The 126,156-nt window shown below is 41.2% G+C and overlaps 1 protein-coding gene and 1 long non-coding RNA gene across 2 annotated transcripts in view; both read right to left on the bottom strand.

The window, feature by feature from the left end:
• The window catches only part of sik1 (salt inducible kinase 1), a 16,760-nt gene extending 1,249 nt beyond the window's left edge, over positions 1-15,511 (bottom strand). Inside the window, exons 1-14 of the mRNA XM_003218973.4 lie at positions 15,355-15,511; positions 13,173-13,395; positions 12,231-12,347; positions 10,188-10,251; positions 9,575-9,736; positions 9,081-9,205; positions 8,853-8,976; positions 7,940-8,163; positions 7,237-7,386; positions 6,588-6,710; positions 6,111-6,333; positions 4,565-4,840; positions 3,321-3,582; positions 1-1,557 (exon numbers count right to left, since the gene is read on the bottom strand). The exon at positions 1-1,557 is cut by the window's left edge and continues 1,249 nt beyond it. Coding sequence (XP_003219021.1) covers positions 1,152-1,557; positions 3,321-3,582; positions 4,565-4,840; positions 6,111-6,333; positions 6,588-6,710; positions 7,237-7,386; positions 7,940-8,163; positions 8,853-8,976; positions 9,081-9,205; positions 9,575-9,736; positions 10,188-10,251; positions 12,231-12,347; positions 13,173-13,325 — 2,409 coding nt within the window. The 5' untranslated portion in view covers positions 13,326-13,395; positions 15,355-15,511 and the 3' untranslated portion in view covers positions 1-1,151. The remainder of the gene's footprint in view (positions 1,558-3,320; positions 3,583-4,564; positions 4,841-6,110; positions 6,334-6,587; positions 6,711-7,236; positions 7,387-7,939; positions 8,164-8,852; positions 8,977-9,080; positions 9,206-9,574; positions 9,737-10,187; positions 10,252-12,230; positions 12,348-13,172; positions 13,396-15,354) is intronic.
• Positions 15,512-36,335: 20,824 nt separating this feature from the next.
• On the bottom strand, positions 36,336-121,374 carry LOC134297479 (uncharacterized). The gene is made up of 3 exons (XR_010004234.1): positions 118,633-121,374; positions 42,723-42,849; positions 36,336-38,566 (listed from the first exon to the last, which is right to left on the bottom strand). It is a non-coding gene; the product is annotated as an uncharacterized LOC134297479 (long non-coding RNA).
• Positions 121,375-126,156: the final 4,782 nt, after the last annotated feature.

Raw genomic sequence — 126,156 nt, forward strand, 5'->3', positions numbered from 1 at the left:
CTGTAGTTTGTTCCAAAACATGACTTCTGAAGAGTATCGCTTTGTGCTATGCTGTTTGCTAAAACTGTCAGTATAATTGTTGCAAGTATTGCACATTTCCCAATGAGTCAGTTCAGCTTCGACCCTGATCGTAAAATGCATAAACCCTTTTAGCAGCGGCAATAAATAGGTACTGCGCGGAGATATACCAGGCCCCACAGAGGCTACAAAGCCCCCTCGGCTTTTGTTGGGTGCAAAAGGAGAAGTGAAAGCAGAATTTTTAAAGGACTTTCAAACAGAGACCTCTCACAATTCTACTCCCACATTATTTGAATGACTCCACGCTAATACATAAAATATTCCTATTATTTTTCAACACGCACCCATCCCAAGAAGCAACATGAAAGCAGTGAACAAAATCCCCAGGGGGTAAATCAATTGCTTCCAATGATTACAAACTATTCTTAGCTCCAACAGCTGATACTAAAGCAAAAAGTTCACAGTTTTCTCGTAAGGTATGTTTCAGCAGGGAAAAAGAAAAATACAGAGAGGTATTAGTTCCTTTCATATCAATGTCAAAACCCAATGGCAATGCTTTAATAATTATTATTATTCTACCTATGCATAAAGAGTGTTTTTTGTGTTGGGAAGGGTATGAGATTTTGTTTGTTTGTTTTAAGAAAGAGGTAATCACCATCTTCACAAATCCATACAAATATGGTGAACAGGGCAGCTCTGGTCCCTTCTTCAAAATGCCACTTCCCTGCTGTTCCACAACCACTGACAGCTGTCAGTTTTGCAACACAGCAAAGTTGTATCAGCCCAGCCTTAATACAGTACCACAAAAGTGTTCTCCCTGACACTTCTTACCATTCCCTGTTATTATTTTCTTTCAAAAAGAGAGAAGTTTTTTCCTTTCATTTTCTTCTTCTATTTGTTCAGTGCAAGAGTAGTTGAAGCCAAAAGACATAAGTATTGCTTTTTCCCCTCAGTTCTATAAAGTTAGGAGCTTTACTAAGCCAAATGGCCTCTTCACATATTTCAAACATGTTATTGCTTTTGAGAATTATTTGCTGTTGCAAAATAAAAGTAAAATGAAACCACTCATCTGCGGATCTTATTGAGAAAAGCGGCACTCACTCTCTCCTGAAAGAGAACAGGGGAAACAATTCTCATTTCACCAGGACAAATTTCCCCATCTGGGTAGAAGTAAGGTCCTCCATTTCACAGTCTCCATGCTGCAAAGCAACTGCATTATAGCTCTGGGACTGCAGGGCGAAGCCGTTCTGCTGAGAAAACATGGAGGCGATGGGAGAAACGTTGTTGCTGATGTGCAGGCGGGTGTCCAGAAGATGAGCAGTAGAATTTACTGGAGAGACACCGACCCCAAAAAGGTGAGGCTGGAGAAACTGAGTGTTATGAAAGGCCAGCTCTAAAGAGTTCTCACTTTGCAGTTCGGTCAGGAGGAGAGAATTGGATGCTTTGCTGCCTGCAGTGTCAGACAAGGGGATGATGTGCGGCTGAGACACCTGAGAAGGCTGAGGACAGGCCGGCTGCTTGTGCTGTAACTGGAGAATTCTGAATAGGGGAAAGAAGAGAAGGAGGACCTGGTCAATTTTTTATAAGATTCCAAATGGATGTCTCACATGACAAGCCCTCTCCCTCCCTCTCACCTTGGTATCAGAAGCATTTGTCTTAGTAAGTCGTAACAGCAGATGTGGTCAAACAAACACCCCCACTGGACTTAGACATTGGGACAGAATTCTTCAACCTGCAGCCCTCCAGGTGTTTTGGACTTCAGCTCCCTCAATACCTGACAATTTAACAAGCTGGCTAGGGCTTCTGGGAATTGGAGGCACAAAACACCTGGAGAGATGCAGGTTGAAAAGGCCTGCATTAGGACAATCTCCCTTATATGTTTATTTTTTCCTGATAATAAAATGTTCCTAATGGAAGACTTTCACACTGTGTGTTTTGTAGTGAGGGATCAATACCATGCTGCTTCAACTAATCCTCTATGGCACACTTGCCTTGCCCTATCTGTAGTTCATAGGTTCAACCTAAATCTTACATAAAGGACAGCATGCATATGTCCTATCCACACAATATATAGGTTAGAAAATCAATATACACAGGTTGACAGGAGTTGAAACTATGCCCAGTAGGCTCTACCACTGGAGCACAATCAGAACATCAGATCAAGCATAAACACTGAGGATACAATCTAAGGATTCATCTACACTGTATAATTAATGCAGTTTGACAACAGAATAGAGTTGGAAGAGACCTCGTGGGCCATTCAGTCCAACCCCCTGCCAAGAAGCAGGAAAATCACATTCAAAGCACCCCGGACAGATGGCCATCCAGCCTCTGCTTAAAAGCCTCCAAAGAAGGAGCCTCCACCACAGTCCGGGGGAAAGAGTTCCACTGCCGAACAGGCCTCACAGTGAGGAAGTTCTTCCTAATGTTCAGATGGAATCTCCTTTCCTGTAGTTTGAAGCCATTGTTCCATGTCCTAGTCTCCAGGGCAGCAGAAAAAAAGCTTGCTCCCTCCTCCCTATGACTTCCCCTCATATATTTATACATGGCTATCATGTCTCCTCTCAGCCTTCTCTTCTGCAGACTAAATATGCCCAGCTCTTTAAGCCTCTCCTCATAGGGCTTGTTCTCCAGATCCTTGATCATTTTAGTCACCCTCCTCTGAACACATTCCAGCTTGTCAACATCTCCCTTCAACTGCGGTGCCCAGAATTGGACACAGTGTGATTCCAGGTGTGGTCTGACCAAGGCAGAATAGAGGGGTAGCATGACTTCCCTGGATCTAGACACGATATGCATATTTATGGAGGCCAAAATCCCACTGGCTTTTTAAGCCGACGCATGACCTGTCCACGAGGACTCCAAGATCTTTTTCACATGTACTGCTATCGAGCCAGGCATCCCCCATTCTGTATCTTTGCATTTCATTTTTTTCATTTTTTCTGCATTTGTCCCCGTTGAACTTAATTTTGTTAGTTCTACTAATTCTACTGTGCACGTGGATTCTATGCAAGCTTTTAAAGGCTTCATTACAAATAGTATAAATAGGTATTCTGAATAATAATATTAGTACAGACATTCCTAACATACAACTTGGACATATCAGATTTTCAGGGGCACACCCCTCCTCTGCCCCATTTCAGACTGAAATATATCATAGCTTCCCAAAGCAACGTCACCAAGAAGAAAATAAGTAGTTCATTTGCTTCCAATCTGATGTCAGAGCAGAATGCCATATGACTATTATTACAGAGACGAGTGCCACATGGACAGTTCTTTAGTAACAGGCCCCATTTTCTCACCTTTGTTGCTGGAGAACCTCTTCAAGCAAGTTCCTGCTCTCTCTGCTGCTGCCACTGCTGCTGCCACTTCCGCCACTGTTTCCACTGCTGCCATACAGGCAGGCATTCTGCTGAGGATGTTGGAAGAGGCCCATGCTATTCCGTGCTAGTCGAGCAGATGAGGACTGGCACACCTGGCGGGCGAGCCCTTTGATTTTATTCAGTCCCAGAAAACCCTTGGCTCTTGCATTCTTCCGCAGCTGCTGCCTAAATGCCTTCAAACCTGTAGAGAGCAACAATAGTTATGACATCCATTCACATTACCTGTTAACCTTTAATACATTCCATGCCCCTGTATGAATTTACTATATCTCCCCCCCCCGCCTCCATAAGAGAGACATACTGTATCTTCTGCATCTCAGTCATTGTGTACGTATGTTCTACATGTGTATACAAACATACATACACACAGAGCAGAATGTACAAAAACTGCTATACAGTGTATTGTCAAAGGCTTTCGTGGCTGGAATCACTGGGTTGCTGTGAGTCTTCCGGGCTGTATGGCCATGTTCCAGAAGCATTCTGTCCAGACGTTACACCCACATCTATGGCAGGCATCCTCAGAGGTTGTGAGGTTTGTTGGAAACTAGGCAAGTGGGGTTTATATATCTGTATAATATCCAGGGTAGGAGAAAGAAATCTTGTCTGTTTGAGACAAGCGTGAATGTTGCAAATGATCACCTGCCACACAGCCTCTGAGGATGCCTGCCATAGATGCGGGCGAAACGTCAGGAGAGAATACTTCTGGAACATGGCCACACAGCCCGAAAGACATACAACAACCCAATGATCACCTTGATTAGCACTGAATAGCCTTGCAGCTTCAAAGCTTGGTTGTAATAAAGAACAACACTCAAAAACAGGGGAGTTTCAAACAAGAAATAATCAGGGCCAGCTAATCACCTCCCAACAAAGGATTCCCCCAGGCAGTAAGCAGCCAGAACTTGAAATTGAAAGGCTATTCAATGCTAATCAAGATAATCAGCCTGTGAAAACTCACAGCAACCCAACTGCTATACATCTCAAATATCCTCCAGCTGAGATCTTATAAATTATATGGCTGTAGCTATGTGTTATCCTCTGGAGAGGCACTTATAATGTGATATTTAGTGTGTCAGGCCTAAAACGAAAGTGTCCGGAACAGTATTCAATATTCAGTGGATGTAAATGAAATGGAATAGCTTACAATGGAAAGGAAGAATTACCTTGTGTTAATGAGGTATCGGATGCTCTCCTTCCTTCCTGGAAGCTGACAGGTAACAGCGAAGCACCTCCCAGGCAGCCCTGAGCCTGCAACACTGGTGTGTCTGAATGGGAAGCCAGGAATGATGACGTAACCCTGGTTGTGGCTGGGTGGCCAAGCATCATCTGCTCTTCCAAACAGTTGCTCAGAGTCACAGAGCCATCATTGGCTGAGGAAGTGAGGCAGCTGTCAGAACTGGTTCCTTCTGTACCATTCGTGGAAGAGGAAATGACTATACCTATAAGAGGAACAGATGGGGGGAAAGAAGAGAACATTTATGAAACGAATACAGGAAGTAAGCAAAACAAATAAATTGCTTCTCCACCTACAGAAAATCTGCCATTAACACAAGCCTTTAACAACACTGCCATCAATATAAAACAATATGAAACTCGCAGCCCCATCTTTAAAATTATATGGGTATAGGTCAGTAGGGAATAATGTTGTGGAAGAAATCTTTACTCTATAGTCAAAAGCAAAAAAGAAATAAAAATCTGAAGGCTTTGCTGTTTACGTGTTTATGCCTGGTAGCAACACTGCATTGAGGAAATGATCCTGGCAGATGCTCTGCTTAGTTGCGGTTTCAATCTCAAAGAGCGGCTCCTTTTGGGAAACTTTCCATGGTTCCGGAAAATTCATTCTTAGATTTGGAGTTAGAACATGTGGGCTGGAATGCTGTTGCTTAGCCCTAGCTATACTAGAGGTACTGAATCAACTGCTAAATGCTAAGTTAATATATATTTAAAATCTAACTGATCCAATGGGTCTAGTCTAGGCATGGGCAAATTGACCCTCCAGGTGTTTTGGACTTAAGTGGCTGAGGGGCAAAAGGAAGGGGCCTGAGGCCAGGAATTGTGGGAGTTGAAGTCCAAAACACCAAAATCTGCCCATGCCTGGTCTAGTCAGTACTGACAACACAATGGAAGTCAGTTTCCAGAGAATCGAGGTTATGGGAAAATAACAAAATTGAAAAAATGGTTAACAAAAATTGTTGCCAAATTATACTTGATATTAAATGGATATTAAGGCCAAGCTGATATTAAATGGATACTAAAAAAAGATCTCATGCAGTATACAGCATTTTACTCACTATAGTGTAGCTGAGTGTAGAGCAAGGAACTTAAATGGATGTGGGACTTAAGGTGTTTTAAGGCTGTGAGATGGTGAACAGTCAGTTGTAACACATGTGTTTAGCACGTGTGGTAGTGAGAAGGCCAGGGGATTCAATTTGACAAGACATTTTAAGTACATCTTAAGTAATTAAAATGAAATTTCCCATAAAAACATTGGGGCAACTTTTGGATCCTGCACAACAACTGACTGTTTATTGTGCACTGAGAGATATTTGGCTTCAAACTAAAATGTTTACATACAGAACAGGCACAGAGAGAGGAACACACCGTCCTAAGTAAAAAAAACAGCATTAAGAACATATTGCTTAAAAAGCAAAGAGGATATTGCCTTCTACTCCCAACCCACACCCCGTAGTCTGTCCTTGCAGCACTTACATGGTGGGGAGCACTGATAAAAATGAGTGGTGACTTCAGCCAATGTGTGCCTTCGACTTGTGTTGATGGGGAGGCGAATGGGGTTGAAGGCTTTAATCTCATCCTCCAGTTCTTTGTCCTGCCGAACTTCTTCACTGATGGTAGTTTCCAGGAGGCTGTTTGGAGAGATTGAGCGATTCCTAAAAAGACTGTTGAAGTTCGGATCCACAGGAAAGAACACAGGCTGAAAGGTCAAGAAACACAGGAAGTGATAGAGTGCCCTTGTCTGCATCCTTCCGGCAACATTTCCAGAACGTACCCCCACATGATCAAAACAGTATGAATAGTCTGGATCTTGCCATGGTATCTTCTCATGTAACTTGCAGTTAACAAAGGAATATACACCCAAGTTTAAACCGAAGATATTTGGAAGTATTCTGATCTTTTCTGATCTCAGAAATACATCTCCCCCATCCCCAGGATTTTAGAAACACCAACCTGTAAAGGGTTGTTCATGTCACAATCCATTTCTGCCTGCAAATGTGATTGAATCAGATTCTGAGGCTGCTGGTACATCAGAGATGACCTCAAAGTCTCACCGGCAAGGCTGTCTTGAGGTAACTGAGAGCAAAAAAGGATACAAAGAAAAAACATCACCAACTGCTCTTAGAGCTGGAGGAAAAAAAATATCTGAAATGCAGCACAGTACAAAGCAATAACCAAGGACTAACTGATTTGCTTTAAAGACACAGCTTTGCAGAGTAAAGTTTTACATGTGACAAAAGTGGTTCTCAACCTGTGGGTCTCCAGATGATTCGGACTTACACTCCCAGAAATCCTAACAGCTGGTAAACTGGCTGGGAGTTGTAGGTCAAAACACCACCTGGGGACCCACAACTTGAGAACCACTGGATTAAGTCAAAGCGTAGTTCACGTCTGCCAGTTCAATTTGCCGATACTGACCAGTCAAGATATCCTGTAGAAAACTCTTTAATACAAAAATTACATCCTCCCAAGGTGCTGCAATAGTGAAATCCAGCACAATAAATCCCACAAAAACCTAAGTCACTGTGCAAGAAGCAAAGTAATATACTGCAAATACCAAAAAGAAGATTGGGATGTTACAAATGGCTGCACATAATCTTACCTCAATGTTGCTGAAATCTGAGCTCCTTGGCCTTTGCTGACGGCTGCTCACTGGCCGGTTTGCCAACTGATTGCTTCGATACTCCTTGAGCCGCTCCAAGAGAAGATAATAGATGGCAGCAAAATGGTTGTAGCTGCTATTCTGTAGAGACTGGAGAAGAAGGATAAAAAGAAAAGAGAAAGTTAACCAAAGAACTTGGATACATTCACAAAAAATGACCATCACCTCCTTTCTAAATGTTGCAACATTAGTACAATTTCCAGGTCAGCAGGGATTCAATGAAACAAAACAAGTTCCCCATCATAAGGAACTTTCAGGATAGGGAAAACTGGAACTTGTTCACTTAGGCCAGTGGTTCTCGGCCTGTGGGTTCTCGGCCTGTTTTGGCCTTCAACTCCCAGAAATGCTAACAGCTGGTAAACTGGCTGCAGTTTCTGGGAGTTGTAGGACCTGGGGACCCACAGGTTGAGAACCACTGACTTAGGCACTTATCTCACAGTTCCAGTATCATGCAAAAAAGGACTCTGCCTTTGTTTCCAAATAATACAAAAATCTACATAGCAACCACCTTTTGCTGACACATGATGCCCCTCCTCCTCATTTAATTTGAGACCTATCAAAATACATTGCCCTTTACATACACGTCAGTAAGATGGTATTAGGCAGGACAATGCTTCTTAAAGCCAAGCACTCAAAAGCTCACCTCAACCGTCCTCTGCCGGTCGATGCCAAGAGTATGCATGATCCCAAGGACCTGCTCGTTGTAGTCTCCCAGGTTAGAGTTGTAACTGTGCATGGAAAATGACAAAGACTGGTGCTGCTGCAGAGAAGGGTCTGCGAGGATCCACTTGTGCTGCTTTATTTGGGCAATGGTGATTCGTTTGGTGGGATCCACAACCAGCATTCGTCGGATGAGTGTTTCACAATCTGATGTTTATTTAAGAGACACATAAAAAAGAGAATTTTAACACAAGGAGGAAGATGAATCTTTTAAAGTCAAACTAGCACACACAGTTTGAGCCTTCCTAACCATAAAGATCAAAAGGCATTGTTTGATGATCCAGGGGAGATCCATCTTTATAGCTATTTTACATTTGCCTCACACTGGCCAAAATATTTTAAGCCTTTTAAAAATGTGCGTCATCAGAACTGACAAAACCTGCTTCTTCTTTTATAAAGTATGAGAAGAAAGAAGCCAGTCAGAATACTACAGTCAACTGATGACACAGCAATCCTGGGCAGAATGTCCTAATTTGAATGGTTAAAATGGACATAAATTTTTGAAACTGTTTTTATTAAATTCTTTTTCCCTTAAAGAATTCTGAACATTTTTATGGCCAGAATGCTACAATTGAACTCAGGGACATTATCAACACAGATCTCAAGGGTTGTTATGCACTCATAAGTTCACAACCTCTGAGGATGCCATTGCCTGCCATAGATGCAGGCAAAACGTCAGGAAAGAGTGCTTCTGGAACATGGCCATACAGTCCACAAAACTCATGGCAACCCACTCATAAGCTACTACCTATTTGGAAAATATGTTTCTAAACAAAAAAGTTTTTAAAAGAAAAGAGATGTTGATTTTTTAAGATCAGAAAGATTTAAAAACATACCTTGGGACATGAAGTAGGGGATGCGAAATCGTCCTTCAAGAACCCTTTGCCTTAAAGATGGCAAGTTAGGTCCATCAAATGGTAGAGAGCCACAGACAAGAACATATAGTACCACACCAAGGCTCTGCCGAAGAAAGAGGAAAATATCAACAACTGAAATGCAACCATTGAAATATGTTATGTATCATTACTTTAGAACATAATAAATAACATGGAATTGAAACCTACCCATATGTCAAGGTGAGGGCCTTCATATTCTTTTCCTTCAAAAACTTCTGGAGCTGCATACGGGGGACTTCCGCACCAGGTGGAGAGAGGCTCACCAGATTTGTAGAAGTTTCCAAACCCAAAGTCTGTAAAGGATGATGAATCAAATGCTATTATCTGTTACTTCAACTATATCAATATTTAAAGCAAGCAGGTATATTTCAACAGAGACTGCAAATATTGATGAGCTTAAAAGCTGCCTCCAGGGCCTTTTAAAAAAAGAAATAAATTACATAAATAAACAGTCTTTCTTGGCTAAAATGTCTATTCTGGCAAATATCTTAAACTGCTCTATTCATTTGCAGTACTTCACAAAACATTTGTGCTGCTTCACAAAAACATAGCTTTTCAAAGGTCCTATCCCCTCAGGCATCAGACAATAAGTATCCAGTAACATGACTTCAGGAAGCAGTATGATATTTTGCAAGGGATGGATACTGCGGAGCAGCTCTCACCTGCAAGCTTGATGTTCATGTTGGCATCTAACAGAAGGTTCTCCGTTTTGAGGTCTCTGTGCACTATGTGGTGGCTATGGCAATATTCGACAGCTGATAGGATCTGCCAGAATTTCTTCCGAGCTTCACTCTCACTCAGGTGCCCATGGGATGTCAAATGATCTGTCAAACAACAAAAAAGGTCAAAAACTGAAAGCCCCGAGGCAAACTTCCCATTATCCTTGACTAATAAGTAGCATTTACTGATTTGCTTTTGTGATCATGTCACATTTAGAACATTTAAGCACTAGAAACCAAATCTCCAACTGGCTGAGGGTTCTGAGAGTTATAGTCCAAAAAGTGGCTTTTCTAAACTCTGCCTTTTACAGAAGCCTGTATTTAAACAAAGACTCTTCTATCGATGAAGGGATAGTACAAATAAATCCCATGTATTATAACTAAGATATATCCTGTATCTATTCAAGACACATTCATCTGAACCTGAGTATAGCCTATACTATTCTGTAACCACATAACTGTAAGTGAACAGAGTTCTTATTTTTTGTCTTTTTTGCCCTTTATTCCTCACCCATTACTCATTCATCTAATGCTAAAGTCCACTATGAAAACTTACCAAACATTTCTCCATTTTTTGCGAATTCAGTCACAATGTAAAGCATATCTTTTGTTTCCATAACCTAAAGGAGAGGAAAAAATGAGAGAAAAGAACATGTCAAAAATATAGACTCCTGAAGTATTTTATTTGCCTTTGAACATAAAATATATTATTATGAAGCATCAAAATATGGCTTTAACGTCTCTAACACATTGTTTAATCCACAGAGATACTGTCTTAGGAAAGACCTGACTAATATAGAAAGATACTTTACATTCATCTCATTACACAATATCGATTCTTCTGTTAATGTGCATTAACTACAGAGAAAAATCTTATTTTAATATTCTAACCTACATATAGTACAAAACAAACCAAGAGCTATCCAAACACCACAAGCATACTTGGTACTATGGATTTATTCTCTTAGTAAGAGATTAGACATGCCTATTTGTCTATAATGGCTTCCTGTTTGTGCAAAGATATTTCTCAACGTCCATCTGTACTAATGTGTGAATCACCCTGTCATTTTACTTCACAAATGCATTTTCATATCTCGAATACTTTGAAAATGGTCTAATATATGGTAAAACATGTAGTTTGTAAAGGAAAAAAACACATTCACACATTTGTCATGGAAGGGATCTATACTGAAGATAGGAACATAGCTATAAGAAACCCAGCTTTTTCAGAGAAATCCACTTTTTATTCTTAATAGATGCTGGTTCACACAAAGCACAGAGCTATTTTCTCTGTATCTAGATATAATTTATAACATTTTGTAAGGAAACGTGAGTATCAAATGTAGGCAAAGAAGCATTCATCTGTAAACACATACTGTAAACACAATGTGAAACATATATTTTGCATAGTGTCAGGAAGGAATAACCCATTTTAAATGTTCTGGGAAAGTTGAATTAAAATTAGACACTGTTGTTGAAACTATGTCTAGTGCTATCTCACCACCTGCAAACTGGCATTTCACTTAATTTATGCTCCATTACAAGGGAGCATCAAGTATACAATGTCAACGTAGATTAAAAATGACAAGCACAAAGGCTTTTTTTTTTGGGGGGGGGGGGGGAGGGTGTCCAAAAACATAATGCTTGTTTGGACAACTATGCCAATTTACCCATAAGAGGATTTAAGCCATTTTCAAAGGTATATAATAATACAGAATGTATTATTTTAGGAAATGAAATCAAGACTGTACACATCCTATACATAGGTGGGACAAGGCAAGTGACAAATGAACATAAACATGTATTACAAAAATAAACACAAAATCTAAGTGTAGGCTTGTTAGAAATAATGCCTCTTTTATTATTTGCTAAGTTTTTCCTGATCTTAGCAAGATTTTTTTCTTTCTTATAGTAGCCACTGAGGTTTTATATTGGGGTTTGGAACCACTATCCTTTAAAGCCACACATTTATCCTTTCCCCTTTCTTTGATAAAATGTCACACACCACCATCCCCTTAAATCCACATAGTAGTTTAAGACGATTAAGAAGAATTCTACCAAATGCTAATTAGTTAAGATATTTAGTATATGCAGAATCAACTCTGCTCATCAGATGATCATAATCTCATTTTCCACACAGTTGTTTCTTAAGGAAAGTATGTGCTGAAAGTAAGATGGAACTACAATAAATTACATGGTGTTCTACTGCAGCTTCTGAAGTTTCTAAAAGGGAGGTACTAAGAAAGAGAACAACCTCATCCTAACCACATTTGACAATTTAGATAATTAGCATTATAAACGAACATTTGGCTTTGACTAAATATTTTTACTCTCTACTGTAAAAATATTTCCATAAATATGAAATATCATGAAAAGGCATAAAACAACTGAAGCCATACTTTTCTCTGCAGTAAAGCAGAACATTAGACAATTAACACTGACATCCTACTAGCAATTTTTTTTTCTTTCAAAATAGTAATGCTGCTAAACGTTAAATATTGCTTAGCCTCTCTTTCTCATTTCAAATAACAGCTCATTCTCTCCTGAAGGAATAAGGATAAGTCTAATAGGCAAAGAGTGGTCAAGACTGATTTCTTACCTGATACAGCTTGATAATATGAGGGTGGTTCAAAAGCTTCATTATCTGAACCTCTCTATAGATTTTCTCCAGATTGCTTGGATCTAACCGTGTTTTGTCTATTATTTTTATTGCCACCTGCAGTTTTAAAAAAACAAAAAAACAAATCCAGAACACTTGTAAAATGTGTGTTTATACTCCTGAACAACATATTTTGTGCAAATAAAAATAAATGGTGCGAAAATTAAAGAATGTTTAGGAAATTAAGACAAGACAAAATATTCCTGGAAGATGACTACAGACAAGACGGCAAATGCCAATAAAAGCACAAAGACTGTTTTACTGAATGTTAACTATCAGTAACCATGGGACTGACTTATGATCTCATACATATATATATATCCTAACTATAACTATATTTAGTCAAGAGTTAGAAGTAAATCTAATCAAGTTCAAAATGTACTTATTTTTCAAAAACTGTACTTAAGAACCAGAGTGCTAGTTCTGCATCTAACACATGTGGCACTCCATTCTGCAATACTTTTTCTAGTCCAGATACAATTATAGATTAACGTAGATATGTACCACATGCAAGTTAGATTTTCAAACAATAAGTACTTCAAATAATAATGAAATTTGGAGCCATTTGATGCTAACCATGTATTCCATTGAAAATCTAAAAGGGCAATGTAAGCTGAAGTTGCGCTATGTTGTTAAAAATACCTAGCAATTTAAGATTAGCTGAAATAAAGTTACAGTTTATTTTAATTTAATCAGCAAAAACACTGGATTCAGGAGCAGCAAAAGAGCGCTCAGTGCTTGCAAATTAATTTCAAAACCAATCTTAAATGCTGCCAGTTCATCTACTCCAGGGAATCCCTCTCCAGTATATATTACGGGAGTTTATTTCATACTTGCAGAAGCCCAAAATTACCCGATAGAGGCAAAGGACATCAGACCCACCTGTGTTTTGGTGACTCTGTGTCTAGCCAGCTTCACCACGGCAAAATTGCCTTTTCCTAAGGTCCTCTCGATATCATAGAATCCAACTCGAAGAGGCCTTTGCTGGCTCTGGTTTGAGGTGGGGACCGGTGTATAATCCGACATGATCACCATGGTTTGATTAGGGTGGGTGGCAAATGCTATTTAGAAGCGTCTAAATAAGCATGCCTCTTCCAATTCGAACCTGAAGGAAGACAAAAGCAAGCTTGCATTGAGACTTTATCCTTTCCTCCCTTTATTTCTCCCCCATCAGTACTTTCCTCAATCACTCCAAAAGTCAGACTTGAGAAAAGGTTAGCTAGAGAAAATGCAGCTCATTCCATGTCTGAGTTCTAACACAATACTCCCACTTCTGTGTGAGGAAAGTCTCAGATTAACTACAAAATTTTTAAAAAGGAACAAAAGTTTGCTAAACAGTAAAGCGGGCTGGGAAGTTTTGACTGGGAACAAAAACACGCTCTTCCCAAAATCTGCCCATCAGAGTGGTTTACATAAACTGAAAGGCAAAAAGTGCACAAGAGTCAACAAAAACAAGGGGGGGGGGGGAATGGGAAGGGATTTTTGGAGATTTGAAACTAAGCACCAATTTCTTCATATATGTAATTTCTACCTAGAAGCCTATCAAAATGCATTAAAAACCATGCACAGAAGTTTGCAATGGCAAACAAGGGATGGGGAATGGTGGATTTCTATTCTTCTATCTGTATCTATAGGGGATTCCTATTAAGGGATTGGTAATAAAAACATCATGTCAAGGAGAAGGAAACCTGGAATAACTTCCCATATATATCTATATCCTAAAGAAGCCTATTAAAATGCATTAAAAAACTATATGCAGAAGTTTGCATGAGATGGAGAAACAAGTAGATTTCTGTCCTTGGGTAGTTCTAAGTAAAACTAGAGTAGGTGATTCCAATGAGGGCACATAAAGGAAAAAAATCAGCCTGGAATAAGTCTCAGTGTATGTCTAGACACTGAGGAAGCCTATTAAAATGCTTTAAAAACGGCCATACACAGAAGTTTGCAAATGATCTTTGTCTACAGGGGAAATTAGGGTAGAGGGGTCCCACCAAATAATAATAATAATAATAATATCTTTATTTATATCCTGCTTTTCTCCCTCACGGGACCCAAAGCAGCCTACAACATATTAAAATCATGTCAACAACAATTCAAATGCATCAATAATAAGTATAAAACATCATAAAGTAAACAGTTTAAAACAACAATAATATTCATTCACATTCTTGTGTCATCATGTCAGAATATATTACACTTTATATTGCATGTAAGGATTAGTAAAGGGGGGGGGCAAGTGAAGGAGAGCCTTTCCTATATTTCTACACACTAAGAAAGCCTACTAAAATGAGTTAAAAACCATATATATATATATATATATATATATATATATCGGGACACATTCCATAACAAGTTTCCTAGGGGTGTGTGTGCGCACAAACACACTCAGGAAACTTGTTATGGAGTGTGTCCCTATATATGAGGACACACTCCATAAAAGTTTCTTAAGTGTATAGATATACACTTTGGAAACTTGTTATGGAGTGTGTCCCTATATATAAATATAGATATATATAGGGACACACTCTATAACAAGTTTCCTAAGTGTATAGATAGATAAACACCTAGGAAACTTGTTAAAATGCATTTAAAATTTGTTTACAGAAATTCGCAAGAGATAAGCAAGACATGGGAGAGAAAAGTGGCTTTCCTTCAATAGGTATCTATGGGGGAAAGTAGGGTAATGGAATTCCTTAAGTGCAACCATTGAGGGAGTCGTCAAAGAAGAGGCAAGTCAAGGGAAATAATCCCGCAGGTATATTGATATACTTAGGAAGTTTATAATAATGTACTGAAAAAGATAAGGCAGAAGTTTGCAGGAGATTTCTATCCATATATAGAAGGAGACCAAAAAAAACTAGGGTAGGGGAACTAAGTGCAAGAGGCATGCCAAAAGGAAGGAAGGGAAAGCCTGGGGAAAGTCCTCAATAAGAAGGAAAGATAGTAAAGGAATGAAAATAAAGGAAGAAAAACCCTAAGAAATGAAGCTCGGGCTGCTTGCTGCAGGCTGTGCTGCATCCCGAAGCGGCGGAGCATCAAGCTTCGCCTCGCGCTGAAGTTGTACCTCGGCGCGCGCTCCCAGGCTCGCCTCGCTGCTCTTGCTGCTTCCTCTGCGCTCCTCTCCTCGCGGCTGCTGCTGCTGCTGAGTGTGCCGCCGCTCTGGCCGACGAGCACGCGGGAAGCCCTCCTCCTTCCTTCCTCCCTCTCTCCCTACCTCTCTCTCTCTCCTCCCTCCCCACCCCGCAAAACCGAGCCCAGACCCATTGACGTCACTTTGACGCCAGAGCGACGCGCGCCCGAGCGCGAGGCTGAATGAGACGGGAGGGGGGAAGAGAGAGAGAGCGGGAGAGAGACATATCCAGCCGTTGCCAAGAGACGGGCGGGCTTTCTCTCTGACGCGCGCGCCCGGATGGACCCGTCGCCCTGGAGATTTGGGGAAGAGGAGGAGGGGGGTGACGTTCGACAGCCCAGGGAAAGGATGGAGCAGCAGCAGCAACCCCATCCCTCCCTCCGTCCCCCCCCTTACGCGCTCACTCAGCGTCACGTGACCGCTCGCGCTCCTTGGCGAAGAGGCGCCCCCTGCCGGCCGAGGCTTAATCCTCAAGGAGCCGCGTCCAGGAGCCCCGCGGCTTAGCCTTTTGGCTTAACCCGCCGTGCGCCAGAGCCACCTGAGCACGTGGCCCAGGGCCTAGACCCGACTTCACCCGAGGGGCTCCGAGCGGGATGGATTGAACCTCTCGGCGGGAAGAGCACGCGCGCTGGCAAGCAAGCCACCCGTTGTGCTCCAAAGAGGATAGCACTACAGTATTTGCATACCCCAGCAGCCATGGGCAATCCTGCCAAGCGTTACCACTATTATTATTATGTGCCACCAGCCTGGGTTGCTGTGAATTTTCCGGGAAGTATGGCCTTGTCCCAGAAGCATTCTCTCCTGACGTTTCGCCTGTATCTATGACAGGCATCTTCAGAGGTAATGAGGTATGTTTGAAACTAGTCAAGTGAAGTTTATATATCGGTGGAATGTTCAGGGTGGGAGAAAGAGCTCTTGTCTGTTTGAGGCAGGTGTGAATGTTGCAATTGGCCAGCTTTGCAGCTTCAATGTCTGGGGGAATCCTTTGTTAGGAGGTGTTACCTGGCCCTTATTGTTTCATGTCTGGAATTCCCGTTTTCAGAGTGTTGTTCTTTATTTGCTGCCCAAATTCTGGAGTTTTTTTTAATACTGGTAGCCAGATTTTGTTCATTTTCATTGTTTCCTCCTTTCTGTTGAAATTGTCCACAGGCTTGTGGATGTCAATGACATCTCTGTGTAGTCCGACATGGTGGTTGTCAGAATGGTCCAGCATTTCTGTGTTTTCAAATAATATGCTGTGCCCAGGTTGGTTCATCAAATGCTCTGCAATGGCTGACTTCTCTGCTTGGATCAATCAGGGCCAGCAAACACCTCCCAACAAAGGATTCCCCCAGGCAGTAAACAGCCAGACCTTGAAAATGCCAGGCTATTCAGTGCTAATCAAGGTGGCCAACTGAAAGCTTCACATCTGCCTCAAACAGACAGGAGTTCTTTCTCCCACCCTGGACATCCCACAGATATATAAACCTCCTTTGCTTAGTTTTCCAATATACCTCACAATCTCTGAGGATGCCTGCCATAGATGTGGGCAAAAAGTCAGGAGAGAATGCATCTGGAACATGGCTATACAGCCCGGAAAACATACAAGAACCCAGTGATTCCGGACATGAAAGCCTTTGACAACAAATAGTATTAATAGTAAGAATACATTTTAGTGCTTTAATTTGTGTATTTTGCTTGTTTTTAATCTGACATTTAATAGTAATTGTAGTAAGAATACATTTAATACTTTATGCATTATTTGTTTTTAAATCTTATATTTAATAGGAGTAATAAGAATACATTTTAATGCTTTAATTTGTTTCAAATATTTAATAATAACATTAATAATAATTTTAATGTTTTAATTGATGCATTCTTTACCTATTTTCAAATCTTGTGTTTAATAACAATAAAATACATTTTAATGCTTTAATGTATGCATTATTTACTTGTTTTTTAAAATCATATATTTAATAATAACCCTAATGATATTACATTTTATTATCATTAATAAAATACATAAGACACAAAATACAGTGTACTTGTTAGGAACCAAAAGGGGAAACTTACTGTAATAGTGATAATGTGCTAATGTGAAATGTCTTGTTATAAGAAAATTATATTTATTTTTTTTAACCACATTGTTGTTTTTAAATATATGTTGGTGGGTCACCTTGAGTCCTATTTCAGCTCCAGAGTCAAAGCCTTAAACTGTGCTGGACTATGATAATGCAATTAATTCCCCAGAGGCAATCGGTCCCCTCTGGGCTTTGACGCTAAACAGGGTCAGCCCTAGTTAGTATTTGGATGAGAGAATGCCAATGAATACCAAGTGCTGTAAGCTGCATGTCAGAGGAAGGAATTGCCAAATGACCTGAGTATTCCTTGCCTAAGAAACCCCTATGATATCCATGGGTTTGCCCTAAATTGACAGGAGACTTCAAGGCAAATCCAACTATAATATGAACTGCAAGTCCCAGGAGTCTGTAGGATAAAGCCGTGGCAGTTAAAATGGAATCATAACTCTGTAGTTATGTAGTGTAGAAAGGTCCTGTGAGCAAAGGGATATTGATGGAGAAAGTCCCAATCTGGAGTGATTTCTCCGCATGAGATGAGACCAGATGGGGAAGGTAGTACTTATGGTCTTTAAAATGGGTAAAATAACACCCATGGAAAAAATGGTTTTTAAAACATCACTTGACCTGAATTTATAGGACTTAAGCAGAACCGCTTGCAACAGAAATTCCAAAGCTGCATCTACGCTGTAGCATTAATGCAGTTTGGCACCACTTTAATTTCCATGGCTCAGTGATACAAAATCCTGGGAGCTGTAGTTTGAAGAGACACCAGGACTCTTTGGCAGAAAAAGCTCAAGACCTTGTAAATCTACAACTCCCAGGATTCCCAGCCTTGAACCACAGCAGTTAAAAGTGTCAAACTGCATTAATCCTGCAGTGTAGCTGGAGGCACCCTGGGGGCTCCTCCTTCCTTGAGTTATAAATCAAAGCCACATTGGCTGCGTATAAAAGCATTAAATCCCCTTTATCATTTCAAAGTTTCTTTCATTGGATTGTGTAAATTTAATGATGTAGTCACCAGTTCGGAGCCGATGGGGAAAAATACAGCTTTGACATTTCCATAAAGGGGTGTGTTACAATCCAACTGGAAGATATGACGGCATTCACGGTTTGCATCAGTAAAGGGTTTAGTTCCTCCCCTCCCTTTTTTAAAAGATTATTTTGCTTCTCTTGTCTGCTAGGCTCAAGGTAGCAGCCTTATCGGGGAATATATGCAAAGGGTGAAAAATTAGGTTTACTTGATACAAGCAACCGACTGCCGATGGATTTGAAGTGAAATAATCCCGGGGGCTTTCCTCTCCAAAGTGGCCTGACTTCAGAGTTTCTTTTTTAACAAGGCAAACATTTAAAAGAACCTTGTAAATAGCCTTTGTGTGTGTTGAGAGTATGTTTGTGTGTGTGTGTGTGTATATATGTATATGTATATATCCATCTGAGTATGTACATACATAAAGCAAAACACCTGGCATGACCTTGGCAGTTTGTCCCATAAATTCATTTTGTAGGTCACCTTGCCCCAAGTCCCGCCGCCTAAGCCACTTAAATTTGCTCAGATCTGGCTCAGATGAGAAGCTAGGCTGTTTGTTGGCGTGCCAGGAGTCCAAAGGCCTGCTAGTTTAATTTGCTGAGAGCAGAGAAGAAAAAATAACACTTTTAGACTAGAAAGAATCACCCCACCATGTGTGAATTTGGGGCTTATCCATCAGCCACAGACCATTTGGGCTGAGCTGTGGTTTGGAAGAAGGTTTTATATGCCTGTATAATTAGCTCAATTATATGATTTGGTGACTTCCCTCTACGCAAATCCAGCCTGGCTGTACATATATTTCCCTTTTCTCAAAATAATTCCACTGGGGCTACAACTACCTTGCAGATTTAATGCGATTTGACACCACTTTTATTCCCACAGTTTAATGCTATGGAATCCTGGGGGTTGTGAGGCTCCAGCACTTGACAGAAAAGGCTAAAGACCTAGTAAAAGTATAGCTCCCAGGAATCCATGAGCCATGGCAGTTAAAGTAGGGTCAGACTGCATTATTTCTGCAGTGCAGATACAGCCTTTGGTCTTTTGTCTACATATTTCTTTGTTAGTAACAAAATTGCAAGTGATTTTAAACATTGTGATACAGGTTAATCTTGCCAAAGCTAGAAGAATTTTGGACAGATTGACAAACTGAAGCAGGAAAGCTTAAGCAAGACGGGTAACTGGTACTGACATATCTGGGAGAAAATTTTAGCAGATCCATCAGTAAAAATGTTTAAAGAACAGTAGAAATCATACTAAGTTGAGGCTTTCATATGTTTAGTTTATACTAGAGAAAGTAGGTTTAGGAGACAAGTAGTACCTTCAGTGAAGAGGTTGGAAGCCAAGCCCTGTTTACTTCCCTGCTTTGCATGTGTTATTCTTGTATTTTTTTATGTAATACACTATGTAACATAATTTTGTTCCTGGGTAATAAATGTCATTTCCTAATTGGTTCTATTATAAAAACATTGGGGAAAAAAATTATTAAACTGGAAAAAAATTTTTGTTTTTGCGGGACATCCTGCGGCACATTTTGCTATAGTTTTTCAATGAATCAATCATAGAGTCTCAACCAATTGAACAAAGTTTGTGGCAGCCACAAACATGAAATTTCTGGAGTAAGGACCTCACAATTAAACAGGAAATAACACTTTCAAGCTAGGAACAGAAATAAATTACATATGGTAGTGTTATAGGTTCAGGTACTTTGCGGCTCATTAATTCATTCTTGTTTGTGTTTTATATAAATAATAATAATAATAATTAAAAAAAATTTATTTATACCCCGCCACCATCTCCCCAGCGGGGACTCGGGGCGGCTAACATGGGGCCATGCCCAGAGCAATACAATATAATAAAATATAAAAACAGCATATCATAGCATAATTAAAAGTAATACAATAGATAATAATAAACATCACATCAAGGAATCAAGAAACAGTAAAACAAGAGCAGGCCGCATGAACACAAAGATTAAACCCGGAGTGAGAGGGACAGAGGGGTACTCCAATGTGGACAGGGACATATGAAAGTGGGGCAGTTTAGAGGATAGATGTTCGGGGGGGGGGGGGGGGAAGTAACACAGAAATATATAACAGAAATTACTCACCGAAAGCACAGCGAAAGAGCCATGTTTTCAGGTCTTTCCTAAAAGCTAACAAAGTGGGAGCTTGCCTGATTTCAGTAGGCAGTGAGTTCCATAGTCGGGGGAAATATTATTTGTATTCCACCCTATCTCACCAAGGGGACTCAGGGCAGATTCCAACATACAATGGCAAACATTCAATGCCTCCGTAAACAAACAATACTGACATAAAATCCCAGAGAAATCCCACATATAAAAATAACATTAAAACCTAACATCAAATTAAAGCCTAACATCAGTGAATTAGACCTAACATCAATAAATTAAACTGCATGTAGTTAAACAAAATTATATAACAACATAAAATCCAAACAAACATCCACATTAATTTACAGCAGCCAACTAGAGTTCACAGTGTAGGTTGGTTATATCATCAAATGTTTTTGTGATTTGTATGTGATTGCGTTTAATCAAAGTATATAAGAAATTAAACATTTGGGACTCAATTATAAATTTAAAAAGCTGTCAGTTTAAACAAATACACAGCTTGGAAATTAGCAAGTGGAAGGGGTGAATGGGAGAGGAAGAGAATCTCAGCCCAATGCCACTTCTGCCACAGAATCAGAAACGGCCCCCATTGCACAAAGTATGTGATGGGGAAATCGTGGGATCATTTCATTGCAGAGAGGAGGTACACTGCCAGCAGGATGTATACAGCTTCAATGACAGCCTACCTTGTGTAATAATGTCCATAGGCTGAAATTCTCTAACTTACTTGAGAGGAAACCCATAGAAAGCAAGCATAATTTTCATGAAGATGCATGAATACGATCAGGCTGTACCTCCATAACAATCTTCAGACTCTTTATTTCCTCCTGCTACTTGCATCTTACCATACAGTTATTTTAATATAATATGAGCTTACCCAAAAAAAAAGCATACAGGGAGCAGAAGAAAGGCATGGATTTAGCCAAACAGACATCTGGGAGTTTAATTTTTTTTAGGCTTCTTGGCTGTCTTGTACAAAGACATCTTAGACTCTCCTTGACCTATTTTCATGATGGAGATGATATGCACCAGGTTTGTGATGATCAGGTACTGTCTGTACAGCGTTCAGAGAACCTCACGTGAAAAGCCAGGCTAACATTCCTTATTACTAGGAAATGAAACTCTCTGTTCTGAGTGAAGCACTTTGAGCCTAACAAAACATCATGTCCAAGTACAACAGCTGCATCTGAACAATTCCCTCAAAGCTTCTAAGGACTAAATATACAGTATTATGACAGACTGTATGTTTTCCAATTGAAACTCGTGGAAGAAGGCAATGGTTTAATCCAAAGGACAACAGTTTGTCACATTTTAGTAAATGATAGTGACTAGTCACTGTCACTAATGATTATAGTGACCTCAGATTAGTAAGGATCCCATAGTAGCAAAGAGCAGAACAGGGGATCCAAGGTTTGTGGGGTTAAAGTGCTATAATGATACTGAACAGGGTGATAATGTGCACATCAAGAAACCCCCAGTGGTGCAATGGATCAAACCTTTGTGCCGGAAGACTGCTGACTTGAAGGTTGGGTTGTTGACGTGAAGGTTGCTGGTTCAAATCCAACATGGGGAGAGTGCAGATGAGCTCCCTCTGTCAGTTCCAGCTCTATGCGGGGGCATTAGAGAAGTCTCCCACAGGGATGGTAAAAAATCAAACATCTGGGTGTCCTCTGGGCAACATCATTGCAGACGGGCAATTCTCTCACACCAGAAGCGACTTGCAGTTTCTCAAGTCTCTCCTGACACAAAAAGGGCATATCTACACTGTCCCACTATCTTGAAACAGGGCATGGCATAGCTAACTCCAAAGTGGCTAGATGACACATTGGACTAAGTTGGGAGAATCAGGAGCAATCTGGGGTTTTTACACAGCCATCCCGTATTCCTTGGGCTTGGGTGGCCTGAGAATATAGGATGACACACACTGTCCCCCTCTTGTTCTCATTGTAGCAGTGGCCAGTGGACATGGCATAGCTGGTGGCCATCGCTCATTGCATGGAGTGATGAGGCACTCAGAGGAGAGAGGGAAGAAAGGTGTGGCAGATCCTAATCCCCCCTCCCCCATCACTCAGATGCCCTGGCCACCGTCACTCCAGGTAACGAGATTGGCGCTGGCCATGTTACTCCTGCTGGTCGCTGAGATGAATGGAAGGAGGATGGCAAGGCTGGGCACCCAGTGGTGCCAAACTACTGCTGGGCAGTCACAACTCCCTCCTCCCGCCACAGTGGCCGAGAAGGGGGGCTGGCAATCAAAACCATCCCAGGACTGGGCCAGCATTCACTACTCTGGATCAGCCCCTGGAGAAAGGGTATTTGTAGAGCCACCCAAAGGCGCCTGCTAAATTCCCCATTCGATTTTCCAGTTCCCTTTGATCTAAGGGAAGAGAAATGATTTCATATAATAAAGAGCCTGTCTTTGGGTGATTTTGAATCGACTTAGGGTGAACTCCTAAGCTTTACAAATGACTTGTACCCATTGACAAGAAAAACTGGTAATTGTGGCTTGTTGCCCATATGGGGACTGTTGAGATGAGTACCTGCACTTCAAAATTTACCATTATCCTACTGGTGAGAAGTAAATCAAACTGGGGTCTTATGGTTAATCTGTGAATGCTCCCATAGTCTTATTTTTCTGGGAACGCTTCCTAATATGTTTCTATCTACCTCTGTGCACAGGTAAATACACACACACTCCTTTTACAAATGGCTTCTAAAACATTTATACAACCGTGTGCATTCTGTTCCCACTTACTCTGGCCTCCCATTTCCTAGACATGCTAAGTGAGTGGAGGTGACAACCATCTAAGAGTTCAATTGCAGCTGGTGAAGTTTCAATCATTTTTTTTACCTTGTCAAAAGTATGTCAAGGCTTCGGATACCTTGTGGTATTTGCTATGTCATTCACTTCTATAATGATCCCTTTGATAAAGCTTTTTCTCCACTTTTCCTCTCTGCCAGTTTCAGTTAAATATTAATGTCATGTTTTCATTTGGTATGGAGACTGAATGTTTGAGAATTTGAGTTCTCAAAAAAGAGAAACCGCTACAGTGGATGCCCTGAAGATCTACTCCACCCCCTAAAATCGAAATAGGAATTAATGAGCCTTAACCCACAACCAACACACACATACACACACACTAATTTGCAGCATATTCTCATTGCATTTTTACCATCTCAGCAGGGGTTCACTCCACTCAGACCAGCTCCCTGGAGTTCTTCTAGATGGAGGGTTTCTAGCACTACAACCCAAATGTTATTGTGGCCTGACTTTCATTCCTTAACAGGAATGAAAGAGAAAGATGAAATGGGGTGAAAAGATAAAAGTGGTAGAAGTAAAATAAAATTATCCTCTAGGGCCTCAGCAACAATTCTATAAACGAAACAGGACAAGTGGATAATAAAATTCTGCAACGACACCTTTCGATGTTTTTAAACAAGTCAGATGGTCATCTTTCAGGCGTGCTTTAATTGAGGACTACTGCATGACAGAGATGGACCGTCAAAATAACCTTTGTGGGTTTTACAAAATATTTACAATTTTTTAAAGTTTGCTCTATATATATATATATATATATATATATATATCACACACAGAAACTACATCTACTTGAAATTGAGAAGTAAACAGACCTTATAGCACAAAGGATCTGAAACCTTGAAAAAGAATCTATAAATGTAAAACAAATAATGGGCAGTATGAAGGGTCAAGTCGTTCTATAATCACTGGATGGCCCACAGCCAAATAATGGGCTAGTTGACTCATAACAGTTGTGAAATTCAGTCTCACTATGCTTCCTAGTAGGTCATGATGGTGTGTTGACAGCAATAGATGCAGCTATCAAGAACCCCACGTCAGGGGGCTCTGGACTTCAGACTTTGCAACTTTACACACACTTGGCTACCTCTCTAAGTTTGCTCATTATTTCCTAACCAAAAGACTGTTCTCTTTCTCAACTGGGCCATATGTATTTCTCCAGTGGTAACCTTTGCCTAGACTTTTCCTTCTTTCATCTCCATATTTCTATATATTCCTATATATGGTTCAGAGCAGGATACGGAGTTGAGACTGCTATGGTCGTCTTAGTGGAGGATCTTTGTCTTAACACTGACAGGGGAGGCGTGTCTCTCTTGGTGCTTTTATCACTGACTATCCTTCTGGAACACCTGAGAGGTTTGGGAATTGGACGCACTGTGTTGCAGTGGTTCCGGTCGTACCTCTCAGGCAGAATCCAGATAGTAGTGCTTGGGGATAGCTGCTTCTCAAAAAGGAATCTGTTATATGACATCCCACGTGCCATTCTATCCCCAATGCTTTTTAATATTTACATCAAAACTGGGGAGATCATCTGTAGGCATGGGGCAGGGTACTATCAATGTGCTGATGACACCCAGATGTACTTCTCCATGCCTTCAAAAATAGCTTAAGCTAAAGATAGCATGTCTCCACTGAATGAATGCCTGGAGGAAGTAACGGGCTGAAGGAAGAAAACCAAACTGAAAGTCAATCAAGACAAGACAGAGGTGCTTGCCATTAATAGAGATGGAATTGTATTAACCAGTACTAGATGGGGTTACACTCGTGTCAGGAGTGACTTGAGAAACCGCAAGTCGCTTCTGGCATGAGAAAATGGGCTGTCTGCAAGGATATTGCCCAGGGGATGCCAAGATGCTTTTTGACATTTTTATCATTCTTGTGGGAGGCTTCTCTCATGATCCTGCACAGGGAGCTGGAGCTGACAGAAGGAGCTCATCCACACTCTCCCCGGATTTGAACCAGAAACCTTCAGGTCAGCAACCCAAACTTCAAGTCAGCAGTCCTGAAAACAATTGAAAAGCTCACTAGGGCTATGAAAAACTGCTTCTAATAATTCGAAGTAGTAGACTTTGTTTTGATTCATTTAGACTTAAGTTATGCACTTATTTGGAAATAAGTCCCCATAATTTTCAGTGGCATTTATGACACAAGTAGACATGCATAACATGGAAATTTACCCTGAATTTTATCTATGGCAGAGATGGAAAAAATGCTTCATTGCTAGCTACGCTGGATAAAAACGATGAGATTACAATCTAACATCTACAAAGCAACACTTTCCCCAGCCCAGATGTATCCTAAGAACAGCCATTTAATTTCTTTACGAAATGACACACACAGCAAAATGTATCTCTTTTTCAATAAAAACATTAAAATCATGAATGTTTTTAACTTTTAAAATAACAGCAGCATTTTCCCCAAAACAAAACGTTAATCTTGATGTTGTGCTCATTGTTTTGTTTTCATTAGCATTGGTAAAAGCCTCCCTGGAATTCCTTTTCATTTGGACTGCATAAGTGTGTAATTCAAGCATTAAAATATAATCAAACAGTCTGTGATATTATCATTCAAAGTCTGATATGCATATCTGGAAAATAATTATGAAGGATTTGTTTGGCGTGGAGGTTGCCAGATAGATATCAGTTATTTTAATTCATATGTTACATTGCAAATAATTTTAATGCGAAATAAGTTATGATAGAACACTTAATACCTTTGATGTTACTCCTCTTCCTGCACAGCTGAATCAATTTCTAACTCTTTCTCACTTTCTCTCTATAACTGAGGTGGACAAGTGCCCCGCTTTACGAAGGACACTCCACCATTCAGTTGCAGGGGAGGGGGCAAGGAATCTTTAGAGTTGGTTTTGTAATTTCCTTCCTTTGAAATATGGCCTTCAGCATCTAGGATTCATTGGTGGTCTCCCATTCAAGTACTAAGCAGGGCTGACCCTGCCTAACTTTCAAGTCGGATGTGATCTGGTGCCTTTAGGTCATAATGACCAGATTGAATGGACAGCGTTCAGTAAAACAAGGGGCAAAAGAATAGCTGAGCCAGTGCAGTAGACCTACTATTCCATCTATCTCTCAGCTTCTGTTTAGTTGAGTTTGTTGCTGGGTGCCTTCAAGATGTTTCCAACTTATGGAAATAAGCATATCATGGGGTAAACATTAGGCTTGAGCGATCCATGAAAAAATTGATTCTAAACTCGTTTCAAAAGCAGGGGGCGCCAGCGTTTCGTTTCTGATGTCATTTCCGGATTTTGCCCCCCAAAAAATTCGAAATTGACGAAAATTCGTTAGTTTCAAAATTGATTCGTTAATGGCGGACGCGCATGCGCAATTCCCAAAAACAGCACAGAGGGAGAGGACTTTACAGGACTCTCCCACCCTCATTTTTTGAGTGATCTTCTTCAAACTTGGTACAGTGGTAGAACACATTTAACACTGATAGCTCACCAAAATTTGGAACGTTTCCCTTATCCTCTGATTTTTGGCGAATTTTCATAACTTTTATAATAAACCATTTTTTAATAATTGCAGAAATCTGTTCCTGGTTTGAAAGTCTTATTTCCTGTTAAATTGGGTTGTCTTTACTGTGAAAGTCATTGTTCTACTTCAGAAACTTTGTTTTTGTGGCTGAAACTTTGTTAAATTGGTGTGTGTGTGATATATACTGTGTATATATATATAGTCCCTGCATATGTGTGTGTGTGTGTGTGTGTGTGTGTGTGTATAGGTAAAGGTAAAGGTATCCCTTGACGTTAAGTTCAGTCATGTCTGACTCTGGGGGTTGGTGCTCATCTCCATTTCTAAGCCCAAGAGCCAGTGTTGTCCATAGACACCTCCAAGGTCATGTGGCCGGCATGACTACATGGAGTGCCATTACCTTCCCGCCAGAGCGGTACCTATTGATCTACTCACATTGGCATGTTTTCAAGCTGCTAGGTTGGCAGAAGCTGGAGCTAACAGCGGGCACTCACTCTGCTCCCAGGATTTGAACCTGGGACCTTTCGGTCTGCAAGTTCAGCAGCTCAGTGCTTTAACACACTTCGCCATCGGGGCTCATGTATATATAATATACATACACATACACACAATGTGGAGAATATGTGGAAAGGTAGAGATAGATAAGTTGGGAGCCACAGCGAAGGCACCTTCCTGGGAGCAAGGTCTAATAATAATAATAATAATAATAATAAATCCCTTACAATATCCAAGATGGCTCACTGCTACAGAATCTTGGGAGGTTTAGTTTGGTATGGTACCATTATTGGCAGAGAAAGCTAAGCTGTAGGAGTTGAAATCCAATCATTTATCCTCCCTATAGAATCAATTTTATATGCATTTTTAGCTACAGAAAAGCTAAAATCAGGACAGTAAAAGAACAACACCCAGAAAATGGGAATTCCAGACAGGAAACAATCAGGGCCAGCTAATACCTCCCAACAAAGGATTCCCCCAGGTAGGAAGCAGCCAGGCTTTGAAGCTGCAAGGCTATTCAATGCTAATCAAGGTGACCAATTGCAACATTCACACTTGCCTCCCACAGACAAGAGTTCTTTCTCCCACCCTGGACCTTCCACAGATATATAAACCCCACTTGCCTAGCTTCGCACAGACGTCAAAACCTCTGAGTATGTCTGCCACAGATGTGGGTGAAACGTCAGGAGAGAATGCTTCTGGCACATGGCATTGTGCCACAACAGTGTGATCCCGGCCATGAAAGCTTTCGACAACACAACCACAGTATCCATTCAAGTTCATGTAGCGTCGTATGGAGACCTGTATTGGGGGGAGGGAGGGTGCGAATCTGGGCCCCTGGGAGTCGTAGTCCTCCCTCCCTCCCTCCCCGGGAGCAGCCGAGGACGGGCCTGGCCCACACCCCCTCGCATCCCGGGCCTCTTCCTCCTCACCGCCGGGCCCCGCGCCAGCCTCCATCTCTGCGTGTCTCTGTCTCTCTTGGTCTCTCCATTCCCGGCTCCATCCGCCGCCTTCCCGCCTCACAGAGAGACACCAGGCCTGAGCTGAGGCGAGGCGGCGGCGGCCATTTCCCCCCTCCATCTTCCTCCTCCTCCTCGGCCTCCTTCCCCCTCGCCCCCTCCCATTGGCTGAGCCCGTGACGCCCCTTTTGCTGAGGGGCAAAAGGAAAGGGCCTGAATGGTGGGAGTTTGGGTGATTTGCAAAAGATTTTTTTTCCTAACGAAAAAAACGACGACATAACAAAAAATGGCCTCTCGCGATTCGAAACCGCGATATCCAGACGTATGGACAATCAAGGCCGTATATTGCTTCAAAACTAACGAAAGTAACGAATTAATAACGGGTAACGGGGAAATCGAATTATTTGAGCAAGCCTAGTAAACATGTCATGGTGTTTACTTGGCAAGATTTCTTCAGAGGGCATTTATCATAGTTTTTTTTCTAAGGCCAAGAGTGTGTGACCTGGCCAAGTTTACCCAGCGGATTCCCATGGTCAACCTGGGATCTGAAATTTGGTATTCCAGAATCCTAATCCAACACTCAAACCACTACACTACCCTGTTTCCCCTAAAATAAGACATCCCCAGAAAATAAGACCTAGTAGAAGTTTTGCTGAATTGCTAAATATAAGGCCTCCCCTGAAAGTAAGACCTAACAAAGGTTTTGTTTGAAAGCATGCCCGCCAAACAGAACAGCAGAGCAGGCAGGATCGGTAAATGTACGTACCATAGAGTGTTGTACATGGAAATAACAAGGAATTCTTGATAGGATTCACAGTTTGTCTGGTTATGCTGGTTTGTGATGACAACTACTGTACAGTATATAATAAAAGTTCATTTTTTTGTTCAACAATAAATGTGAATTCTTTTTCATGGAAAAATAAGACATCCCCTGAAAATATGACCTAGAGCATCTTTGGGAGCAAAAATTAATATAAGACACTGTCTTATTTTCGGGGAAACACGGTAGCACACTACTAGTGCTTGCTAATAAATGTTGGTGAAAGAAGAGAATATCGCTGTGAAGAAAATTGTAAAGGATTTAAGATAGTACCTATGAATTATGATGTCTCTGACTGATCATAGGTTTATGAAAAAATTCAGTTAAAATTCCATAAAAACATATTTGAAGCTAAAACCACAGCACCCCCTGGACTGATCTTTAAAACCTTCTTCTTTAAAAGCCTGTCTGTCTTGTTCCAAGGAGGCATTGACCACCACTTTCATCCACTCTGCCAGTCCTGCTCTGGCCTGTTTGATCAGCCAGGAATGGCAAGGATCTGGAATACATATTTAAGTTGCTCAGAAGCAGTTCCCGGGAAGCTAAAGGATCATGTAAGTGTTCCTAATATTTCTGTAGAAATTATGTCGTCACAAGCAAAATCTACACCATAGTTTATTTTAACGTGTGCTCTTTCACACGGCATTGCATAGTTCCCTTGCTATGCAGGCACAGATACATTTTTATTGGGCTAAATGGTAGGTGGACATCTCCATTAAGTGTTGTGACTGGAAGTGATTGATATCCCTCTTTTATTTAAATGTTTCCCATCAATTGAGGGTGAAATAGCAACTACAGTAAATTTCTCCACTCCATCAAACAGGAAATATTTCTTCATTGATATTCAGCTCTCCATGGTTACAGACAACATGGTTTATTATATGTCAGCACAGTGATGGCTGATATACACAACTCAATTTTTAAAGAGTTTGTTTCTGAAATAAACATAGTGGATTAGTATTAGAACTCTTGGCCAGCAAGGCAACTATTGATTCCATAATAAGAAAGACCTGTGGACCAAAACTGAAACTTATATTTTAGCCCCTTCCCATAGGTAACAAAATTGAATTGTAAAGTTTACCCTGTGTACAGATTTTTCTGGGGTAGCATTCTGTCACTTTCCAAAGGCAGTGCCTTGCCTGAAAGCAAATAAACTATATTAAACAAAAAAGAAGACAGTTTTGAAAAGTGTTTGTGGACTACACATCCCAGAACCTCCTATTCTGGGAGTTGTAACCCATAAAATAACTTTTACAAGGTTTGTAGGAATAATAGTTTGACTGCTGGATCGGAACTCAAAGAAGAGATGAGAAGGCAGTAAGAGAAACAGTGCAGTAAATGCAGGATTTTAATCCAAGGGCAGTGTTTCAAAACAATTAAAATTAAAGATAAGTTACAAAATGACTAACTGCAAAGAAAAAGATTGGCCCTCATACCATAAAACGCAACATCGTGTCTGTCAATTATATATATGATGTTAGAGCACAGAGAAATATCTAAACCAGAGTTTCTCAAACCGTGCTCCTCCAGATGTTTTGGACTTCAGCTCCCAGAAATCCCAGACATTTTACCAGCTGAATTGTGGGAGCTGAAGTTTAAAATATCTGGAGGAGCACAGTTTGAGAAACTCTGATCTAAACTATGTGTGTTGCTATCCACTTAAGAGATGTACACATATAGGTCTACCATGGTCATTAAAATGGAATGCCTATATTGGGAAATTTCGGAAACTATGATAGGTTGAGGACTTTTTATATGAAATATTTGGGACCCAAAGTGTTTTGGAGTTCAAATTTTGACATACAGTAGAGTCTCACTTATCCAACATAAACGGGCCGGCAGAATGTTGGATAAGTGAAAAAGTTGGATAATAAGGAGGCATTAAGGAAAAGCCTATTAAACGTCAAATTACAAATTAAGCACCAAAACATCATGTTTTACAACAACTCAACAGAAAAAGCAGTTCAATTCACAGTAACGTTATGTAGAAATTACTGTATTTACGAATTTAGCACCAAAACATTGCAATGTATTGAAAACATTGACTACAAAAACATTGACTACTAAAAGGCAGACTGCGTTGGATAAAACAGAATGTTGGATGAGCGAAGGCTGGATAAGAAAAACTCCACTGTATATGTAATGTTGGTATATTATGAGGAATCTTGGAGATGGGACCCAGGTCAGAACACAAAATGCATGAACCCCTTATATACATAGCCTGAAGGTAATTTTATACACAATATTTTAAATAATTTTGTGCATGAAATAAAGTATGTGTACATTGAACCATCAGAAAGCAAAGACACTATCTCAGCCATCTGCGAACAATTTTGGAGTATTTTGAATTTCCAGATAAGGGAGAATCAACCTGTATTCACGAACTGCAGAAGGTCCAAAATGCAGCAACCAGATTGCTGACAGGCCTGATTAAAGGGAATATTTAACTCTGTTATCCAAACAGCTTCACTGGCTACCAGTTTGTTTTTTGGTGGAATTTAAAGTATAGGTCATGACACATAAGGTCCTATTCAGCTTAAGCTCAGACTGGTCAAACGATTGTACCACACTCTATATATGTCTGACTGATTTTTAAGATCCTCTCAATTCCACACCAGTCTCCACAACAACACTTAATGAAGAAACAGGAGGGATCCTTCTTGGTGGTTGCCCCATGACATCAAATTTACACCCACAGAAGATTAGATTGACAATCTCTACTATCATTCCACTAACCATATTTACTCATCCTTTGTTGATTGGACATTGCAGAAGGTCTTTTAATTGTAGTGTTCTGTAAATTTAATTGTAATTCTTGCATTGTAGCGGTTTCTTAATTTGTTGTATAGTGCTTTTTTAATTCAGCTATTGATTTAATTGTTTTTAAACTCTACATTATGTCTTATTCACCTGTATTCTGTTAAATACATATATTGTAGGCCATCCAACAAAAGTATGTTAAGATTCTCTCCAATTTGCAAAAGAATTATGTTAGCATCCATTGAGTGGGATGCTATTCAGGATACTCTTGAGTTCGATTTTGTTGATTTTTATAACACTCATCAGCCACAGTGCTTCCATCCACATAGTTTCAAAGAATCCTTCAACTCTATTAAAAAAAAATAGGAGTCATAGAAGATTGCAGTAAGAGAAGGGAATCAACAAAATGATTTCCTCCCTTGTGTCAACCCCCACTCTCTCAGAATCCTTCCACAGAAGGAAATCTTTACATTTGTGGGAAACGCTAATCAGCATTCTGTTAGTGACTTATGCACATGTAAGAAAAGGTTTTGAAACACATCTACATGGCCACTTACTATGAAGAGGCCCTGGATCGGCTCTATAATGGCCAAATGCTGCACTGAGCTGATCCAAGGAAATGTAAGACAAAGCCACCTTAATGCGGATTTGACTATGTTAACAAAAGTCACGGGATACTTTGAATTCTGGGCTTCAGTGCTCCTGGGCACTTAGGACTTCCTCCCGCCTCAGCAATGACTGTGGTTGTCATGGCTGTGAAAACCATCCCATGGCTCATCTAGCGTACACCATGGCAGATCGGATAATGGATCATGGGTCAGTGTATATCTGTCCTTGGACAGGGCACAAAGGACAATCCACTTGTTCTTATGCTCTCTCCCAAATCCCCCTGGTGCCTGGAAGTCATCAGGCCCTGTTACTGTTGTTTACAGGTGCAGAAGGGAGGGAATGGGGAGTCAATTTAGACCAGTGGTTCTCAACCTGGGGTCCCCAGAAGCTTTTGGCCTACAACTCCCAGAAATCCCAGCCAGTTTACCAGCTGTTAGGATTTCTGGGAGTTGAAGGCCAAAAACATCTGGGGACCCCAAGTTGAGAACCACTGATTTAGACCATGGGGATCTGATTGGAGAAGGACAAGGCAAGCACACACCATCCAAGAACACAGCTTAATTTCTGTCCCAGCACCTGCTCTAGAATCAGCAGTTTCTCTGTGATTTAAATGGCCTTCCCCTTTTTTCTCTTTCCAATTGGTGACAACAAGCAAGACCACCTCCCATATCCTGTAGCTGCTAAGCAATGAGAACACACAGAACTCTGCATGCAGAGCTATATTCACATATAGCAGTGGTTCTCAACCTGTGGGTCCCAGATGTTTTGGTCTTCAACTCCCAGAAATCCTAGTACCTGGTAAACTGGCTGGGATTTCTGGGAGTTGTAGGCCAAAACACCCGGGGACCCATACATTGAGAACCACTGACATAGAGGATCTCTGCCAATGTCTGGAATTAATCCATAACTTGGAAGAAACAGGTTACAAATAAGTAGCTCTTGCAATGTATTCTTTAAAAAAATAAAAAAGTGTAGTTAAGTTTCATTATCTTTGTAATTAAAAGCAACAACACTATCTGTTTGCAGTGTAACTAACTGTAAGGATGTTATGAGTTAATGGGAATTATTGATATGATTTTATTTGTTTGTTAAAAGGAAAAAAAGGGAGTTATGTATTAATGAAGGCAGGCCTCACATAAGGAGCCAGCTGGAAGCAGTGTACAGCAGGTTGCCATAGCAACGTAGCCTCTCCTTGGAGGAGAAGGGGGCGTGGCTTAGTTGGCAGTTAAAGCTGACCCTTTTGAAAAAAACGGTTGCTGTTAGACTTCTGAAGAAGTAGGAGCTGTTGGAGTTAGCTGGAGGAAAGCTACTCTTTAAAAGTTTGGAAAGTTAGGAAATTAAGGCTTGTTCACACAGGCAGACGGCAGCTTAGTGTCATTCAGGGAAAGGCTGAGGATATAAGCTGACCGGGAGTTTAATCTATTGCACTCTGAGAGAAGTTGTTTAAGAAATATTCATTCAAACAAGACTGTACTGTAACTTAAGATCCTGAAACATCTATATATTGGAACCACACGCTTATGTACAAATAAACTTGAATTTTGTTGTTTATAAAGATCAGTCTCCTTGCCTCACTCTGAGCCTGATGAATATTGACTATTCATCACCTACTTTAAAAGACATTACCTCACGTTGGTGGCAGTTACCGTACTTTCCTATATAAGTTACCATATTTACTCATATAAGTTCATCAGTTTTGTTATCCTTCCTTACCCTCCAAATCCTCCTGATATATATATATATATATATACTCCAAACATATCTTCCCTCCATATTTGAAAGGCTGTTTACAATTGGAAGCAAGTGGTGGGATCAAAAGGATTCTTCCCTGTCACAGGTTTCACAAATTCACACATGTCGTTTCGCACTAACTATAGCTATTTAATTAATATAATAGTTAAAGGCACATAGCCTCACTAAATGGTAAAATGCTAAAGCATACAACAGCCTTGTATCCATTGTGACTACACATGGAAGGCGATAGTTTCACAGGCCATTTTGTATTAATCACTATCATTGTTTGTTTGTTTGTTTGTTTGTTTAAAAAAAAACACAGCTAAAATTACTTTAATAACTTCTGAAAAAATGGCAAGTATAGAAATAATTCAAAGTTTCCTATAATGGGAATGAACTACTTTTTGGCTCAGTACTCGAACTGTAAATAACTACTTTCCTAGTGCTGGTGGAGAACTATTGTGATTATAGGTTTGCTGATATATCCAGTTTCTATTTCTTGATCAGTTATGATTTTCCTTCCTTTCAAATATTTATACAGTCTTGGTCATATGCAGTCTTAATTCGGTATCAGTAACTAGCATCTTCCAGTCCCTCAAGTGCTTACGTGTACGTTTTTCAAGGTTTGTTTGCTATTTGAACTCTGGTATATTACTCTCAAAATGTAAGTGGTTAAAGTAGGTGCTACTGATATTAACTTCAGCTGCAACCGAAAAGCTGGTGAAGGCCATGACTCCAAGTATACTTACGTGGAACTAGCCAAAAGCAAATATTTACAGGACTGTAGTGTGAAACTCTTACTCCTTTCCAAGCCTGATGTCATGCATTCTGAAGGTCTTGCATCATCCTGGTATGAGTCTTCTCTTTGAAGCCCTCACTCATTGCCAACGCTGTGTGTCATTACTAATGCTTTTATGTCATCCCCCGATTCTTTAAGAAATTCTTCATCAATGGACAACCTGCTTACTGAGCCAAAATCCAACTCATTAGAAACTTGGAATTTATATAGTGTTTATATCTTGGATACATTTGGAACCCTGGATAGTGTGTTGGGGAAAAGGCTTTAAAGCTCTTTTCTAAGGTGCTCCAAGCCCAATTTCTCTCACTTTGAGACAGACTGAGGTTATTTTAGTGAAAATATTGCATCATGTCCCAGCACACCAGACATGGGCAAACTCTGGCCCTCCAGGTGTTTTGGACTTCAACTCCCACAATTCCTAACAGCTGGTAGGTGTTAGGAATTGTGGGAGTTGAAATCCAAAACACCCGGAGGACCAAAATTTGCCCATACCTGCACCACACCATACCCTGTGAGGTCCTCCATCTGTTATGGGACTGCAACTTCTATTAGGCCTAGTTAGGGCAGCCAGTAGTAGAGCATTATGGGAGTTGCACTCCAACATCTGGAAACTATACTGTCCACATTATTGTTTTACAAATATTGCTATTTAATTATGTTTAACTTTTGTATATTCATTTTAGCTGCATCTTTGTCTGGGGGGAAGACATAAAATAAATTAAGCAACAAACAAATCCATTGGCAGAGTGCAACTTAAATGTGGTGGTGGTTTATAGTAGCAGTGCAATTCAAATTCTACTGACATAATGGAATTTTTGTCACATTCTCCCCCGCCCCCCAACTGGTATAATTTGAGTGCTAGATTGTACCCTTAATCTCTATTTTCATATGCTCAGTTGCCCAAATTCACTGCATGATAGACAGGAAAATTTTAAATTATTCATTTTATTTATATGCCGCCCTTTCCCTGTATTGCAGTGGTTCTCAACCTGGGGTCCCCGGATGTTTTTGGCCTACAACTCCCAGAAATCCCAGCCACTTTACCAGCTGTTAGGGTTTCTGGAAGTTGGAGGCAAAAAAACATCTGAGGACCCCAGGTTGAAAACCACTGCTGTAATGGGTCCTAAGACTCATAGATAATGTACAACAATGACAATAAGTCTTATTGTTCTATTACAACTGCATTATCAAAATTGATATTGATATTTATATCTGCATGCACTTTTGCTACACATCTGTCTGTGTGGTGCCATGTCTCCCATTTTTCAGAGACAACAAACCAACGTGATACCTTTATTCCATCAAAATGACTTCAGCAATTAAACAAAATGAGTGTCACAAACTATCTAAGGCTACTTTCACATAGCTGTATAAGCACACATTGAACTGGATTATGTGGCAGTGTGGACTCAGATAATCCAGTTCAAAGAAGATATTGTGGATTATCTGCCTTGATATTCTGGATTGTATGGCAATGTAGAAGGGCTCTAAGAAATTTAAGTCAGAAGAGAACTTGAGAGGATGAAACCTCTTGAGTTGGGAATCTCATAGAACCTCTTGAGTATGTTGAACGGAATGTATGAGGATCACAAGAAGAAAATGAGCGAATTTTTTTTTGCAGCTTTGCCATGAGGTCAATGTGACGACTGAAGCTCAAGTTACCCAGTGGTGTTTTCAGTCTCTGTGGTCATTTATCAGTCAATTAGGGCCAGGTTCACTTCTTTGACGTCTGCTACAAGTGGTTGGATCAAGTTCTGAAATCCCTTGTGGTGGCAAATCTGCTGATGTGGCCTGTCTGAAGGGAGAACACTGCATTCATTGTATATATTTAGATGTTTGCATATGTCATGAGACTATGAGGCTGGGTGTAATACACATCGCATTTTCCTATTACCTTATGTATCTATGTGTGGTCTTAATATAAGTTGTAGGCAACATAATTTCTCTAATTTATTTCAGTTTGTAATGCACAAGCAAAATTGGCCTGTCCCCCTCCCTCTATATTTATGTATTTTGCTTGTGACGGTGTGTATGTATTTGTATTTTCAGCCTTTGCATATATACCTCCGCTATTAAAAATATTCTAATTTGGATTATTTATTATAATGAGTATTTTATTGTCATTTTATATTTTTGATATTAAGTGAAGTACAGTAGATGTGGCATTGAATGTTTGCCATTTATATGTATGTTAACCACCCTGAGTCCCTCTGGGGAGAGAGGGCGATCTAGAAATAAAGTATTAGTAGTAGTATTTGTATTAGTATTATTAAAAAGAAATAGGGGTGTATATTGTATACTGAAGACTTAAATCAATTAATAGAATGTTCCCCTGTCATAAATTTTATCAGGAAAATAGGAATAAAAATTATACTGTTGCTCAATGCTTCATTCTGTAGGGAAAGAGAAATATATCTGAATTCTCAACACACTAGGGAGTAAAAAGCCTCAGGAAATGGCTACGCGAATTACAAAAAACTGTGTCTTTCCATTGCAATTGATAGTTTGATTGTTTACGTACATTTATTGCGTTTGCTGTGGCAGCGTCTAAATGCAGTCTCAGTTGTGCAAAAAGGATGGAACAATATGGCATTACGGCACAAGAAAATGACTCTTACAACACATAATAATGACTTGCCCTGGTAATATATGTTCCATTCATTCCTCGCCCTTCTCTCTTTCTCCATAATTGTTACCTTCTCAGATGCATCAAAACTCCTCCTTTCCTACGTCAGATCCATTGTTGTAATCCCTGCCTGCCCACTGCTACTTTCACTGTCAGGAAATCTCTAATCCTCTTCTTACATTATATGAAGACTACATCACTCTCAACTGTACTCACCAAACAGTCTCCTCAAACAAAAACAAAAAAAAAGGAAGGAAGGAAAACAGGAAGAGCAAGAATAAGAATGAGATCCTATTAAGGTAACAGAGTCAGTACGATTAGAAAAATAAAAAATAAATAAATAAAAGAGCGAACATCAGCATTGTTTAAAGGTCAAATGCCTTTAACTCACTCTGGGTTTGTGCTTCCCATTCACAAACTTCTTGAGGATTAACTCTATCAGCAAAATACGAGGAGCTCAGCAGAATTTCTGAATGACATTGAATCATCTCACAATATAGTATTAGAAGCATGCAACTGGTGAATGTACAAAGAGGATAATGTCCTTTAAGCTGTGCAAGGCCACAGTAATTTTCAAAGGGTATTCTGCTATCTGCAGTTATTTCATGTGGCAATTCTGCAGTGCCTCAGTTATTGAGTGAGGAGCAGCTGGATTACTTCAAGCATTCGTCACAGCCGAGATGAAGGCCAGCCCCTTCCATGCTGTGAGGGTGAAGTGATCTGTTGCAGACACAACCATAAATGGAGGTGGCAGGGCAATAGCACCAGCTCTACCATTAAGGCACGGTGACGTTGCAATCTCAGGGGGCAGATTTTGGGTGTCCTGAAAGGGAAACAAATAATTAGCTATATTAAATTTAATTATGATACTTTGGCTTCCTGGAAAAGGTGAAAGCCTTTGGCCAACGTGTCTTAGACGCCAAAATAATTTTGACTTTGAAAGTGGTGAGGAGTGTCATCTACTGCCTTGCCCCAGGCAGCAAAATGTCTTGGACAAAACTAGAAAGGACATGATTTTAGCTGTTTTAGTCAGCCACCTATGATTTTTGAATCCCTGCTGCAAACTTTTCTAACATTGGATGAGAGACTTGAAATTACTTCAGTGTGTGATCAATACTCTCACAAGTTGATCAAATTGTTGTGACTGTATTCCCACCCAGGCTGACTGCATGACAGCAGGTTGGACTGGATGGCGCTTGTGGGCTCTTCCAATTTTATGATTCTATAACCATTCATTCCCCATGCTTTGTATGAACAGGATGGGATTTGAAACTGTACCCCGTCAATGGCTGAACCATCTGTAAAGAGACATTTAGCTTGGCCTGTAACAAAAGTATTATAACTACCTTCCCAGACATATTGACCTATAGCTGCCATTACTTTTCCCTAGCCATCGTAATGATGAGCAATCTATTCAAAGGACACTTTCCAAAGGTTGGGGGAAGTAAGAATATATGACTGTGTCTGTAGCCTCAATGCAGAAGGCAAGATTTTACAAGATGTAAAAAGCAATGATGTTGGGAATTTTTGTGTAATTCCGTCAGTCTCATATGTACTTTCTATGGGATCTCTTTTTCAACAAGAATACTGGTGGCGCAGCAGGTTAAACTGCTGAGCTGCCGAACTTGCTGAGGAAAAGGTCAGCGGTTCAAATCCGGGGAGCGAGGTGAGCTCCCACTGTTAGCTCCAGCTTCTGCCAACCTAGCAGTTCGAAAACATGCAAATGTGAGTAGATCAATAGGTACCGCTTCGATGGGAAGATAATGGCATTCCATGCAGCCAAGCCAACCGCATTATCTTGGAGGCGTCTATAGACAACGGCTCTTTGGCTTAGAAATGGAGATGAGCACCAACCCCCAGAGTTGGACACGACTAGACTTAATGTCAGAAGGAAACATTTACCTTACCTTATTGTATTGCTACATCTGACATGGAGGAAGGAGGGAAATACCTTTGATAAAAGGTGAGTGCTATGAACTATTGAGTCTGTATTACCAAACAGGGAAGTGTGGGCCTTTTCCCCTTGACTCCAGCGTATTTAGTGGTTTGCCAATGAATTTGGGACAAATCCTGATCAGTTTTAGAAATAAATTTGCGGTGAGCATGAGGGCCCTAAAAAGAGCTTGGAGGCTTCACTATGGCTGCCCCTGTTCTAACACTTCATAAATAAACGTTGGGCCAGCAGCCTAGCTTTTATTGTGTTGCCATTTGGCTTGAGCCCATAGAACCCAAATCACCTACGTCAAATACACAGCAACACTGTTTTCAACAAATATTCTGGCAATTTCCTTATTTCAAGTGGCTTCCTTCTGGGTTTTCAGCTGAATCCTCAAGCCTTCACAGCTGTCGTACCATTCATTAGGGCTGGAACTGAGATAATTGCCATACTCTTGCTCCAGAAATAATTGTGGTCTGTCCAATTAAAACCCCACTTTTCCATTTCAAGAGGCAGCACCAATGTGCCCGTCCTTCACAGCTTTTGAGATATTTGCACACACAGTGCTGAGCCACCACATTTTGACAAGATGTGGTATTCATTCTCTGATCTGAAGCACGCTTGAGATCAAACACACTCAGCCATCAAAGGCTGGTTTAAAAGAAAAATAATTTCGTGAGTCATTTGCTGCAAATTGTCTTCAAAATCAACATGGTCTCCTTTAATTCCCTGGGTCAGGATGCAGGCAACCCAACTTGGTATCTCTGCTTAACCGTGCACCTCGGGGTTCACAATGTTTACTTGCTGTGCTCACAACCTGAACCTGACCTACTTCACAGAAAAGGGAAATGCTGGCAAGGCTTGTAAAGCATTTTCTACATTGTAAGATGCTGTAGAAGTGGTTAATAGTGTCTACTGGTGCTGCGTGCAGCCTGGAGCTATTTGTTCCATAAGCATTTTTCTGTGCTGCACCTGCTCTCTATTTGTGGTCTGTGTTACTCAGATTGATAGAGTTAGATGCATGACTATTTCATAGCCAGATATTTGTAAGAAATTCACAAAGAGATATCAAAACAAAGGTAGCCTTGTTTTTGCTTCCACTAATCCACAGGTGGACAATAGTTATCAGTAAAATAACATCCACAGAAGTGTGCACAAGCCTTGTGTTTTCAGAGATAGGGGCCCATTTCCAGCATGCATTGCTGGGTGCAATCTGTAATCTCTTTGCAATGTCCACCTTGGATTAAACTGCAGAACCCTCTGCTACAGCATGTGACCAAATGTCCATCCTTGGTTTTCCTTTCCTACCTTTTTGGGCTGCTTAGCCTAAAATGAAAAGTTCTAAACTCTAAAAGATGTGTATTTATTCTATTTCTATTCTGCATGTCTCCCAATATGGGATCCAAAGACTTTGCACACTCTTGTTGAATTCTCTTTCCATCAGGTACATATAAAATGCAGAATTTTTGTATTCTTATAGTCATCAGGTAAGACTTTGAGCCTTTTTTTTTTCCTAAAGAGATAACTTAAGAGGCTAAAGGTAGCCAATGACTCTTCTGACTGGACACCAATGGCTGGAACGAGGTGAAGAAGGCACAATTCTGCAGATGTTATAGTCAGTAGAGGGTGAGAAAATAAAGGAGCTGCACTTTCAACCTCAAATTCCCCAGAGGGATTTCCGTCTCCTACCATGTCACTAAAACCCAGACCCTATGAAGATATTTGTTAAATGATTAGTTGTTGCTTTCAGTGTCTGGTGGCTACTAGCTACCAAACTCATCCCATCTGTTTAAACAGTAGGCTGGGAAAAAAAATTGGCAGCTGGAATGCAGCCATTACAAAGACAGATGTTTGTACTTTTAGCAGCTGGCTGGGGTATTCCATGCTGCTTGATTTGCAGGGAAGGATACACTGCATTAAATCAAAGATTAGCACTTTCCCTCTTCTTCTCCCATGCTCAGTTTGTTGGATGCTCAACTCAGTGGATTGTACAAAACAGCATCTGGCTCAAAAGCAAATTGACCCATTTAAGAAAAGCTGTCACTGGGTCTTCTTGCTACTTGGAGGAATAATAATAACTTAAAGAACTCAATATGATGCAAACAAGAGTTACAACTTTTTAATTGTTGTTTTTTTTTATAAGCAGAAGAGTGTAGATGTCAACCTGACATTCTTGTCCTATTCAATTCTGTGTTGTTGCTTCAAAAGTGACCTTTTAGAGTCTGTTTGTTTTTGTTATTAATAATTGCTCTCAGGTCGACTTCAACTTATAACAACAACAGAGCTTGTGAAAGTTTCTGCTTTGAGCTACAACTCCTAAGATGCCCAGCCATCATAGCCAGTGGAAAATTTAGGAAACTGTGGTCAAAATGTAACTTTTATAACCTCTGATTTCAAGGAGAACAGAGAAGGGTCAGTACCTTAATTTCCTGAACAGGTCCAATTAGATATTGTTCTAAAATGTTACATAAATAATAGTGTGTTTTGAGGAATAGTCAAGGGACGCAGCTCAGCTAATATGTCATTAAGGCACACACCAATGCCATTTCTGTAGGTAAGAAAAAAGGAGAGTTGCTAAAGCTATTTTGTCAGTATGTGATATGAAAATGCCAGTGAATGTCAGCTTTCATAATGTGGAAGTGGAAATATTGTGGTATGTTCAGACTTTAGATAGTGCCTTTGTGACCAACAAATACATCAACTGAACAAACACAACAGCCTCTTCAAATTATTCTTCCATTGTTTCCAGTTACACTACAAAGACTAGTGTATTCGTTTTAGCAAACATAACACAGAATGAAGAATAATAGGGCAAATCCCCATCCTTTAGGAGACACCTCTTCTTACAGGACTTTGTTATTCTGCTTCCTGTACTGGTGATTTGCTGAGGAATTAGATGCTCCCATGTGCACTTTGCCATTAAATCTTAATTAAAATTAGCAACGGAGGAAAGTTTCTCTCAAGTCAGGCTTGGAATAACTTTTTAAAATAAAAAAACATTATTTCTCCAGTTTTAGAAAACACATTAGTATCCCCATCCTACCTCAACTCTAAAGCAAATCAGAACCCATGTTCTTTGCAATGACGTCCTTTGAAATGCAGCAGTGCCTCATCTTTCCACCAACCCCTTCCGGCTGGGGCTAGCATATTGTAGTGGCTGTGGGCCAGGTCTGGAAAAACATGGAAGGATGACTTAAATTCTGAATCAGACAAAATCTTCATATTTTGAACGATGCATTAGGAGTCTCTTCCAAGCCAGGATATAGGAAAATCAGGAAGACCTTGAATTAAGGCACATGGGTTTCATAACCTTGAGTTTAGCCACTGGTTGGCTTACCTGTGGCAAGACATTTTTAAAAATAATTAATATATATGCTGTTATCTGCCTTGAGTCTCGGTTTTGGAAGAAAGTTAGAATATCACTAGCAGTTCCTAAGTTACAAACAAGACTGGTTCTGTAGGTTTGTTCTTAAGTTGCATTTGTTTGTAAGTTGGAACAGGTACATTGTAACTCCAGCCATATATATATATATATATATATATATATAGAGAGAGAGAGAGAGAGAGAGAGAGAGAGAGAGAACTTTTGATTCCTTTGTGATGTTTGTTTTGCTGTCTGTGCCCCCGTTCAGAGGATTTCACCTCAATTTCTGTCCCTGTGATAATTGGATTTTGAAAAAATTGGCTTGTTATGGAAACAGGGATGGGGCTAAATCTTCTGTGGAGACACCTTTTCCACATGATAACTCTTTCGGGAGTGAATTTCCCTTCTTTGGGGTAGATTTCTTTCACTTTTTGTAGTCTCAGCCCTGTTTGTAACTGTGCGTCATTTGTAAGTCCAATGTTTATAACCCAAGGACTTCATGTAATTAATTAATGCTTGGCCATAGCCTTTCTTTGTTTCCTCTGTCAGAACAATGCAGTGCCATGCAATGCTCAACAGATGGAGGAGCACCTTTCCTTGCACATAGGTAAAGGTTTTCCTCTGACATTAAGTCTAGTAAGTGTCCGATTCTGGGGTGGTAGTGCTCATCTCCATTTCTAAGCCAAAGAGCCAGCATTGTCCGTAGACACCTCCAAGATCATGTAGCTGGCATGACTGCATGGAGCACCATTACCTTCCCGCTGGTGCAGTACCTATTGATCTACTCACATTTGCATGTTTTCAAACTTTTAGGGTGGTGGGAGCTGGGGCTAACAGCGGGAGCTCACCCTGCTCCCCAGATTCAAACTGCCGACTTTTTGGTCAGCAAGTTCAGCAGCTCAGTGGTTTAGCCCACTGCGCCACTGGCGGCACCCTCCTTACATGTACCTGGCTAAAAACTGAGATCTCATGAAGCAGGTCCCCTCCATGTCCCACTCATAGGAACAATACACCAGGGCATGGGAGGGGACCCTCCCATAGTGCGCAAGCATGTGTGGCTCCAATTTGGAATAGGGGCCACCATGCACAGCCAGGGGAGATTTAGCAAACACACCAATTGGTGTTTTTACTAAAATTCATACTCCGTATGTTTGGGAAGGGATCTTTAAAACTTTTAACCCTTCTATTTGGTCTAAAGAAAATTCCCCCCATATTTTATCTTTGACATGCCATGTGTATGTGTGAGTGTTTGAGAATTTAGTAAGAACAGCAATTATGAAAAGAAATTTGAATCTATGCACCCATGCATGGAGAATGCAATATGAATTGGGTCCACTAAGTACATCTTTGCAAGTAAAAGAAGAAAAATACTTTCGTCTGTATGTTACACATTTCATGCAGCATTAATGCACAAATCTCAGATTTGGGAGGAACGATGACAAGGCCTAAATACCCCAAATGCACCCAGATTCAATCTGATCCTGGAGGTTAAGCAGGGTTGAACTTAATATTTAGATGGGAAACTGCCAAGGAGTGTTATAGGCTATCTTTAAGAGAACAGAATTGGGAAACCAAGTCAGGGTACAGTATTCCTTGCTTAAGAAAACTCTATTGGATACATGGTGTCCCCATAAGTCAACAGTCAACTTGAAGGTACAGTAGAGTCTCACTTATCCAACATAAACGGGCCGGCAGAATGTTGGATAAGCAAATATGTTGGATAATAAGGAGAGATTAAGGAGAAGCCTATTAAACACCAAATTAGGTTATGATTTTACAAATTAAGCACCAAAACATCATGTTATTCAACAAATTTAACAGAAAAAGTAGTTCAATATGCAGTAATGCTATGTAGTAATTACTGTATTTACAAATTTAGCACCAAAATATCACGATGTATTGAAAACATTGACTACAAAAATGCATTGGATAATCCAGAACGTTGTATAAGCGAGTGTTGGATAAGTGAGACTCTACTGAACATACATACATACACACGCTGCTGTATTGTCTCAGCAAAGCAACTGCACCATGATCTGTGTGTGTGTGTGTTTCTCTGGGGAGAGACTAGAGGCAACTCAGGTTATCCCAGATATTTCAATACCAACACCAACACCACCATATTCTTAGCATAAATTCATTCATCCCTGTGACATTTAAATAGCTCTGACTTTCACCAGAGTTTCTGTCACCAAAGTGTAGAATTATTTATTAAATTGTCAAATATACTATAAAACATGTATGTATGAGTGTGTGCATGACTGCTACTTCCACATATATATAGATTATGAACAGAAGGAGTGAGGCTCTGAGTAATGTTGACTGTTGCCTGTCCTTATGTGAACCACTGTTTATTATCGCACTACCTCATTTTTATTGTAATCATTGCTCATAATGATGTTAAAGGCCACAAATTATACACACTAAGAAACAATAAAGCAAAGTAATGGACTGTTTGAGAAGCACGTAACTAGGCTATGTCCACATCTGATAATGTCATGTGTGATAGCAGCCTTTTGCATCATTGGATGAAGAGCACAGCCCCAGGCTGATATCCTATTTTCCCTTCACTTGCATTGTGCATTGAAACTCTGAGTCCTCTGGGTACACAGATTGATCTCACAATATTTGACATTTGGCCTGGACAAGCTACTAGCCAGAACTAACAATTGAACAATTTTCATATTACTATATCCCCCTTTCATTTTTCCCATATCTGATTTTGAGCATAACTGCATGTTAAACACCCACTTACAGAAACCTATGTCCAACATGTTATTTTCCCTCTATTCAGTTTAGTATACTCTTTCTCATAATTCAGAGACAGGTAAAGTTACTTATTCACACTGCAATCTTCTTAATTCCCCACTGGGATTTGTAGTCCAAAACTAACTTCTTCATGTTTTGCCTTGTTCACTCCTTGTGTTTAGTCATTAGAAATGGAATGTACATTGGCTTGGCATGGAAGAAGGAAATTTGTGCATGTGTTGCTTTATTATACACGTGGTACAATAAAAAAGTTTTCTGTTAGGCTTTGTGATCAAAATTTCCTTAAATCAATAAGCAATTTAGCTGTTACTTTCTCATCAGCCTGGGGAGTGTGTGTGTGTGTGTGTGGGGGGGGGGGGTCCAAGTCCCCATCTTCCAAGCACATCAATAGTTTCTGGCAACGATTTTGTTCAATTTTCATTCCATTTTGGCTCATTTGATGATTTTGGGGTTAATAACTAGAACTGGTGCATTCATGTGCAGTTTCAAACAGGGCAGGGGCCATTTTTGAGAGAGAAAGTCACCTCGAAAATGTGTTTAGGAGATCTCTATGGGAGTTCAGAGGCCGCAAATAGAAGCCTCAGATCCCTATAGAAGCCCAAAAGACGACATCCTGTTTTCATGTTGTGATAGGTCAATCTAGGACACATAATAGCTGTGGCTGAATAAACATTGTTACTCACAGATTGCCCTATTGTTGTTATCAGTAGTACAAGTAGTATTAGTAATTTAACAGCATTAATAAGCAGCAGCAGGAACAACAGCAAAGTTCTTAAATACTTTTTACAAAAAGATTCAACATAAATTAACAGCTACTCAAGCATACAAAATAATGGAGTATTGTACAAATAATTTTGTCCTGACTGTTTGTTTGTTTCTCTCTCTCACACACATATACACTCAGGCTAAAATTTTATATGTGGAGTCAACAGACCAGCACTAGAAGTTGGACACCAGAACTGCATTTCTGCTGGTCTTCCTGGATGTGACATTTGATGCCATCAAGCATGGTTTCCTTCTGGTTCAACTGGCTGATATGGGACTTGGGGCATTATATTGTAGTGGTTCTGGGCTTTCTTGGCTGAATGTTCTCAGAGAATAATGTTGAGGGACTGTTGTTCAGCTTTTGTCCATTAGCATGTGGGATTATACAGGTGTTGATACTGGCTCCTATGATTTTCAATATCTACATCAGTGGTTCTCAACCTGTGGGTCCCCAGGTGTTTTGGCCTACAACTCCCTGAAATCCCAGCCAGTTTACCAGCTGTTAGGATTTCTGGGAGTTGAAGGCCAAAACATCTGGGGACCCATAGGTTGAGAACCACTGATCTACAGGAAAGGTCATCTGGAGCTTCATCAGATCCCCAACTCTATCTCTCTTTTACAGTTGATGCCAAGAAGGCTGTGGTAGTACTGAATTAATTCTGGATACAGTAAAGGACTGGAAGCAGGTGAATAAATTGAGGCTTCATCCAGAAATGATGCTAGTCAGTAGGAAAAAAACTTGACATTGGGATTACAGCCTGTTTGGGAGTGGGTTGCCCTTCCTCTGAAAGATCAGCTTTCTAATTTGGGGGTGTACTTGGATCCAGAACTACTTCTAGAAAGTCAGGTTACTACATTGGCCGGGAGTATCTTTGCCCAACTTTGGCTGGTGTACTAGCTGTGCCATTTCTGGAAGAAGGTAGATCTAGTCATAGAGATTAATGCCTTGGTTACTTCTCAAATAGACTACTGTATTGTATTCTATGAGGGCTACCCTTAAAAATATTCAGGTGTCAATTTTAGAGACCATATAACAATAGTCTTGCAAGAAATACACAGGGTTACAATTTGCTTCTGAACTCAATTTAGGGTGCTGGTGTTGACATACAAAACCCAAAATGACTTGGGAACATGATATCTGAAAAACCGCCTCCTGCCACATGAGCCTGTCAGAAATTTGAGATCTTCAGGGAAGCTTCTGTTGTCCTAACACTTTGTAAAGCTAGGTTGCGGAGTACACATGACAAGGCTTTCTCTGTAGGTCTTGATGGTGAAATTCCCTACCCAAGGAAGTTGAGCTGGTCTCATCTCTTTTAAGATTCTGGCAGGCAGCCAAAACAGTGCTGTTGTACATGACATTCAGTGTTTGAAAATATTGCTATAACTATTTCAAAACTGGAGTATGGAATTGTTTAAAAAGATTATTTTAATGTGTTTTTAATTATATATTTTTAAATTTCTGCATTGTTTTAGATGGTTTTGTTGCATTGTGTAACTGGTTCTGATACTCACGTAGATTGGGCTGTGAGATGATACACCACAGCAATACTTTAAAAATACAAGAAATAAATTTACTTCTGATTGATGTAGACTCAAGCGAACTACCTGTTCAGTAGACATGCATAGAACTGTGTATCAGTAAAGCTTTGGGGTCCTCATATGACCTCAGTGTGCTTAGAATTTTCCTTATATCAAATGCCACTTGCTCTGGGTTTTAGCCCTGGTTTCACAACATTAACAGATGCCCTCTCCACAACTCTACAGTCTTGTTAGAAAACCTCAGCCAAATATAGTACAATGGACCCCTCCACAAAATTCTCAAGGTACTTTCCATATGGTGCTTGTGAGTCAAAAAGCTGGAAGAAATTATTGTCCTTAACTAGCCTCAAGGCATTACTTTCCACTTTAGCCTGAGACTCTGTTTTCTAAGATGTTCTTGAGGCAAAACAGAACTGGCTAATGTCAAATAACTTCTTCCAGGAATAGTGGGAGAGGCAGATAGGATCAGACTGGATCAGTAAGGATCAGACAGAATCCTGATTACTGCTGCAGCTTCAAAAAAAAACCCACCTTTGTCTTTCAGCCTCTTTCTAGGAACACTCCGTCTGCTAGGATACAAAGTCCATTATTACAATTCTACATGGACATTGTCAGCCAAATGGTGGTGGCACAGTAAATCAGAATAAATATATAAGTAAAGACATGGGCAGTTGGCCAAATGGTAGTGGCACAGTAAAATAAAATAAATATGTAAGTGAAGAGTTCAATACCAGGAGAAATGGTGAGGGGAAGAGAAGGGCAGAAGGAAGCCATGAATAGAGGCACTGCCTATTACCATTAGTTCAGGCAACTGATGGGGGGGGGGGCATTCCAGAGTGGTGTTGTAACTTATTTTGTCACTGTATTCTTATGGCCAGATATAGGAAGAGATGCTTTTGGGATTTTCTGCCTCGCATGCCAAAATAACTTAACCTGCCCCCAAGTATTGCACTAATTGACCTAAATCCATTTGTTAGTCCCTGTTAGAAAGGCCCACTAAAGTAATGGATTATAAATAAGTATTAGTTATAAAGGATCCAATTTTCTCAATAGATCTACTCTAGTCAGGACTAATATTTGGATTTAGACCCCTAACCTGGAGGGTGGAGTTGGGGAGGCATTTGTTGAGCGATCTCAGGCAGCTAATAGGACTCAATTCTTTGAGGGAACAAGTTTAATCAAGAACTCAGATCATTTAAATTTAGGTTGTTACCAGCCTTACAGAAGCCTTGTCCATATGTCCTAATTGTTGTTGTGGGCCTTTAAGCCATTTCTGACATATGGTGATCCTAAAAGGAAACTTTTTTGTGTATGCAAGATTTGTTCAGAGATTTGTTTGCCATGGCCATCCTCAGAGACTGGGAGTATGCCTTGTCCAAGGTCACTGAGTGGGCTTCTGTGTACAAGCTGGGCTGCAGAGCATGGTCTCCAGAGTCCTAGTCCAAAACACAAAGCACTATATCATCAGCCCTGCTGCACCATCACCTGGACCTTCATACCATTGTCATCACTCCTTGCCTACCATGGACCTTCATGCAAACACCAGGCTATTACTTGTTGCATCTATGATGTCATCATGGGGCACCTGTATGATCATCATCATCATCATCATCATCATCATTTAATTACTTATTAATCGCCCTCCATCCACGATGCTCTAGGCGATTTACAAGATAAAATTGTAAAGGATAAAAATATATACATACAAATTATCAAGAAGGAATGAAGAAAGACCTGCCCCTTCTTGCAGATCACACGGGCACACTGTCCTGATATCACAGACATGATCACAGCGGCTGGGCAAAAAGGGACTTGTGTGCATGGAAGTCAATAATTCTGCTTCCCAAACATGAGGAAGGAGAGTTTGGGGAGTGAAGAGTAATTTTTCCTTTGTATACATTTATATTTCAGTGCTGCTTTGTGTTTGAGAAAATACTAGACAATATAACACTTACATTGGCCACTGATGATGAATGTTAACTTGATTTATGTTTAAATGAATAATAATAATTATTATTATTATCAACACAACGACGTTGTATGGCACAGCAAACAAGATAGATATGCTGGATTTTGTTTCGCAAAATCACAAGTCGAACACTTCCCAAGTGTCTAGGACTGTGTGATGTATTTTCTGATGATGTGTGCAGATCCCAGTAGGGTGGCCTTTTGCAGTTGGCAGATGGTGATTTTGTCAATGTCTATTGTTTCCAAATGCCGGCTGAGATCTTTTGGCACGGCACCCAGTGTGCCCATCACCACCGGGACCACCTGCACTGGTTTCTGCCAGAGTCTTTGAAGTTCAATCTTGAGGTCCTGATAGCGGCTGAGTTTTTCCTGTTGTTTTTCGTCAATGCGACTGTCACCTGGGATGGCAACATCAATGATCCAAACCTTGTTCTTTTTCACAACTGTGATGTCTGGTGTGTTGTGTTCCAGAACTTTGTCAGTCTGGATTCGGAAGTCCCACAGTATCTTTGCGTGCTCATTTTCCAATACTTTTGCAGGTTTGTGATCCCACCAGTTCTTTGCTGCTGGGAGGTGGTACTTGAGGCATAAGTTCCAATGAATCATTTGGGCCACATAGTTGTGCCTCTGTTTGTAGTCTGTCTGTGCGATTTTCTTACAGCAGCTGAGGATATGATAAATGGTTTCATCGGTTTCCTTGCACAGTCTGCATTTTGGGTCATCAGCTGATTTTTCAATCTTGGCCTTAATTGCATTTGTTCTGATGGCTTGCTCCTGGGCTGCAAGGATCAGGCCTTCTGTCTCCTTCTTCAGGGTCCCATTCATGAGCCAGAGCCAGGTCTTCTCCTTATCAGCTTTTCCTTCAATTTTGTCAAGGAACTTTCCATGCAGTGTTTTGTTGTGCCAGCTGTCAGCTCTAGTTTGTAGTGCGGTTTTCTTGTACTGGTTTTTTGTCTGCTGTGTTTTGAGGAGTTTCTGATTTTTGACTTCAATCAAAGCAGGTTCTTCACTTTGCTTGACATATTCTGCCAGGGCATGTTCTTCTTCTTTGACTGCTTGTTTTACTTGTAAGAGTCCTCTGCCCCCTGATCTTCTAGGCAGATATAGCCGGTCAACATCACTGCGAGGGTGTAGTGAATGATGAATGGTCATGAGTTTTCTTGTTTTTCTGTCCAAATTGTCCAGTTCCACCTGTGTCCAATTTATAATGCCAGCAGTATATCTTATGACAGGTATGGCCCAGGTGTTTATGGCCTTGATGGTGTTGCCTCCATTGAGCTTGCTTTTGAGAATTTTTCTGACCCTTTGTGTGTATTCTTTGCTGACCACAGTTTTCACATGTTCATGCTTGATGTTGTCCAGCTGTAGTATGCCCAGATATTTATAGGCCTCTGGCTGGTGACACTTTATTGTTTGGCCATTGGGCATATTTATGCCCTCACTTTCAATGATTTTTCCCTTCTTCAATGTCACTGTCGAACATTTGTCCAAACCAAACTCCATGTTGATATCAGTGCTAAAAATTCGGACAGTGTTGGTCAGTGACTGGATTTCAGTTTCCGTTTTCCCATATAGCTTCAGGTCATCCATGTACATCAAATGTGAAATTTTGTGAGAATTCTTAGATGTTTGGTAGCCGAGATTTGTTTTTTGTAAGATTGTTGACAGAGGGATCATGGCGATAATGAAAAACAGAGGGGACAATGAGTCTCCCTGGAAAATTCCTCTCCTGATGTTGACAAGTCCATAGCTTTCATTTCCAACAAACAGTTCAGTTTTCCAGTGCTCCATCATGTTTTCAATGAAGGTGCCAACGGTTTTACAAATCCCGATGGCGTCCAGGCACTTGATGATCCAGCTGTGTGGGAGTGAGTCAAAGGCCTTTTTGTAGTCAATCCACATCATGTGAAGATTAGCTTTTCGGCTCTTACAGTTCTCCAGAATCATTTTGTCAATCAATAACTGGTCTTTTGTGCCCCTGCTTTTCCGTTCGTTGCCTTTCTGTTCATCTGGCAAGATGTTTTTTTCTTCAAGATAGTCTTGAATTCTGTCAGCTATGATGCCAGTCAGTAGTTTAAACATAGTGGGCAGACATGTTATTGGCCTGTAGTCTCCTGCTGCTGCTCCTTTTGCTGGATCCTTTTGTATCAGGTATGTTCTTCCAGTTGTTAGCCATTCACTGATACTTCCTTTCTGCAGCATCTCATTGAATTGTTGGGCCATTTTTCCATGTAAACTAATCAGATGTTTGAGCCAAAATCCATGAAGTTGATCACTACCAGGCGATGTCCAGTTCTTGACTTTTTGCACTCGTTTGCTGATCATTTCAGTTGTTATTTCCATCTGTTCCATTTTGTTCTGTGAGAATTTTCCTTCAAACTCCTTTATCCACCCAGCGTTTTTGTTGTAGTTTTTCTTATTTTCCCAAAGTTCTTTCCAGAACTTTGTTGTTGCAGTTTTCTCTGGCTTTATGGTTACTGTGTCTGTTGTTTGGTTCAGGTTCTGGTAGAACCGTCTTTGGTCTGATTGAAACAGTTGATTTTGTCTGTACTGGATGATTCTGGCTTCATACCTTTCAATTTTTCTGGCTGTTGCTGTAATTTGTTCTTTCACAATTTCCAAAGCTTCTTCCATTTTTCTGGTGTTCAGCCAGTACTTTCGGATCAGGTATTGCTTGATTTTGTCATTCTTCAGTTTCCTCTCTTTCATATTTTTCAGGTTACTTGCATCTGATCTAAGTTTCTTGATTTTCAACTCTAGCCTGACCTTCCACTTTGGTTTTCCAGTCGATTTTCTTTGGGGCTGCCTTGGTTGTAGGAGCCCAAGCTCTTCTGTTACTATCACTGCTGCACTGTAGGCATACTGGTTTGTTTGTTCAATTGATGTTATTTGGACAGTGGAGAGTACTGCATTCACATCTTTCATGAGAGGCGCCAGGTGTCTCTTGGGCACTGTTTTTAGAGTTGGGAGCCGCTTTCTTATTGCATTTGCTGCAGCATGAGCCATGATCTTATCCTTGAGTTCTTGTTGTCTTGCTGTCAAGGTTCCTGGTGGTTCAGCAGATGTTTCAAGTGCTGGTTCTTCAAATTCTTGCAAAAGCTCCACACCTTCTTCTGGTTCAATCTGTTCCACCATTCCAAGTGTTGCTGGAGTCTCTGCTGCTGTCTGTGCTGTGGTCTGATGGTAATCTACTTTGCAAATTTTCTGGATTTCTTCGAGTTCAACTTCACTGAACACTTTGTTTCTGATTATGAATCTTCGTTGGTCAGCCAGTCGGGGTTCTGTTATCTGTGAGTCAGGGTACTCTTGTTTCCACAGTTGATGCATCCTTTTTTGGTAGCCATGCCTTTGAGGTTCAGATTTGTAGTAGCATTTCATAATTGTGCGGTTTTCTGGCATTGTATATTTTTGCCGCTTCTGTGACTGTTCACTTGGGTTTTGATGATTCCGTAGCCCACTTGTCGATGGATGTCCAGAATCAGCAGCATCCACCGTGGTCCTTTTTATCCTGGGCGACGACCGAGCCAGTATAGACTTCGTTTGGGTTTGATTCTCCATAATGCTAATGGGTTAGGTGCTCTTGGTTGTGCTCCTCAGCTGAGGCCTCTCTGGCTTGGTTGGACCTGCCGGTAGTTACACTACCGCCAGCTCAGCCCTCAGTCATCATTGGAGCAGCTAAGACCCCCCACCACGTCAAGGTGGCACCTGCGGGGGGGATTATTATTATTATTATTATTATTATTATTATTATTATTATTATTTATAACCCGCCCTATCTTCCCAAGGGAACCTGGCAGTTTCCAGCAAAAGGAACAAAGTGGCAAACATTCAAAGCCAAAAACAACAAATAACAAATCAAAACAGTGGATAAAACAATCTCAATATAAAATTATAAAAAGTAACTGAAAAAATAACCAAAAATTAAATTTACATAAACACAACATATAAATGAATAATCTGAGGAGACCTTTGGCCTTTTTTTCTTTCAACAAATTATTTATATTCTATGGACCTTCTCCCATGTTGGTATTGTGGTTTTAATTTGAATCTCCCTCAGGGTAGAGAAAGGTGGGATATAAATAAGGTAAATAAATAAATAAATCATTGATTATTTTAGTGATTTGTTGTATTTTTAATATGTATTTATGTACATATTTTATATATAAATCTTAACTCTTTCGGTCTATCCTTTCCTACTTTAGTGAGTTGGGTCACTTCTTTTTGTCCAATATATTAAATTTAATAGAGCTTTGTAGCCAAGATGCTAGCTGGTTTTGGAGAGTGTAAAGCTCAACGACATATAAGTTAGAAGAGCTTGATTAAAGATAGCCAATCATAGCCCATAAAAAACACTGTAGGGTGAGGAGGCTATATAGGAAAAAATATACTGTCAAATTTCAACTTTCATCTGTTTAACTATTGCGAATCTGATTATTTATGAGATTGCAATCAATATATTTTAGAGACATATTGCGGAAAATTTCAGACAGCACACATAGAACAGAAAATATAAAGGATACTTTAAAATAGTACATGTTTATAAAGTTTTGTAAATGCATAACACATACTACAGTATTTTTGTGTTACATATGGACAACAGTTGTGGGAGTGTCTAGAGATATTCCTGTTTTTTCCACGTTTGCAGGGGTCCTGTACTATTTATTCCTGCAAATGTGGAGGCTCGACTGTAAATCAGAAACTTCTCTGATAAAGATGAAAAAGATTTCTAATTTAACAGACTTGCCTGTTAAAAGATCAGATAGGACCTATTCTAAACAGATGTGAGATCTTAGTTGTTAGAAATAGTTAGGACGAGGTAGAAAGAGTAATAGGAATGGGCCAGATAGGAATAGCTGAAATCTTGAGAGGAACAGAAGATAGGGCAAGAAAGGGCTTTAGTTTGATGTGAGCTGACCGTGTGAAATGAGTTCAAGGAGTTTATATTTAACTTACTTATTGCATAATAAAACTTTACTGATTTTATTTTCTGCAATTCTATCTGAATATTTTCATTGGGTTGAGTTGGATGCCCTTGTAGTCTCTTTCAGTTCTCTGATGTTGTGATTCCATGATTTCAGAATTGATTAGGAGGATTTAGCCATGCATCACTATGCTGGACCCACTGATCAACACTTTCACTTATCCAAATACCAGAGGACCTTTATGGGTAAAAGGATAACATAAATGATAGGGGCTTGAGGGTTGGAACTGCAGGGCCAACTTGGATATGGGATACTGTCAGGCCTTTCAGTATCTCCCTAATTCATGAGGACAGTTGTCTTGAAAATTGAATCCTAAGAGAAAATGCCCTTGGGACATACAGCTAAACAGATAAGACTATGGATACATCAGAAATTTATAAGCAAGCATTTTCTTTGCAAAAAGGAATTTCCTGGAGGGTATGTATGTGCAAAATGTTCTCCAAGAGATGCTCCCTAGAATTTACTTTGCTGCATTTGTTTGGCCATATTCATTGCTTTTGCATCAGACATATTTTCCTCAGTCTTCTCACAACTTCTACCTACTCGGCGGTCACATTATGAGCATGATGAAACCACAATACTAACCATATCTAGTAGTATCCTAATGACACTAGAGGTAAACAAAGCCCATTTTGATTGACGGTACTGTATCACTCTAATCTTAATGGTTGGTAGTCAAGATAGCATAGATATATTTGAATGACCGGGCATGAGAGGAACATATGGTTGCGATTATCGACTCTCTGTTTTAGTGCACATTTCTCCAGTTGTTGGTCTCCAGATACGTTGGACTTCAATAGCCATGCTACGTGGTACAGTTTGTTTCAAGCATGCTATGTGATCCAAATGTCAACCCATAAAACATCCTAATTCCCATGTAGGCTATGGAATGTTCAGTCCAACACATCTGGATGGCACCAGTTTGCAAAGGGTTTTTTGAAATGGAGCTATCTTCCTAGAACAATGGTTCTCAACCTGTGGGTCCCCAGATGGTTTGGCCTTCAACTTCCAGAAATTCTTGGTAAACTGACTGAGATACTGGGAGTTGTAGGCCAAAACACCTGGTGACCCACAGGTTGAGTACCACTAGCCTAGAAGAAGGCCAAAAGCATTGAAGTCTCATTTCCATAAAAGTGGAAATGTTCATTACTTTTCCCTCCTCTGATTATTCTATAGCCTGCATGGAAATTAGGATGAGAGATGTACTTGCTTTCATTATCTTTGAGGTACAGTCTATTCATTTTGGATGATCATGTTCTGCACTTCCCAACTGCACTATGTCTTAATCTTATTGTAAAAATTCATAGGGTTTTTTTCTTTACAAAAGCCAAATATATACATTTGAGTCACTGTTGCATAAATCTTTGGATTAACCTGACAAATGGATGAGACTCAGCTTGACTTCATTAGCTTGAACAATGCTTAGAGAATGTGCATAAAATGTGTGTGGATGTTTTATGGGTTGACATTTGGATCATATAGTCCACTTGAATCAAAGCTATGTACAATCAGTAATTGTTTCAGCCTAGCAACACCCGAGAGAAGTGGTTTTTATTCGCCAGAGTAATTCTCAAGAAGGGTGAAATTAAGCAACATTATTTGGGCATGTGCCAGATCAGAAAGCAGAAGTCGTGAGCTCCACGTCTGCAGCCTTAGCAAGGCATCCCACATTCTGTTTTTCACAAGAGGTGAAGGAGGCCTGTAAATGTAGAAATGTAAACTGAAAATGTATTCATATGGTTTCTTGCTTCCTCCTCTGACTCCAGGAGTCATTATAGCTGTTTGGCCAGCTTGTTAAAGATCAGACTGCGACTTAGGACCTCATCACATTGGGCTCCAGCTCTGTCCTAGGATACTTCCAGGATGGAACTAGGACGGAGACCGTCAGAGTCCATCACATGACGTAGGACTACTTCCAGTGGGGCTCTGTTCTGGAAGCATCCTAGGATGGAGCCCTGAGAACACAGGAGGCCTCCTGTGTTCTTACTGCATAGAACGGGAACAGCATGGGGCAAAGCCGGGCACTTTCCTCTGTGTGGTGGAGAAAGCGGTGATGTGGGTGATACAGGTGATGCGGGGTGTGGGGCAACATTTTTCCTGCTGCCCCACGGATTCACCATGCTGTCCAGTAAATCCCCCCACTGTTGCCCGCGTTCGGGACCTCCATGTGATGAAGTCCCTAATGCAATTCCAAAAAGTCAATCCTACTTGTGCTCTATGTGCCTGCCCACAACAGGCAGAGTAAAAACAGCAGCTTCCTCTGGAATCTCTATTGAGTATGTACAGCAAAATAGAAATATGTAGGAGACTAAAGAAGCCTACCTCACCAGCTCATTCCATCATGCTAAAAAAAGCATAGACATATAAACCTAGCCATTAAAATGAATATCGTAAGAAAAGTGGAGGCAGCTGAATTCAAAAATAATTTCTGTAAATTGCCCTCTAGGAAGCCCTAGGTTCTCCGATACAATTATGTTATGCTGAGACTATGTAAGCTAATATAATGATGTTTAGCCGTAGCCATAGTTTCAGATAACTGCAGTCCATCTAAGAATGTATTTCATGTGGATACAAAGGTCTTAGTGTTATTTTAAAACATGGGTTAAAACCTTAAAGCACTAAAACCAAAAATGTTATATAAACAATTCCCAAAAATGGCTTCCGAAACAGATGGTAGAAAGACAACAAGGAAGGAATCAGCTAAGCCTCCCTAGGAAGGGAGTTCCAAGGTGAAGGAGCAGCCATGGAGAAGGCCTTCTCCCAGGAGCACCCGCTGCCATGTAGGAACATATAAACAAAGCACTCCTGACAGAGGGCCATCCAGTATTTGTTTTAAAACCTTCAAAGAAGTAAATTGATTAAGCAATCCTCAATGTATTGCTTAAGTCCATTGCTTAAATCCCTTATTTCCACTGTCTGATAGAAAAAGGAACCCTTTGCCCATATACACCAATGGAAGGTACAGTTTTAGCGCCTCATATCCCCTGCCTCATACCTTTCCCCCCCCCCCCCCCCCATACATCTTGTCTTCAGTACCCGTTTCATTGGTGCACCCCCTCTGACAGGCTATTCTTCATGGCCCAAATAAGTTAAATGAGCAGAGAGTGGAGGAGAGGTGGATGTTATCAAACACAGCTATCTCCATAAAAGAGAGACATAGTTTGACTCCAAAGGGGTATTAAAGTTTCCCAAGGACGCAAGCAGCCCCCTCCCATGACATGAAGCCTTCCTCCATCCTCCCAGGACCAGCAATAAACCCCAGCCTCATGAAACCCATTTCCTTCTCCACATTCACATTTTGGCTAAGCTCTTTAATCTATGCCAGTCCAAATGGGAGTGGATCCCCAGCTGTGTCATTGCCGCCTCCACCAATCAGTGCATGCATCGGCTAAGGCCCACCTCTCAACCAATCAGAGGCCTGGGAAATGCCAGCCGGCTTTCTGGCGCTGGTAATCAGGGAAATGGGAGGGAATTTCGAACCATCGCGATGTTAATGCATGGAAACTTACGTATAAAGATACCTGCTTTTTCCTTGTGCTTTACACTTGTACACTTTGAGCATTTGTTGCCGTGCAAGCATCTCTTCCACAGATTGAATAAAGCTTCTATTGTTTGCCTTCATGCTGGTGAGATCCTGATTTCTATTTCGGAACATTTGCGGTTAGCTGAACTCACCAGGCTTCCCTTGGTATCCGCGGGTCCTTGGTAAACCTCAAATTTTCAGCTTGATTGACCCTAGAAATACCTTCCTGACTTTGGGGTCCCATTCTAATGCCAGGTAAAAGCCAAATCAGAGGCTGTGGATATATTGACTTTGGCAATAAAGGAAGACATAATTGACTATTTTTTCTACCTGAAAGAAACTGACATTTGCATGATGAACAGAATCCTTCTAAGCAAAGTATGGTTCATTTTCTTGAGGGATTTGTAATTAAAGCCACCCACCACATGCACTTTCACATGCAGATTTTAGTCTTGATGGGTTTGTGAGCAGAGCATTTCAGTCTGTGTTTCCTTAATAACTTTTACATTTTGGAATCGCTTGACATAATATTGTGATCTCTGGAATGTCAAGAAAAATTGTTTTACAGTGGCTTTTCAAAAAGCCACTCACACGGGAACATCAACCACTTCCTGGTGATCGGCTTTAATGCCATAGTCATTTGCTTATCTTCCAGCAGTACCACCAAGAATGTAATGTATTTGGGAATGTAAGCTATCTAGCTTTTTCAGACAGCAGTATTACATGTATTTAAATATATCAGTTTCAGGTGAAATTATTATTTGCCAGTTAATTAGCCCAGATGTCTAGCTTTAAATATAGTCTGTTGGAAAAATGGGACTTCCCTATTAAGCAAATGTTAAGCAATATTATGGAGCAAGGATTATGTGATGATCTGAACATTGGATACCAACCCTGGAGACCAGGCTTCAAATACCCAATTGGCCACTGAAACTCACTGGAAATCCTTAGACAAATCTCACTGTCTCAGTCCCAAAGGAAAGCAAAAGCAGACCCACTCTCAAAAAATCTTGCTCAGAAAACTCTGTGACAGGGTCGCTTTAGGGTCAGAAATTCTTTGAAATCATACAACAACAACAACAACAACAACAACAACAACAACAACAACAACAACGAGCATTCTAACTGCATTTGAACTTTGAACTCAGTTTGCAGCACTTGAGGTAAGCTAAGGACAAGGTAGAAAAATAGAAAGAGAGAGAAACTGGGACATTTGAAAAGCAGCTGGAAAACTGGGATGACAGAGGATTAATTGGGTCTGTCACTGTCAACCCCAATGCACGTTGCATTGCAGATAATACTAGACACAGCATATTAAACTCAGCAGAAAGTCCATAACAAGCCAGATAATGGATAATGTGCTACAGATAATGCCGATCAGAATATTCCCCAAGTCAAACTCGAACTAGGACAGGAAAATGCAGAGTGCTTGTCAGAATACCCTTAGCACTGAAATACTTTGGAAAATGCCAAAACACAGATGGCTGGAAGGTAACAATTACTCCCCCAGGAGAGGAAACCACATTGTTTCAATGGGCACTTTTGCTTTCTGCCTCTTTTGTTCTCATTTCTCATGCCCTGTCAATGTCTAGGATATGTGCATCAGGAGCATTTCAGTAGAATGGGAAAGGGGAAAAATCAGTGGATACTGTGGCTACTGTCCCAGCCTCAAACTGGTTCCTGGGATGTTGGTGTAGGCGCCCCATCTCGGAACCAGTTCAGTTTAATTCACTTCGTAACTTGAGTTTAGTGTCTGTGTAGAATCACCCTGGGTCAAAAGAGAGCTTTTAAAGAAAGAATTAGTTATGTCTTAGTAAGAAGGCCCCCCACAAGAAGTTAAATTATCACTATGGTTACAATGTAAAAAAGTAACTTTTTCCTTCCCTTACTTTCTCTAAAGCACCAAAAGCTGCTACTTTTCCATTGCCTTAAAAAATCTGAACACCAGAACTGACTTGCCTGTGTTACCAAACACACTCTCCTCCTGCTTCATTATCACCTCAATACACACAAAGAAGCAGAGGGCCTTGGCATGCAGCTCAGAATGAGCCAGCACTTGAACCATCTGATATTCCTCCTCCACCATTCAGTGAGGCCATGATCCTATATCTATGAAAGTAATGCTGCTCCCTGTTTGGTTTCAACTGAAATATAACTTAGATATGCTTCTGTTATTGGAAATGAAAATTGAATCTTTTTAACACGTTAAGTGTAGGTAGTTATTTGCAAGCTCTGAAGAAAGGTGACATTTATTTATTTATTTACCACATTTGTACCTTGCCCTTCTCAACCCTGAGGGGGATTCAGAGCGGCCTGACACATCAGCAACAATTCAGTGCCATAAAACAATATAAATAAACATTTACATTAAAAAACCAAAAATTAAAACATCTAAGCATTACACCAAATATTAAAACCACACAGTCCATGATCATAATCCAGAGCCATTCCAGTTCTCATTGCACAGGTTCTACATTTGTTTCTTGCACTATAGTTACTATCAGAAGGCTTGGTCCCATAGCCATGTTTTTTTCTTTCTGAAGGCTAGGAGGGAAGGAGCTGATCGAATATCACTGGGGAGGGAGTTCCACAGCCGAAGGGCCACCACTGAGAAGGCCCTGTCTCTCGTCCCCCCAACTGCACTTGCGAAGAAGCTGGGACAGAGAGCAGGGCCTCCCCAGATCTTAATCTTCGCAATGGTTCATAGAAGGAGATACGTTCAGACAGATAAGCTTGGCCAGAACCGTTTAGGGCTTTATAGGCTAAAGCTAGCACTTTGAATTGTGCTCAGTAGAGCTGGCGCAACAGGGGGGTTGTATATTCCCTGTACCCCTCTCCGGTGGGGAATCTGGCTGCTGCGCCTTGGACCACTTGAAGTTTCCAAACAGTCTTCAAAGGCAACCCCACGTAGAACGTGTTGCAGTAGACTATTCAGGATGTAACAAGAGCATGGACCACGGTGGCCAGGTCTAGCTTCTCAAGGTATGGACACACCTGGCGCACAAGTTTTAATTGTGCAAAAGCTCCCCTAGCCACTGCTGACACCTGGGGTTCCATGTTCAGTGATGAATCTAGAAGAACTTCCAAGCTGTGAACCTCTGTCTTCAGGGGGAGTGGAACCCCATCCAGCACAGGCTGTAACCCTATACTCTGTTTGGCTTTGCGACAGACCAGGAATACCTCTGTCTCGTCTGGATTTAATTTCAATTTGTTCGTTCTCATCCAGACCGTCACAACTGCCAGGAGCGAGTTCAGGACCTGAACAGCCTCCTTCGTAGCAGCTGGGAAGGAGTGATAGAGTTGGACGTCATATGCCTAGAAATGACATCGAATTCCAGATGATCTTTCCCAGTGGCTTCATGTAGATGTTAAACAACATGGGAGACAATACTGATCCCTGTGGGACCCCACAGAACAACGGCCGAGCAGGTGTCCCCCTGTTGTCGACCACGTTTTAGGGGATCGGGGCCCTTGAGGAGAGACCCGATCCGGTCCTGAGAGAACGGACCTTGGCGGAGCCAAAAGGAAAATACGAGCCGCAATACAACCTGAAGCCGAAATGAAGAAGGTCCGCCAAAGTTGAAGGAAAATCCGCCAAGGAGTCTTTATTGAGCAATTCAGCTGAAGAGGACTCTAGTAGCGATCATTCGACTTACTAGAAGTCCCATACAATCAAAATAAAGCCATATTTATACAAAATTTCAGTCTGACAGCCCTTTGAATTTCCCGCCCTGCTTCCCCGCCCATCTGATCGTTGATAGGCTAGAAGGTTGAACGAGGCGGGCTTTCATTTCCCGCCTCGCTCCGTTGGCCCAATAGGAAGCTGCCTTATATCTCCACTCGGGCCAATCAGGAGAGAGAAGGCGGGAGTTAGCGAAACAATGAGGTGACGGGGACAGGAACCAGAGGATTAAGTCCTGCTAGACTGATTTCTAAAGGGTGCTATTTTATTAATGGCAGCAATCAAGGATGTCCGGGTTTCTGTCACGTATACAGATTTTAGATATGCCTTGGGGTGTCAGAGATGGAAGCAAAGATGGGTGGTGATGAGCCATATTGACAGGCTCTGCAGGGCGCCTTCCTGAGGTGTCCTGGATATTTCTTTGGGTGAGCTATGACAATGTTTGCCTTGGGGCGAATCTCTTTTAGGTCAACAACTCCGAATTCGGTGACTCAAGCCCTATATTGTCCATGCAATTTGAATTTGATTGGATTTAGCGGTGGCAGATTATCCTTTTGTTTTTGGGAAAGGAAGCCTGGGTCATAGGAAATGGGATAGGTTCTGGGGTTCATGTTGAGTTCAAAATATTTCCTATTTGATTTCATGATTTGACAATTATATGAAATAAAATGAAAAATAAAATAAAGTTGGAATATAACCCAGGCTGGGAAAAATACATATTTTCCGGGGATTCCAAAGAGTACAAATACATATAGGCAGATAGATAGATTTCATGGAAATAAGGGAGAATTCATAAAAGTGAGTTACATTTCATAAAGGGGAATCATGAATGCTATAAACAATCGAAAATATTTGATAAGAACGAAGTTCATAACATCTGGAGAACCCAGCATGGAAATTCATAAAAGTGGAGTTTTAGCAGCATGATTTTACAATTCATGAAGTTGTTATCTCTTGCCTCAGGCTAAAAGGTCAAACACCTTTTGTGCAGAGAGTTTTAGTAAACCACAGTAAACTCCAGTAAAAAGTCTCAATCACCTTCTACTATAAATATACGGAATATAGAACATAAAGTCTTGATTTTTGAACTATCTTTTACAAAGTCCTGGGGGGGGGGGGGTCACCTCGATCACACCCCAACAACACCTTCTGAGAGCAGCCCTCCAAGAAGGACTGGGGCCACTGCAAAACAGTGCCCCCAAGCCCCATTCCCACAAAGTGTCCCAGAAGAATACCATGGTCTACGGTATCAAAGGCCGCTGAGAGGTCCAGGAGAACCAACAGTGACACACACCCGCTGTCCAGTTCACTATGCAGATCATCCACTAAGGCAGTGGTTCCCAAATTTATTTGGCCTACCACCCTCTTTCCAGAAAAAATATTACTCAGTGCCCACTGGAAAGGAGGGCGTGGCTTAGAGGGGTGGGCACGGCTCCTGCTCAAGAGGACAGGGCTGAGCATCTCCCCTAGTCCAAGATGCAGGGCTGGGAGGGGGAGGTGGGCGGGGCCACAAATGGGTGGCCAGGACTGGGATGGGCGGAGTTAAGAGCTCTGAGGCAGGGCTGAGCTTCTATCCCTGTCCTGCAGTGCCTGCCAGGACACAGGGGGCGGGGCCTCTTCCCAAGTGCCTAACAGGGCTGAACCTCTATACCCCCGCCCCTGTGTTCTAACAAGCTCCTCAGGGCAGGTACCGAGGCTCAGCCCTGTCTCGCGCTCTTGGAAGGAGGCCACACCCCCTTCCCTAGCTCTGCCCTCTGTGTCCCACAAGTGCCTCAGGAGAGGTATAGATTCTCAGCCCTGTCTTGGGCTCTTGGGAAGAAGCCACGCCCACTCCTCTAGCTCCGCCCCCTGTGTCCTAACAGGCACCTCAGGTGCTCAGCCCTGTCTCCAGCACTTGGGAAGAGGCCCCGCCCCTCCCCTGGCCCCGCCCCTGTGTCCTAATAGGTGCCATCACCGCCCCCCTGGATCGCTGCAGCGCCCACCAGGGGGCGGTAGCGCCCACTTTGGAAATCACTGCATTAAGACAACCAAGGCTGTTTCAGTTCCATATCCCGGCCTAAAGCCAGATTGTGCTGGATCTAGATAATCCATTTCCTCCAAGAACAACTGGAGTTGCGAGGCCATCACATGTTCCAAGACTTTGCCCATAAAGGAGAGAATGGAAAATGGGACATTGTCATTACATACACAACTAACCCTGAGATAAAAGTTTGAGAGAAATTGTTTCTTTTTTGTTTTGTGTTTTTAGTTATTGTAATTCTCATCAATACGTCTCAAGGAAAACCCGCCTCTGAAATGTATGGATGTAGAAAAATGGCTAGCCTTCTCCATTAAATTTCCATAGTTAACAGCATTTGTCAGTTCTTGAACAGTCATGAAGACAGGGTTGGGCTGCACTCTGCCACTCATTTGTGGCAATTATCATATGTGCCATACACATGGCATGATCTTTCCATGCCCTTTCGCTGACTCCTGGGTCTGCTGACGTCTGGCGAAAGGCGTGTCCAATAACTTCAGGAGGTTGAGATGAAAACAGATCAAGGTGATCCCTCCCTTGCCAGTGTCCTCAGTTGGGCAAAAAGGGAATGCCTCCTTGATAAATGCCTTGTCTCCTTGATAAATGTCAAGCAGATAATTAACACTGGGTTGATTTAATAATAAAAGTACAACATGCCCAACCCATTAGAGATTTACAGTGTACTACTTCTCTTTTCCTCTACTATCTCTTCCTGTCCGTTTATTTCCCATCCTGTCCCCTCCCTACTCCCCCCCCTCCGGTCTGGGGAGGTAACTGTTTCAAGAATAACCTTTTAAAGAAGCTATTAATCCCATTCTCTAGATCTCTGGATTGTATTTCCTCTTTCTTTCAACTATTGCCTCCTTCCTTCCTCAGCTCTCCATACGCAGGTCTTTTATCTGGCTTAAGGTTACAGAGTAGCCAATCTTTTTCCTTCTAGGGAGGCATTTCTTGTGTTTTCCATATCTGTCAAAATTGGATGTTCTTAAAGCATAAAACTCCCCGGCCCCACCATCCGTCATCCCAGCTATGCTACAGCCTTTCCCAGAATCGACAACAAAGAAGCGCTTGTGTAACTGGTAGCAAGTTTGTGTAACTTCCTCTTTGATCAAATACATCAAATGCTGAACTAAACTTCTGTCGCATGTGGGTGTGAGGAAGGTCACTGTGCCCAGACAAAAGCACGTTCTCACAAATAAAGGCAGTGGCTATAGCAGGATGACCTAGAGATCTAATTGGAGGCACCTCCATTTCTCAAAAAAAAAAAACCCTGACATCTCAGCAGGGGTCAGATGCCGTCATTACTCTGCTATGGCCACAATGCATCAGCTATTTTCTCACAACCTCAGTCAGTTTCTCTTTTTCTCCTTCCACCAGTGTTTAATTTATAAAGTAAAGCTTTCAGGTAGATAGCATGTGAGTTTTTACATGGAAGGATAGATAGGTGATGGATAGATACGCTGATAGGAAGAGATAGTTTAGGAATTCTTCCATAAACTTTCTAGTAACTCCAGTTGAACTTTTCAGTTTGCATAAATACATGAACATATACCAGAATGTAAAACTGAGCACATTTCTTCTATTACTAACATTCAGGGATGTGGGAATTAAAAAATTTCTTTGGTATTTTAAAACTGAAAACATTTAATATTTCGTGAGTTTCTGTGAATTTTAGGCCAATGTGTTGTCAAAGGCTTTCATGGCCTGAATCACTGGGTCTCTGTGAGTTTTCCGGACTGTACGGCCATGTTCCAGAAATATTATCTCCTGATGTTTTCCCCACATCTATGGCAGGCATCCTCAGAGGTTGTGAGATCTGCTGGAAACTAGGCTAGGGGAGTTTATATATCTGTGGAATGTCCAGGGTGGGAGAAAGAACTCTTGTCTGTTGGAGGCAAGTGTGAATGTTGCAATTGGCCAGCTTGATTGGCATTGAATAGCCTGGCACCTTCAAAGCCTGGCTGGGGGAATCCCTTGTTGGAACATTTTAACTGGCCCTGATTCACACTATGAATCACTTGTCTGTTTGAGGCAAGTGTGAATTCAACATTCACGCTTGACTCAAACAGACAAGAGTTCTTACTCCCACCCTGGACATTCCATAGATATACAGTATAAACCCCACTTTCCTAGTTTCCAACAGACCTCACAACCTCTGAGGATGCCTGCCATAGATGTGGGTGAAACGTCAGGAGAGAATGCTTCTGGAACATGGCTATACAGCCCAAAAAACTTACTGCAACCCAATTTTAGGCCAGTTTATCAAATCCACAAAGTCTTAATAGAATGTCTGTTTGTGTAGATATGCATGTCTAGTACCTGTCATTGAAAGTGGGATACTTGCAGACAGTGAGGGTCTTATCCCACGGCACAATTACAGTGCTATGATTCTACTTTAACTGTCATAGTTGCATTTGATAAAATCTTGAGATTTGAGCTTTGGTGAGGCACTATATCTCTCTGAAATGAAATCATAAATACCCATCCCTTAACTACAAATTGAGCCTAACTATCTTAAAGGTACCAGATCCTTTCTTGGATACTTTCTTGGAAGGTAAGCAGTGCCAATCCTTGTTAGTACTTGGATGGGAGACTGACAAGAATACTAGGAATTGTAGGTTATATTTCAGAGGAAGGAACTGGCAAAAACCACCCCTGAATATTCATCTTCTAAGTAAACACTATGAAAATTATGGGGTTGCCAGAAGTCAACATAAGGGTACAATTACACATAAAAAGCAAGCCCCAGGATTCCATAGGACAGAACTATGGCAGTTAAAGTGGAATTATAACACTATAATTATGCAGTATAGAGGTGCCCTGGGATCAGAGAATATTGAGGCAGAAAGTACAGAGTGTTTTCTCTTTGTGAGGTGAAATTACATGGGGGCAATAGTACCTATGGCCATGGTCATTAAAAGGAGTAAATTAACTCCTATGCAAAGAATAAGAGTTTGTTTTTAGAATCTGGATGTTTTCTTTTTTACAATACTGTATAACTGTATTGCGATTCATCAGTATAGCTAATCACCTGACCCCCTGAATGGATGTAATCCAGTCCACTCCCATCCATCAGTTTTGCTAGTCACGATTCCTAGTGGTTCTGGGTGAATTTTTCAAGGTCATTATAGCATCTATCTATATCTATATCTATCTATACACATAATAAAAGTGAAAATCTGTATATGTGTATGTGGCACAGGTATCCGCTCACGGAGACAGCGTCCGGCCTCCACAAACAGGCTATAGTTCCTAGTGCTGAGGAGCCACCAAGTCACTCTCTCCCAGGACATTGCAGGTTACAGCGAGCACATCCCAGTGTTCCTTTCTGGGATTTGCATGACCCTGCCCACTGCCTCTCTCTAAACTAAAGTGCTATAATCAATAAGAGACTTGGAATGGGATGAACACTAGGGCTATTTCCAACTGATGGATAAAATAAAGTGAATCAAATAAAGTAATGGTCACTAGTACAGGATCTATCATGAAGATGAATATTCATTCTCCAAAAGCATACTGGAAAAGCCAGGTTTTTAAGCTTTTCCTAAAGGCTAGCAGGGTGGGGTCTTGCCTAATCTCCCTGGGGAGTGATTTCCAAAGCCAGGGGGCCACCATGGAGAAGGCCCTCTCCCTCTCCCCCACCAGCCGTGCTTGCAATGGAGGTGGAAGCGAAAGGAGGGCCTCCCCCGACAAACAAAGAGATCGCACAGGTTCATGGGGGTAATGCGGTCACGACGGTAGGCAGGGCCCGAACCATTCAGGGGTTTGTAGGTGATCACCTGCACCTTTAATTGGGCCTGAAAGATAAATGGCAGCCAATGGAGCTCCTTAAATAGAGGGGTTGACTGCTCCCTGTAATTTGCTCTAGTTAGTAGCCTGGCTGCTGAACGCTGGACCAGTTGAAGTTTCCAGGCCATCTTCAAGGGGAGGCCCACGTAGAGGGCATTGCAATAATCCAATCTAACACCCAAAAACAAGCAAGGCCCTTTTCAAATAACCCATACATTGCCGGGTACCCAAGCTAGTATAACTATAAACCTGAGCATGGCAAGAGTGCATGAAATTATTTCATTATTTAAGGAACATTTCATAAGAAGGAAGCAAAAGCTCCACTCCCCTACCATCCAGATTCACTACAGAGGTCAATGAATCACAATGCTGGACGTCAACAATATAATGAGTACCTTGTAGACCACCCTCAGGAATGACCCACACTTTAGCATCACTAAAGCGATCTCATAGGGCGAATCTGACAGATCCCATAACACATTAAATTAAGCATCTTCAGCCATTTCCTCGTGAATTGGGAGCTCTTAAGACAATTACTCTCCAACTCCATAATCCTCCATTTCTGAACACCTTTGATACGGTATACAGGTGGAATCCTATGAACAACAGTGGAAGTAATTTTGTGTTGTGTGATGGGCCCTGTAGACCCCTGTCTGTAAACTGTTTTTAAAGTGTGTAGAAATGAGGGGGAGGCTACATCTGATGAGGTTCTAAGAATGTTGCAAAACATGCCTTCCTAATTTGGGACTCCCCTCAGTATAATGACCAAATTGCATTTTGGGGGGGGGGGGGGAGAACCAGGTGGACAAGGTTACAATCTAACAATACTCTATTTCCCCAAAAAATGAACAAAAAATGAACATTTATTATATACTGTTCAGTAGTTGTCATCACGAACCAGCATTACCAGACGAACTGTGAATCCTATCAAGAATTTCTTGTTACTACCACTATTTCCATGTACATCTATGGTACATACATTTATTGATCCTGCATGCTCTGGTGTTCTGTTTGGCGGGTATGCTTCCAAACAAAAACTTTGCTAGGTCTTATTTTCGGGGGAGGCCTTATATTTAGCAATTTAGCAAAACCTCCACTAGGTCTTATTTTTAGGAGATGTCTTATTTTCGGGGAAACAGTGTAGCGTATCAATCAGAATGTTTTTCAAAACAAACAAATAAACAAACCAACATGCTTCCATGCTAAGTGTGCCTCCTCCCTTTACTCAAAGTATCACAAAACCATGGGAGGGTAAATTCCATAAGCTTGATTTAGGATGAAATTGGTACAGCCCTGACATGTACATTTCTGAAATTAATTATTCCAGAAGTGCACTAGAATACTCATGGGCACTTGGGCTGCAGCATTTGCTGATGTTATAAGGAAACTGCTGATTTTTGTTCACATCTTTGAATCTCCACCTGGCCAAAAAAAGGTTGATTGAAGAATGGCTTAATAAACTGCTTTCAAGTCTTTCTTAGCCAGTCTCCACCCAAAGCAAGTCTGAACAATTTCTGCTGTGTGTACTGTGTTCTCAGGGTGGCTTAGTGGTTAGAAGGTCTTCATCTGCTCTCTGCCTTTCAAGTGGGAGAAAAACAAACCTGTCCAGAAGCGTGAAATGTGACTTTATTGTCCTCAACCTCCAAAATCCTAACTCTAATCTGCACCTAGCTTTAATGTTAAACTTGTGACAACAGTAATATTATGATAACTGAAAATGGGAAGGGAAAATTATCATACATACAAACTTAAATCAAGAGTATAATGGTTTGGAGGATCAGGTTACAAATCCACACTTGACCATGGAATTTCACTGGGTTTTACTGGGCAAGTTACACCCTTTCTGTTGGAAATAGTAATCTCTCAAGTCTCTCCCAATTTATTTATTGATGTATACATTTGCTAACCTGTATTCTATGAGTATGTTGATTTGCCAGTTACAGATATGTGATTGTACTGAGCATGTGCAGACTGAAGACTCTATTTTGTGTGTTTGGACTTCAATGATGAAGTGTATGTTTGACCTTCAAGGCAAGCAGGTGTATGTTGCTTTTTGGACTTCAGCATGGAAGTCTGTTTAGAGACTTTAATGGATACAGTATGACTTATGGACTTCAGTGAGTACAACTATACTAAAGACTATTGACTATTAATTAAAAATGATGCCCTATGTATTCAACACAGAAAAGCTACATCCTATCTATAACAGAACTGCAGTAAGAAATGTGCCTGTATGGTGAATTAATATAAGATGTTTATGTTTAAATAAGACATGTTATTTTTCAAAGAAGGCTTTGTTTTTTTAATCTCTTGAGTGCATATTTTAAACTAAAATGTTTCAAAGGGGGTGTATATCTTTTGGGCAATTACATCTGCAAAGAAACAACCATCCTCTGCTAACCAAATATATTTTTGAAGTGGCATGTCTTTATCCTTGGCAGTTTAAAAACCTGGTTCTTCAGTTTAACAGCTGAGTTACCTGTGTGCCACTACATGAATGCTTGTGAATATCACTTGTTCAAAGAGTTGACTTCTAACAAAGTCGTGCTTTTCTTGACTAGTGGTTTTCAAAAAGTGGTCTCCACATATTCATAGAGAGTCAAGGATATGTGCCGAGAGACTAGGCGCAGTTATTTTCCAATAGGTTATGCAATACTTTCGGCCTTGAAAGAAGGTTAGAACACAGAACTATTGAAAATAATGAATAAACAAAATTTAGGGTCCATCAACACTATAGAATTGGTGCAGTTTAGTGCCATGAGGTTTACCATAGCTCGATAAGAGTTTAACACCACTTCCAATGCTATGGAATACTGGGAGTTGTAGTTTTACTAGGTATGTAGCCTTCTCTGCCCAAGAGCACTGGTGCCTCACCAAACTACAACTCCCAGGATCCCATAGCATTGAGCCATAGGAATAAAGAGGTATTAAAATATCAAACTGCATTCATACTGTGTAGATGCACCATAGATAGAGACAGTGCAGCACAATTTTGCAGGACCCAGTCCCCCTAAGGAGTCAGTTTACAATGCCTTACCAAAATAATAATTTTACAAAGGCTTCACCTGCCTTCAAAAAGCCAGCAAAGAAGATAGCAGTCCAATGTTTCTAAATAAAAAATGTACTTAAAATTAATTTTTGAAAGTAACTAGGCAACACTACTCATACAGGAATCGCATTCCCGTTCATTGCATTACTTTTGAAATATAACTTTGTTACCTTCTTTTAGGCCAAAAATAGTAATTTGTTGTGAAGAACTCTTTTTTTGTTACTGTCTGACTCTGCAAAACCGCCTGGCCAAACGGATTGGGAATATTCGGTTTTGTGACCTTGGTGTGTTGGACTTTCCAGCATTTCCACAGTTTCACAATGGAACCTTTATTTCACCTGGCCCAGCTCCTAACATTAGTTAATCGCAATAGTCACCTTCCCTTCCAAAACAGGAAGTAAACAGTAAGGCAAACAAGAACTTTGCATCTGCTTGGATGTTCTCTCTTCTCCAGTGCAACTGTGAAAATAACCTTGAAAATGAAATCAGTCTGTAATAGTCACTTTTGGGAAGAATTGCCATTTCTGATCTTCTATATAACTTAGCACCTACCAGCTTTTATTCAAGAACCATGAAAGTGTTTTCATTTTCTTTCTGAAACTTTGCACAGCACCTAGTATTTTTGCTTAAAATTCATTTGCAAAGTGCATGGTTTCTTGCTAAATACGTCACAAACTTATAGAAGCTGGCCAGAATCAATAGATTCCAGTAAACCTTTTGACTCCAAAAATGGGTTAGTGAAGAGGCTTTTTTTGACCTTCCCAGGAGAGCAGGAGAGTGGAAGATAAATGCAAGGAAGATAGATAAAAGGCAAACTACATTAGCTTGATCCTGACACCTTATCCCACCCAGAAGCGGAGTGAATAGACTCCTGTCAACACTTTAGATTAACACCGTCTAAAGTAACATTTATCTTTGGGGCTATTGATTAGATTCCTTTCTAATTTTGCTGCTTGCGTATTCCATGATGCTTATACCATACATGGCTAAAATGAACCTTTGTTTGTTCCAAACAGGTTGCCAAAAGGTCAGGACTTTTGCTGAATACACTCTTTATTCCCTTAAATATTATATACCTCATCCCAAAGGATATATGCTGCATAAGTGAAAATGCATTAACAAGGATGTCATTTTTGAGTCACTGAGTAAGGTTATTTAATGTGTAATGTGTACACACATATATTACTTGCAATGCAGTTGGAGTAGTAATAAGCTACAATTTATTTTGATTTTCCTTTCCTTGGAATTGTTTGAAGGATTTTTGCAGTAGGAGAGGAATGGATGATGTCACAACACATAACAGCTGGCCAGAATCAGTAGATTCCAGTAAAAACCTTGACTCCAAAATGGGTTAGAGGAGATTTACACAATTTTAATGTTGAGATGTTATTGAAGATTCTGACTGTGTTGTCAAGGGCTTTCATGGTTGCTGTGAGCTTTCCAGGCTGTATGGCCATGTTCCAGAAGCATTATCTCCTGGTGTTTTACCCGCACCTATGGCAGGCATCCTCAGAGGTTGTGAGGTCTGTTGAAAACTATGCAAGAGGGGTTTATATATTTGTGGAAAGTCCAGGGTGGGAGAAAGAACTCTTGTCTATTTGAGGCAAGTGTTAATGTAGCAATTGGCCACCTTGATTAGCATTGAATGGCCTTGCAGCTTCAAGGGCTGGCTACTTACTGTCGGGGGATCCTTTATTTGGAGGTGTTAGCTGGCCCTGATTGCTTTCCTGTCTAGAAGTCTCCTGTGTTCTGAGTGTTGTTCTTTATCTACTGTCCTGGTTTTAGAGGGTTTTAAAAAAAAACACTGGTAGCCATGAAAATGAACAAAATCTGGCTACCAGTATTTAAAAAACGTGCTCAGATCCAGGCTGAAGGGCGATTGAAAAGCCACTGTTAGCCCTTAAAATTATGGATGCTAAACAAAGGAACTCTATTTATAGGTTTGGATCAACTGAACCTAGCAATTGGGGTTTTGAATCTCCTGAATTCTAATAATTATGATGCAAAATCACCGAATTCCTTTCATGTGAACAGCTGTTTCGAGGGGTGAAAGGAAAAGGACCCTGAAAGCTGTAAAAGCATCCCCTCCTGTTTTGAAGCCTTGACATTTAAAGCTCCCCAACTCCTCCTCCCGCAGCAATAAAGTGGCTTTCCCATCTGCTCTTACTTTTCTCCACACTCCACACAGCTTTAAAGCATAGCAATAGAATAGCTATATTAGGCTGGACTCCTGTTGCTGCACAGTGCTAGTGATTGCACTTTATTCAGGGTCACGTAGCATGGTGAGGAAATGGAGAGAAAATCTGCTGGCTCCGTACAGCCTATTTCATACTCTCCAACTGTCCAGATTTAGCAAGGACAGTCCTAACTCATCATCTGTCATCCCATTGTTTCAACTTCTTTTAAAATGTCCCATTTTAACTTTCTCCTCCCACTTTCCCTTTTGTCAGAGGCGGTTCTACCACCAGGCAAACTAGGCATTTGCCTGTGGCGCCATGTTGTTGGGGGCGCCATCGAGGCAACTCCTGTCTCCTGCAGCAGAAAGGAGCCTAGGAAGACAATATGGTTTTTGGGAAGCCTGTGAAGTAAGTATTGCTTATCTTACCTAACTTGGGTGAATTAATTTAATGCATACACACTTATTTAATTGAATGTTCATTTTCTACTGTTACTTTTTAATTTATGGAGCTTGTTTTAATTCATAGGTGAGCCACTTTTGTCCCCATTTATGAGAAAGGAGGGAAATTGTTAAATAAGTCCTAGTACCTTCATTTATAAGTAGAGTTTCCCGAGGATTAAAGTTTTAACACCTGTATGCAACTATTTAGTTTAGCAAAGATATAGAATCTACACTTTCTAATGGATGTGCAAGGCAGAGATGGCAGTAATGAATGTCCAGCACTTCTGGAAAATGTCAGTTTGAGAAAATCTGACATACATTGTTGTCACGCTCACTTCAAACGACCAGCATGAACGCAGATCAAAGACAGCTGCTATCAAAACCAATCTTTATTGAAGAACACACGACTTGGAAAAAGTCGAGAATGACATAATGTTTACATACAATCAATTTTATCACCTTTGTTGCAACGTCTCATCACACGTAAATATCATCACCAAACCCCACCCCCTGTATCACATTTCTACTGTTCCCACACAAACTACTCATTATAATTGTTTTGATTTTCAACCCCGAGTTCCCATGCTCTGCTGCCAGGTGTTTTCATGAGACATTCAGGAGTGCTGATGTTATGGCTCCAATTCCAGGGCTTGCAGACTCAGCCCTGGGAATTGGCCCCATGACATGGCGCCCCCCCCTTTCGCCGGCCTCTTCTTCTGTGCTTCCTCCGTCACGACTCTGAAACAAATCAAACAAGAACACTAGGTATCCATTTTGTCCAAAGTACCCATATACTTTTTTAACAAGCTGCGATGGAATACTGGATGTATTTTCCCCAAACTTTTTGGCAAGGATAATTGGAAAGTCACTTTGTTTATAACATCCTGTATCCTGAAAGGTCCAATAGATTTGGGGCCCAGCTTTTTTGAAGGTAGCCCCAATTTGATGTTTTGCATGCTTAGCCATACTAAGTCCCCCTTCTCCAGTTTATCGCCTTCCATCCTCTTCCTGTCTGCGAATGTTTTATATTTTTTGTGTGCTTCCTTTAAGGATGCGGTCACCTGACTCCAACATTCTAGCATTTGGGTTTTCCATTTTCCTGCCCCTGTTTCTTCATTCTCTGCCCACCTTGGCAATTGGGGCAGAGGCTGAATCTCATATCCGTAAACTACTTCAAAGGGGGTTTTATTTGTTGCGGAATGTATGGTAGAATTAAAGGCTAGTTCAGCGAAGGCTAGCCACTTAGACCAATCGTTTTGTCTCATATTAGAGTATATGCGAAGGAACTGCCCAAGCGTCTGTTGAGTACGTTCTACCGCCCCGTTTGTCATGGGGTGAAAAGCAGAACTTAGGCTCCTTTCTGCTCCTAGCATTTCCAAGAATTTTTCCCAGAATTTTGCCGTGAATTGAACACCCCTATCACTGACCACTCTACTAGGACATCCATGAAGTTTGTAAATGTGGTTTATGTATAATTCAGCCAGTTTCTCTGCTGATGGTAGTTTCGCAAGTGCTATAAAGTGGGCCTGTTTGGAAAACAGGTCTAATACTGTCCATATGTAGCGATGTCCCTTGCTGACAGGCAATTCCCCCACAAAGTCCATGGCTACACATTCCCAAGGCCTGGTAGGTTCTGCCACCGGTTGCAATAGTCCCATTGGCTTCCCTCCCCTCGATTTATTCCTGGCACAATCATCACATTGGGTAACATAATTTTTTATGTCCTTTCTCATCCCTGGCCACCAACAGTGTTTTGCTATCGCCTTTGTCGTCTTTGTAATCCCCATATGACCAGCGCTCTGGTTATTATGAAAACGATGCAAAATCTTAGTCCTCAATATCGCTGGGATGTACAATTTCTTTTTCACAAACCAAAATCCCCCCGTCTGCTCCCCTTTTTCTGCGTTGGATAAAATCCACTGATCTCCTTCATATGACTGCATCAGTTCTTTTTCCCAACTATCTCCTTTGTCAAATTTGACAGCAGCAGTGCTCTCCCTTTGAGCTTGCGCCCTTGTACTGACAGCTAAACCCCATTGTCTTTCGGAAAACAAAGTTCCCTCCTTTGCTGTGGCTAAGTCCTCGTGCTGAGGCATGCGTGAAAGGGCATCTGCCAAAACATTCTGTTTCCCTTGGAAAAACTTCAATTGAAAATTGAACCTGCTAAAGTATTGTGCCCATCTAATTTGTTTGGGGGATAATTTTCGTGGGGACTTTAAGTATTGGAGGTTCTTATGATCAGACCAGACTTCAAATGGGATTTCACTTCCTTCGAGGAAGTGCCGCCAGCATTCCAAGGCCTTTAATATAGCTAATGCTTCTTTTTCCCATATGGGCCAACATTTCTCAGTTTCACTGAACTTCTGTGACAAATATCCACAAGGTTTTAAGTTCCCATTTTGATCTTTTTGCAATAGTACTGCCCCGTATGCACAGTCCGAAGCATCACAATGTATTATGAAAGGGCTCTGAATGTCGGGGTGCTTTAGGACAGGTTCTTCTGTAAAGCGTTCTTTTAGGGTTTCAAAAGCCTTTTGGCATTCTGGCGTCCAACTCAACTTGGCGCCAGGGGCTTTCACTTTCGCCGTCTCCCCTTTCCCCTTTGTTTTCAAAAGTTCTGTAAGGGGTGCGGTTATTTGTGCAAAGCCCTTTATGAACGATCTATAAAAATTTGCGAATCCTAGGAACGATTGCAATTGTCTCCTTGTTTGAGGCACTCCCCATTCCCTTACGTCCGACACTTTGGATGGGTCCATAGCTAACCCCTCCGGAGATATTCGATACCCCAAGAAGTCAATTTGTGTCTTGTTGAATTCACATTTGGAAAGTTTTGCAAACAGTTTTGCTTCCCTCAGTTTTTGCAAAACTTCCCGGACCAGTTCAATGTGTTGCTCTCTGTCCTCGCTTACGATAAGGATATCATCTAAAAATATGAATACTCCTCGATATAACAGTGGATGTAATATTTCATTTATAAGCTGCATAAAGCAAGAGCCGCCATTTTTTAACCCAAAAGGCAAAATTAAATATTCAAAAAGTCCGAATGCGCAGGAAAATGCAGTTTTCCAAGTATCCTCGGGTTTGATTCTTAATTTATGATAAGCTTCGATTAGATCCAGTTTGGTAAATATGCTCCCTTTCTTTAACACAGTAATCAGATCCTTTACTAAGGGCATAGGGTATTTATTGTCCTTAGTAATTGCATTTAAATTTCGATAGTCAATGCACAGTCTTAAAGAGTTGTCTTTCTTTCTCCTAAATAACACGGGGGCTCCCAAAGGGGAGCTGGATGGCTTAATGAAGCCCCGTGCCAGATTTTTATCAATATATTTCCTCAACTCCTCCTTCTCCTGAACAGACATGGGATACACTTTCGGTTTTGGTAAGTTTGCCCCTGGGGTTATTTCGATTTCTACTTCTATATTCCTTTTGGGAGGTAATTTACTTGCTTCTTTCTGATTGAACACATCCACAAAGTCCCTGTATTCAGGGGGCAATAGTTCTTGGTCTATTTCCTCTGTTTCATCTCCCTCGCTCTCTTCTTCTGCTATTTTGCTTATCTCCCATTGTGTTTGTTGCTCTTTAAATGCCAGGCTCTTTCCCCTCCAATCCACTTCGGGGTTTGCCTGTTCTAGCCATGGGATCCCTAGTATGACATTGTACGTGGCGATAGGGGCTATCACAAAGGATATTCTTCCTTCCCATTTGCCTATTTCACATGGGATCCCCTGTATTTCTTTCGTGGATACTTCCCCAGCAGCAACCGATCCATCCAACTGCGAAAATGCAATTGGGGCTTCAAGCACCGTCTGCTGGCATTTTAGCGCCTCCGCTAATTCCGGAGTTATAATGTTCCTAGAGCAACCACAATCCACGAATGCTCTACAGGTGGCCCGATTCTCTAACCCCGACAAGCAGATTGGCACTACCAGCATGCGTTTGTCTTGACTCACCAGCCGCTCTGGAGGTTCTGGGGCTCGCATCTCCTCCTCCGCTCGTCTCCCGGCTGCTGGCGTGGGTTTTGAGGCTTTGGGCGGTTCTCCCTTCTGGGCCCAACATTCCGCTGCCCGATGGCCCGTCTTCCCACATACAAAGCATCCCGGCTTAGGTCTGTTGTCGTCTCCTTTGAAGGGGATCCCCGGCCTCCCTCCGGGTCGCTCCTGCTTCCTCGTTTCTCCCCGGCCCCTCGCTGCTGGTCTCTGCTGGCCGCTGCCGCCGCCGCTCCGGAAGCGCTTTACTTGGGACAGGGTGGATTCGACGTGCCCTGCCAGTTGAATCCAACCCTGTAGTGTCTCTGGGTCATCTCTGTGCGCCGCCCAACTAAATACCTCGGGGCGCAGTCCTTCTTTAAATATCTCCACTTTGGTCACTTCGGACCACTCTGGTACCCTTTCTGCGAGATGGAGGAATTCTTCTGCGTACTCGGGTACCGTCTTGTCCCTCTGCTTTATTCCTTTTAGTTGGTCTCGAGCCCTCAATTGCTCCAGCGGGTCTCTAAATCGGTTCTCCAGTGCGGCTAGGAATTGGGGCACTGACCTCAAGCACGGGTCGCGTCTGGCATGTAATTGCACATACCAGCTAGCCGCTCCCCTTTTAAGGGTATTACCAATGGCCCGAATCATGCTTCCTTCGGAGGGGAATGTGTGTGCATTGTCCTCCATGTATCCTCTGATGCCAATGAGGAAAAAGTTCAGTTCGGATGATTCCCCTCCGTATTCCAGTTTGAGCTCCTCTCTCCTAGGCATCCATTCTGTGGCCCGTTGCCTTTGCATGGGTGGTCTGGGGAGGGGTTGCATCAGGTTCCCCTGAGCTGGCCCTTTGACCACTCCGCGTCCCAGCCCGGCGGTCGTTCCCCGCGGCCCTCGGAATTCCGCCGCTGCCGTCGGCCCTTCCACCCATCTGAATGCAGGTCCTGCTGTAGCCCCCGCACTTCGCCCTCCTTCGTCGTACGGTGCATCCTCCCCGTCTCCATGGATCTCCGGCTCCTCTTCGCCTTCCTCCACCAACCCGCTGGACCCGATCCCTGGTCCCAGCGGTCTTTCCACCCCGACACCCATTCGGGGAGTTGGGAGTCCTGTTGGAGTTGGCGGTCTCAGAGTTCCCAAGGCTCGCTGGCGATCCTCCTCGCGTGCCATCCCTTCTCGGAACTCCAACTCCTGCCAGTACTCCTCGTCTCCGTCGCCGCCTGCTGCCGTTGGGCTCTGCGTCGATGCGCGCTGGCCCCTTTGGCTCCAAGCCTCGTCCTTACTCGGCTCTCTTTCAGCACCGTACCGAGTGGGCTCCCTCTGGAGATTCTCCTCCAACAGCGGCACCAATCTTCCCACGGTTTCCGACAGCCTGGACAAGTTGGTTTCCAAGATGGACAACCGTAGGGCCATGGTCTCCGGCATGCTCCCTCCAGACCCCCAACTGGTCTCTGCAGCTGCTGAGACACCTCTTCCTCCTCTGGGGATCCTCTGGGTCAGTCTGTTCGGTCTGGGGTATCCGGTAGAGGAAGCGATGGCTTGTAGCGTTTCCTCTCCCAGCGGCCGAACCTCTGGCAATGGCCCCTCTGCCCCCTTCGGGCTTCGATCGCCCCCTCCACTCATTGTCACTTCACTGCGACTCCGCAGGAGGGTGAGAATGGGATTCTCGACTTAATGTCACGCTCACTTCAAACGACCAGCATGAACGCAGATCAAAGACAGCTGCTATCAAAACCAATCTTTATTGAAGAACACACGACTTGGAAAAAGTCGAGAATGACATAATGTTTACATACAATCAATTTTATCACTTTTGTTGCAACGTCACATCACACGTAAATATCATCACCAAACCCCACCCCCTGTATCACATTTCTACTGTTCCCACACAAACTACTCATTATAATTGTTTTGATTTTCAACCCCGAGTTCCCATGCTCTGCTGCCAGGTGTTTTCATGAGACATTCAGGAGTGCTGATGTTATGGCTCCAATTCCAGGGCTTGCAGACTCAGCCCTGGGAATTGGCCCCATGACACATTGTCAGAAAAAGTTGTACTGATCCAGACTACTGGGTCATCCAACTTCTCCTTTGTAGGAAGTCTAGGAAGCAAGGCAAGTGGGGCTTCCTCCCTGGGGGCATCCTTGGTTGGGGGGTGTTAGTTGGCCCTGATTGTTTCCTGTCTGGATTTCCCATTTTCAGAGTGGAGCCCCCAGATGGCGTAGTGGACTAAGTGACTTGAAGGTTGGGTTGCTGACCTGAAAGCTTCCAGGTTCGAATCCCACCTGGGGAGAGTGTGGATGAGCTCCCTCTATCAGCTCCAGCTCCATGCGGGGACATGAGAGAAGCCTCCCACAAGGATGGTAAAAACATCAAAACATCCGGGCGTCCCCTGGGCAACGTCCTTGCAGACGGCCAATTCTCTCACTCCAGAAGCAACCCCGGTTGCTTCTGACACGAAAAAAAAATTCAGAGTGTTGTTTATTTAGGCTTTTCCTTAATCCCTCCTTATTATCAAACATTTTTGCTTATCCAACACTTTTATTTTTCAGTGATTGGGTTTTTTGGGGGGGAGGGCGCCAAAATTTCTGTTTGCCTACACTTGAAAATTACCTTGGACCGGCTCTGCCTTTTGTCCTCAGCTTACTTCAAAATGTAAAAGTGGTGTATGCTCAATTAATTCAGCAACGGGAGAGGAGGGGATGGGACAAAATCTTGCCCTTCCTTGTAGGCCGGGGTGGACAACTGTGTAATATTAGGGGGCTGCATTCACCCTTCAGAAAACCTTGGTAGATTATGCCTTGAACCTGCTCCATCACCATCATCATGCTGTTGTCATTATTATTTATCACTCATTGAGCCACAGTGGCTTGATGGGTTAAACCCTTGTGCCAGCTGGACTGCTGACCTGAAGGTTGCCGGTTCAAATCCGCAAGACAGGGTGAGCTCCTATCTGTCAGCTCTACCTTGTGGGGACATGAGAGTAGCCTCCCAGCAGTATGGTAACACATAAAGTCATCCCCTGAGCAATATCTCTGTAGACAGCCAATTCTCTCACTTGCAGTATGTTCGCAAGGAGCTTCTGACATGATTTTAAAAAGCACTCAAATGCTCCCAAGCACCTATTTGGGAATATAAGGGGGCAAAAAAAGTTTTAGAAAACGTTTGGGAAATTTCATTTTAACCCTAGTGGATCAAGGAATATCCTTCATACACGAAAGAGATAATTTTGGTGCATTTTAGACAGGTTTGAGAAAATTATTTGACCCTTAGGCCACATAATGGTCCTGGAAACTGCATGTAACTTACAGACCACACTTTGCACACATCTGCTATAGACTGGGGGGAAAGCAAACTGCTTTATTCTACTACTACTACTACTACTACTACTACTATTTATTTATAACCCACTTTTATCTCATGGCTCAAAACATTAAACATTACTCTTAACTAAGTTGTGTGTTCTTTCTCATTCATAATGTGTGCCATCTTGACCATGCTCTGGGCTTGTTTAGACTAATGGGAAAAAAAACTCTCTTGAAACCCTCTCAAAATTGGCCTTCCAACTGTTAATGCCATTCAAGTCATAATCATAACCAGCCACATACTTTCCCATTCCGAAATCACCTTGTTTTTAGGAGGGCAGCCAGCATTTGAAATCTTTTGCATGATTTTTGGCCACATAGTATGAAAGGGCCTCCACCAGCTGTACCCCCATCAGAAGTAGTGGGACCAGCAAAAGACAAGAATTTCTGGAAGCATAAATGTCATTGCATTGTATAAGTACATACATATATTTTTATACATCTATGTATATGCTTGTGGCCCAAACAGATTTCCCAAATGTTTCTATACCTGGATCAGGCATGTACAGATATGTGGTGCTGCCAATGCTTTCTGTATCTGCTGCTGTGGATGCACATGTAGTACTCCCAACCCAGTTATTGTAGTATACATATTGCAAGGATTTTATAGTTCTCTTTAGGGGCCGAAATGGCGCAATGGGTTAAACCCTTGTGCCGTTGAACTGCTGACCTGAAAGTTGTTTGAACTGCTGAACTGAAGGTGGGTAGTTTATTTATTTATTTATTTCCAACATTTATATACCGCCCTTCTCACCCGAAGGGACTCAGGGCGGCGTACAAAGTTGGCAACAATTCGATGCCTACACATAATTAAGTTTGAATCTGCGAAATGGGATGAGCTCCTGTCTGTCAAGCCCTAGCTCCTGTCAACCTAGCAGTTCAAATACATGCAAATAGGTATTGTTTCTGCGGGAAAAGGCAATCTCGACAGCCACATCTCGGCTTGAAAATGGAGAAAAGCACCTCCCCGGAGCCAGAGATGAGCATTGCCTCCAGAAAGCCGGAAATGAAAGGAGAAGCCTTCCCTTCGTTTGTATGTCTCATTGTATTTTACTGTACTGAATGTTTTCCTATGTAAAATGTTGTAATCTGCTCTGAGTCCCCTGGGGAGAAGGGTGGAAATATAAATAAAATGTATTATTATCATTTATTCACAGTAGTTTTGAAAAGCAAAATAACTAAAATGTGCCTACTTGTTCAGAAAAAAATACTGAATAACAACTAGGGCTCCTACTTACAAAGCAAAAATTCCATTACTGACCCTTTGGTATGAGTAGTGCTGTAAATCCAGAATGCCCCCAAATGGCAAAGAAGAATCCCTCCAAATTTAAACTGGTGTAACATGTCAGTGTTGGGACTGTAATTGTAGCTGGGTGTCATCCCCTGCTCTGACACACCCCGTTCTGCACCTGTTTGCAGAGGATAAAATCTAAATTCCTAGCCACTCAGTCCCTTGCTGAATGTTTCAGTCTTATCCCCTCACTTTTTCTCTCTTATTATTTTTTCCTATTTTATTTTCAAAAGCAGTTTTAATCTCCATGTGTACTACAGGTACTTCCACCTATACAGATACCATAATTCAAACTCCTTCCTTCTCTTCCCTTCACCCACCACTCCCAAACCATAATACCATGAACTTTTTTCCTGTCAATCACCATAGCATACTACACTTACTGCAATGCAACCTGAGCCCTGCCACATGCACAACTGCACCCTCAATTCACTTCTGACACGATAAATAAAATCATAACATACATAGCATAATAATAACATGTTTGTATATTAATCCACATGATTAAGACCACATGATCAAGACCACATGATCCAAATAATCACAAAGATATATTTTACAGATCTTACTTGTTTTTTGTTGTTGTTTTTTTTTAATGAATAAAGTGTGTTAAAGCACTGAGCTGGAGACCGAAAGGTCCCAGGTTCAAACCCTGGGAGCGTCGTGAGCGGCCGCTGTTAGCTCCAGCTCCTGCCAACCTAGCAGTTCAAAAACATGCCAATGTGAGTAGATCAATAGGTACCGCTCCGGCAGGAAGGTAACGGCGCTCCATGCAGTCAAGCCAGCCACATGACCTTGGAGGTGTCTACGGACAAAGCCGGCTCTTCGGCTTAGAAATGGAGATGAGCACCAACCCCCAGAGTCAGACATGGCTGGACTTAACGTCAGGGGAAACCTTTACCTTTTACTACTTGGTTTTTTTAATTTTTCTGGAAGAGCTACAGACCATATCCTATTTAATATCTTTTGCACTGAGACATTTTCTAACATTTTCCAAGTTTTAGCTATTTCAAACCTTGCAATGCTTACCATAAGTGCTATCAAATCTGTATTTGACAAGTTTTAATTTTCACTTTCAATTATAGAAATTAATAATAATGGATATTTCTGGTCCAACATTTGGCTTACCCATCCTAAAATATAATCCAAAAATCTAAATAGATTTGGACTAGGCACATATGATTCTAATCACCCATTTTGCTACAATATTTTTAACATAGCTTTGACACTTCATTATTAAACATAGGGAGTTTGATTGGATAGTAATACTATTTGTGGTTCATTTTAATACACTTTCTCTTTTCTAGGAAAATATTGATTAATAAGGTGGCATATCCCCAAATCTAACTCTCAAACAAGTCTCATCCCTTTATATTTACAATATTATGTTTCTTGTATTATTTGACATACTGTACCCCTTCACATTTGTGGGTTAAACATTCATGGATGTAATGATTTGTGGATTGCTATATTTATTGCTGCTTCTGCTGTTGTCCTAAATGTCACCGAAAAGTGGACCACAGAATCTCACTGGAAGATGTATAATGCTTAGAAAAGTGCAATTTCCATTTATATTCACATTTTCCCATTTTTGCAGGACTCGTCACCCCCTAACTCTTGCAAATGTGGCGGGGTTAATGTGGTTTTGAAGCTTGTCCTTTTGTTTTATTTATGATCTCATTACAATGCATTTCAAATAAAGTTGGAACTCTTAGGGGAAGAGGTCTGTTCCATTTAATTTTGCCTGAAAGGAATTTATTGTGTTTTAGGGTGTGAATTTATACTGTTTCAGATCCTTTTAAAAACCAGAACAAGATGTCAGTTCGCTGACCATGGAGACAGAAGGTACTTTCAGATGGATGTCTTCTAGTGTTACGGCTCCCAAGACATTGTGCAACTATTCTGTCATCATTCCTTCTCATTGCTTTTCCATGATGATCAATGAATCAGAAGAAGCACAGAAGACACATAACATGATCCAAAATGGAAGACAGTGATGCCATTTAGAAAGCACTGCACGGTAGTTGTCTTCTCAGGAAACATCCAAGGGTTTTTTTTATTATTATTTTGTCAGAGGCAAATTGAGAATATACTGCAAGTCACTTCTGGTGTGAGAGAATTGCAGGGACACTTGAGGCAGCTGTACCATAAAACAGTTGGCCCAAAGACCTGTCAGTAGACAGCTAACTAGGGAAGGTTGCAGAGACCATACCATGCCCCAGGTGCAACAGCTCCACTGCCTGCCAGTTTGTTTCCCAGCACAATTCAAAGTGCTGTTTCTGGCTTATAAAGTTCTACATGGCTCAAGCCCAGGCTCTTTCGTATATCCTATCTCCCTTTATAAATTTATTTATTATTTATTTACAGTATTTATATTCCGTCCTTCTCACCCCAAAGGGAACTCAGGGCAAATCACAATGCACATATACATGGCAAACATTCAATGCCATTAGACATATAGACAGACACAGAGGCTTCCGGCTTCACAGGGAGAGCTGCCGCTTCATCGACCACTTGTGACACCGAGTTCTTGATGGTAGTACTTCCTCATTCCTTTCCGCATGGTTTTTATGTGTCATAGATTAGTTAAACTAGCCTCCCTGCATAAAGCAGTATCTAAATTTTCTACTCTACAGATGCACTGTCTTTCGAGTTGCTTAGGTCAACAGCGAGCTAGGCTATTAATGGTTGGGAGCTCACCCTGGCTTTGAACTCAAGACCGCTCGGTCTGTAGTGATTTATTGCAACTGGTTACTACCAGCTGCACCACAGCCCGGCCTTTCTCTTAGTCCTGGTACCATTGCAAGTACGGTTAGTGGGAACACGAGAAAGGATAAAATGGAATGCAAAGATACAGAATGACAGCAGGACGTGTGAAAAAGATCTTGGAGTCCTCATGGACAACAAGTTAAATATGAGCCTACAATGTGATACGTCTGCTAAAAAAGCCAACAGGATTTTGGCCTGTATAAATAGGGGTACAGCGTCTAGATCCAGAGAAGTCCTGCTCCCCCTCTATTCTGCCTTGGTCAGACCACACTTGGAATACTGTGTCCAATTCTTGGCACCCCAATTGAAGGGAGATGTTGACAAGCTGGAAAGCGTCCAGAGGAGGGCGACTAAAATGATCAAGGGTCTGGAGAGCAAGCCCTATGAGGAGCGGCTTAAAGAACTGGGTATGTTTAGCCTGCAGAAGAGAAGGCTGGGAGGAGACATGATAGCCATGTACAAATACGTGAAGGGAAGTCAAAGGGAGGAGGGAGCAAGATTGTTTTCTGCTGCCCTGCAGACTAGGACGCGGAACAATGGCTTCAAACTACAGGAAAGGAGATTCCACCTGAACATTAGGAAGAACTTCCTCACAGTGAGGGCTGTTCGGCAGTGGAACTCTCTGCCCCAGACTGTGGTGGAGACTCCTTCTTTGGAGGCTTTTAAGCAGAGGCTGGATGGCCATCTGTCGGGAGTGCTTTGAATGCGATTTCCTACTTCTTGGCAGGGGGTTGGACTGGATGGCCCATGAGGTCTGTTTCAACTCTACTATTCTATGATTCCATTAAAGGGCCTTCTCAGTGGCTGCCCCAAGCCCTGAAACCCCCTTCCAGGGAAGCCAAAGTGGCCCCTCCTTGTTGTCCTTCCCACAGCAGGCCGAAACCTTTTATTCAGCCAAACATTAAAAAATAATATTTTAAAAAACAAGCTAGAAAGAACTGTATTTTTTAATCTTTTCAAATTACATTTTTATTTTTTATTCAAATCTGAATTGTTTTAATATTGTAATTAATTTTATTCTATTTAGTATGTTTCTGATTGTCTTTTTTAAAATAGTAAGCCTTTGTGTCCCAGTTTTGAGGGGGAAAACAAATATCTTAAACCATAATCATTCATTTATTATTTATTTCCCATACTTGTACCCCACTCTTCTCACCCTGAAGGAGATTCGGGGCAGCCTCACAATAGGCAGCAATTCAATGTCAAACATAAAATTCAAAAATAACAATTACAATTAAAACCAAGTATTAAAACCTCAGTTATTAAAACATCAGTTAAAATCACACAAGTTCAAAAACATAGTCTAGGGTCAGTCCATCAGTCATTCACTTTAAATTATTTTCATTATTACACTGCTACAGATACTGCTTGAATGCTTGATTCCATAACCATGTCTTAAGTTTTTTCCTGAAAGACAGGATGGAGGGGGCTGTTCTCATTTCATTGGGGAGGGAGTTTTACAGATGAGGGGTAGCACTGAGAAGGCCCTGTCTCTCATCCCCACCAGTCGTGCTTGCGAGGGTTGTGGGGCCTAGAGCAGGGCCTCCCCGATGATCTTAACCTCCAAGATGGATCATAGAGGGAGATGCGTTCAGACAAGTAAGCTGATCTGGAACCATTTAGGGCTTTATAGGCTAAAGTCAGACTTTGAATTGTGCGCTGTAGCAGACTGGCAGCCATTGGAGCTGGTGGGTGGTATGCTCCCAGTACACCACTCCGGTGAGCAATTTGGCTGCCACCCGTTTGGACTATTTAAAGCTTCCAAACAGTCTTCAAAGGCAACCCTACGTAGAGTGTGTTGCAGTAATTTATTCCAGCCAAATTGCCAAGTCAGACTTTCCAAGTTACGGGCACAACTAGTGCACAAGTCTCATTTATCTAACATTTGCTTATCCAACGTTCTGGATTATCCAACGCATTTTTGTAGTCAATGTTTTCAATACATCATGATATTTTGGTGCTAAATTCGTAAATACAGTAATTACTACATAGCATTACTGTGTATTGAACTACTTTTTCTGTCAAATTTGTTGTATAACATGATGTTTTGGTGCTTAGTTTGTAAAATCATAACCTAATTTGATGTTTAATAGACTTTTCCTTGATCCCTCCTTATTATCCAACATATTCGCTTATCCAACGTTCTGCCGGCCCGTTTATGTTGGATAAGTGAGACTCTACTGTATTAATAATCATAGTATTTATAATATTTTGAATGCCATTACCACAAGCAGACTGCTAGCAAGACCAGTAACTAGCTAAGTCATCTGAGGAATCCTAAGTAGAGAAGACTAAAAATGCATTTGGAGCCCTGATTTATTTTACACTATTTATAGATGCAAACCAATCTTGGAACAGATTGCATCTTGTCTGGATTTTGGCGCTCTTTGCATGTCTGTTTGTATATGTGCCGATCTACAAGTATGATGTCCCACCAGACACGTCTTCCCAAGAGAGGCAATAATTTTAGGAAGTGAGAAGCATAAACAACCAATGGCTCTCAGGGGCCTCCTTCCTGGCTCATCTGTCTGCTGAGAATCAAGATAGTGTAAATCTCAACAAGAGTACTTGAATGGACACTGTTTACTATAACCAAATTCAGAGCACATCTCCTTTCGCTCTTCTGTCTCACTTCCCACCCACAGCAAACCTTCTCCAACATTTCCATGCATGAAAAGTATAGTCAAAGCATTTAAGGCCAAACTGTAAATGCTGCAGGATAGCCATGATCAGGATTCTTAGGGCCTCATCATAAAGCCAGTTTGTCAAGACGCGCCTGACACAAAAAATCATAAAGGCCAGGCAAAAGGAGAGGGGCAGGAGGGCAAATCTGCCACCTCGCACACAGCTCCCTCTCTGGGACACTTTCCCTGTCACATGGGGAAAGTGTCCCCCTCCTGGTGAGGCCCCATGCTGGCTCTATTGGAGCCAGCACAACACAAGAAGCCTCCCATGTTGTGGGGAAAGCATGTCATGATGCTTTCACCCCAATTGGGGGTGGGGCCTTCGCCAGAAGTCATACAACATTATGTGATGACCAGCGTGGAACTCTGCCCATTAGACAGGGCTCTGATGAGGTCCATAGAGTCTTTGTTCTTACTTTTAATATCATTGTACTGTCATCCAAAGATCCAGCAGGGTGCAATGGTTTGAGTTCTGGACTAGGACTCCAGTGAATAACAGTTGAAATTCCCACTGAAGCATAGAAGTCCACTAAGTGACCTTGGGGAAAAAACCATATTCTGTCAGCCTTAGAGGAAGGCAAAAGCAACCACCCATGAACAAATCTTGCTAGGAATACCCTATAATAAGTTTGGCTTACGTTCATTGTAAGTTGGAAATGACTAGAAGACACTACAACAGCAACAAAGAAAGCAAAGCAATAGGAGCAAAGGATTTTACACTCTTTCCACCATGTGTATCTCCCCCAGTGTTAATATATTATGCTTTATATCAGTGGTTCTCAACCTGTGGGTTCCCAGATGTTTTGGCCTTCAACTCCCAGAAATCCTAACAGCTCATAAACTGGCTGGGATTTCTGGGAGTTGTAGGCCAAAACACCTGGGGACCCACAGGTTGAGAACCACTGCTCTATACCTTCCCTACTACTAACTTCATGATATTTCTCAATTGCATTAATGCAAAAACACAAACATAACCCAAAATGACGAGATTTGGGCAAATAGCTGATACATTTGGTATTTGCTTCTCTTTAGATTCAAATTCCTGTTTTAAAGCTTCCTAGGTAGGCTGGGACAGATTGTAAACTAATCCTATTTCACAGGATTGCTGTGAAGTGAAAAAAATACTTCTTGAGTTTAGAGGAAGGTTGCAGATAAAGATGTAATGAGCATCCACTAGTTCTGTATAAGGCTGTTGAGACTGTGATTTGACACCAAAGGTATAATTCCAGGTACTCAACTGCTGAGTTCATCTAGAATAGGGATGAGAACTATGTGGTCTGAAATCTGTGTGCTGCTTTGGAAAAGCCAGTGCAGTCCTTAGGACTCTACAAAACCACCCCTCTAAAAAAAAAAATCAACAGTATCTCTCCACTTGGTAAGCTGCCTTATACTAAGTCAGACCATTGGTCCCAGTAGTCTAGCATTGTCAGTTTTGGCTGGCAGAGGTTTTCCAACCTTTTAGATAGGTTTCTTTCATAGACCTATGCAGGGAGATTTCTGATAACATGGTTATCTCCCATTCCAGTACTACTCAGTCCCAATTCTGTTTAGCAGCCCAAATCGGAAAAGATTGGATGTGTTGACAGAGAGTCCTTTTTTAACCTATACAGTGTTCCCTCACTACTTCGCTGTTCACTTTTTGCGGATTCGCTGTTTCGCGGTTTTTCAATAAACTCTAAAATACTAATATAAATCATAAATATTACAATTTACAGCCTAAGGAAGGGAGGAAGGAGAAGCCAAAGGGAGAGAAAACAAGCCCAAGTGGCAACGGGAGGAGAAGGAGGCGATTTATCAACACACAATTGGTTGATAAAGACTTAAAATAGTGTATAACTACTAAAATAATGTATAAATATTAAAATAAATATAGTGCCCCTACTTTGCGGATTTTCACTTATTGCGAGTGGTCCTGGAACATAACCCCAGCAATAAATGAGGGAACACTGTAGTCAGATGCACTGATATGTAAATGGTCAGGAACATCAAGAGTCAACTGGAAACAACCTCCTTAAATTCTTGGAAATAACTGAATCAACAATGTAGTTCAGATAATAAATCAGAGAGGAGTTAAATGCAGCAGTCTGGAAACTTTGGTCTGATGACTTCCTGATAAAGTTTATGCAACTATAACTTTGTCAAAGTTTCTGTGTTTGCACACATGGAAGGATGCCTATGTCTACGTGCCACATACCCCGAATCTTGTGTGTGTGTAATTCCGGTCGAGTTCATCCTGAAAGAGCTGGTGATGAATGTGACTTCATCATCCTATCACTCTCATAGCAAACCTCCACAAACAAATCAAAGCATTGTCTTCCCCACCCCTGGAGTGCTTAGATTGTACACAGCACGGACAGCATTGGAAACACTCCAGGAAAGTTTACAGCCCTTTAAACTAGATGCACTCGATGCTGTGTCCACAGCAGTTGTCAGAAAGACCGGGCACAGAGATGTGGAATCTTTCTAGTGAGGAATCAGATTGCATCACAGCAAGCCTATGGTGGCACACTTTTGTGTGTGAACTTTCATCACCACACACGCACACACACACACAAACGCATCTGTTCCAATCAGATGGATTTGTGACAAAATGTCTAAAGAATACTTCTCATGTCAAGAAGTGCAATGCAGTCTTCTGTTTGCTTGGTTTACTGTTTACCCTCAGTTCCTGATTTCTGAGAAAAGTGATCCCAGAGCTGAAGTCTATCACTGATTTAAAATGTTACCAAGACAAACAGATATTCACCAGATCATGCTTAGGGAAGATGGACTTTTACAGGAGATAATTCCAAGGAGATGGGGCATTACCTTTTCCCTAGCTGTCCGCTATTATTCTGTAAATGATTTACTAGACCCAAGGGAGAAAAAAACCAACTTGTCAGTTAACATAGATTGGGCATTATTAGCTATCACTCTAAAGCTCGATAGCAAGGCTGGAAAAAAGGCAATATCAAAAACACCCAATCAGTATCCCTATTATACAGATGAGGCACACTGATGGGATTTGAGGAAATCAGCACAAAGCCGGCTTTGGCAGAGCTCTGTCCTCACGGCTTCTGCTGATTTACTGCCTAGATCTGATAAAAATTAAGAAACTCTTGGCAATATATGGCAAACCACTTAGATCTTTAAAAACAGATTGTGAACTGTATTCTTCCCCACCTCTATGGGATGTAGTTCTTCTCTCCCTTGAGAAGGAAACACACAGAAGAAACATCGTGGACACTTGAAAGTAAACATTTATTTATTTATTTCTATCATTTCTACCCTGCCCTTCTCACCCGAGGGGACTCAGGGTGGCTTACAGACTGGCAGTTTATGCCGACAATACACCATAGTACAATAAAATAAACATTAAAACAGTTAAAACAATTAAAATATACTATATACAAAATTTAAAACATATAGACGTCTAGCTAAACTCCAACATAAATTTAACCCAATTTTCTTGCAGTTCAGCTCACTTGTCTCCTTTACCTGTAACCCTCCCCCCCCCCTTTTTTTTTTTAAATGCCTATTTAATTGAGCCCTTGCAGTACTGAAGTTTCAAAGCATTATAATCTGAGGGGCTATAATGTGTCACAAATCAAGAGCTCTTAAATGCCAGATCTCAGTTGTATTGTTTTGCCAGTGCCCAGACCTTAACCTATAGCTGGCATTACTAGACAGTCTTTAGTATCCTTGTCCCTTGCACAAAGGAGATCCTGTACCATCACCCCAGCAGCAGGGCACAGTTATCTTTATACAGTATAACCTCTGTAGCCACAGGACTGCTATCCATATTTACTGGGGTTATGTTCCTGGAGACACATTTCAGTGAACTCAGCTTGAAAGAAAAGAGTCCCAAGAATACCATGGAATCGTGCTGGCAAACCAACAGGTGACACATTTTGTGAGAAGTAGATCAATAAAATGATGCTGGTCCTGCTGATATGGAGGTCATACTGTATAATGATAACCATGCCATACTGCTATGGTGATTAGTGAGAGAAGAATATTTTAGGATAGATGTAAAGTTAGAGCACCATCTGATCAATGGGGAGGGGGGTGCTCAGAAAAACATCATATTACACATTGCAGCCTGTGATTTCATCTTTTCTCTCTCTCTGGACCATGGACTTCTGCCTACCATGAGTGCTTTATTCCACACACCCCATTTAAGCCGACATTTCAGAGACCATAGCTGTTCGCCTTGATAGCAGTCATTTTCATTCAGTCGTAACTCACATCAGCCTACAATTAGCAGCTGTCCTTACCTGGATCCCAGCCCAAACCCTGCCATAGATGAACAAAGCATAGTTCCAGTTCACAGCTTGAATTATAGCCTAATATAAATTTCTACTGATACAGAGTGGCAGGTAAAAAAAAATCTGGTGAATTCTTTCGCTGTTATTTCACAGAATTAGATCATTCTAAACATAGTCCAGGGATTTTAAAATGATCTACCATCCAAAAGAAAGTTAGGCCACCTGGAGCAGGTCTACACAGATTAAAGAAAATTAATTGTATTTACCTCATAGTAGCTTTGATCCTAATGCACAACATTCATAACTTTATTTACAATGCATATCTTTGGGCTTTGGACCAATTCAAAAAAGCCTTGCCTTTTACCCTGAGGTTTTATAGCAAATCCTAGTATTTATGCATGTGGTCATCCTTCCAGACAGCATCCCTTTGGTGATTTGTTGTGGAGAGGAGTAGTGGTAGGTGAAAGTGGTTGGTATGAAGTGCGCATTCCTACTACCAATCTCATCATAAAGGAAAAGGTAAAGGTAAAGGTTTTCCCCTGACATTAAGTCTAGTCATGTCTGACTCTGGGGGGTGGTGCTCATCTCAATTTCTAAACTAAAGAGCTGCCGTTGTCCGTAGACGCCTCCAAGGTCATGTGGCTAGCATGACTGCATGGAGTGCCGTTACCTTCCCGCTGGAGCAGTACCTATTGATCTAATTTGCATGTTTTCAATCTGCTAGGTTGGCAAAAGCTTGTGCTAACAGCAGGAGCTCACTCCGCTCCCTGGATTCAAACTGCCAACCTTTCAACTGACCTCATCATATGGGACTAAAATAGGTGGCATACACCGATCTATCCCCGGTCACCCATGGAGCTAGCCAGCTCCCATCAGATGATGTTGTGCTGGCTCTGTGGGTGAAGGAGGGCAGAACTCCACGCATGCTCATGCTTTACCGCATGTGATTGCTCTCCCATGGATCTGGGCAATGCAAAGTGTGGGGCGCCAGATTCCCCAAGCCCCATGGCAAAGCAGAGCACCACCGCCTCCTGTCACCAGCCATATGATGAGGTAATAAGAAGTGGTTATTTCCCAGGTTGGATTTTTTATATATAAAAAGGTCCATGTTTGCAGATATTTATATGGTTAACACCAAAAATGGAAAATTGTTGCTATGTTACAAAAGCATTTCCTCCCGAATTAAAGCAACCATTGACAAACTGAAGTATACCAAGAGAACAGAAGAGTGAGTGGCTGGAAACCAGATTCTGTATGGAAAACTTCAAAATTCTGTATAGTTTTGCAAGATACCTCACCAAACTGAAACTCCCATCATCATCATCATCATCATCATCATCATCCTCATCATCATCATCATACTCCTCCTCATAAATCTATTACTTTCCTCTCCCTCCGGCTTGAGGCAAGGTACAACATCATTAAAATAAGAGATAAAACACTAAACACATACAATATATAACATAACATAACATAACATAACATAACATAACATAACATAACATAACATAACATAACATAACATAACATAACATAACATTGAGCCAAAGCAGTTAAAGCAATGTTAAAGTAAAGGTTTCCCCCTGACATCAGGTCAAGTTATGTCTGGGGGTTGGTATTCATCTCCATTTCTAAGCCGAAGAGTCAGCATCGTCCGTAGATACCTCCAAGGTCATGTGGCTGACATGACTGCATGGAGCGCCGCTATCTTCCTGCTGGAGAGGTACTTATTGATCTATTCACATTTACATGTTTTCAAACTGCTAGGTTGGCAGAAGCTAGGGCTAACAGTGTGAGCTCACCCTGCTCCCCGGATTCAAATTGCCGACCTTTCCGTCAGCAAGTTCAGCAGCTCAGCGATTTAACTTGCTGTGCCACTGGGGCTTTAAAGTGGCGTTAGACTGTATTAATTATCTCGTGAAGATCCACCCAAAGGGTAGCGCTCTCTATTCCATCTGATATTTGATATCAGTTATAGCTTTCAAGGAGCTTTTTGATGTCTTTTTTTAAAGTTCTGCCTACACTGCCAATGTACAGTATTTCTTGTTAAAATTCCTTGTTCCCTTCTTTTCTCCCCATTTGCCCTTATTATCCAGTGCTAATCTTGGCACATTTGCGGCACAGCCATGTTTCCTTCTCTCAAGAATGTATGGCTCGATGTTGGTTTTGTCTGAAATACTGCTGAATTTGTACAATTCCACCCATTTGTTTCCACACAGCCATGCACACAAACTCAAAACGTGTGTATGGCACAGTTTAAAAGAAGAGGGAGTGAGGAAAATTTGTGGTGGGATTGTGAAGTAGACAGGATTGTGCAAACTCAGAAACTGTGCCAGCACCTTCTGACACACAGAGACACAAATGAAATCTAAGGCTGGGAGAGAAAGAAACAGCACGTTCTCATGGCCAGTGGGTGATTTTCACACTGCTGGATGTTTGGGTGTTGCTCTTTTTAAGGACAAAAATGATAGAAGAAGGGCAAAATATTTTTCAATCCTGACTAATTTCACATTTTTGGCTAATGAGATATTAACCCAAGCTTGGAAAAGTTACTTTGTTTTGGGCAAAAACTTCCAGAAATCCTACTGGTCATGCTGGCTGGAGATTGTGGGAGTTGTAATCCAATTTAAGACTTCGTTGCACTCAGATGCTATTCCGTGGCAGTCGTGTGATCACCAATACCAGATACACACCATTATTAGCACCCTCATTATCGCATCTATTTCTAAAATTGCACCAGGTCATGATCCCACAGTTGTACTTAATTACACTTACACTGCATCCACATACTGGATGCAGTATGGTCTGTAATTTATAATTATTTTTAAAGCAATGTGGGGGAATGAATGGAAAAGGAAGATAATCTCACCCCCTGATGTCATTCAAATGATGTCACAAAAGCAGAATAGGTCCATTACACAAAGTAGATGATGGGAACATGACAGGATTGTCAGCTATTGATGAGTTTTCCCCATCAACAGCAGGGGTTAAGTTAATTGCAGGGAGGAAGCAGACTGGCAGTGGGCTATGTATGGCATTGTGAAATTCTGGTTTGCTTCTCATGTGCAATAAAGTCCTGAGTAACAATCTCTCTTATGCCTATCTACATGCTGAAGGTAAACATTTATACAGAAATTGAGAAACGCTTCTGATGCTATCAAGGAATCAGTGACAGGATGTGACGCAGATAGGACTAACATCTAATGAAATTGCCCATAGTGGGAAGACAGTCCGAGGCCAAAGACTTGAGCATTCCCTCATAGATAATATTTTGATTCCATTGATTTTCCACAATGAACCTCTTATGATTGTAATTGGAAAGCAATGTAAATTAAAGGAAACATATGGTTAAGCCTGAGTTCTTTCTCCCACCCTGGACCTTCCACAGATATAGAAACCTCCCTTGCTTAGTTTCCAACAGACCTCACAACCTCTGAGGATGCCTGCCATAGAGGTGAGTGAAACGTCAGGAGAGAATGCTTCTGGAACATGGCCATACAGCTTGGAAAACTCACAACAAACCTAAATGGAATCATTGATCATGGCTAGAAAAACGCTAATTTCTGTCCACCAGATTGTAGCCTATTGCTCATATAAGCACTCAGGGCAGTGTACAGTGGATTATTCATTTTACTCTCCCAGTAACCCTTTGAGGCAGATTAAACTGACAGATGATGATTAACCTAAAACCACCTTTTGAACATTTTAACCAAGCAGGGATTCAAACCCATGGTTTCCTTGTCCAAGTCCAGCTATCCTTTGTAATCTTTAATGTTGAAATTCTGAATTCAAAAACAAGTTTCAAACGTATGTGGATGTAAAGCAATAAAACACATTCTCTCAATGACTGCCATGGCACTCTCTACCAACAATATTGGGAGCGGGAGTGTGGAGGGTCTGAGATTTATTTGCCTCTTGCTTCAGTCATCTGAAAATTTCACAATGAGTTTTAAGCAGGATGTGTCTAAATGCTGTTGGTTCTTCCCATTCATTCTTCTGTCAGTTGTAGCTATCGTATGCCAGATTTTTGGCCCTGTTGAGACATTTGGAATAGCTTCTGTGATGTTGTTGATCAGGGAGATGACGTAGGAGCCAGATGGTGTCCTTGTCATATTAGGTGGCTGTTGCCATTTGCTGGCGTCATATAATTTTCATAGGACAAGTCCCCATCCATCTGTTCCCTTCCCCCCTCCGCCCCACACACACACACACACAACCCTCACACTTTTTTCCAAGTCAAACTATCTTCAATATACAGAATGAGACTGTTGGTGACAGTGCTTAGTAGACAGCCCATATGTTTTACACACAGATCCAAGGCCAGAAGCCGAAGATGTTTTTTTGTCTTTAAGACTACAACTCCTAGAATTCTGGTTATTGGCTGAGAGTAGTATTCTGAAAATATAATGCTTCTGAGTTCTGTCTAAGGAAAGGAAAATACCTCCGAGAAAGAAGCAGATAGGCAGGTAGAAATCAGACAGGGGTGTGAGGCAGGTGACAAACACAAAAAATCCCATGATTTATAAAGGACACTGGGTTTCTGGTTTGCTCCAATGTAAGTTGTCTAGACAAAGAATCATAGAGGTGGAAGAGATTGTGGGCCATCCAGTGCAACCCCCCTGAGAAGAAGCAGGAAAATCGCATTCAAAGCACCCCCGAAGGATGAGCATCCAACCTCTGCTTAAAAGCCTCCAAAGAAGGATCTGAACCTATTTGGGGGATAGCATTCAGCACCTCTGATAGCACTAGGTAACAAAATTTGAAAAATATTGCATTCCTGGTTGGAAAGTAAGAAACTTCGTTTTCATGGGTGCTGCAAATTATGTTGAATTGGTTGAGAATTGATGAGATATTATTGAAAAACTATAGCAAAATGTGCTGCATGATGTCCCATAAAAACAATGTTTTTTTCCAGTTTAATAAACTTTTTTCATGTTTCCTGATTAGGAAATGACATTTATAACCCAGGAATAAATACTGTTACATAGTATTTAATCCTAACCATTAATAAGACAAAGTTAAAACGCAGCAATAAAACATAAGGATGGGCTGGTCAAAAGTGCACTAAGTGAGACTTGTAAACATGGAGGACGTTAAAAGTGCTATAAGAACATGGGGGAGACCCCAAAAGTGAGTTGAACCCTGAGGCTATATCAAGAAATTACCCATGCGGATGCAACCGATCAGAGATAACCATTAGCTTAAGAATTTAACATTCAAGTGGGTGGTACTTATTCAAAAGCCTGTGTGAACAGCCAAGTTTTCAGGCTTTTCCTAAACCCTTCCAAGGTGGCAGCTAGCCTAATTTCCCTCGGGAGTGCATTCCAGAGCCGGGGGGCCACCACAGAGAAGGCCCTCTCCCTCGTCCCCACCAACCCCGCAGAAGCGAGAGGAGGGTCTCCCCTGACAAACGAAGAGATCGTGCGGGTTCATAGGGGGAGATGCGGTCACAAAGGTAGGTGGGTCCCAAATCGTTCAGGGCTTTGTAGGTCATCACCTGCACCTTGAATTGGGTCCAGACAATAAACAGCAGCCAGTGGAGCTCTTTAAACAGGGGTAGACCGCTCCCTGTAATTTGCTCCAGTTAGAAGCCTGGCTGCCGAACGCTGGACTAACTGAAGTTTCCGGGCTGTTTTCAAGGGCAGCCCCACGTAGAGTGCGTTGCAATAATCCAACCTCGAGGTAACTAAGGCATGGACCACCGTAGCCAGATCAGACTTCACGAGGTAAGGTTGCAGCTGGCACACAAGTTTTAATTGTGCGAAGGCCCTCCCGGCCACCGCCGACACCTGAGCATCAAGCGTCAGCACTGAGTCCAGGAGGACCCCCAAGCTGCGGACCTGCGCCTTCAGGGGGAGTGCGACCCCGTCAAGCACAGGTTGCCACCCAACACCCCGATCAGATGTACGACTGACCTGGAGGACCTTTGTCTTGCCAGGATTAAGCTTCATCTTATTCACCCTCATCCAGCCCATCACAGCGGCCAAGCACTAGTCCAGTATCCAAGGGGCTTCTTTGGAGTTAGGTGGAAAAGAGTAGTAGAGTTGGGTGTCATCTGCATAGAGATGGCACTGGACTCCAAAACTCCGGATGACCCCACCCAGCAGTTTCATGTAGATGTTAAAAAGCATGGGGGATAGAATAGACCCTTGCGGGACCCCACAGGTCAATAGCCAGGGGTCCGAGCAGGTGTCCCCCAGCTTCACCAACTGGAAGCGGCCCTCCAGGAAGGACTGAAGCCATGACAGAGCCGTGCCCCCAAGACCCATCCCAGAGAGCCGTCCCAGGAGGATACAATGGTCGATGGTATCGAAAGCCGCTGAGATGTCCAAGAGAACCAGCAGGGTCACACTCCTCCTATCCAGTTCCCTGCGGAGGTCATCCACCAAGGCGACCAAAGCCGCCTCGGTACTGTACCCAGGTCTAAAGCCGGATTGTGACAGGTCCAGAAAATCGGTGTCATCCAGGAACTGATTTGAAATCTACCACCTACATATTGAGAGTAGTTCTGCAAAGTTTGGATTTTCCCTGACCATGCTGATTCCTCCCTCTTGCTTGTCAGTGGCTGTCTTTAGGCTTCAATTCTGTTGGCACTCACCACCAGAGTTCAGAAGTGATTTCTGGGTTACACAAACTATTGATCTGATAGTTGAAGCAGCTTCTTTTGAGGATATTTGCAGCTGCTCAGCCAGTGATGCATTTCATGAATTGTGCAGTAACATTGGCCCAATACTCCCACACACCCTACATATTTTATAATGACAGCCAGCTTTTTCTTATTGAAAGCCTTGCTGATAGAACTCAATTGCCATCTCTTTTTGGAGAAATAATGACAGGACTGTAGACTTTGGCATGTGGGAGGGATTATGCACAGTTGCTTAGAGAAATGGAGACTAATGTTTTCATCCTAAATAAGTCTACTCGGCAGTTGTTGTTGTGTGCTTTCTAGTTGTTTCCAACATAGAGCAATCCTTTTGTAAGGCTAATGGCAACTTTATTGTCCACTTAAAATTTTGTGATTTTTTTTGTGAAATAATTTTTATTGAAGTTCATTATTTTACATATATATATAAAAGGGTTATTAGAGGGGTAGTCAAGGTAGGGTGTAGGAAAGTGAGAAAGGGGGGTGAGTGTGTATAGGATGGGTAGAAGGGGGGAAGGATTAAGGGGAAGTATGAAGGAAATAGAGGAATAGAGGGGGGATTATGGGGGGGAGTTTAAAAAAATGTCAGACTTCCACTTCTCTTCCGGAGAGGGGAGAAGATATCCCGTATTCAAAATCCTCTTCTTTTTGTCTTCATTCATTTCTTCAAGTATAATTTCCATTTCTGCCTTCTTATTATTGGGTGAGAGTACTGGTATCTTCCTTCTTGATTGTTCTCTTTTATTCTTCTTACTATTTTTCCAGTTTTTCTTCTATTAAAAATCTCTCTACTTGTTTCCAATCAGTTTCCTTTCTTGGTTTTCCCTGGTGTTTTGCTGTTAAATATGTTAGCCTATCCATGTTCTTTATTTCTACTATTTTAATTATCCATTCCTCTTTAGTGGGGATTTCTTTTTGTCTCCAGTATCTAGTGTAGGTAATTCTGGCTGCTGTTGTAAGATAGGTCATTAGTTTTTCCTCATTTGTGTCCCTGATATTTTTTAAAATTCCCAATAGATATATTTTGGAAGTTTTATGAATTTGAGATCTATAATTTTCTGAGTATTTTCATGTATCATGGACCAAAATTCTTTTGCCTTTTTACACTTCCACCAAATGTGGTGGTAGGAGCCTTCCTCTTCAGCACATTTCCAACATTTTAAATTCTTGCTTTTTTTTTTAATAATGCCCAATTTTTTAGGTGTTATGTACCATCTGTAGAATACTTTCATCCAATTTTCTTTTAATTGGTATGCATATGTAAATTTAAGCCTTCTACCCCAACAAGCTTCCCATTCATCCATTTGAATTGATCTTCCTATATCTTTAGACCATTTAACCATGCAATTTTTTACTAATTCAGTTTCAGTGTTCCACTCTGATAAAATCTTGTAGATCTTTGATATTACCCTACCTTCCGTGAATAACACTTTATCCCACAAATTATTTGTATTCATAAAGCCCACATTTTTGTCTTTCTTAAACTGATCTTTAAGTTGGCCATATTGTAGCCATGAAATATTTGTGAATTTATCCTTTATTTCCTGTTGTGATTTTAATATATATTCCGACCCTTGTTTCTTTATTAATTCTTCATATTTGGGCCAATGTGTCCACCCCAACAGTCTCCTTTGTGTTGCCTCTAGTGGGGATATCCAGCTCAGGGTTTTGTTATATAATCTATTCTTATATTTATTTCATGTTTTTATGAGGGCCAACCTGAGTAAATGATTACAAAAAAAATTTCTCCATTTTTTATTTTATCATACCAAACGTATGAGTGCCAGCCTATGCGTAGGTCAAAGCCCTCAACAGTAAGGATTTTCCTATTTTCGATTTTTAGCCAATCTTTAATCCATATTAAATTACATGCTTTCGTAATATGTTTTTAAATCGGGCATAGCAAACCCGCCTCTTTTCTTGTCTTCAATTAAATTTTTTCATTTTTATACGGGGGTTTTTCCCTTGCCAAATAAATTTACTCAGATCTTTGTTCCAAATTGGATTTTTTTTTCTGATTTCTAAATATTGGTAAACATTGAAATAAATATAACATTCTTGGGAGGACGTTCATCTTAATAGTTGATATTCTGCCCCATAATGATATTTTTAATTTTCCCCAGTTATCTAATTCTGTTTTTATATCTTTCCAAGTTTTTTCACAGTTGTTTTTTAGCAGTTGGGAATTTTTGGCGGTTATGGTTATTCCTTAATATTTAATTTTCAAAGTTATTTCAATTCCTAATTTTTGGGATAATAGATCTTATTTTTTCTTGTTTATATTCTTTGTAAGGGCTTTTGTTTTGCTTGTGTTAATTTTAAATCCAGCTAGGTCTCCGAATTCCTTAATTACTGCCAGCCACTTTTCCCCTTTACTAACTGGTTCCTCTATAAAGCAGATGATGTCATTGGCATATGCTCTTACTTTGTAATTTATGCCTTGAATGTTGGCTCGTTGTAATTCTTTATTGGTTCTAATATTATTTAATAGGATCTCTAGTGCCATTATGAAAATTAATGGGGATAAGGGGCATCCCTGTCTTGTGCCCTTTTGGATTTTTATCCTGCCATTAATCAAGATTTTTGCAGTTTGCTTTTGGTATATTGCTCTTAATGAATTTTGAAAGTAGTGCCCCATATCTAATTTTTGTGCCAATAGTTCAAAGAAGTCCCAATTAACCATAGCAAATGCTTTTTCAGTATCTACTGCTAAAAACATAATTTCTTTCTGACTATTAATTTTGTAGTATTCAATTAAGTCAATTACTATGTGTACATTATCTTTGAGTTGTCTATTAGGCAGGAAACCAACTTGTTCATCCTTTATCCAATTCTTTAGAAAATTTTTGAGTCCACTTAAAATTTTGGATCTATCTATATTTGCCAATTATTCCAGGGCCAACTTGGATGTTGTGGAGGTGTCCACATGCTGACCCTCAGCAGCAATGTGTTAGAATCTGCATGGTCCAGCACAAAACACTGACACGCTCTGGGAAAAGGGATCTGTGGGCATTGACCATGTGTCTAGTAGACTGATTTGCATCAGAACTGGTCTACTGTCCCCACTGTGCCCAAAGTGCAGAGTTGCTCCAGTGTTTTGATGAAACTCAGGAACATTCTCCAACTTTCCTTAGCGCAAGGCTAACGTCATCCCAGTTTACCCCGTACTAAGGACTGGAAGTCCCTAGATATTGTGTGGATGCCCAGGAGTGATCTCTGGTCCAGTTCAAGGTTTTGGTGCCACCACAAAATACATTTTGCATTGTAACAACCTTATCTCATGACAATATTGCAAGTGCAAACAATCATCCCATCCAGGTAAGGTTTGTAACTATGCTCCGAGGGAAGAAGGAACTGGGGGGGTGTGAGTGGCATCACCGTCTCTGCTAATACCAAGAATCCTCAACCTTTTAATTCTGCAGGTCCTGACTCCACTGTAGTTAATGAAAGTTGTAGATGTCTGCCAAAGTGACACAACCAGTGTCAGTTTCCACCTAAGGATTTGACAACTGGTAGTCCCCAACCCCACCCCTGTTAGGGCCTAAGACATGTCTGTTGTCTTTCTTGACATACAAAGTTCTGCAATCATATCCTATTAGCTAAAGGGGACAGGGACAATTATGTTTGGGACAAATATGTTCCTTCCTCCAGGCTATGTTTATTGGAAGGTTGAGAACTGTCCTTCAGATGTGATTAGACTACAACTTCAGGTGTTTCTTATCATTTGATCTCCTGGTTGCGGCTTCTGAAAGTTGAAGCAAAGTGGGGTTAGAACTATTCAGAAGTATATCTAGAAGGCCATATGTTCCTCACCCCTTGTACAGATAATCCACTTTAGGTTTTCTTGTTGGGGCTGGGAAGGTGAGATCAGTAAATCTATGGCTGGAAACAGGGAGGAAAGTAAGAAAAAAACTAGTTTGTATCTGCTAAACTGAATGTGAAACCTAACAGAAACCTTGGTCCTTTGTGAGGATTTGATCTTTCAAGAGTTTAGCTTCTTTGGGTGCATGCTACCTGAGCATCCACGGTGATGACCATAATTTAAATAATCCCCATCTAAATAACTGTTTTTGATCAATGCAGCAGGGCTGCCTTTTTATGCCAAGATCTGCAGTTTTGATACAAATCCTTCCTTTATAATTATGGCTAGCATATCCTGTGCCAGTCAGCAGTTCATCATAAGAATGAGGCAGCAATGGTTTTTCAATTAAAGCGGGATTGAAGAAAGAAGATCTCAGCATTGATTTCTTTTCCAGAGCATGATGTTGGTACTAGTTGATTTTTGTTGTTCTTTTTTTTTTAAAAAAAATCACAATTTGGAGATCAAGGGCATTAATTCTGCCTAAATAGCAGACTGTATTTCCTCCAGGCTGTTCTGAGGAACTAATTACATAGACTCCCCATTCAAGAAAGTATAAAACAGCCTGCAAATTACTGCAATGTTGATTTGTTGGCAACCCCAAATATGGCATATGGCTCTTCAGTATGGCACCTCATTGAACAGGCTGAATAGTGTGGCTCTTACGCAAGGCAGTGTCATAAATAACAGTCAGATTCTGCTTTTAGAAATATATATTTGGGTACTTTCCCTCTTAGGTTACATAAGAAATAAAGGTGCATACAGACTTCCCGGAAAACAGGGGTCACAATGATTACTGTGTACTGTAATGAATACACAAGTTGTCTTGTCAGATGTACTAGCCACCACTTTCTTTCTCAGGCCAAGTTCAAGGGAAACAAGTTCCACAGGTTGGAAGGGAAGAGCATCTGTGCACACTTTTCATGTCAGTGTCACTGGCGTACCCTCCCATCCCTCCCAGGAACCATATTAATCTGATTTTTTTTTAAAAAAGTAATTAAAAAATATATAAAGTAAAACCCTAAGGCTCTGTAGTAGAGGTAAAGGTTTTCCCCTGACATTAAGTCTAGTCGTGTCTGACTTCTGTGGGTTGGTGCTCATCTCCATTTCTAAGCCGAAGAGTCAGCATTGTCCATAGACGTTTCCTGGGTCATGTGGCTGGCATGACTGCATGAAGCGCCATTACCTTCCCGCCAGAGTGGTACCTATTGACCTATTGTTGTACTCACATTTGCATGTTTTCAGACTGCTAGGTTGGCAAAAGCGAGGGCTAACAGCAGGAGCTCACTCTGCTCCCCAGATTCAAACCACCAACCTTTCAGTCAGCAAGTTCAGCAGCTTAGAGGTTTAACTCGCTGCACCACCGGGGGCTCCTGTATAAGGCTCTGTATAAACTGTTAATTATACAAATAATCAGTTCTGAGCACCAAAGTTTAAGAAGGGTATTTACAATCTTCAAACAGAGGTTGGATTGTCATCTCCTAGAAATCCTTTAATTGCGTATTCATGCAGAAACTGGATTAGATGATCCTTGTGGTTCTTTCTAAAAATATGATTTTGTGATTCTTTGTGATACCCAAGCAACTAATTTTAAAAGATGGATAAATATAGTCCAGTATTTATGCAAAATTAAGCTTTTTGGTCTCCAAATTGTGGTTTTGTAAAATAACAAGCAAAAATATCAACTAGCACTAACACCAAACCCTGGAAAAGAAATCAATGTTGAGATCTTCTTTCTCCGTTGCTTCTGATATCTTATGATGAACTAAAATGACAATGATGCCTTTGTGGAGATCTATAACAGGCCCCGATTCAAGATTGAGGATTTGGATGTTGCCATCCTGCAACAAATAACCACATGTTCAAAAGGAGAGATATAGTAGTAACAGAAGATTTCAACTACCCTGATATTTGTTGGACATCAGACTCTACCAAAAATAAAAAGCCAAAAAAAATCCCCCACTTGTCTTGCAGACAGAAGGTGAAAGAGGTAACAAGAGGGTCAGCTATTTTAGGTCTGATCCTAACTAATGGAAATGACCTGTGTAGCGGAAAAGCTAATTATAATGGAGTTTTTGTATATGTTTATTAATGTTGATATTGTGGCAAGGGCAGGCAGGAGTTGGCTGCATCTGATTGGTTGATACGTCACCATAGTTATGCAGCCTCTGCAGTAGAAATGTATCCATTTTAGAGTGGCTAGCATGAAAAAGGGGCGGAGCTATCTGAGAGGAAAAAGAGGGAACATTTTGACGTTTATTCAGTCTCTAGCCCGGTGAGCTAGAGGGAAGAGGATCTCTGTTTAAGTTTGTAGCTTCCATTGTTATATTGTAGAAAAAGTGACTATTTTGAGTCTAAGTTCTTAGTCAGTTGAAACCGAGAGACAGAGAGTCCTCTGAGACTGAGTTTCAGTCAGATTATTGATGGTAAAGAGTGACTATAAGTTATCCAGCCAGAAGGCTGAGGAGAAATATATACTTTTGAAAGAGAAGAATGTGCATAACCAAGTTGAACTAAGCTAAACTGTTCTGAAAGTTATATAATAACAGTTTTATGTGTTCAAGAGAGTGAAAGACAATATCAAGAATGTCCAAGTGGAACTGAAGTAAAGAACTTTGTAACAAATACACTTTATGTGCCAAAAGAATTCATAAATAAACATTTATTTGTTTCAACTTATACAATAAAATCTTGTGTCAAGTTACAGGACTGAAGTTACATAGCTGAAAGTCGGCTGAAGATTATATTGATATAACCTGTGAGGAGAAGTTGGAAGCTACATATTGACTCCAGGTTTGGGTTACACATTGAAGAGACATATACAGACATTTAAAATCAAACCCTGTAACAAGCACATATAAAGAAAGGTGACACAGAGACAAAGATATCGTATTTCCAGGTGTGAATTGCAAGTCACTGAGTTGGTGAGGTTTCTGTCATATCTCTCCACTTATCACCTCAGCCTGGTTAATGAAGGATCTTTATGTGGAAGTGACCATGTTTCTCCTGGTGTTTGTTATAATAGCGGAGTTTGTTAAACAGGTTCTAGGCTCTAGAGCAGGAAATATTCTGGAGCAGGAAAGTGGCCAGAGCTGCTCTAAAAATTTTCCTGGTATTGATGTCAGGATGACTAGGCAGCAATTGTTTTGGTCCTCTTTTGATCCTCTTTGGAAGATGGAGACAATTGCCCTCTTCCAGTTTGCTGAGACCTTCTGTTCTCCAGGATTTCTCATAGTGTGTTGCTAGTAGTTCTGAGATTAATTCTGCCAGTTCTTTTAAAACTTTTGAAGGTAGTTCAATTGGTCCTTTAGACTTGGATTCATTTACCAGGTATTCCTGTACTATCTTTTTACCTATTTTGGGCTGCATTTCCTCTACGGCATTAATTGCTCTATTTCCCCAGCTGAACACTGTTCTCCTTTTGGGATAAGAATGTATTGAGTAGCTTTGCCTTTTCTCTGTCCCGTTAGATTTCATCATCCCCAAATACTATCCAAACAATTTCCAAACAAGAGTCAAAGAACATGAAAGGCACTGCAGACTAATTCAACCAGAGAAATCAGCCATAGCAGAGCATTTGATGAACCAGCCTGGACACAGAATACTATTTGAGAACACAAAAATGCTGGACCATTCTAACAACTATCATGTCAGACTACACAGAGAAGCCATTGAAATCCACAAGCATGTGGACAACTTCAACAGAAAGGAAGAAACCATGAAAATGAACAAAATCTGGCTACCAGTATTACAAAACTCCAAAATCAAAACAGTAGATGGGAACCAACACAATAAGGACCTGACTGAACAAAGGATGCCCCCAGGCAAGGGACAAAACATTTCCAGTGCCAATTAGGGTGATTAACTGAAACATTAATGCTGGCTCCCAGTGACAAAGAACTCTTGCCACACCTTGGACTATACACAGATATATATTCTTTCCTTTCCTTACTTAATTTATCCATACCTCACAACCTCTGAGGATGCCTGCCATAGATGTGGGCGAAACGTCAGGAGAGAATACTTCTGGAACATGGCCACACAGCCCGAAAGACATACAACAACCCTGTGATCCCGGCCATGAAAGCCTTCGACAACACAATTTCCTTGTTCATCCTTTTGCTAAGGATATAAACAAAACAGCCATTTTAATCATTTTTGACATCTCTAGTAAGTACAGCCTCATTCTGCACTTTAGCTTTCCTGAATTTCTCCCTATGTGTGCTGACTATTCATTTGAATTCCTCCTTGGTGAGTTCTCCTTTTCCATTTCTTCTACATTTATGTCTTAAATAGTAAGTCAGTAAAATGTTCCTTAGGTCCCTAATACACTGCCATATAAAATCCAGATTATCTGTTTTGAACTGGATTATCTGACAGCATAGACTCAGATAATCCCGTTCCAAGCAGATAATGTGCATTATCTGACTTGATATTCTGGATTATATGGCAGTGTAGAAGGGCCCTTACCTATTATGGTTTCTCTATACATCTCTAATTTTTCTTCCTCGTTGGAACTGTTTGTATTCTTGGCAGCCTTTGACCCTATATTGGGTTGCTGTGCGTTTTCTAGGCTGTGTGGCCATGTTCTGGAAGCATTCTCTCCTGATGTTTCACCCACATCTATGGCAGGCATCCTCAGAGGTGACGTCACACCTCACACAGCTCGGAAAACTCACAGCAACCCAGTGATTCTGGCCATAAAAGCCTTCAACAAGACATTGACCTTATATTCTTTGTTAGAATTTCACTTTCAACAAATATAGAGCTAGTTGAAACATCTCATTATTGCTACAGCTCTCTCTTTTGAATTTTTGGACATCTGTTCCAAGAAGGCATCATCTAAATCCTCAGTCTGGCTTGGTGGTCTGTCCCCCCTTAATTTTTCACTTTAATGCTTTCAACCTGGCTTCCAGGATTTAAGTTATGAATCTTCTCACAGGTATAAACAACATATTCTTCCTCCTTTCCTTTTTGTTCTATTTCTTTGAAATGGGCCATACTACATTCCAATTACGAAACACATCTCACCAGGCTTCAGTGATGCCTATTTTATCTCATTTGCTTTGCTGTGTGTCAAGAGTTCATGTACATTATGGGCCATTCCCGCTACCTGATTATTTAAGATTTATTTTCCTCCCATCTTTGAATTCTTGTACTATTCCCCCAGTTCTCTCTATAATAGGTGGGCTGTTATCTCCAGCACATGATGAACTCATGTCCACAAAATTACTGTCTCCCTCCCCCACATAAATTACTAGTTCCTTAAATAACTCTTCTTTGATTGTATCCAAGAAACATTTCTTCATCTAATAAGCAGTGAGGAAGATGTTTTTACACAGAGGAAACATTGATGTTGCCTTAACCACTGAACCTATTTCAAATATTTGTTCTTCTTCCACATGATGCTGCTACTACCAATTGGGGGGAGGGGGAGGCATGCAGAAAGTAAGTGACTATTAGGTCCTGGAGCTGGGCCTGCAATCCAGCCATTATGCTGTAACCAATCAGATTTTAACTTAAGATGGAACCTGATCATTTCATCACATCAAAAATGAACTTGCCACCCTGCTCCATTTTCTACTACACTCATACAACAAGATTGTCAGATTGAAAAGTTGACCTTTAATTGGTTGTGTAGAAGAGTAAATTTCAGCAGATGTTCCTTGTTACCTGGTTGTGTCACTGTTGCACCCAAGCACTGAGACACTCTTCTACCCAGCACCACACCATAGTCCAGTGATCCAGTAATAAAATGCTTATTGAAGCAAGTATAAAAAAGGAGGAAATGTCAAATCCAAAAGAGACAGACAGAATATAAAATGCAATACACAAAATAATCCAGAGTTCAGTAGTAGGAATCCAAAAATACCAGGGTAAACCCCAATTACAGAAGTGCAAGAATACAGAAGTAATCCAAGGTATTTCCATGAACATGAACACAGAAACCCCACCAAAGTAAGTCCTTCAAAGGTACATAAGCATAGATCGAAACAATAAACAAGAAACTTGACAATACAGGAACCAGGAACTGGGTGACTTGAACAGGAGACTAAATCCCCAAGAGCAATGTTGTCTCTGCTGAGAGGCTTGAAGCCAAACCACTTAATTAAGCCTGTCCAGGCACCCATGACATCATGCTTAGCTCACCTGGACTTCAAGGTCTTATCGCAAAACTGCTGGGAATATCTAGTTTGCCTGTTTTTCACATCCTGGGTTCTCAAGTTTGATCTACACTTCCTTGAAACTTCCCCATCTTCCCAAGGTTGTTTCTCAAGGGAACTGGAGCTTACTGTTTCTCATGTTGCCTGAGAATGAGCTGAAGAATTCCAAACAGCCTTGTCTGCCTGAAATTCCCCCTGAACACTCAGATGTCTCATTTTAGAACCCACCATCCCCCTCATCCTCTGAACATTTGGAAAAATCCTCTGACACTTGGCAGACTACAACAGTCACAAGGAAAGCCTGCTAAATTCCTTTTTCTAAACGACAATTAAAGGTGCAGGGGCCTTCTCCAATTTTCACCTCTGGCAACCCTAACCATGATGCAAGTTTTCCTCTCCTCATTTATACAGAATGTCTGAAGGCAGAGGAACAATTTCAGATTTTAGTTTTCTTTAAGAAAAAGATCAAAGAAATAATGGTGCATAACAGCAAAATTTAAAAGGCTATGCTTATACTTTCAAAACTGCAAGTTTTTTTTACTGTCACTCCTTCTTCCACTACAAAAAGTCAACTGGATTGTAAAACCATGCATTGTGGTTACTCTTTCTAGTACATAATAGCCAAGATACAGAGATTAGGAAGAAGCTCTGTCCCAATTTTCTCTGTCCTGCCCACAAACAGGGAATGCTTGAAAGTTATCCTGGGATTTCAGAGTCCCAAAGAGCTCCAAGCAGCCAATTGGTCTGGTGTTCAGGAGACCCTTCTTGGGTCAGACTACTGTAGCACAGTTGTATCTGCAAGACTTGTACACACAGTTTCATGCACCTGCATTTGACAAATATGTCCTTTCTAGAACTGTTCAAGGTCTTCAAAGAAATTCTATGGTGTGCTTCTACTAGATGTTATCATAGAATCATGTTGGAGGATCTAGAAGATTCCTGGCAAGGATACCTCTCTAGGAATTTTCTAAGTCCTCCAGCATATCTCTAGGATAACTTCTAGCAGAAACCATTAATTTCACTACTATTTGCTATCATTCCACAATTTCCTATTTTCATAGTGGGTTGAGAAATATATGCCTTGGAGATATGGAGGTCATGCTATTTTCTACAAGAAACAGCAGACAAGTCATCTGGCCTGAAACCTAACACCTCATCAATTCTTGGTTATTTTTTGGAACTACAGCTCTCAGAATCTATTCTAGGAGCCCTGTATTTCAGAGAATCCTAAAGGCTCATCTCTAAAACACAGGAATGCTGGCTACAGAATGCTGGCATTCGAGGTCTAGTACTGTGCAGATTCTTCATGAATTGAAACTGTTCTAAAGGACCAAAGTGTCCTGACTTTCTGCATGAGGGGTAAAGCTCAATCTATTATGTACAAACTGGTGAAGGAAGACAGTAACAGAGCAAGTAAGAAATCCTTCTCCCATGATTCATCTGAATAAAGATTCCATATAGATCTGTACATACAGAGAGGTTCCTATAAATTTGGCCCATATGATTATTTCTCAATAAGTGGTAGTACACCTGGGCATGCTCAGAATGCTTTGACCCACATCTTTGAAAAACTGGGCCAGATGAGTTTGTGCTCAACTCAACTCTGACCCGGGTCAGATAAGTGCAGAGAGAGAGAGAGACTGAGAGAGATCAACTTTAGCAAATCACCCTATTACTTCGTATGGCTACAACTGACTCAGGTCAATTACAATAGCAGAGCATGGATTTGCATGTATGTGGGCTGAGCCTCTTTAGATATCGGACTGGTTAAAGAGCTCACCTATATCTTTAAAAAGTAATCACGCTAAGTCTGCTTTCTTAAATAGGGAAAAATAATATTTATTTGAAGGAGAAAGGTAAAATCTATGTGGCTTTAATCTGCTAATAAACCAAGAGTGAAAGGAAAAATATAATCAACTCCTGCTCCTTGGAACAAAGCACAGATGTCTTCTCTTGCTAAATGGGCCAAGTGGAAAGTTGAAAAGAACTGGGCAATACAACATCAGCAACATTTGTAAACCTCTCTGCATGCCCAGATCTACATGGAATCTTTTTTCAGAAGAAAAGTCAGTGTAGGTTGAGCAGACAAATGTAATTTGATAGCTTGGGAAGTCTGTCTGTTAACTCTTTACCCATAAAATTGAAGGGGAAACTGATAAGACTTTTCTTGGGCTAACTAAAAAAAATATGTGCATTCTTTTAGAATTGTATGCCTTAGTTTCTGAGCCTTCTAATCCTGATATGGCCATGAGAAACAATTCCAGTTCACAATTACAGGGATCTTGAGTTTAAGGTGAGTTACACCTCTGTCACCTCCAGCAAACTGAAGACCCAGTGAAAGAAACATGGCTCATAGTACAGTTAGTGGCTTGGATCCAGATTCAGGAATGTGCCACTGTCTGACAGAAGCAAACTTTTCTTCTCCTCCTATCCCAGCCCCAATGAAAATGCTAGACAGAGGTTCAAGGGTGAGTTGTGTTGGGAGGGAAGAAGGAAATCTCTGAAAATCAGGTAGACCTAACATCCATGAGAAGATTTATTATCTCCATGGAAATGCTCCTGGAGCCATCCTGTTCTATCCTGAGTTTCTCTGAAAGATGAAACATTCACAAAACAGAATGTAGAACCAGGGTTGGAGTTATGTAGTCCTCCAGACTGTATTAGGGTGGATGTCCCATCAGCCATAGCCAGCATAGGCAATGGTGAGGAATGCAGTTCAACAATGTCTGGAAGATAACATGATTGATTTCCATCCCTGATGGGGATCTTTCACTTAAGACATTGGTTCTCAAACTGGGGTCCCAGATGTTTTTGACCTTCAACTCCCAGAAATCCTAACAGCTGATAAACTGGCTGGGATTTCTGAGAGTTGTAGGCCAAAAACATCTGGGGACTCCAATTTGAGAACCACTGACTTAAGAGGTGCCAAATATTCTTTATCTGATTGCGGCATCAATTCTATTCAATATAATGCACACCCTAATTTACAATAAATACATGTCAAAATATCAAACCAATCAGTTATTGCAGATGATTCAAGCAATTGCTTTAAAAACTTTTATTTTTTCCCATGTCTCTTTTGCTTATAATTTATAAATAAGTAGCTTTATTTTGCTTTGCAACTGTTCATATTTAATAGCAAGCTCTGATGTTTGAAAATTTCTGTATTTTAGAATTAGGGGAATAAGACCCTATTGTAACAAATTATAGCTTCTACAAAGACTTTTTAAACAAACAAACAAAAAACCCTTTCTGGATTGTAACAATATGTGTATTTTGACGTTAATACTCCAAGACATGGCAGGGTTCCATTAGACACTCAGAAACTACATTTAGCTTAGACACTGAGGCATTATGACTTCTGAACTCCCAACCAACCCATTTCCTCTGCTGTGCTACACACTAGTGGGCTGGTTAAAGGTAGGCACACAGTTTGAATGATCAGGGGTCCTTCAGAGCACGTTTATTCCGCTTTGACTGCCATGGTAACTTCTAATGGAACGCTAGGGTTGTAACTGTAATAAAACTCTCCAGCTGAGAAATATAAGCATCCCTTCTGGAACTGAACATCCCAGCATTCTAGAGAATGTTGTTATGGCAGGTAAGGTAGAACAATAGTGCAATAATTGTGTTTAGTATGAAAGGACTCCAGATCTTGGAAGCTTTACCTGTTACCAGAAACCCCCAAGCAGTATTTTTTGAGATCTGGAAGAGACAACAATCAGTCCTTTGATGAACAAGATAACATCCCAGTGTGCTTTTCAATCCTGTTAATGTTAGATAGTTAATAGGTGGAAATCTATCTTGGGACAGAGACTAGGGCTTCCCACCCTGGCCATCTATCAATCAGCAACTGTCATTTCCTAGCTTCCCCTAACTCCAGAATCATCACATGAAGTTTAGGCCAGCCAGTGGTACAGCATGATTACACAACTCTGCTCTGAGAAAACAGGCTTCCAGGAAAGAGGAAACAGTGCTTGACTGACACACTCCCCTCTGCCGCCGGCAGAAAAGGTGACTGAGTGCATAATAGTCCAGGAAAAGATTTGTCTACTCCCCTCCTCATCCCACCCCAGCTTCCAGTCCTTCATGTACCCTTTAACAAGGGTTGATGCTGATCATGAAAAATGCTGTTCATGTAACCCTGCCAGCTGGACATTTGAGTGCTATGTTGTTAAACAGTGCGGAGTGTACTAGGAGAAAGTGTAACTGCGATATATGGGTAAACACACCCTTCAGCAAATCAGCCTGTTTCCTCATAGCCACTGCGAGTCACACAGCCCCTTACTTCACCTTTACAACTTTCTACAAGGGGATTTTTGACTAACAGTGCCATGAAAAGAGAGAGAACTCATATGATATGTGTGGAAGCATTGCCTCTTGCTCTTTTGCCAGCTTTGATTGGCAGGGACCATCTGGAGTCACATTTGAAAGACTTGGAGGCCTGGGGCTGTCACACACGCACACATAGACACATGCACACAAGCACATAGTTTAAATATGGCTGGCTACATGCAGCCATATTCAATAGTTGGGGATCTGTCTGTCTTTGCTTCAATCATGAAGTAGGATGCCACAAGATTTCACATATGAAAACTGGGATATGTGGGACCAAACAATGTTGGAGCATGTTGAAGATGGCAAACGTTTAAACAAGGAGGAATATGCGAGTTGGAAAAAGCTGTAAGAGTTTCCCTGCATGAGCTATTTGGTAGAGTTGAATAGTATGATGTTGTTGACAAAGTCTCAAAACTGGGCTAATGATGTTAAGTAAACCATGTATTTCATGAGCTCTGCTTAATAGCACACTTCTCCATTTTTGGTCTCAGGGTTTGGCATTGAAATTTCCAGGTGTGTGATAGGCCTGAGCTAAGAGCATTATGTATGGGAGATTCAGTTAAAAATGCACACCTTACAGATCATAGAAGTGTTGTAACAGTCTGATCCAATCTGAAACACTTGGAGACAAAAGGACAAGATGCTGATTGGACTGGCAGCATCTACATGCAACACTTTTAAAGTTGAAGCATTGCTGTAAGAAGTTCAACGTCATCTGATGGGAGCGGGTGGGCTCTGTTGCAAAACTATAAAAGATCTGGCACATACTGACGAAACTAAGCCTGTCTGATGAGGTCAAAAGAGACAATGGCATTTCAACAGCTACAGGTGCATCTCAGGTTTATCATTGGGTGGAGTGTTTAAAAATTAGACCATTAAAAAATTGTTATACTACAAATCATTTCTGGTGTGAGAGAATCAGCCATCTACAAAGACGTTGCCCAGGGGACACCCGGATGTGTTACTATCCTACAGGGAGGCTTCTCTCATGTCCCAACTAAGGATCACAACCAGATACAGTGAAGACAACTGTGTTTGCACTTTGCTACTCTGCTGCTGAATACGCATGCCCAGTATGGAACACATCTCACCACGTTAAAACAGTGGATGTGGCTCGTAATGAGACATGCTGCATTATCATAGGACATCTACACCCTACACTGCTGGAGAAATAATACTGTTTAGCTGGTATTGCAGCATCTGACATCCATCGGGAAGTAGCAGCCTGTAATGAAAGGACCAAGGCATTGACATCTCCGGACCATCCTCTATTCGGATATAAGCCAGCACGCCAATGCCTTAAATCAAGAAATAGCTTCCTAAGATCCACAGAGATACTCGCAGTAACACCTTAGCAAGCGAGAGTCCAAAAGTGGCAGGTTAAAACCAGAACTTCAATCCCTCCTGAACACACAGAAAACTAAGAGACTTGGAAGGCACTGAACAGACTGCGCTCTCGTACTACGAGATCTTAAGAAATGGGGCTACAAAGTGGAGTCTATGACATGTGAGTGTGGAGAAGAGCAAACCACAGACCACCTACTACAATGCAACCTGAACCCTGCTACAAGCACAATGGAGGACCTTCTTACAGCCACACCAGAGGCACTCAAAGTGGCCAGCTTCTGGTCAAAGGAAATTTAGTATACTGTAATGCCAAGTTTTTAACTTTGTTTGTGCTTTTTGATACATTATAACTGTATTCTCAATTTGCTTCTGACACGATAAATAAATATTAAACTTTCTAGCCAGAAATCCTCCAACAAATGCAAAGACTGCCAGGGAAATTTGAACTTATATGAACATACAACCAGGTTCAAAGCCTGACTTTGTTGTATACTTTTTAGGCAGGTTGTCCATGAGCTTGTCACAAAAATGCCCTAATTTCTCCTGGTGCTCCTCATTATAACTGACCCCTTCATTAGAATTTAACCTTGGCAGCACATTCCTGGTCAAAAACAGATTCCTTCAGCAGCACAAAATGGATTAGACAGTAACATTTGCCTTTGTAGGTGTAAGTAGCAGGCACAGAACTGCTGCTAACATTATTTCTGCTTGGAATAAAGAAGGGGTTAACAAAAACCCTGTTATAAAACAGAGGAGTCTAATGTATATTGAAAGCATATGACTCAGGGAAGAAAAAAGGAGAAAATGTTTCAGATTCAGTTGGACCTATTTCTGTTTATATCTCAAAGCTTCCTTCAAAAACTAAAGTGACTCCTATCCTCCTCCACAAAAATCTGCCTATCCAGAATACTGCAGCTGATGATAAATGGTTCTATCACCAGGAAAATGCAGGATCAAGGAATTAATGACAGAAATGAGTGTTTCTTTCCCTAGCCCTCCATATGTTCTACATATTTTTTTCCACTCCCATTTGTCATTCATTCAGCCTTCTGGGTATTCTTATTCACAGAAGAGTGTTCATCGTGACACCTAATCCTTTCTTTCATCCAACCCCAAAATGGGATGGTTCAGATCTGAAAATAAAATCACAATACTGGTTGAGTATCTCTTATCCTAAATGCTTGGGACCAGAAGTTGTTTTGGATTTTGGAGTTTTTGTAATTTCGGAATACCTGTATACCATATTGTGAGATATCAAAAACTAAACACAAAATTCATTTGTGTTTCATAACAGTTATACACATAGTTCGAAGATAATTTTATGCACAATATTGTAATAATTTTGCGATTCTCTAGTGTTGCTTTATTACAGTCTTAAACCTCGATCCTCATCTTTTGTCATGGGCAATTAGCAAGGTTTACTGTGCCAAGACGCAACAGACCCCATCTCCAGCATCTGTTCCCAAAGCCAGAATGCAACCCTCAAACATAAAAGCAGTGGAATTTACTTCTAAGGAAGCGCAATAGATCAGACTGGGCTCCATGCCATCTGGAATGGTTCCAGTAACAAAACATAAAAGCTATCCTGTATGTCATCTGCCACCTATGCTGTTGTCAAGGTGGAGATTTTCTTTGGAACTCTCTTTGCTGGTATCTCTTTGCACAGTTCCCTGTTCCACATCCCCTTAACTGCCAGTAACAGAATACCTTTACTGATGTGCATCTACACTGCAGAATTAATGCAGTTTGACAGCACTTTAACTGCCATGGCCCAGTGCTATAGAGTCATGGGAGTTTTGCAAGGTCTGTAGTTTTCTTTGCCAAAGAATGTGTCAGACTACATCTCCCTATTTGAAAAATGGGGGCCAGGGAAAGGGGCAGGTCAAAGACAATAAAATGAAACTCAGCTGTCCTGTTGGGGACATGCACTTGTAAAAGAACAGGTGAATATATAATATTTTTTGTTGATATTTTTTAGTGTAACCTGCTAGGCTATTTTTCCCTTCTTTCTCCTTGCTTTGTTTCAACTGGACTTTCCAAGTTATTATCTCCACCTTCCCATTGGCAAGAGGTAATCATTACACAAAATTTCATTTCTCCTTGTACAAGTCCTGTTAAAATGTTAATATTGGCTGAGTCCCATAGAATCATAGAATCATAGAATCATAGAATAGTAGAGTTGGAAGAGACCTCAAGGGCCATCTAGTCCAACCCCCCGCTAAGAAGCAGGAAATCGCATTCAAAGCACCCCCGACAGATGGCCATCCAGCCTCTGCTTAAAAGCCTCCAAAGAAGGAGCCTCCACCACGGCCCGGGGGAGAGAGTTCCACTGCCGAACAGCCCTCACAGTGAGGAAGTTCTTCCTGATGTTCAGGTGGAATCTCCTTTCCTGTAGTTTGAAGCCATTGTTCCGTGTCCTAGTCTGCAGGGCTGTCCTAGTCTGCAGTATAATTTGTTACTGGTACAACTCAGGGACATTGGATATAGTCCACTCTCACTGTAAGTGGATGTCTTATCTAAAGAGTGAAAAGTAGAGGCATATATTTTTGAGAAATTCTTCTGACAAGATAACAGTGAAGGCCTTTCCTTGTCCACAGCCTCTGAGCAGATCAGAACCTAACACTTGAGACTGGTTCTGCTTCACACTTTATACAGTGGTAAATGTGTTTGACACTACAACTATTCAGTTTGGATTGATGCCCAATGCAAGGTATCACACTTTGTTTGGGCTCAAAATATGAACTGGAAATGACACTTGGAAAGCAGATAAATACATAGTTGAAAAAAATGAGAGAAAATTCAACCACGTTATGGATTACCTACAAAACTGGAATGAAAAATTGCAAAAGCACGAGGAAACATTGAAGGCAGTCAGCAATTATTGGAAACCTAGCAGGGAAACCTAGATTTTGAGATGTTACAGTTTTGACATCTCATTCCTGTTGAGAAGAAAAAGAATAAATAGATAACTTTGTTGCTCAGCTATGGAAGAATCATAAAAGTTCCACTGCTGTGTAATAAAGAAGATGCACAAGCAGTCGCCATGTTACAAACAAGATTGATAACTCTTTCAGGAGTGGATTTCCCTTCCTAGGGATAGATTTCTCTCACTTCCTGTTGTCTCACCCCCATTCTTAATTTAGGACCTTTTCACATGGGGCATTTTTGACCCATTTGCCGCTTTTATGCTGGGCTTGGATGGGGCCTGCGTGCATCATTTCATGACGCACGACAGGTCCCGCCCACATTCTTCTCCACTATGGGGAGGAAAGTGTTGTTTGGGTAGCTCCTCTTTTTGCTTTGTGATGGCAGAAAGGGAAGAGGGGCAACACATGCTGCAACTTGCCGTCCTTTCTGCCATCTGATGTGGAGGACGGAAAGGGTGCCAGTGCACCCTGTCCCGTCTCCACCATGTGGTGAGAGGAAGAAGGAGGGCCTGCAGGGCTCACGAGCTGCCCCATGTTCCTTCACTTTTGTGGTACACCGGCACGGTCCAAAAAAGCTGTGAGAAGAGGTCATATGAGTCATTTACAAGTCAGATGTTTGCAATTCGGGGACTGCTTGCTTGTACAGAAATCCTCACTGGAAGACAGTATAAGGAAAGAACAAAACCACTTCTTTCTTGGATTGCTCTTTTTGAACTGGATATCTGAAACTGGAAATCACTTTCAAACTTCTCCCCCAAGCTGATACCAATCTGATTCATATCAACATGATACATGTAACCAGGAGGAAATGCTGTATTTTTCGTACTATAAAATTCCATGTTGTGTGTATAAGAACATTAGAATGAGGGTAACATTCAAACTTATGTATGTGAAATATCAGCAATTCTAAAAAAAAAGATTGCTTACGTTGTTGAATATACATTCCATACTGCCAAAAAAGATAAACTCTCTCTCTCTCTCTCTCTCTCTCTCTTTCTCTCTCTCTCTCTCTGTGTGTGTGTGTGTGTATATATATATATATATATATATATATATAAGGGTTTTGGCGTCGCGGCAACGCACAAAGCAACTAAACCCCAAACCCCCCCCCCCAACTTGCAAATTAACCACAGAAATCATCATCCCCACCTCCAGTATGCTACGACACCATTATATTAAAAACACAATCACATGGCCGAAAAAAGGCAAAAAGCGGCAACAGGCAAACTGCGCCTGTGCCAGCACAGAACCCACCGCCAGTCCCCTTAGCCGGAAGGCGAAACCAACCTCAGACAAAGCGAGGAGGCGGAGAGAGACCAGCCCTCCCCAAGCCGCCTGAGTGCCCCAACTCTTCCCTGCCACCACCGATTCTTCCAACACCTCCCCTTCCCCTCCGGAGGAGGAAAGAGCGCCGCCGCCGCTCCCACTGCCGGGAAACATGGTGCTGCTCCTACCCGTCACCCCCCCTCTTCCTCTTCCTCTTCCTCTTCCTCTTCCTCCTCCTCCTCCTCCTCCTCCTCCTCCTCCTCCGTCCTGAGGCACCACCAGGCCTCCTTGGGCCCACGGAACGCTTCCACCGAGAAATAAGGAAGGGCAAGCCGCACCCCCACCTCACAGCCTGGACCTCGGCTCCAAAACAACTCCCTAGCCCCCCTTCTTCTCTTTCGAACTCTCCATTTGTTCCCTTGCACTCCTCTTATTCCTCCTCCTCCACTCATAAAATCAAGGCCCATCCCACACACTCCACTACCCAACCCCTCCCACTCTTCTTCCTCTATTTATCTAAACAAAACCCACCCAATACAACCCACAACCATCCATTTCCTCCCACCCACCCCTCCCCTTCCTCCTCCATTCCTACAAACAAGGGCCACCCACTACAACCCATACCCCCCCCCATCTCTACCCTTTCAAAGCAAGACCATAACCATCCACTTCCTCCCTCCCACTCTCTCCTTCCTCCTCCATTCATACAAACAACACCCACCCACTCCAACCCACAACCACCCAGATCCACAATATCATATTTCAACTGGATTATCTTCACTTAGAATCAACGTCTACCCTCCATCTACACTGAGACACCAACCCAAACAACACCATATCCCGTTTCAAACCCATGCCCCAGGGAAACTAACTCTAACAACACACCACATTCAAAAACACACCTACAACATCTCTTATACAACTCTAATATACCGATAATAATGTCATCTCTACCCATTCACAACACCTACAACATCTCTTATACAACTCTAATATACCGATGATAACGTACTCTATCCCCATTCAGAAAACCTACAACATCTCTTACACAACTGCAATATCCCGATAATAAAGTACTCTATCCCCATTCAAAACACCTACAACATCTCTTATACAATTCTAATGTGCTGATAATAATGTCATCTCTACCCATTCACAACACCTACAACATCTCTTATACAACTCTAATATACCGACGATAACGTACTCTATACCCATTCACAACACCTACAACATCTCTTATACACCATTCATACTTACCTCCAACAGACAAAAAACCCCAATAATCACAAATATTGTATATTCACAACCTTTAGGAAATAATCTCCCCTAATGACGCAGCGTCTTCAACCACTAACCTACTCAGCTTCTCCAATGAAACGTCGCAGGTTTGAATTCGAAAAACAGAGTCAACCCCCACTATTACCCCACCTTCTCCCAACCCAACACTTCCAAAACATCCAAAGATCAGTACATCAATACCTACTCCTCCGACGCAAAACTAACGGCGCTCCATAGTCATACCACCCACATGACCTCCAACGACTCTCCGAACAATGCCACCTCTTCAACTTACAAATACACATGATCACCAACCCACACACTCACACACAACTGGACTTCATGTCAGGAGAAAACCTTTACCCTTTACCTTAACTACCACCAATTCCTCAATACTTGATTTCCCATACCACCATACTTTGCCACAGCAACGCGTGGCGGGCACAGCTAGTATATATATATATCTATTCTGCAAAGTCTATTCAACAGTCCAAGTCACCATTTAAAAAGGAAATAATCTTTTCCTTCTTTGTTGCACAACATTGCCTAATTAAATTGATTAACAACCACGACAGACTAATAGCTATATGCTGCCAAGACACATTATTTTACTTTCAAGGTCTTGGACAGTGCCTTTTTCCTTTATAGATTATGATGAAATGCAAAGATATGCACACTTAGGCCCAGTTGATAGTCTAATTATTATGTGCTCTCTGATATGTCACAGAAAAAAGTAAGAAAAACACATTGAGAATTTGTCACTCCTATATCCATCCTATGGGAGCCAATGTACTGTTGTGATTTGAGGGTGGGACTACAACTCTGGAGACCAGGGTTCAAATCCCTTCTCAGCCATGGAAACCCTCTGGGTACCTTAGGAAAGTCACACATTCTCATCCCCAGAGAAAGGCAAAGGCAATCCCCACCTGACCCCCCAAAAATATGGCAAAGAAACCCCCATTATACAGCACCACTAGAAAATTGAGGACAGAAATCTCATTGACGGTGGGGAAAGAATTTGTATTGGGGGATAATTTGTATCCGGGGCAATGCCTTACCTTCCCCTCATAGCTAGACTATAGGGGAAGAAAACGAAGGGCCCTTCCACACGGCCATATAACCAAGGATATCAAGGCAGAAAATCCCACAATATTTGCTTTGAACTGGGTTATCTGAGTCCACACTGCCATATGTTCTAATTCAAAGCAGAAAATGTGGGGTTTTGTTCAGCTGTATGGAAGGGGCCTAAAAATGTTTTTGTAGTAGTTGTTGTTCCTTGTGTACCTTATTCTCCCAGCTTTTGAAAGGAAAGTGACATTTGCTCTGGAACTGAATTCCACTTATTTTCCAAATTACCAGCATCTTAATAATACAATACAGAAGAAAGTTGTATAATCACCTGGAAGAGGGGAAAGACCTTGACCTTGACCAGCATCTGTTTTCTAACAGCATATTACATAAGCAGCAAAACATAAGCAAATACTCTGGGGACCTGGAATCCTCCCCACTCCAACTTGTTGAAGTCAGGGGGTTTCCAGGGATAGTCTCTCCATAGCCTCGTTGCAAAAAACGTATTCCCTTGGTTTTCATTCTCCTGGTTTGTCAGGAAACAAGAGACTTTGGCTTCCTGAAACCACAGATGCATTATTCTTTGTATTCCCCAAATAGGAAGTGCTGGGGTTCTCCTGCCAAGTACGCAGAAACTTTTGTTTCCTTTTCAGTGTAGGAGTAATAGCTTGGAAGAAGTGATCCCTTTGCTGGCAAAGAACAATTCAGACACCTTGTGGTTGTTTCATAGGCTAAAGTAACTTTCTTAAACTGCCAAGTCGGCCTTCTCAGTTTGCCTTTGCTTGTCTTCTTGACCAGTTTCCTGTGTCCTTATCACACATGGTTCTACCCCATCTCTGATGCTCTTTGCCTACTAGTGCCTATGGGTCCTATCACATGGCACAAGGACCATTTCATCTGACATTCATAGGCACTCATAGGCCAAATATTTTCCGTGAATACTTTTTGGTAAAATGGGAACAAAACTTCATTTGTCTTTAATTTATCTGTATGCATCAGAAACACTTTTTTGTGTTTAATGGTACACCTGCCTGTATCTCATCTTCTGTGCCAGTGATATGTTTTTGGGGAGGTGTTTGTGGGGTGGTCTTTTCATTCCACTCGGTTCTCTTTTGCTGAAATAGTTGACATTGCACGTACAGTGGGAGTCAGAGAAAGACCCTGAGTAAAGCCATAAATGTTTTCCACTTTCCCTATTATTGTTTTCTTTTTTTTCTTTTTTTAATTTCAGAACTGGGCCTTTCCATGGGAACAAAAATATGTTTTTACATTGCTCCATTGGGGCAGATGCCACAAACATGTATGACTGTGAAAGGTTCACCAATTATTATTATTATTATTATTATTATTATTATTATTATTATTATTATTTCAAGCAAGACAGTGACATGGGGGAACATCAGTTGGACTGAAAGGAGTCATTCCTCAGCTGTGTAATAAGTCAAACACATTTTATTTTATTAGATATGGAAAGGAGAGAAGCATATGAGATGAGGTGAGCAGGTATCCAGTCTTCATCTAGCCTTCTTAAACCATGGATTCCCTACTTAAAAATGTGTTTTCTAAAGTGTGTGTGATAAGATCCTATGAGCTCCCTTTTGTGACAATGACAGACTAGAGCATGCTTCTGAATAGGAAAGGACAAAGTTGTCAGGCCACTGAAGAGGAGAGAGAAAGACTGTCAAAAGAAACAAACATTTATAGGAATCAAATCATCCACATCTGGTCTGATAGCAATTGCATACTATGTGAGTTGCCAAGAAGTTCATAGGGCGCTTCCAGACAGGCGAAAACGGGTTAAAGTAACCCATTGTCACCTGCACTCCTGTCCCCACACCTCCCCCCAAAACCTGGGTGGGTGTCTCCATGCTTTTGAGATGGAATAGGACCTCTCAACCCCCCCCCCCCCCCCAAAAAAAAAAGCCTTTAAAATAATAACTTACCAGGCCACCGTTAAGCCTCTCCGGAGGCCTAATGGCAGCCCAGTAAGTTTTACTTTATTTTTAAGGCTTGGGGGAGGGGGGAGGCGAGTGCTTTCCTCACTTCTCCAGGGTGTTGGAAGCCCAAAAACACAAGATGGGTGTGGGGACTGACCCTTCGGTAGTCCCAGGACTACCCGTGGGTCAGTCCCCATAGGACCCATACCCCATTAGACCCAATCCTTTCAAGAAGGCCTGTGTCTAATGGGGTATCCTGCTTTGTCCCAAATTAATCCTCTTTTACCTGAGGTGTCATTTGGACGCCTTAGTTAAAGTCCAACAGTGCCCGCATTCTGGGCCCTGTCTGGAAGGGCCCTTAGACTCAAAGAGCACATTATATGAATTTTGTAGGTGCCTTTCTCCACCTTCCCAACTCACCACCCTCTGCAGCTTATGAGCTGGAATAAAAAATGGATAGAGAGTCACTGTTTATCAGGCTTTTTACTTTCTATTGCTTGGGAGTGCAAAGCCCTACCTTAGGGAGATACTGAGTCCTTTATCTTGCAACTTCTCTGGAAGAAAAAATGTTTATTTTGAACCGGGAGAGGGCAGATGCCTGCTCAGAGTGACTATACTTTTGACTAAAAGTAAAAGGATGAGGTATGGAATAAAATTGGCAATACTGGGTCCCACTTAATATGATGTTTCTCAATCACCAAGATACTACTAAGATGGAGGATTAAGTCAAACGTTTCTGTATGCGCTTGGATCCCCTTTATTGCGAAACCCATATCCACAATTCCACTTATCCATACTCAAAGGGAAATAGTTTATCTGGGCATTTTCTAGGTCCTCCATGCTTCCCCTAAAAGTTAACATGCCTCTTTAGGAATCTCTAGGTCCTCCTCCAATGCAGCTCTCTGGTATACTGGAACTGGAAGTGAAATCATTTAATGGTTTTGAATCTGTGGTTTGAATCTAGCTGGGAACATATCCTCCATGCACACGGGGGTCTTATTCTATTTATTTTAGCTATTGGAGGAAAAGATGCACAGATCCATTTACCTGTCAGACATGGTTAAAATAATAGTTAATATTTGTATAATATTCTATGCATGTTACATGTATTATCTGAGCAATATGTACAAAATTCTTTCAGAGAGAGATGAGATGTCATAAGCAGCCATGAATGCCTCAATCAAAACTTCAGTCAGCCTGCCTCATTCACAGGGGGAAAGGGTATGTCTCAATGCCATTTTCTTTTGGTTTAGCTCTCATATGCTTCTCTGCCATTTCTTATCACCATCCCAAATATCTATTAAGAAGAGAAGAAAATCTTGCCTGAATGCTACTATTATTCCCAACTAAAATGCACACTTCTTGTCACCACGACCCCAAAAAATCTATTAAGGAAAAAAAATAAAAACTTGCCTGAATATTGTTGTTATTTCAAATAAGTAGACTCACAGAATCTAGAAAACTCAAGCTTTGTGTTCAGTTACCATTTGACAATTGATTCAGAAGGTAAACATTAGGTGGGATGAACTTGCAGGATCCCAGCCAATATCAGCAAAACGCCTTTTGACTGGTGTGTAAAATGCTTTGAGAGAAAGAGTGTTCCATCATATTTTTCAAAATCATCTTAAAGAAGGACTGACAATAAACCCAATTTGGAATTCCCCACACCTGAATAGTGAACAAAAATGCATGTTTATATTTCTGAAAATAATTCCACATACTGTTGGGATCTGTTGAAGAGAAGAACTCCTTTCATCTTGAGCTATTCTGACTTTCAGATAACAGTGACATCCAGACATGTTAATTTAATATGTGTTCTGTAAACATTGCCTAAAGCAGTAACAGTGATTCTAATAAATTAGGGGCTGGTTTAGACATAAAAGTCATAACTTATTAAGATGTATTTTATTAATGTTGGAACAAATATTGAGTGAACCCACATGTTCCCATCTCCCCCTTTTTGAGCTCTGGCATTTTTTAAAAGGAAGAACAAGGGTTTAATGTCAGCTATTGCTCATGATGTCATTAGCATTCATCTTCAGGTTGAGAAAAATGTGGACTACAACTCTCATAATCTTCCAGTCAACTAGTTGGGGAAATCATGGAGTAATGTTGCAAAAAAAGTTACTTTTCAAAGCTTCAGACTCATGAAGTTAGAATAATTTTGTCTGAACAAGCCCACTATTAATGAAAAAAAGGAAAAAAAATAGCTTAATACAGCTGATTTTCAAAGTTGAGAAGTTCTGCTGCTGGTATCAGATTATTCTCTACCACAAGACACATCTACCCTGTAGAATTAATGCAGTTTGATACCACTTTCACTGCCATGGCTCAATGCTATGGAGTCATGGGAGATATAGTTTTACAAGGTTGGTAGCCTTCTCTGCCAAAGCATGCTTGTGCCCTCACCAAACTACAGACCTCAGGATTCCATCACATAGATCCACAGCAGTTAAAGTGGTGACAAACTGCATTAATTCTGTACTGTAGATGCACTCACAGATAGCTGGGGGCTGAATAAACATAAAGTACATTAATTAACCACATTCTATAGCCTTCTGAAGACATTATATGTCTAAGACAGTTCATCAAATGGGCTCCACCACAAAAATCCAGCTGTATTGTACAGGTCACTGATATTATTTTGGCATGAGATACATAAAAATTCCAGAACCCCCTCTCTTTCTGCGTAGCAATAAAATAATACTAAATTGACTAGGGATTCATCAAGAAATGGTACAAAATTTGAAACATAGTAGAAGGAAAATACTGTAACTGCAAGAACAAAATAATAATAATAATAAAAATAATAATAATAATAATAATAATAATAATAATAATAATAATAATAATAGAAACAACTGGAAAAGCTGACACGATATGAGAACTTAAAGATCGAATTGCAAAGACTCTGGCACAAGCCAGTCAAGGTGGTCCCAGTGGTGATCGGCACACTGGGTGCAGTGCCTAAAGACCTTGGCCTGCACTTAAACACAATTGGCGCTGACAAAATTACCACCTGCCAGCTGCAGAAGGCCACCTTACTGGGATCTGCACGCATTATTCACCGATACATCACACAGTCCTAGACACTTGGGAAGTGTCCCGTGTGTGATCCAATACAACAGCCAGCAGGGTGTCTGCTGTGGACTCATCTTGTTGTGGTTCAAATAATAATAATAATAATCATCATCATCATCATCATCTTTATGTATACCCCGCTCCATCTCCCAAAGAACTCGGGCGGCTTACACTGAGA

The sequence above is a fragment of the Anolis carolinensis genome, chromosome 3, assembly GCF_035594765.1.
Source record: "Anolis carolinensis isolate JA03-04 chromosome 3, rAnoCar3.1.pri, whole genome shotgun sequence".
NCBI lineage: Eukaryota > Metazoa > Chordata > Lepidosauria > Squamata > Dactyloidae > Anolis > Anolis carolinensis.